Genomic DNA, 141,673 nt, shown 5'->3' on the forward strand with positions numbered 1-141,673 from the left:
CTAAAATGTGATGTCACAGGTGTCTCAAATTTGATGAAAAGCAGTAACTCCCTAGCTGATGGCTTGGATTCCTCCCTTTCCCTGGATTAATGGTTAGAATATCTCCATCTCACTGACTTATAGATGGTAAGTTACCAAGGGAAAGAAGAACAGAAGCTGGGTGGGCCCTTCCCCTTCTCTCCCCAAAGATAAACATTTACAACATTTACTGGTTGGGTCGAGGAGCATAATATCTGGTCTACTGCTATAGGGTTCCTTGGCCTGTTACTGGGCCTCTCTCATGCTGTTTCCTTTTGGGGAGTTAAACACACACACACCCCCCCCCCCCCATATTCTATATCCCATCCTCCAGAGTGGCAAAAATTAAAGCTGATAATATCAGGTGTTGGTGAGGCTATGGGGCAGCATGAGTGCTCGTAGCCTGCTGGGCAGACTACACAGCACTACAGTCACTTTGGAAACAGTTTGACCTGATTAGTCAAACTGAGGATACATCTTACCTGTGTGTGCTAGGACATGTATGCAGAAATATTCACAGAAGCAGTGTTTGTCATTGTCTCAAACTGGAAACAACTCATATGGCTATCAGTAGACTGCATTAAAAATTATATAGCTACAGAGCAGCAATTAAATAAAATCAGCTCATGATCACATGAATGAGCCTCACAAACATGTTGACAGCCCCCCCCAAAAAAATACATGCAAAAAAAAAAAATGGAAGAATTCCATTCATTAGAGGCTCAAAACCTGAGAAAATAAACTCTGTCGTTTATGGGGTATATACCTAGGTCTAAAAGTAAAGAAAAGGGAAGGAGTGATTCTCACTATTACAACTTACTCCACCACAACCATTTTCTCAGACACAGCTTTTTCTTCTCCTGGTTTCTGTAAGTTCCTGGAGCGAAACCTTGAATACGATGATTTGATGGTGACGTGCAGCCCACTGTTCTTGCTGCTACAGGGAATACAAAGAAATTGCTTCTCTCTCTACCAATTTACTACCATCTTGCTGGAGAGAACAGGCAGGTGACTAAGATTGTTCGCATTCCTTCAGCAGACATGTAGGAAGCATCTTCTTTGCGTCAGATACTCTGTGCTTGTGCTTTGTTTTCTCAATTTTTGTTGTCTACTTTGTGCCGAGTACTATGTAGATTCTGGGGATGAGACAGACACAATCTCTCTCCTTGTTTGGTGGGAAAAGCTGGTGTTAAGCGAGTAATTACACTAATAAGTCAGGACTTAAAATTGCAGAGAAGTACAGGGTGCAGCATGGGGTGTTTTGGGGCTGTCTAACTAGACTACATGTGGACCCAATCTGACAGGTCAGGAAAAAATTGCCAGAGGAGGTGGCTTTCAGCTGAGACTTCAAGCTAGAAAAGGCATTTGCTAAGTGGGAAAGGGATGGTGTTCTAGGCAGAAGGAGAATTACATTGTCAACGGGCTTAGCCAGGAAAGAGCATGGCACTTTGAGGCATGGAGAGCAGTTTGGTTTGGCTGTGAGGTGGGAAGTGGCAGGAAATGAGCCTGGGCCATGATTATCTGGGATCCAGCTAGGATCTCCTGAGACAGCCTCCTCACAGAAGAAAGGAAGGGCAGGAGTTTTGACTTTATTCCTGGAGCACCAGAAAGCCATTGAGGGGTTTAACCAGGTTGGTCACCCGGGCAGATTGGCAGTTTAACATGTGACCGAGTGTGTTTGAGGAACAAAAGGCCAGAGTGGCTGCAGCACTGGGGCAGCAAAGGAGAGAAGAGGTTTATGTAAATCAGGAAACCCTTGAGGATTTGATGATCCCACAGTTGGATCTGATTGATTTCAGCTTCTAAAGGATTCCTCAGTTAGGTCACTGGATGTAAGTTCTGGTAGGACAGGGAGTTTGCCATTTTTGTTCTCTGCTGTAACCTCAGTGCCTGACACATAGTAGGCACCTAATAAACAAACATCTGCTAGCTGTTGAATAAATTTTAACATCCTGCTGCTTAAACCCTCAAAGGCTTCCCAGGGCTGTTAGGATAAAGTCCAAAATTCTTAACCTGGGTCACAGAGTCTTGCATAATCTGTTCCCTCCTGTTTCTCCACCCTCCCTCTGCTCTCCTCACTGCACTCCACCTGTGGCCAATTGTCAGCTCCTCAAACTCACCGCTACCCTTTCTCTGGCAGTTGATTTCCTCTGCCTGTGAGGCTCACCCTCCACAGCACTCCATATGGGCAGGGGAGAGTTCATTTTCCAGGCACCAAAGTGCAGTGTATGGTGGAGTGGAAGGAGCCCAGAGCTGGGAGGTGCACCTCACCGCACCTCGTGCTAGCACTGGCCTTGCTGCCAGCCAGCTCTGCTGCTGGGCAAATTGGTCCGAGGCTCTGGCACTCACTTTCCTCCTCTGTAAATAAGGGGGTTCTAGTGATTCACAGTCCTGGATAGACTTTAGAATCTCCTGGGAAGTTTGTTTTTTAATACCAGAACCTGGGCCACCTCTGGACATTCTAATTCAGTTGGTCTGGGTATGTTTTGAAGACTCACCAATTTGAAGACTACAAATCTGATGTGTAGTTAGGGTTTGAACCATCCCACAAGATGATAAAGGATTCCTTCCAATATTTGGTGCAAAGCACCAAGTGACACTTAGGAATATTTTAGACGAGAGAGAGCGTAGTTCTTGATTCAACATTAGACAAATATTCAGGCACAAATATGAGGAACTCCCAATTTTCCCCTGTGGGTCAGCCGCAAGACCAGGGCACTTTAAAGCCTTGTCTCATCCACCTCCCAGCTGGCTGCCACCTCCTGCCCCTCTTTGAGCCCTGTGGGGATTTCTAGCATTCAGAGCCCTGGTGGTTTTTGTGGCCTGCACTGTGCTTCAGAGCACCACTGATGCTCAGCTCCGTGGGGAAAGTCAGCCAAGTGTGACCACAGGAACGTGTCATGCAGTCACTGGGATCTCCTGGGACAGCCTGGGATCCAGGCCTTTGACATGGCCAGTAGGGGTGCAGTCACTCCTAGTATGCACATCCAGATCACTTGCTTTTTGCCCTGAATTCTGGCTTCTCCGGGTTTGTTAGAGGTGTCTCACAGAAGTTTACCTCATGGAGAGTTTGCTTATCTCAGATTAAAATACGGGCATGAATCTGGGACCCCAAGAGCCCTTAAATGGAGTACCCACAAGGAGTGGAGCTCTAGGCTAAGTGCTTTGGGATTACAGGTGCTTTGCTCTTGTTTGGAGGTCCGGACATATGCTTGAGAAGTGGCTTGGGATACTCAAGAGAGTCCTGAACTGGTACCCTGGAGGCCAGGGTATAAACCCAGGCCTCTCTATTCACTTTCTTGGACCCCAGAGTCCACATCTGGGATTCAGTGTCTACCAGGGCACCTCTCTGGGTGGCATCTAGGAGCCAGAGGCAGGCCAGAGTTTCACCCCGGCTGGAGTACAGTGGCGCAATCATGGCTGTCTGCAGCCTCAACTTCCCAGGCTCAGGAGATCCTCCTGCCTCAACTTCCTAAGTAGCTGCAACTATAGTCATGTGCCATCATACCCAGTTAATTCAGCTAATTTCTTTTTTTAGAGACACCATCTCACTGTGTTACCCAGGCTGGTCTCAAACTCCTGGGCTGAGGCAATCCTCCCGCCTGAGCCTCCCACAGTGCTGGAATTACAGGCCCGAGTCCCCATGCTCGGCTCTCAGCTAGTTTTTGCAGCTCATAATGATTATTCTTGGAGCCAATAATCGTGCATGCATCCACATCTTGAAATTATGTGGCGTCACCTTGGCCAGTCTGTTGACATATGCAGATTAGGTATTTATGAGATCCGGAGACTTATCGGGGAGGGGTGGATTTCAGGGAAAGGGGAACCTCTTAGAGAAAGGTACGGAGTGTCTCTAGTTCTGCCTATGGGGAGGGTACCAGGACATTGCAGGGCTTGTTTGTTGCATCTTCCTGGTTCTTTTTTTTTTTTTTTTTTTTTTTTTTGTGATGGAGTCTCGCTCTGTCGTCCAGGCTGGAGTGCAGTGGCGAGATCTCGGCTCACTGCAAGCTCCGCCTCCCGGGTTCAGGCCATTCTCCTGCCTCAGCCTCCCAAGTAGCTGGGACTACAGGCGCCCGCCACGACCCCCGGCTAATTTTTTTTTGTATTTTTAGTAGAGACGGGGTTTCACCGTGTTAGCCAGGAAGGTCTTGATCTCCTGACCTCGTGATCCACCCACCTTGGCCTCCCAAAGTGCTGGGATTACAGGCGTGAGCCACCGCGCCTGGCCAGCATCTTCCTGGTTCTATAGAATTGCAGCTAGCTTCTGGTTTATTTTTTATTTTTTATTTTTTGAGATGGAGTTTCACTCTTGTTGCCCAGGCTGCAGTGCAGTTGGCACGATCTCAGGTCACTGCAACTTCCGCCTCCCGGGTTCAAGCGATTCTCCTGCCTCAGCCTGCCGAGTAGCTGGCATTACAGGCATGTGCCACCATGCCCAGCTAATTTGGTATTTTATAGTAGAGACGGGGTTTCTCCATGTTGGTCAGGCTGGTCTCAAACTTCCGATCTCAGGTGATCCACCTGCCTCTGCCTCTCAGAGTGCTGGGATTACAGGCGGAAGCCACTGCGCCTGGCCGCTTCTGTTTTATTGAAGAGACAAAAGAATGCCCCCTCACCCCTAGCAGGGATGTGTGACCTCTGGTGCAAGGCAGTTCATGAAGAGACTTCCTCAGGTTGAGAATTCTCGTCTGGGTAAAGGGAGTGGGGGTGGAGTGGGTCATCTCTGAGGGGTTTTTTTTTGGGGGGGGGCTCTAATTTTGGTTTCTGTCTGTCCAGGAGCCAGGAATGGAGAGAACGGTAATGGTTTTACTTCTTATTGTGGAAACCTGTTGAGATAATCACAGAGAATATACTGAAGGCATGAAAAATAGGGCAGAACCATAGCAGCGTGTGGCAAGTTGGGGAAGAGTTTTTGGAGAGGGTGAATTTTGCATCGGACCTGACAGAATTGTGTATGGGGAAGGGGAGCGGTTATTCTGGTCTGCTCACATCTCTCATACTCAACCTCATTTCTCCTAATTCTGAAATCTTGAGATCCTCCATCACTAAGAAAGAAAACTGCTGTCCAACAGGGACCCTTTATTGCTCACCCCATATGTGAAAGTTAGTCATAGCTAAGGCTAGGGTGCTTTGGTCAGTATCAGCAGAATATATGCCCCTTTTCTTTTGTCAGCATTACTCAGCTTACAAAGCCCTTCCATGTAGATGACCTCATCTGAGCTTCCTAACAAAGGAGCTGGTATTAGACCCCATTTGACAGTGCGCCTGGGTAGGGAAGAGAGTGTAGTGGATTGAGCGGAGGCTTTGGCACCAGACACGGCTTCCTAGCCATGTGCTCTTGGGCAAGTTGCTTAACCCTGCCGAGCCTCAGTTTCCTCAGAAGGAGTCTGTATAAGCAAGGGAAGGGATTGGTCATAGAAGTGGTACTGTGTTTCGTTTATCTAGTTACGGCAGACTCTCAAAAACAAATGGTTGTATACAATTAACGTTGTCTGCAGTTCCCCTGAATCCATTCACTTGTTCAGTAAATGTGTATTGAGCTTCTACAAGGTGTCAAGCACCATGATCACTGAATCAGTGATTTAACCATTTTTGATGGTTACTACAGACCCCTTTAAGAATGTGATAGAAAACTATAGCTCCCTCTCCACAGAAAACTTTTCTAGCTTTTTATTTTGCTTTGCCGAACCATTTCAAATTGGGTGGGAGACGTGAGGCTCTAAATACTACAGCATCCACTGCCTTGAAATACAGGTATTCTCAGCCGGGCGCGGTGGCTCACACCTGTAATCCCAGCACTTTGGGAGGCCAAGGCAGGTGGATCACCTGAGGTTAGGAGTTTGAGACCGCCAGCCTGGCCAACCTGATGAAACCCCATCTCTACTAAAAATACAAAAATTAGCCGGACGTGGTGGTGGGCACCTGTAATCCCAGCTACTAGGGAGGCTGAGGCAGGAGAATCGCTTGAACCTGGGAAGAAAAGGTTGTAGTGAGCCAGATTGCGCCATTGCACTCCAGCCTGGGCAACAAGAGAAAAACTCCATCTCAAAAATAAATAAATATGTAAATAAATAAGTATAGGCATTCTCATACATAACCTCAATAAATACCATTAAGAAAATAATTTTAGACAGGGTGCAGTCGCACATGCCTATAATCCCAGCACTTTGGGAGGCTGAGGTGGGAGGATGGCTTGAGCCTAGGAGTTCGAGACCAGCCTGGGCAATGTAGTGGGAACTCTTCTCTACAAAAACCTTTAAAAATTAGCCAAGTGTGGTAGCATGCAGCTGTTGTTGCAGCAGCTCAGGAGGCTAAGATAAGAGGACTGCTTGAGCCAGGGAGGCAGAGGTTGCAGTGAGCCAAGATAGTTCCACTGCACTCTGGGGGACAGAGTAAGACCCTGTCTCAAAAAATAAATAAATAAATAAATAAATAAATAAATAAAAGAAAGAAAAATAATTGTTTAATATGATCCAACACCCAATCTATTTTCAAATTTCCCACAATAGTTCCAAGACTATTTTTATAACTTTTTTTTTTTTTTTGCAGGATCCAATCAAGGTTTACATATTACATTTGTTTATTATTTCTCTTTAGTCTGTAAAAATCAAGAGCAGTTCCTGTGAAATTTTTTTTATGACATTGACTTTTTAAAAGACTAGACCAGTTGCCATGTGAACTGTCCAGCTTTCTGGATTTATCTGATTCTTTCCTCATGGTGTGGTTTAACTCCTCCATTGGTACTTTTTCAGTTGTAACATACTTCAGAGTATTCCTTTCCTTTATATTTTTTATAAACTGGAAGTTAGATCTAAAGACTTGACTAGATTCATTCAAGTCAAACATTTTTGGCACAAAAACTTCATCGGTAATGTTGTGTGATTCATATAGTGCCATGCCGGGAAGCACATGCCACTTTGCCCCATCTGCTGATGACGCTGGATTTGGTCACTTAGTTAAGGTAACCACTGGATCTCTTCCTTATGAAGGTATGTCAGGAAGTAATCCATTCGTTGGTACTTTGGCACTATGGGGACTATCTCATCCCCCAGAACCTTTCACCTAATAGTTTTAGCATCTATTGATGATCCTTGTGCTATTATAATGGCAGTCGCAAAATGATTTTCTAATTCTGTTATCCCTCTTCTACTTATTTGCTGATTAGTCTTACAGAAGATTATTCTTCTGTAATTCCCAGACAATTTTAAGTATCTAGTACATGTACAATAATTTTTAGACAGTTTCAGTTTAGAGACCATCGAAGCCCAGCATGGAGCCTGGGTGATGAGGTGTCTTATTTTGCACGGAAGAAGAACTGTAGCTAAGTTCTTGATAGTCCTTTGATTCTTCTTGTTTTGCAAGTAAATTGCAAAATAAGTTTCCAACCCAAAGATAACACAGGCTATCCTTCGACAAAAAAACAACCTCAGCTTTTAAACTTCTAGGCCATTCGGCAAAGAGGCATGCATGATAAAGGGCTTGAAAGCCCACAGACACACCCAGTACCATTCCTTTTTCCTCTTTCCGAACACTTGCAGTATGTTACAACTGAAAAAGTGCTGACCCAGGCTTATTTTCTCAACAGTAAAGCCAAGGATTTGGACCAGGCAATTCCTAGCATTTTTTTTTTTTCTTTTTTGAGATGGAGTCTCACTCTGTCACCCAGGCTGGAGTGCAGTGGCACAATCTAGGCTCACTGCAACGTCTGCCTCCTGGGTTGAGGTGGTTGATTCTCCTGCCTCAGCCTCCTGAGTAGCTGGGACTACAGGTGCATGCTACTACGCCTGGATAATTTTTGTATTTTTAGTAGAGGTGGGGTTCCACCATGTTAGCCAGGATGGTCTCGATCTCCTGACGTAATTCACCTGCCTCGCCCTCCCAAAGTGTTGGGATTACAGGCGTGAGCCACCGTGCCTGGCCAATTCCTAGTATTTCTACCAGCATTACTAACATCTAGGAACTTGATATTACTTTCATTTGACAGTTAAATTCCTTGATTCCTTCATTTGAGCTTTGAAGGTGCTTGATTTTCCCCTCATTATGTCTCTTAAAGTCACACATACCTAGATCCATTAGTGCTTCCAGTTGGAATTATTATCAGCACTATAATAGTCTCTTATATTTATGTAGTCCTTTTACATTATAAAATGCTTTTTATGTATTATTGTACTAGACCCTCAATGAGTAAACATTATATCCCTGTTTTGTTTACTCTTGGGTCTTATAGACTGGGGGTTTTATTTCTGTCCCATTAATGTCACTACTGACCAAGGCCACTGAACTCTGTTGCGATGGACTTTCACCATACATAATCATTAATAGTATTGATTTGCCTGTAATTCAGGTTGCTTCATTCCAGCCTCGCAGTCACCTCTGTGCCCTGCTGGTTGTCTTCCCAGCGCTGCCCTAGTTGCCTTCCATGGATCTATAGGAGAGCAAGTCCTCCAGGTGCTGCCCTGTGACGATGTTGTTGAACTCTGTAGCACATGTGTCACTGTGGCTGGTTCTGCTCACTTCCTCTCTTGCTGCCACTTTTGAATTTAACTCTTTGTTTGTGGTTTGGACACTCACTAGATTTGGAAACCAGGGGTTCTGGGTTCTCTCCTAGATTTCCGTCTGTGTACCAGGCTTGTACTTAGTACTTTTACCATAATTCTTTCACATGACCTGCTTAGAAACCCTTGAAGTTAAGTATCACTGTTCCCATTTTACAGATGGATACACTGAGGCTCAGTACTTAAGTGACTTCTGTATTGTCGCACAGAGTCAGGGGCAGGAGGCTGCTCTTGGGTTAGATGTACTGAGGCTCATAACCTCAGACTGGAACTGGGCCAGGACTACAAAGGTAAACAGAAGCAGAGTCCTTTCTGTATGTGCCCGCTCCCTGTACAAGCCAAGGCTTCACAGCACATAGCAGCCACAGCCACCTGAGGATTCCTCCCAGCTAGACGAGGCAGTTACAGCCAAGAACAAGTCCACTGAGGCTAAGCTGTGCCCCTCTGCAGGGCTGAGTCTAGGGTCCAGCCTTCTAGGGGAAGCAAATTAAGCCCAAGCTATAGAATAGCCCAGGGAAACACTTATAAAGGGAAATGCTGACAGTCAGACTCCTGAAGCTTCCTGATGCTTCTCGAGTTTTGGTAAAGAACCTTAGTTTTTTTTTTTTTTTTTTTTTTTTAATGTTTTCTGGTTTTTTGTTTGTTTTGAGATAGTCTCTTATTCTGTTGCTCAATCTGGAGTGTAGTGGCACAATCATGTCTCACTGTAGCCTCCACCTCCCAGATTCAAGTAATCCTCCTGCCACAGCCTCCTCAGTAGCTGAAACTACAGATGTATGCTACTACACTGAGGTATTTTTAAAAATTCTTAAATTTTTTTAGTAGAGACAGGATCTCACTATGTTGCTGAGGCTGGTTTCAGACTCCTGGGTTCAAGTGATCGTCCTGCCTCAGCCACCCAAAGTGTTAGGTTTACAGGGTGAGCCATGTCACGCTGCCCTCTCTTGGTTCTTGAAACCTGAAACCTTGAGGAGCAAACAACACAATCAAAACAATTACAGTGGCTCACGCCTGTAATCTCAGCACTTTGGGAGGCCGAGGCGGGCGGATCACGAGATCAGGCGATCTAGACCATCCTGGCTAACACGGTGAAACCCTGTCTCTACTAAAAACACAAAAAATTAGCCGGGCGTGGTGGCGGGCACCTGTAGTTCCAGCTACTTGGGAGGCTGAGGCAGGAGAATGGCGTGAACCCGGGAGGCGGAGGTTGCAGTGAGCCAAGATCCTACCACTGCACTCCAGCCTGAGCAACAGAGCAAAACTCCATCTCAGAAAAAAAAAAAGGGGGGGATCTCTTGACTGTATCAGGACCCCGATGACCAGTTGTGTGTCTTGTACTTTGCACAGTTGAGTGAAGGAGCACTGTGTCCACAGTAGACGTTGTAGATTTATATGTGTGTCATTATGAGTTTCCCACCAGGTAGTGAGTGATTTTTCTGCTACAGTTGGTGCATTACAGCGATTTTCCAGCAGATAGAAGGAAGGGTGTTGAGGCTCTCCCAACAGGAAGGTATGAGCTATTGGCAGTCCTGCTCTTCACTCTACCAAGCTAATCTTTCTGGGTTTCCATATCCTTATCTGTACAATAAGGGAGTTGGACTAGATTTGTAAGGTCCCCTTCCCTTTGACATTGTGTGAGCCTTGTAGGAGCTGGTGGTGTCTGTAGATTGACTGAGTGCTGGAGCTGGCAGCCCCGTGCAAGGCTGCCACCTCTGCCCCTTTACTGTGTTCGCGCCTGACTCTATGTCTCATCTCCAAGGAGAAGAAGTCCTCACCAGTGAACGGAGACCTCTCTGAACTGAGGATACCATGGCCACGTCAGCCCCGCTACGGAGCCTGGAAGAGGAGGTGACCTGCTCCATCTGTCTCGATTACCTGCGGGACCCTGTGACCATTGACTGTGGCCACGTCTTCTGCCGCAGCTGCACCACAGACGTCCGCCCCATCTCAGGGAGCCGCCCTGTCTGCCCACTCTGCAAGAAGCCTTTTAAGAAGGAGAACATCCGACCTGTGTGGCAGCTGGCCAGCCTGGTGGAGAACATTGAGCGGCTGAAGGTGGACAAGGTCAGGCAGCCGGGAGAGGTGACCCGGGAGCAGCAGGACGCGAAGTTGTGTGAGCGACACCGAGAGAAGCTGCACTACTACTGCGAGGACGATGGGAAGCTGCTGTGCGTGATGTGCCGGGAGTCCCGGGAGCACAGGCCCCACACGGCCGTCCTCATGGAGAAGGCCGCCCAGCCCCACAGGGTAAGCCCTTCTCACCCCTGAGGGTGACTTGCCACCTTCACTGGACACTCCGCCCTGCAGTCCTCAGAGGACTCAGCCTGATTCTCCCCTCCTGCCCCAGCCCAGAGCATCCACCTGTTCCCACTGCTTGTTTTTCCACAGGAAAAAATCCTGAACCACCTGAGTACCCTAAGGAGAGACAGAGACAAAATTCAGGGCTTCCAGGCAAAGGGAGAAGCTGATATCCTGGCGGCGCTGGTAAGTGATGCTGTTTCAGGAAGCCCTGAGACGGTGCACCCGTGTAGGGCAGGGTGAGCCTGGGCAAGCAGGCGGCAGCTGGGAGGTGTCTCTAGCACTGTTTGTAGGGAGGACGGGCGTCAGCCTGGCAGTGGCAGACCTGGGTTTTAGCCCAGGTGCTGTCTTTCTGAGCTATGTGGTCTTGGGCCTGTTTCTTTCTTGTCTGAGAGACAGGTGGGTCGTCTGGATGTCAGCTAGAGTCCCTTCTATTTTCTGTGACTCTCACCTTGATGGCAGGACCCATGTCCAGCTGCTGGTTCTCTTCTGCCAGGGGACTGAAGGTGTGACTTCATTCTTCCTTTCAAAGAGAGAGAGAGAGACAAGGTTGCCTGAGAGTGGAGAGGGTCTAGAAGGAGGGAGCTGGCTCCAGGGTAAGAACTGGGAGGGAAGGGCTAGAGAACAGCTAAGGCAGACCTGCCAGTTCAGATGGCGCTGTATGTAGTAAGGCCCAGGCCCAGGATAATGGTTGCCAGTATAGTGGGACCCCCTCCATATCTGTGGGCTCCACACCGGTGGATTTACCCAACCATGGATCAGAAATACTCAGAAAAAAGAAAAAGCATCTCTACTGAACATATACAGATCTTTTTTCTTGTCATTATTCTCTAAACAATGCAGTGTAACAGCTATTTATATAGCATTTACATTATATTAGGCATTGTAAGTAATCTAGAGATAATTTAAAGTATATAGTAGATTATATGTAAATATTATTCCATTTTACGTAAGAAACTTGAGCATCCTTGGATTTTGGCATCCTTGGGGAGGGGATCCTGGAACCATAACCCGCTGATACCGAGGGACAACTGTAGTTGGGAAACAGGCAGCACGTTATGTGCTTGATTAGAGATGGGGTTGTGGGGGAACCGATCAAATGGTTCTGATTTTCTGGGGAACTGTGTATGTTGAGGAAGTGGGCAGTGGAGGAGTAGTGGGGTCAGGGCCAGTGGTGCGTCATTAGGCCTGGGGAGAGGGAGAGAGTAAGCTAGAGATGGCTAAGTCCAAGGACCCTTCCAGGCCCTCAGTGTGCATGGCTGCCCCCAGCCCAGCACCAGTCAACAGGGCCACTGAGGACTCCCCTCACCCCAACTGGGGAGGAGATTTGGAGGCAGGAAAGGACATGGTCCCTAAGCACAGATGTCACACAGTTTTGCTGAGGAAACAGGATACAGTCTTATGTGGTGGGGTGGGGGACACATAGGTATTTTAGACTGAACAGTGGGGTGCTGAAGAGAGGACTGGTCAGGCTTAGATGACATTAATCAAGCAAAACTTACTGGAAGAGGTGACAGAGATTTTGTCCAGGAGGGAAAAGTGTGCCAGCTCATGAGTGAGCCCCACAGAGTTTCTCCAGGGGCCCCAGATTGTACTGGCGTAGCTAGAACAGACTGTGGCTGACCAGTCAGGTAGAGACAGGGTTTTGATCATATAGTGGTGGGGTGAACTGAACTAATTCATTACTGGTGTCTTCTTTGAGAAGAGGAGTGTGGACCAGGAGCCCTCTATAGCTCCTCCCACTCCAGATCCTGTAGAATTCCTGAACGGGGGTACCGAGGTGAACGAACCAGCCTGGCACACCTCCAGTGCTGGGCCCTCCACCCTGAGCGGAGGTGTCAGCCCTTCTCCCCTTCCTGCCCGTTGCAGAAGAAGCTCCAGGACCAGAGGCAGTACATTGTGGCTGAGTTTGAGCAGGGTCATCAGTTCCTGAGGGAGCGGGAGGAACACCTGCTGGAACAGCTGGCGAAGCTGGAGCAGGAGCTCACAGAGGGCAGGGAGAAGTTCAAGAGCCGGGGCGTCGGGGAGCTCGCCCGGCTGGCCCTGGTCATCTCCGAACTGGAGGGCAAGGCACAGCAGCCAGCTGCAGAGCTCATGCAGGTGAGAGGCCATCCCTGGACAGGGAGCCAGGGACCAGGACGGTGAGTCCCAGCCCTGCCATTCACTTGCAGGACCTTAGGAGACTTGGGGGCTCAGTTTTGTCATCTGAAACATGGGGATGATAATCCTTCCCCCTGCCAATTATTCTGTAGATTGCATGAGCATAAAATGAAATAACTGGCATGGTGTCACTTCAAAAAATAAACTTTCTATACAAAACTGTTCAAAAAACTAAATGATATAGTATAAAATGGAAGGGAAGGTTATTAATATCATTAATTATTATCATTTACCATCCTCCGTCCTCACCACTGCCATCACGAGCCCTTCTAACAAGTCACTGGCAGACACTTAGCTGGTGGAAACTTTTTATGGTGTTGTGGTTGGGGTGGCTGAGGGAGGGCTGACCAGCAGCTCCTCTCAAAGGCCCAGAGGATCTGGAAGAGATAGGGAAACTGGGGAAGGGACACAGAGATGGCCAGGTTTTCTCTGGGCCCATGGGATTACCACACAGAGAACAAGATGGAAAGCAGGCAAGGGGGCCTCGGGGTGCCTCCTAGGGGAGGGGGCTTTGATAGTGAGAAAGGGAGGCTTTGGGGCTGAAGAACTGGCTGTGAAGCTGAAATGGCACCACATCTCCTCCCCCGGGAGCCTCTGGGGATCACACTACCCTGAAGAGGGTCCAGCAGCCTTTGGAGGGGTAGAGGGCTCAACCTTCCTGTCCTCACAGGCTGGGAGGAGAGGGGCTCTCTGATGGTATTCCCCCACTTGCACTGTTTAGGGTGGCTGGGTCTGTCTGTCAGCAGCAGAGCCACCCAGGATTTCTAGGAAGGTGGTCCCAGGCCAATGGCAGGGCAAACCAATAGCCAGGAGGGAGAGACGGCAAGGCAGACTCCCCAGTGTGTGCACCAGGACAGACTGCAGAAGGAAGCGGCCACCTGCTCCTCATTGTTGTGAATTCAGATGCACAGAATGAGGACTGGCAGGGAGGTTAGACCTTCCAGTCCAGCCCCTACTGATGAAGTCACTGAGGTCCAGAGAGTGGAAGGAGTTTGTCCCAGGCCATGTGGCAGGTGGCAGGTCACAGCTCGAGCCCAGCTGTCCTGACCCCTGGGCTCTGAGCTCTTGTTCTTATTTTGTTCAGAATGTCTCTCTGGCCCCCTCTTTTCCTCCAGATGTCATTCTGTCCCTTCAGATTTCTCTTGTCATACTCTGACTGGGTCATTTTCTGCATCTCCTTTTGCCCCTGTTCTTCCTCTCCCCACACCCCTGCTATGTGTGGATGCCTATTGCGTGTGGAACAGAGGCGCACACAGCTGAGGATGTGGGGGGGCTGAAATCCATTGCGTCTGCCCAGAGGGGTGCCTTTTCCTAATGCACCCAGAGAAGTGGCCCTCTAAGCAGAGGCCTGGCCCTCAGTGACTCAGAGCACTCCGATTGCAGCTTTCGCTGGGGTGGGGTAAGGTTAAGGGAAGAGAGAGAAAATGGTATCTGCTTGAAACTAGTATAGGAAATGTTATTGGTACTGGTTTCTTTTTTGTTTTGTGTTTTCTCTTTTATTTTTAGTGCTATGTAATGTATATATTTATGGGATATAGAGGTTTTTGTTAGTTTGTTTTTGAGACAGAGTCTCGCTCTGTCTCCCAGGCTGGAGTGCAGTGGTGTAATCTTAGCTCACTGCAACCTCTGCCTCCTGGGTTGAAGCAATTCTCCTGCCTCTGCAACCTGTGCCTCCTGGGTTCAAGCGATTCTCCTGCCTCAGCCTCCCAAGTAACTCGGATTACAGGTGTGCGTCACCACACCTGGCTAATTTTTGTATTTTTGGTAGAGTCAGGGTTTCATCATGTTGGCCAGGCTGGTCTTGAACTCCTGACCTCAGCCTCCCAAAGTGCTGGGATTACAGGCATGAGCCACCGTGCCTGGCCTAGAGTGTTATTTTGATACATGTATGTAATATATAATAATCAACTCAGAGTAATTAGTATATCTATCACCTCAAACACTTATCATTTCTTTGTGTTGGAACATTCAAAATCCTCTCTTCTAGCTTTTTGAAAATGTGGGTAAATTATAGTTAGTGGTATTCTCCCTACAATGCTGCACAACACTAGAATTTTTTCTTCCCATGTAGCTGTAACTTTGTGTCCTTTAACCAGTTTCTCCCTACCCTCCTCTCCCCAGCCCCCTTCCCAGCCTCTAATCCTTATTTTTCTACTCTCTACTTCCATGAACTCAAATTTATTATGGATGAATAGTACTCCATTGTATATATATACTACATTTTCTTTATTTGTATGCTGATGGATGCTTAGATTGAGTCTACATCTCAGCTATTGTGAACAGTGCCACGATAAACATGAGTGTGCAGGTATCCCTTTGATATACTGATTTTCTTTTCTTTGGATAAATACCTGGTAATGAGATTGCTGGATCATATGGTAGTTCTATTTTTAGTTTTTCGAGAAACTCTCATACTGTTTTCCGTAACGGCTATACTTATATGTGGAAAAACCTAAAGGCCCCACCAAGAAACTCTTAGAACTAATAAACAAATTCAGTAAAGTTGCAGGATACAAAATCAACATAAAAAGTCCACTGCATTTTTAATACACCAATAACAAACTAGCTAAAAAAGACATCAATAAAGCAACCCCATTTACAATAGCTACAAAAGTAAAATAAAATACCTGGGAGTGAAGTTAACCAAGGAGGTGAGAGACCGCTATAATGAAAACTGCAAAACACTGATGAAAGAAATTGAAGAGGACACAAACAAATGGAAAAATATTCCATGCTTGTGGATTAGAATTAATATTGTTAAAATGACTATCCTATCCAAAGCAATCTACAGATTTAATACAATCCCTGTTATCAAAATACCAATGACATTCTTCACAAAAATAGAAAAAAACTAAAATTCATATGGAGTCACAAAAGACCCCAAATGGCCAAAGCAGTCCTAAGCAAAAAGAACAAAACTGGAGGCTTCACACTATCTTACTTCAAAATATACTACAGCCAGTGGTGGCTCACACCTGTAATCCCAGCACTTTGTGAGGCCGAGGCAGGCGGATCACGAGATCAGGAGTTTGAGACCAGCCTGACCAACATGGTGAAACCCCCATCCCTACTAAAAATACAAAAATTAGCCAGGCGTGGTGGTGCGCACCTGTAATCCCAGCTACTCGGGAGGCTGAGGCAGGAGAATTGCTTGAATCTGGGAGGCAGAGGTTGCAGTGAGCCGAGATTGTGCCACTGCACTCCAGCCTGGGCAATAGAGACTCCATTTAAAAATATATATATATACACATATATATATGTGTGTGTGTGTAGTGTGTACCACACTACAAAGCTATAGTAACCAAAACAGCATGTATTGATATAAAAGCAGACACATAGACCAATGGAACAGAATAGAGAACTCAGAAATAAATTCACATATTTACAGCCAACTGATTTTCAACAAAAGCACCAAGAACATACAGTGGGGGAAGGGACAGTCTCTTTAATAAATGGTGCTGGGAAAACTGGGTAACCAACCATATGCAGAAAAATGGTATTGGTAGATTTTGTCTGTGTGCTTGAGTTGATTGTAACGCATGGGAACTGGACAGCTAACTCCCTAATTAGCATTAATATTTTCCCAGAGATTATTTGGCTGTCAAAGTATAGTAAGAAAAAGACCTAAAATAGGGTCCAGAAGTCTGATAGAGAAATACAGGTGAGGCTGGTGTGGTGGCTCACACCTATAATTCCAGCACTTTGGGAGGCTGAGGCAGACAGATTGCTTGAACCCAGGAGTTTGAGACCAGCCTGGGCAACATAGTGAGATCCTGTCTGAAAAAAATTAAAAAAGAAAAAAATAGAAATACAGGTGAGAGGGAGAAGCAGCAGGACAAAATGTGTAAAATAGAAGAGACCTTTTGATAGAAGTGATAGAAAAGGAAAGACAAACCTATGGGCTGGGAGCATCAAGAAGACATTAAAGGGATTGGGGTGATAGGAGAGGCCCAGAGAGACACTGCATCCTGCCCTGGTTAACCCAGGCGGGCCCTGCCGGATCAGGTGGCATGCTTGCACCCTGCTTCTCCTGCTGTACACCCCCGTGAAGAACTTTCTTGATACTCTCTGTTAGTAACCGGGCACATGCCCTCCGGGAGCTTGCCATGACTCATTGCTGTGGCCCCACTGCTCGACTCTGCCTGTTTCATGACAGCCTCAGATGTCTTGGGTGGGAAGAGTCCTCCAGGAGATGTGGGCTGAGCACTTCCCTCCAGAGGCCCCATATGTGGCTGTGGATGGGGGCCTCTCAGTCTTTCAGCCTCTCCTCGACAGGGCCAGCCCTGCCCTGGCTCTTGGGACCCCACCCTCTCTGGACTGCTCACAACCTTTAACCTTTAGAGGACTCTTCTTTCTCCTGTGTGATTCTCTCCCTTTCTACTGCTGTAGGAACTTTCATGTCAGGAAATATGCCCAGTTGGGCCCCTGGCCCCCACTCTACCTACTGCTCCATTCATTTGCTCTTTTATGCCACCTTTGTCAGCAGAGCTGTCAGGACACGCTTTCTGTTTTGTTGCCTGTCCTCTGAAGCTGCCTTGGACTTACACGTGTTGAGGGGTGTGTTAGAGGACTTGGCCAGAAATTTGCTACCAGTCTCTGGGCATTTAGTTGCTTCATAGTGCGGGGTTGGGATGTGCCTCTGACTTCTTGTCTTGCTCCTCTGGAGTAAAACACAACTCTTCCCAAACTTTCTGAAGCAGTCATCAGCAGCCACAATTTGTTAATTCCATTTGTTTCCTGAATCTCACCCTCTCCAGGAAGCCAGCCTGCACCCCACCGGCCCCTGCTCCCATCCCCCTTCACTCTGCTCTCTTTTCCCGTGGTGCGTATCACTCACGTAGTGTGATGTATTTGCTACATTGATTATTGTCTACTTCCCCCTGCTAGAATGTCAGCTCTACAGAGGTGGGGATTTGTCTCTCTCTCTCTCTCTCTTTTTTTTTTTTAACTGTTCTGAGGCTTCTAGATCAGTGCCTGGTACCTAGGAAGCACTTAATAAATATTTGTGGAATGAGTGAAAGGAAGGCAAAAATCAATACAGAGTATTATGGAGGCTTTTGACTCACAAAAGGGAATCTGAGTATCTCAGAATAACCCTCTTCCCACTCACCCTGTCCTACCACCTGTCTGTCACAGAGATAGCACCACCGTTCTCCCTCCTGTACAAACCATGCTCTGTTGTTGATTATCCTTTACCAGTATGTCCAGTTGAATCTGTCTAAAATACCTGGAATATATTGCTTCTCTCTTTTTCTCCCTACTGCCACCACTTTAGTTCAGGCCATCTTTAGCTTTCCCCTGGTCCACAGCAAAAACTTCCGGACCAACCTGCCCATGTTCCTGTTGCCTTCCTAGTCCCTTCTCTGTGGGACAGCCAAGTGAGTGGTCACTTAAGGTTTTGGCTCGCTGCTGTACAGTGACGCAAACAGAATAGAAGTTTATTTCTGCCTCAGTAACAGGTCAGAGGTGCAGGGTCTACAGCTATCACGGTAGCTGTACATAAGCTCATCCAGGGGACTGGGTTACTTCCATGTGGTTCTTCTACCAGCTTCTAGGGATGTTGTCCTCTGCTGTGTGGTCAAAGTTGGGCTCACCACCACCATGTCCAAAATTCAGTTGGGGGAAAGAGGAAGTAGAAAGCAATTTTCTTTTTTTAAAGGACAATGCCCGGAATTATGGTCATTGCTTTCTATCACATGCCATTGGCTGAAACTTAGTCTCGTGACCAGACCTTGTCATAGGGGATCTGGAAAATGTAGTCTTCCCAGGTGACCATCTGACCAGCAATAACTCTAGGGGTTCTATTATTAAAAGGAGGAAGGGGAGAGTGGACTCTGGAGGTTACACAGCAGTCTCAGCCACATGTAGAGTGGATCACACATAACATGCCCCTACTTGATACCCTTGGTGGCTTTCCACTGTACGTGGAGAAAAATTCAAACTCCTTACCATGCATATCCAGCCCTGCGCGATCTGGCCTCTGCCGCTTTCACCAAGCCCTTTCCTGTTTTACCTTATCTCTCTTCATCTGGCCAGTACTTCTCATCCCTCAGTTCTCTGCGCAGGTATCTCCCAGAGAGGTTGCCCCTGTCATCCCCCAGCCATGGTGGCTTCTGTCATTGTGCTGATTTTGTTTGTTTTCTTGTTTTATCCAGTGACCCCACTAGAATGTCATCTCCATAAAAAAAGGGCCACATTTGTTTTGTTCACTGATATGTCCCACCTCTGCTACAGTGTTGGGTGCAAATGCATTGAAGTCTTATTTGATTCATATTGATACTTGCGCTTTTTTTTTCCCTTCTAGGACACGAGAGACTTCCTAAACAGGTAAGAGTCTCCTCTCCACGGCGCACCTCATCCCCCTTGTTTATGTTCCCTCCCCTTCTGACCAGGTCCATTTGAATCATGGGGAGTGGTGTGGTGCCAGAGGTACTCACATCCCATGGTTCATCCTGATGCCCTTCTGAGGAGCAGGACACATCCTTGAGAACTGGAGACTTGCTCTCCTCCTTGTGAGTTCTCTGTGTAACCCCAGCTCCTTGGCCCACTGGCCTTATTTGAGGTGGGACAGAGCAGAGAGTTTAGAAACATGGCTTAGGAGACAGAGTGCCCTGGATGTGGAGTCTACTGATGGTCTGAAGCCCTGGATCAGCTGGTGTCTTTGGGCCACTGTTTTTCTGTCACTTGTCTGGGGACAATCATACCTTTCCTCTCCCCTTCATAATTGCCATGAGGATTGAGAGATAAGTATGAAGGAAAGTAAGAAGAGCTGAGTAACAGGTTGTTACGTCTGTCATCTTCTCAGGTATCCACGGAAGAAGTTCTGGGTTGGGAAACCCATCGCTCGAGTGGTTAAAAAAAAGACCGGAGAATTCTCAGACAAACTCCTGTCTCTGCAGCGAGGCCTGAGGGAATTCCAGGGTAAGGGTTGGGGAGCGCACAAAGGGTGGGAGTCAGAGCAGGGCTACCTCGTAGAAAGAGGGCAGCCGGCTCCTTTCCATCACCTTGTCGAGTCTCACTCTTCTGAGGGCCTCCTGCCTTAGAAATGGATCCCTGTCAGGAAATTGATACCGCCCCAGCAAGAAATGGGCTCGTGCATTTGCGGGACTTGAGTCATTGCTGTCCTTTTTTCTCCCCAGGGAAGCTGCTGAGAGACTTGGAATATAAGACAGGTGAGTGTCGAGCGGGTGGTTCCCAGATGTACATCAAATATAGAAAACTCCGCCTGCAGAGATTCTGACTGCCCACTTTTTCCCCAGGTAGCCTTTTGCAACAGGAAGAATTTCCCAGCTGCACAGTAGAAGCCCCCCTCCCTCCTTGCACTTTCTAATCGGCCTACTCTTTAGTCTACTGAGGCCTCTCTGCTTGCTAGTCTGACCCTTCTCTACCCTGTGTTTGCTTTTCCTTTTCCTATTCTCACAGGTCCTATCACCAGTCCTTTTCCTGTGGTTGAGCTTTCTCTCATCTTCCTGTCTGCATGGCTCCTATATTCAGAGCAAACAGCAGGGGCAACCTAAGGCCAGAGGCCACATCCACCAGAGGCCCCACTACTGTGCTTCCTCTCAGCCCTGCAGTTAGGTTGTACACTGCATACCAACCACCAAAGAGCACCATCCACATAGACCAAGATGGGAGTGGTGCCCCTTGGATTGTGAGGACTGGTGGTCTCCTCCTGGCCCACTTTCACACTTGCTTTCCTGAGAACCACTGAGGAGGTCGAACTGTCTGGGAGCAAACGAGGCCCTGAGAGCTCCATCTAGTTCACAGAATAAAATCCCACAGCAGAACTGAGTTAGCAGTGGTTAAACCTTAGGTGGTTGTAGCTTCTTTATTAATGTCTGAGCTGTCTGTGAATACCATCAAATTCTACCCGTCAGGTGATTCTAATTATAGAGAATCCTATGAGGATGACGGTGAGGATTATCCCACTCTCAGTACATGTTCAGTGTTTCTTGAACCATCTTACAGAGCAGCCTGGTGGTTTTGAAACTGAAACTGAACAGTTTGCAGAGACCCTGAATGCCTGTATTACAATAGATGATGCTTTGCAAGAACTTGTGGAACTCAGAGGACACATCTGTCCCAAATTTCTTTTTTTTCTTTTTTCTTTTGAGATGGAATCTTGCTCTGTCACCCAGGCTAGAGTGCAGTGACACGATCTCGACTCGCTGCAAGCTCTGCCTACCAGGTTCACACCATTCTCCTGCCTCAGCCTCCCAAGTAGCTGGGACTACAGGTGCCCACCACCATGCTTGGCTAATTTTTGTATTTTTAGTAGAGATTGGGTTTCACCATGTTAGCCAGGATGGTCTCGATCTCCTGACCTTGTGATCCACCCGCCTCGGCCTCCCAAAGTGCTGGGATTACAAGCGTGAGCCACTGTGCCTGGCCCCAAATTTCTCTTACATGGGAGCTTGCCTGTGTAATTACCTGGCCCATCATCTGACAGCACATAGAGTAGCACCTTCTGCAAATTTCTACTTCAAAGATGTTGGACTGAATATGACATTAAAGATCAAGCTGCAAAAGGGGATGAAGTTACTCCAAAACAATTTCATGCATTTGTACCTCTGGGAGAGCTTTATCGTAACCTGGAGATAGAGGAACAAATGGACAGGTTACAAGGGCAGATATTCTTCAGGTTGGTCTTTGGGAGTTGCCGAATGCCTGAATGCCCTCTTTTCTAATCCCATGGATGACAGCTTAATTTGTGCAATAAAATTGCTGAAGTTGACAGAGTCAGTTTTGGAAGATGCTTGGAAGGAAAAAGGAGGGACTGATATGGAAGAAATTATTTAGGAAATTGAAAATGTTGTTATAGATGCAAACTGTGGCAGAGACATGAAGCAGATGCTCTTGAAGCTTGTAGAGCTCCAGTGCAGTAACTGGGGTAGAGTCCATGCAACTTCATCATGCAGAAATGCAACACCCGAAAAAGATCCCAATTACTATGTGAATGAACCAGCATTTTATACATCTCATAGTGTTCGTTTCACTGCAGCCAATCCAGATTCCCAAGAGGCATATCAAGAGTTACTTGAAAAAGAGGACTTTTTTTCTAGATTATGAAGAAAGTGGAACAGATTTATCAGGGGCTGGTGATCCACACTTGGATGATATTGATGATGAGTTGGACCCAGAGATCCAGAGATAGAGGAAGCTTATGAAGTTTTGTTTGGAATCAGAGCGTAAGCGAAAACAGTAAAGTTAAATTTCAGTATATCATGTTTATAAAGCAGTTTAGTTATGGTGATTTAGCAGAATACAAAGCCAGAAAATGTGTCACACTTATACCAAATTAAGGATGTTACGTTACTAATATATGCAACTTTAATTTTGTTTAACACTGTCTGCCAAAATAAATTTTATTCCCTCTAACTTAAAAAAACAAAACAGTGATGTTGTTTGTTTTTTTTTCCCCTTGTCCCCACAGTGAGTGTCACCCTGGACCCACAGTCGGCCAGTGGGTACCTGCAGCTGTCAGAGGACTGGAAGTGCGTGACCTACACCAGCTTGTACAAGAGCGCCTACCTGCACCCCCAGCAGTTTGACTGTGAGCCTGGGGTGCTGGGCAGCAAGGGCTTCACCTGGGGCAAGGTCTACTGGGAAGTGGAAGTGGAGAGGGAGGGCTGGTCTGAGGATGAAGAAGATGGGGATGAGGAGGAAGAAGGAGAAGAGGAGGAAGAGGAAGAGGAGGCCGGCTATGGGGATGGATACGATGACTGGGAAACAGACGAAGATGAGGAATCGTTGGGCGATGAAGAGGAAGAAGAGGAGGAGGAAGAGGAGGAAGTTCTGGAAAGCTGCATGGTGGGGGTGGCCAGAGACTCTATGAAGAGGAAGGGAGACCTCTCCCTGCGGCCAGAGGATGGCGTGTGGGCACTGCGCCTCTCCTCTTCCGGCATCTGGGCCAACACCAGCCCCGAGGCCGAGCTTTTCCCAGCACTGCGGCCCCGGAGAGTGGGCATCGCCCTGGATTATGAAGGGGGCACTGTGACTTTCACCAACGCAGAGTCACAGGAACTCATCTACACCTTCACTGCCACCTTCACCCGGCGCCTGGTCCCCTTCCTGTGGCTCAAGTGGCCAGGAACGCGCCTCCTGCTGAGACCCTGAACCCTGACATCTGCCCCTGGCCCCACACCCTCAGATGCTTCACTTCCTTGGAATTCCAGGACTCTCAATGGGGGGAAGGGATGCCTGGCCTGAGCACCTGGAGTAGGGGACCCCATATCCACTGGCAGCCACCTTCCCGTCGCTCTGGCCCCCTGAGGTCTCACTCAGTGCTGTTGCTCCATCTACTGCCCTAACGAGGCTCTTCTCCCACCTCCTGCTAGTTTCCCGAGGGAACTTCTGGCCCTGGAGTCCATGAGGGCTCCTTTCCTTTTTGACCACTACCTTGGCCCCGGCTCTGCACTCTCTGTGGAGTAAGGGCCTGACACAGCATTTTCTTGCCCACCGTGGCAAGACCTTGGAAAAACCAGTTGATTATGCCTAAGATCATTTTGCTGTCCTTAAACCCTACAGGTTCCTTCTTGCACAAATCCATTCTGCTGCCCGCCTTCCCTGGCGTTTTAAACAGACCGACCCCACCCCATCTCAGAGTTAAGCATACACGGCAATGCTGAAAATAAACAATGAAAATCCACTGAGGCTTCCCAAGCCATTTAAGGCCTGGAGTACCAGCGCATATCATCTCATGGGGTCCAGAGTGGAGTCCAGGCTTCTCTGAAACCAGGGCTGAGCATATTTCCATAGCCAAGGATGTGGGACTCCCTGGAGCTATCTGTGGTCTTAGAGAAGGATCCAGACATACACGGCTTTGGGGTACCAGCTGTGATCACTGATCAATAAATTATCTCTGGATTGGTCCTTGTAGGGGGAGTTTTAAGAATCCAGAACATCTTGCTCTTGATTAGCACATCCAAAAACACCAAGACAAATATCCAGTGGAACAGAACCTCCCCTGCCTGGGTAGTTCTGACCACGTTCCCCAGCAGGGTGTTAATCCACTGTCCCTGGCCCTGCTCAGCCTCCAGGTTCCACTTTCCTAGGAGAGAGAGGAGATGGGAAGACAGGGAAAGGAAGGCAGCAGGAGGCCACAAGTCCACCAGGTCTTCATGTCAAGAGAGGGAGTAACGTGTCTCCTCATTGCCCACGGACCCAGCCTCTGTCCAGGCGCCCCTCATGGCCACAGTTTAACACAAGCTCCCCTGCTCCAGCCAAATTGATCTCCCAGTCTTGACCTTACCCATTCCAAATGCTCTGCCAGTCCCTGTTCAAGTTTTAAGTCCTCCACCCTGTTGTAAGAGACTGTTCCGGGTCTCAGTGGTCTCTTGACCACCATTGTCTCAGAGCTGCCCACTTTGTGTGTGCCACATGCTGCCTGAGTCACATGTACATCTTATTTCTGCCTCTAGTTTTGTAAGCTCCTGGAGGGCGGATAACATCTTATACTACTCTTGTATTCTGATGGCACCTAGTGCAGTGCTGGGCACAGAGTAGGTGCTCAATAAAGACTTGTTGAATGAACGGTCTGGAAATGTATATCTGTAGGATCTATATTGTATCTCAAATGCCACCAGGCTGCAGAGAAATTCCATTGATAGCAGTAGCCGAAGGTTTTCCTTCTGTGCCTTCTGTAACTCTGTAACTTTGCTTTCTGTTCTGTTTGCACACGTGCTGTCATTTCTGGAAGTCCCTCAAAAAGAGCCTACTGCGGGACACAGACCATTTGTTGCATGGCTCCACCTTGTTATTCCTCCTGCGGTGGTGCCCTTGAGCTGAGGTCCAGCATTTTGGAGCAAGTGATGACTCTCCCTGAGAAGGGAGACATCCAGTATAGCACCCCCAAAATTCTTCCTTGGAAAATAAGCACTGCCCCAGAGGAAATAGAATGTGCAGCCTTGCCTCCTAACACAGTCAACTGTTTTTCTTGTCCTTTCTGATTTTTTTTTTTTTTTTTGAGACGGAGTCTCGCTCACTCAGGCTGGAGTACAGTGGCGCGATCTCGGCTCACTGCAAGCTCCGCCTCCTGGGTTCATGGAATTCTGCCTCAGCCTCCCGAGTAGCTGAAACTACAGGCGCCTGCCATCATGCCCGGCTAATTTTTTTTGTATTTTTAGTAGAGACGGGGTTTCACCCTGTTAGCCAGGATGGTCTCGATCTCCTGACCTCGTGATCCCCCCACCTCAGCCTCCTAAAGTGCTGGAATTACAGGCGTGAGCCACCGCGCCCGACAGTCCTTTCTGATTTTTTAAATTGCCATCTTAAAGATGGAAAAGGGAGGATTATACAAAACTACCTGTAAAATTACGCTAGTGGCAAAGAGCATATTTCTTCTCTGTTCTCTCATTTGTGGACTCGTAAGTTTTCCCTTTTTATTTTTTATATTCATAGTTTTTAGTTTTTTATAACTATACTTGCATATATGGTAAACTATTTCTACAGTGCTTCTTACAAATAGGCACATTTCCCTGCCCCATTCCTCCCTCCAAAGACCCAGTTCATACCTTTTAGCAAACTGTTTTGTGTTTGCCTTGGTTTTTTCTAAATAACTCGTGTTTGGGGCCTTATCCTCTCATTTCCCACTGTGGAGCAGGAAGATGTAGCCCTCTGCGTTCTCTATCATTTATCACACACACAGACATTCTCTTCCATCCATCACCATCCCTTCAATGTGGTTAAACAAGTATTCGGTGTGCTTGTTATTACATCTGTGTAAAAGCTATTCACACCTGGGCTGTGCATGTGGCCACAATCATTTTTCCTTCCTGCAGAATCTTTTGTCTTCCTGGAGTTCCTTTTCCCTTTTTGCATCATTTCCTATGTCTTTATTACTTATTGTACTCCAAACTCCTTCACGGTTGTCAAAATCTCCAGGTCCTCATTCACCAGGTGCTCTTACCAGTTTTGTTTTGATGCATCTCTTAAGCCTCCTGGCCTTGAATCTGGAATAGCTGCTTCCTCACCTGTACCTGGCTTCCTGGATATTCCTTCACCATCATACTGGGGGTCCTAGATTGCTTCTGTTTCTTTATCCTATGTTTTCTCTCTTAATTTACTTCATTTTGGAGGAACATTTTCTAGGAGCTTTCTGAGAAATGGTGCATGGAAGTTGAATTTTTAAAATCTTGAATATCTGGAAATATCTTTATCCCGCTTTTATACTTAATTAGGTTCCTTAAGTTTAGGATTCATGGTTGAAAATAATTTTCCTTCAGAATTTCAAAAGCATTGCTCCACTGCCCTCTGGCATCCTTTGTTGTTGAGAATTCTTGTGATGCCCTGAGTTCTGATCCTTTGTATATGGTCTGTTCTTTTGTTTTTGTTTTTTACCGGAATCTTCGGGCCTTGTCTGTGTTCTTACTCTTCTCCGCCTCCTCCCTTTCCTCCCTTCTCCTCTCTCTGTGGTCCCCCTCCTTTTGTCTTTTAGAGACAGGGTTTCACTCTGTCATCCAGGCTTGAGGGCAGTGGTGCAGTCATAGCTCACTGTGGCCTCAAAGTCCTGGGCTCCAGTATTCCTCCCACTTGAACCTCCCGAGTAGCTACAGGAGCATGCCACCACACCCGGCTAATTTGTTTATTTTTTGTAGAGACGGGTCTTCCTATATTGTCCAGGCTGGTCTCAAGTGATGCTCAGCCTCCCAGTGCATTGGGATTGGACGCATGTGACTCCATGCCCTTACTCTTAGATTTGTTGATGTTACTTTGTATGAGCTTTTCCCTCCACTGTGCTGGTTAAATCAGTGGGCTCTTTCATTCTGGAAACGTATAGCTTTTCAGTTTCATTCTAGAAACGTTTAGCTTTTCAGAATAAAATTTCTGGGAAATTTTATTGAATTATCATTGTTATTTTTAGAGATGTAGTCTTGCTCTTTTGTCCAGGCTGGAGTGCAGTGTTGGGGTCAGAGCTCACTGCCGCCTAGAAACTCCTGGGCTCACGTGATCCTCCTGCCTCAGCCTCCTGACTAGCTGGGATTACAGGTGTGAGCCACCACAACTGGCTGAATTTTTATTATTTTAGAGATACGGTCTTGCTCTGTCACCTAGGCTCTAGTTGTGGTGCACTCGTAGCTTACTGTGGCCTTGAACTCCCGGGCTCAAGTGATCCTCCCACCTCGGCCTCCCAAAGTGCTGGGATTACAGGCGTGAGCCACTGCACCCAGCCTGAATTATTTCTTGTTGACTTTTCCCCCTGTTTTCTCTGTTCTTTCAAATCTGTTATCTCCAGGCTTCGTATGTCTCCTGAATTCATTTATTAAGTGCCCGTGATGTGCCAGGATGTTTCTAGGTTACAACAGTGCTAAGTTTAACAACGTTTCTGCACTCATGGAGTTTATATTCCAGCAGATGGTGACAGGCAATACGTTAAAATTGAAAGAAAAAAAAAGTAATTAGTACTATGCAGGAAACTGAAAGAAGTCTGTGATAGATGGTGACCTATTATCTATTTTATAATGTGTGATCAGAGAGGAGTTCCCTGAGAAGACGGCATGAGAGCTGAAATCTGAATAGTGAGAGGGAAGGTCTAAGATCACATCAGCTAGAGGGAACAGCAAAGTCCTACAGCAGGGACAAACTGGGTACAAAAAGACTGCATTTAGAGTATGGGTATGGGAGAACAGAAAGAGCCATAGGTTTTTTTTTTGTTTGTTTGTTTGTTTTTAAGTAGAGATGGAGTCTTGCTCTGTTACCCAGGCTGGAGTGTAGTGGCGCAATCTTGGCTTACTGGTAACCTCCACCACCTGGGTTCAAGTGATTCTCTTGCCTCAGCATCCCGAGTAGCTGGGACTACAGGCGCACGCCACCACATCTGGCTAATTTTTTTGTATTTTTAGAAGAGACGGGGTTTTGCTATGTTGACCAGGCTGTTCTCGAACTCCTGACCTCAGGTGATCCACCCGCCTTGGCCTCCCAAAGTGCTGGGATTACAGGCATGAGCCACTGCGTCTGGCCAGCCATAGATATTAAAGTGGAGAAGTAAGCAGGGATGAATCATGTGGGGGCCTTGTGGACCATGCTAAAGAGTTTGGATTTTTTTTTTTCTAAGTGCAATGGGAAGCTACTGAAATGTTATAAACAGAGGAGTAATGATTCAATTTAGTAAGCAAATATTGAACACATGCGCTAGGCACTGTTCTGGGTACTTGGCATGCATCAGTTTTTAAAAAGTTCCTTCAAGGAGTTTACATTCTAGAAGGGAGAGATAGACAAAAATAAGTACAGAAGTGTTAGAAATAACGATAACAATAAATAACACTTAATAAAATAAGTAATAAATGTTAGAAAATAAGTGCAACAGACAAAGAAAAAATATAATTACTTAAAAAAATCTATTTGGAGGAAGTAGTGAAGATGGCTGAATAGATGACACTAGTATGTGCCTCCTCCATGGAGAGGAACCAAAATAACAAGTAGATATTCGCACAGCATCAATCATCTAAGAGAACACTAGGATTCAATAGAGAAGTTACAGGAAACACTGAAAGCAAGGAGAGCAAGGCAAGGCAGTTTGCTTAGCCAGGATTGCCGGGGAGCTGGGAGAAGCTCCTGGATGTGGAGAAAGGGTAACAGAGAAACCTCCAGGATCCCATACTCCCACCACAGGCTTTTACAGTCTTAGCAATGAGAGAATTTCTCAATCCTTGTGGGCTTCTAGCCTAACACAGGGAGCTGCCTAGAAATCAACAGAAGCATTGCTCCAGAGAAGGAAGTCACGCAGAGTCCCACAGGCATCTGAGCCCACAGCAGCTTCAGTTTGGTGCCATTCTGAGAACCTCGCTGCCTGGGGTCTATGTCTTACCCTGAGGCCAGACTGATGTGGCACTGCTGTTTCTGCTGCTACTGCTGCCACCATGCAAAAAAGAGAGGGGAGACTGAGTACTCCCATGCATCCCCTGGAAAAATCCCATCACCACTGCTACAGGCTGCAGTGAGACCAGGGCATGAGAAGATAGCACTCCCTGTGGCTACTTGTCCATGCTGTTCCACCTGAGAGGGGTCCTGCCCTGCTGGTGGCAAACCCATAGTCATTATTCTGAGAGCTCAACCACCTGGGTCTGCATTCTGCCCTTGGGCCTGGCTGGGGCTGCTGTCGCCAAGCCAAGTCTAAGTCGAGGAGGGAGAGTAGAGACCGGGTACTTCCACATATTCCTAGGACAAATCCCACCACTGCTGCTATGGGCTGCTGTGGACGAAGGTGTGAGCAGACTACACTCCCCACAGCTACTTGCTCATGATGCTTCCGCTGAGATTGGCCTTCCCTGGTTGCAGGACTACAGTGCAACCACTACAGCCAGCCCACACCTGAGCATTCTGCCAGTGGTCTGGGGACCTCCCCATCTCTGCCTATCACAGCTAGCACCTGAATGCACTGCAGGGGGGCCTGAGGACAGGTCTGCTGACCTGATCCCATCCCTCCAGTACACAAGCACATCAGCCAGGGGCCTGGAAATTGCCCAGCCCAATCTACTACCACTGGCATCTGAATCATTCCTGCCAGGGTCTGAGGTCAGCCCAACTCAACCTACCAATGCCACCACAGCTGACACCCACCCACACATGCTACCAGTGGGTCAGGGTACTAGCCTGCCCAACTTGTCACAGCCACCACCAACACCAGCACAGACTGCTTAGGTCCTAGTGGGTTGTTCCACCATCGCTACTGCCATTACCCATTTCACACCAGCTGCCCAGGAGAAGTTGCCCACAAGCCTCGCCCACTGCTGCCACTGCTAACATCTAAGCAAGTCACCTGAAGGCCCAAGAATGGGCTGTCCAAGACCCACTAACACTGGTGTCAGTTTAAGCCACTCTGTGGCCCAAGCACAGGCTCATTCAACCCACTGCTGCCATCAGTAGGGCCTGAAGATTGGCCCACCTAACATCTTAGTTCCCAGCCAAACTTCACCACAGCCTTCACTAGTAAGTGCACCTTAAGTCAATGAGGAAGTCACAGATACCACTGATGTTGTATACTGCCAAATAAATCATACAGAGATCACACTACTATAGGCACTCAGAATCAAAGCCAAAGCACCCTACTCAACAAATAACATGTAAAATCTTCAGGAAAAAAATCCTCCCCTATGAAAGCAATTTCAAAAATGGAAGAAGTGACTGTTGCACTAAGAAGTGCAGATATCAACGTAAGGACACAGGAAACAAAAGAACAAAGAAATATGACACCAACAAAGGAACACAATATCTCTCCAGCTACAGTTATTAATCAGAAAGAAATTCATGAAATTCTAGATAAAGAATTCAAAATACTGATTTTAAAGAAACTCAGTGATATTTAAGAGAATTCTGAAAAACAATAGAAACAAAAATAATAATGTAGGATATGAATGAGGAATTTACTGAAGCAATAGATTGTTTTTTAAAAGAACCAAATAAAAATTCCGGATATGAAGAATTTATTAAAGGAAATACAAAATACGTTTGAAAGCTTCAACAATAGAACTAGATTGGGGAAAAGAAAGAATCTCAGAGCGTGAAGGCAGCTCTTTTGAAATAACCTAGTCAGACAAAAATAAAAAATAATTTTAAAAAAATTCCATTTACTTTGCCTAGATAAAAAAACTTAGCAAAGACTTCATGATATTTGGGACAGCATAAAGCAACTGAATATATGAATTGTTAGTATCCCTGAGGATGAAGAAGAAATGAAAGGATTAGAAAATCTGTTTAATGAAATAATAGATGAAAACTTTCGAAGCCTAGCAAGGGATTTGGACATGCAGGTATAGGAGGCTCAATGTTTCCCAGGCAGATGCAATGCAAAGGGTCTTCTCCATAGCACTTTATAATTAGACTGTCTAAAGTCAAAAACAAAGAGCAAATTCTAAAAACAGCAACAGAATAGTGCCTAGTCACCTAAAAGGAAAACTCATCAGATTAACAGTGAATTTCTCTGCAGAAACCCTACAGGACAAAAGATAATGGGATGGTATATTCAAAATGATGAAAGAAAATAACTGCCAGCCAAGAATATTAGATCCAGTCAAATTAAACTATAAAGGAAAGAGAAATAAAGTATTTCCCAGACAGGCAAATACTGAGGGAATTTGTTATCACTAGATCAGTCCTACAAGAAATGCTCAAGGGAGTCCTAAACCTGGAAGTGATAGGATGACATTTACCATCATAAAAACACACAAAAGCATAAAACTCTCTAGTAAAGCAATCGCACAAGGGAAGAAGAGAAAGGACTCAAATAGTGCCTCTACAGAAATCCACCAAACCACAATAACATCAAGAAGAAAGGAACAAATAATATATAAAACAATCTGAAAACAACAATATGACAGGAACAAAATCTCATATATCAATAATAATCTTCAATGTAAATGGATTAAATTCTTCACTTGAAAGATGTAGAATGGCTGGATTTATTTAAAGAGATAATCCACCTGTAAGCTGCTTCAAGAAACTCAGTAAAGTTTCTTACCAGTAAAGACAAATACAGACAAAGTAAAGGGTTGGAAAAAGATATTCCATACAAATGGAGACAAAAAGTGAGAAGGAAGGAGTAGCTATACTTATATCAGATACAACAAACTTTAAGTCAAGAATTGTGAAAAAAAAAAAAAGCCAAAAATGTCATTATATAATGATAAAGAGATCAATCCACCAAGAAGATACAACAGTTCTAAATATATATACACCAAACACCAGAGCACCAAGATTCATAAAGCAAATATTACTAGCTCTAAAGAGAGAGACAGATTGGAATACAATAATAGTGGGGGACTTTAACACCTCATGCTCAGCGTTAGACAGATTATCTAGACAGAAAATCAACAGAGAAACATTGGATTTTAACTGGACTTTAGACCAAATGAACCTAATGTTTACGGAACATTCTATTCAACGACTGCAGAATATACATTCTTTTCATCAGAACATGGAACCTTCTCCAACATAGACCATATATTAGATGACAAAACAAGTCTCAACAAATTTTTAAAAATTGAAATCATATCAAGTATTTTCTCAGACCACAATAGAATAAAATGAGAAGTCAATACCAAGAAAAACTTTGGAAACTATACAAATACATAGACGTTAAACCACATGGTCCTGAATAACCACTGCGTCAATGAAGAAATTAAGATGGAAGGCCAGGCATCGTGGCTCACACCTGTAATCCCAGCACTTTGGGTGGCCGAGGAGGGTGGATCACCTGAGTTCAGAAATTTGAGACCAGCCTGGACAGCATGGTGAAACCCCGTCTCTATGAAAAATACAAAAAAATAGGCCGGGCGCAGTGGCTCACGCCTGTAATTCCAGCACTTTGGGAGGCCGAGGCGGGCGGATCACGAGGTCAGGAGATAGAGACCATCCTGGCTAATACGGTGAAAACCTGTCTCTACTAAAAGTACAAAAAAGAAAAAAAAAAAAAAAAAAAAAATTAGCCGGGCGCGTTGGCGGGCGCCTGTAGTCCCAGCTACTCGGGAGTCTGAGGCAGGAGAATGGCGTGAACCCAAGAGGTGGAGCTTGCAGTGAGCCGAGATCAAGCCCCTGCACTCCAGCCTGGGCGACAGAGCCAGACTCCGTCAAAACAAAACAAACACAAAAAAATTAGCTGGGCGTGCTGGCGAGAGCCTCTAATCCCAGCTACGTGGGAGGCTGAGGCAGGAGAACCGCTTGAACCCAGGAGGCGGAGGTTGCAGTGAGCTGAGTTTACACCATTGCACTCCAGCCTGGGCAACAAAAGCAAAACTCCATTTAAAAAAAGAAAAAAAAAAAATTCAGATGGAAATTTTAAAAAATCTAAAAACAAATGAAAATGGAAACACACAAAAAGAAACCTGTGGGATTCAGCAAAGGCACTGCTAAGAGGAAAGTTTACAGCAATAAATACCTATTTTACTTTATTTTATTTTATTTTATTTTTTTTTTGGAGACGGAGTCTCGCTCTGTCGCCCAGGATGGAGTGCAGTGGCCGGATCTCAGCTCACTGCAAGCTCCGCCTCCCGGGTTTACGCCATTCTCCTGCCTCAGCCTCCCGAGTAGCTGGGACTACAGGCGCCCGCCACCTCGCCCGGCTAGTTTTTTTTTTTTTGTATTTTTTAGTAGAGACGGGGTTTCACTGTGTTAGCCAGGATGGATAAATACCTATTTTAAAAAAGTAGAAAGATTACAAATTAACAATCCAACGATGGACCTGAAGGAGCTAGAAAAGCAAGAACAAACCAAACCCCAAATTAGCAGAAGAAAAGAAATAATAAAGATCAGAGCAGAAAATAAGAGACTTAAAGAAATACAAAGGATCAATGAGATGAAAATTTGGTTCTTTGAAAAGATACACAGAATCAATAAGCTACTAGCTAGACTAACCAAGAAGACAGAAGACCCATATGAACAAAATCAGAATTGAAAAAGGAGACATTACAACTGACATCACAGAAATATTGAAGATCATCAGAGACTGTTATAAACAACTAGATAAAATTGGAAAACCTAGAGGAAGTGGATAAATTCCTGGAAGCATACAACGTACCAAGACTGAATCAGAAAGAAATAGAAAACCTGAGCAGACCAATAATTAATAGCAAGACTGAATCAGTAATTAAAAGTCTCTCAAAGAAGAAAAACCCAGGACTGGAGGGATTAACAGCTGAATTCTACTAAACATACAAAGAAGAACTAATACCGATCCTCCTGAAACTGTTCAAACAAGTCAAAGAGGAAGGAATTTTCCCTAACTAATTATATGAGGTCGGCATCACCCTGATACCAAAACCAGACAGTTACACCACAACACCAACACAAAGAAAATTATAGGTCAATATCCCTAATGAACATAGATACAAAAATCCTCAACAAAATACTAGCAAACCAAATCCAACAGCACATAGAAAAATACTACATCACAATCAAGTGGGATTTATAGTAGAGATGCAAAGATGGTTCAATATAAATAAATAAGCATGATATATATTATCAATAGAATGTAGAGCAGAAACCATATGATCATCTTTTTTTTTTTTTTTTTTTTGAGACGGAGTCTCGCTCTGTAGCCCAGGCTGGAGTGCAGTGGCCGGATCTCAGCTCACTGCAAGCTCCGCCTCCCGGGTTTACGCCATTCTCCTGCCTCAGCCTTCCCGAGTAGCTGGGACTACAAGCGCCCGCCACTGCGCCCGGCTAGTTTTTTGTATTTTTTAGTAGAGACGGGGTTTCACCATGTTAGCCAGGATGGATCATCTTAATAGATGCAGAAAAAGCATTTGATAAAATTTAACATCCTTTTAAGATAAAAACATAACAACACAGTAGGCATAGATGGAACATACCTCAAAAAATCATATGAGCCATATATGACAAACCCATAGCTAACATGCTGAATGAGGAAAAGCAGAAAGCTTTTCCTCTAAGCACTGGAACAAGGCAAGGATGTCTACTCTCAACACTCTTATTCAACATAGTACTAAAAATCCTAGCTATAAGAACCAGGCAAAAGAAAGAAACACAAGGTATGATTTCACCAAAAAACTCTTAGATTTTGTAACTGAATTCAGTACAGTTTCAGGCTACAAAATTAATATGCAAAAATCAGTAGCATTTCTTTACATCAATAATGATCTAGTCAACAAATAAATCAAGAACGCAATCTCATTTAGAGATTTTTGTTACCAAAAACAATTTAGGATTGAACTTAACCAAGGAGGTGAAAGATCTTTATAAGGAAAACTACAAAATACTGTTGCGAGAAATTCAAAACGACACAAATGGAAAAACACCCTATGCTCATGGATTGGAAGGAGTATCAATATCACTAAAATGACCATATTGTTCAAAGTAATCTGCAGATTCAATGCAATCCCTAACAAAATACCAACATCATTCTTCACAGCATTTGAAAAAAAAAAATCCTAAAATTCATATGGACCAACCCCCGTTCCCCCAAAAAGCCCAAATAGCCAAAGAAATCCTGAGCACCAAGAACAAAGCGTTACATTAAATGACTTCAAAATATATTACAGCCCGGTGCCATGGCTCATGCCTGTAAGTATTTTGGTAGGCTGAGGTGGGAGGATCACTGGAGCCCAGGAGTTGAGACCAGTCTGGGCTACATAGTAAGACTTCATTTCTACAACAAATCAAAAAATTAGCCAGGCATGTTGGCATACACCTGTGGTCCCAGCTACTTGGGAGGCTGAGGGCAGAGGATCAGATCAGTCTGAGGCCAGGAGGTGGAGGCTGCAGTGAGCTGCGATCATGCCACTGCACTCCAGCCTGGGTGACAGAACAAGACCCTGTCTCAAGAAAAAAAAAAAAACAACAAAAAAAACAAGGCTATAGTAACCCAAACATCATGATATTGGTATAAAAATAAACACATAGCCCAACGGAACAGAATACAGATCCCAGCAATAAAGCCACATATTTACAGCCAACTGATCTCTGACAAAGTTGACAAGGACTTAAATTGGGGAAACGATGGCCTCTTTAATAAATGGTGCTAGGAAATTTGGATAGCCAGATGCAGAAGAATGAATCTGACTTTATGTCTCAAGACACAAAATGATGAGAAACATTTTGTACAAAATTAACTTAAAATGGATTAAAGACTTAACTGTGAGACCTGAAACTACAAAAATCCTAGAAGAAAACCTAGAGAAAACTCTCCTGGACGTTGGGCTAGGCAAAGAATTTATGACTAAGACCTAAAAAGCACAGGCAACAAAAATAGACACATGGTACTTAATTAAACTAAAACCTTCTGCACAGCAAAAGAAACTATCAACAGAGTGAACAGACAACCTGCAAAACTGGAGAAAGTATTTGCAAACTATTCATGTGACAGAGGACTAATATCCAGAATATACAAGATAATCAAACAACTCAACAGGTAAACAACACATAATCCCATTAAAAAGTGTGCAAAAGATATGAATAGACATTTCTCAAAAGAAGACATGCAAACAGCCAAGAAGTATATGAAGAAATGTTCACCATGACTAGTCACCAGATAAATACAAATCAAAACCACAACAAGATAATATCTTACTCCAGTCAGAATGGTTATTATTAAAAAAGACAAAAAATCGCAGATGTTGGCAAGGAGACAGAGAAAAGAGAACTCATATACACTGTTGGTGGTAATGTAAACTAGTAAAGCCTCTATGGAAAATAGTATAGGGATTTCTCAAAAAACTGAAAATAGAACTACCGTTCAATCCAGCAACCCCACTGCTAGGTATCTATGCAAAGGAAATGAAATCAAAATATCAAAGAAATACCTGCACTCACATGTTTATTGCAGTACTACTCACAATAGAAAAGATAAGGAATTAACCTAAGTGTTCATCAGTGGATGAATGGATAAAGAAAATATGCTATATATACACAGTAGAATAATATTTGGCCATTGAAAAGAATAAAATTGGCCAGGTACAGTGGCTCACGTCTGTAATCCCAGCGCTTTGGGAGGGCAAGGCGGGTGGATCACGAGGTCAGGAGATGGAGACCATCCTGGCCAACATGGTGAAACCCTATTTCTACTAAAAATACAAAAATTAGCTGGGTGTGGTGGCATGTGCCTGTAATCCCAGCTACTCGGGAGGCTGAGGCATGAGAATCACTTGAACCTGGGAGGCGGAGGTTGCAGTGAGCCAAGATCGCACCATTGTACTCCAGCCTGGGTGACAGAGTGAGACTCTGTCTCAAAAAAAAAATAAATAAAAAAAAAAGAATGAAATTTTTCTTTTTTTTGAAAAATTGAAAATGAAAATGAAAAGAATGTCATTTGCAGCAACATGGATGGAACTGAAGGTCATTATCTTAAATTAAACAAGCCAGGCACAAAAAGACAAACATCGCATGTTCTCACTTATATGTGGGAATTTAAAAATTTGATCACATGGAGGCAGAGTGAAAAGATAGAGAATCAGAAACTGAGAAGGGTGAGCAGGGCAGAGGGAGCGGGTGGATGAAGAGAAACGGGTTAAAGGATGCGAGCACACAGTTAGATAGGAGGCATAAATTCAGCGATTGCAGATTAGAGTTACTATAAAACAAAAATGCATGTGGAATCTGTAAATACCCTAACTTGATCACTATGTACTATATACATGTAACAAAATGTCACATATACTCCATAAAAGTGTATAATCCAAATCTTAAAGAGATATATTTGTTTGGAGAAATTATTGCAGAGGGAGAGAGGACTGAGAGGTGTTTAGTGGCAAGGCTTTTGTGGTCAACCAAGTGAGATGCTGCTGGTTTTGACTACAGTGATAGGAGAGATGGAGAGAGGTGAACATATTTGGAATAGGTTTTGAGGGTAGAATCAACAGAGCTTGCTAGTTAGAATGAATAGATTGGAGATGGTCAGAAGAAAAAAAATGGATACCTACTAGATTTGGGGTTTGATCAGGGAGAAAAATATGAAAGTTTAGAATGACTGAAGAATAGGTTTGAAAGTAGAGGTGGTAAAAGTAAAGTTCCATTTTGCTCACGTTAAACTTGACATATCTACTGGACATCTAAGTGGAGAAGTTAGGCAGATAATTGGCTGTAAGAGGGCGGAAGTAAAAAATAAGTAGGTGTAACAAAGTGTATAGGTACCGCTTAGGGCCATGGGGTGAGTGTGAAGATCAGACTGGGGCCCATACTGATCCCTGGACACTCCATCTACAGGCCAGGCAGAGGAGGAGCCAAAAAAGACAACAAGCAGCAACCAGTTAGATAGAAGAAGCCCAGTAAAGTAGGGGATGATCCCCAGAGGAGATGTTTAAAGGAGGAAGTGGTCGGGTCGACTGTGCCAAATACTGCGGAGAGATCATGGGCATAAGAGCAGAAGTGACTGATGGATCTGGCAATATGGAAAGGATGAAAGATGAAGTGGAGAGAGAGCAATTACAACTCATTCAAAGAATTTAGATGAAGGGAGTGCTAATGAATTGGGACAATAGGTGGCAGGTCATGGGGAGGGCTGTGGGATGTGTTGGATATTGTTTGCCACACAAGATTCTCTCCCCCTCTGTGCCTATAAAGATGAGCTCTACGGAATGTAGAGGCTCTCTTGCCTTCTGGCTTCTGATTCCGTTTAGCCAACAGATGGCATCTGCAGAAGATAATAGGACTGGAGTAGAGAGAGACTGGTTGTTCCCCTTCCCTCCGGGGCCGTGGGTTGGCTGATGCCACTGTCTCCTGCTTTACACTGCAGCTTCTGTGGAAGCTACAGCTCTCTCTGGGTTCAATATTGCTTCTTCACTTCCCCTTTCAGGGCTGGGGTGGTAGTTGCTTTTGTTAGCCCAAGAATGCTTCACCATTTCTTGTTGGTTTGCCTTCATCCTACACACATCTTTGTAGCCAGTCTGTCCATTAAACTCTCCTTTTGGGCAATGGCAGTGACAGCGAGCCAACTATTGGTTGTGGGTGATGGGGGAAAGAGGAAGAAAGGAGGAAATGGGATGCTGCTGGGACGAAGCTGTTGGACCTAGGAGACTGAATTGTTATATATATACATTGGGGAGGGTGGGGAGAAAAGGTCCTTAAAGCCTAACCTTGTTTTAATATACCTCTAATTGTCACTACGTTTTTTACTGTTCTATGAAGCTAAGCTTCTTTATTTTTACTCACGCATTTACCAATTTATTTGCTTATTACTGCTTCTTGCATCCCCTCCTGTCCTTCTGGATTTTACTTCCCTTTTCCTGAGTGGTCAATGTTAGCACGTCTCTCAGCAAGTGTTTGTAGTCAGCTACCTTTTTGTCTCTGTAATTTCGTTTCATTCCCAGTCTGTCTGGAGCTATAGTTTTGCCAAGAACAGATGTTTAGTTAAATGGTTATTATCATTATTGTTTTTTATAAGTTTGAAGAGACTATTTCCTGACCTCTTTTGTTGCTGTCCAAAAGTCTGCCTAAGAAAGTTTAATTGCTCCTTGGGAGTAATCCATTTTCTCCCTCAGACTGCTTTTCAGATTTTTATCTTAGTCTTTGTTTTCTTCAGTTCTGTGTGTGTGAGGGGATGTCAGGGAGGCATGTAGATTTGTCATTATTTATCCTATTCAGGACTTGTGTTTCTTGAATCTATAGATGGTATCTCTTATCAGTTCTGGAAAATTCAGTCAGTATCACTGTCTTAGTTCATTCAGGCTACTACAGCACAATACAAGCTGGAGAGCTTATAAACAACAGAACTTTATTTCTCACAGTTCTGGAGGCTGGGAAGTCCAAGATCCAGACACCAGCATATTCCATATCTGATGAGGGCCAGTTCCTCATAGATGATACCTTCTTGCTGTGTCCTCACATGGTGGAAAGGGCAAACAAGCTCCCTCCAGTCTGTTTTATAAGGGCAGCAATGCTATTCATGAAGGCTCTGCTCTCAGGACCTTGTCACCTCCCAAAGGCCTCATCTCCTAATACTATTACAGGAAAGGGGTCTCAATCCAGATCCCAAGAGAGGGTGCTTGGATCTTGCACAAGAAAGAATTCAGGGTGAGTCCATAGTGCAAAGTATAAGCAAGCTGATTTAGAAAATAAAGTGGAGAAAAAATAGTTACTCCACAGGCAGAGTAGGGTGTTCCCGAAAGTAAAATGAGAAACACGTCCACCCTAGGTACAGTGCTTGTATATACAGGATAAAAAAGAGAATGGGGAGATGTGCTCTGCTACAAGGGTTTATGATAAAGGATTAATTTTCTTAATTGCTAGTTTTGCAATAATCAATATTATTATCTCTAAAGCAAAATTAGGAATGCCTTTCTTTTCAAGATATTGGGATATTAGGACACTCCCAAGTCTGGGTCTGTTTAGTAAACATTATCAATCTGTTCCCTTAACCATAAACATCTAGAGGTAGGAACACCTAACTTTCTGGAAATGCAGCCCAGCAAGTCCCAGCCTCATTTTCCTAGCCCTCACTCAAGATGGAGTCGCTTTGGTTCAAATGCCTCTGACAATACCATCACATTGAGGATTAGTTCAACATATAAATTTTGGGGGGACACAAACATTCAGACCATAGCAGAATCACTTAAATTATTGTTCCACCCAATTTCCTTTCTTTTTTTTCTCCCATAACTCATGTAAGTCATATTTTGGAGCTTCACATTCCATTTCTCCAAAATCTCCTAACTTTTCTTCTATTTTCCTTCTCCCTGTTTCTCTGTGCTGCATGTTGGTTCATTTCTTCAGAGTTCAAAAACTCTCTCTGCAGCTGCTTTACTTTGCTCTTTAGCCAAGTCAATAAAATTTTGTTTCATTCGCCATATTTTTATGTGTAGAAGTTCTTGTTGATTCTTTACACCAGATTTTCATGTTCTTTTCTTTTTTTTTTTTTTTAACATCTCAGTTATTTAATCATTCAAAAATGTTAGTCTCTTTTACAGTATTCTATAGTTGGGGTTTTAGGGGTTGTACTCCTCCAAATTTATGCCTTCTGATGGAGAGGGGGTCATTTCTTCATTTGTTTTTAATAATTTATTTTGAGCTCACCTTCAGCAGGGCTTTCTGAGGACATTCCATGCAGTGCTCCTGCCAGCAAACCCAGGTGCAATACTACCAGTTCAATACAATTTTATGTTTATTGTTTGGCTTGGGCAGGGGATGGGGAGTTTCTACACCACATACCAAAATTCTGTGCATGCCCTAGGCGAGGGATCCTGTTTCTCAGAAGGATTCTCAGGGAAAGCTTCCTTCCTATCTCCCTGTGACTGAGTGATCTCCCCTAACCTATCCTTTCTCTGACTATGCAGTCCTCACAAGGTCCTGAATTTATGCCAACCTCAGTTGTAACTCCATGCCTGTTATTGGTCCAAGGCTTCATGCACTGACCGTTCAAGGACAGTCAGCCTAATTCCTGAGGCATGGAGTCTGGAGTAAGAGAAAATCACACTTGCTCACTGCAGCCTTAACTCTCACAGCCACTCAGATTTTTTGTATAGTTAAAAAAAAAAAAAAAAAAGGTTCTTTTTTTTCTTTAAAAAATTAAAAAATTCCTTGAGCATGTCACCAGTACTTACCTATATTTTTTTGCAAAACTGCAAACAAATTTTAACCTACCACTTAACTCATAGTACCACTGGCAGAAACAAGTTGTTAACATGGTGGTGAGCTTACAATGTGGTGAAGCTTGTGATGAGTTATGCTCGTCAACTGTAAATTTAATTCAATATACAAACCCTCAAAACCCCTGCAGCAACTCTGCAGTGGCTCTGTGAACCTGCCCCAGAGGATTTCATAACAAGGAAGATCACGTGATCCTGAGACATGCCCTAGTATGAGAGAAGGAGGCCTTGGAGGAACACCTAGCACCTGGGAACTCTTAATTGCTAGTTTTGCTATAATCTTAAAAAAAAAAAAGAGATTGCCTTTTCTCCTAGCTCTCATTTATTGGAGGAAAGAATTCATTTTCCTCATTATTTAAACTTTCTATGTTTTAATTGCCCTCTCTGTAAAATGGACACCATTAGATGTTTGCCTAAAGGCAAAAGTCTGGATCTTATCAACTTTGAGATTCTTTCCAGAATATCCTCTTCACTAACTGCTTATGCTGTGCCAGGCAGTGCACCAAGCACTTTTACATACATTATCTCTTTTAGTCCTTATAACAGTCCTCAGGTAGGCACTTGTTCCCACTTTTCAGACCAAGAGTCTGGAAGCTCAGAGAGTTAAGTAAACCTCCCTAAGGTCACACAACTAAAACATGTTGGGATTTGAACCAGGGACTTCCTGTTTCTAGAGCCCATGCTTTCACTGCTGGGCACAGAGGTGGGAGGTCGTTTCTTTCCCATGAGAACTGTAAGAAAGTATATAAAATTGGCCCCCAGTCATATGAGTAACAAGGTGATACCTAGAGGGTATAAGCAGCACCCTCCCTCCCTTAGATGAACAGCTCCTTGAGGTGAGGGTTTAAGTCACAAGATTTCAGAGTTAGAAGGGAATCTCAGTGCTGTTTAGGCCCTGAGGAAGTGAGATAATTTTCTCAAGGTCAAAGTCATTGGCAGAGTCAAGACTACAAGAGGCCTTCACATTCACACAGCTGGGCATCTTGACTTGTTTGAATTTACTGTTAATTCTACATGGTTCTTAGGGGCACTCCCCCAGTCTCAGAACTCCTCCACAAAGAGGCTTCTGTGAGGAGATGATTCTGGTGGCAATGGCTTTATTGTCATAATAAGAATAATTAGCTCCTGTCTTCTAGACACAAGAGTGTAGTAGGAAGCAGGACATTTACAAATAATATTCACTGGTGATAGCCCCACAATCCTTAATTAAAGGCAATCTGCCCTGCAATTTTCATTAGCATTTTTTGTTTCTCTGTGAATTTGAATACACCTTTCTTTTTTTTAATTCCCTACTCTGGTCCCCAGACAATGAAGCTGCACTTCTCTTTGCATTCTAGGGACACCTAGCCCTAGAGATGCAGGGAAAGTTGGCCTTGACCAGAGTCCATCCTTGGCCCCACTCCTTCCTTCGTCTGTTATTCTGAGTATGAGCTCTGCTACCTTGGTTGTCTTTGTCTCAGACTGCTGGGCTATACTTGTGCCAAATTTCAGACTTTGACCACAGACTTCTTGATCACACGTAAGAAAAAGAATAGGTAAGAGAGAATTGTTCTGCTCCCAACTAGGTTTTGTTTAGTGCTTGGGGAATTCTTTCCCCGTTGCTTGTTTTTTGTCAGGTTTGTCAAGTATCAGACGGTTATAGGTGAAAATCAAATCAAAACCACAATGAGATACTATCTCGCACCAGTCAAAATGGCTATTATTAAAAAGTCAAAAAGCAACAGATGCTGGCAAGGTTGTGAAGAAAAAGGAATGCTTTGACACTGTTGATGTGAGTGTAAATTAGTTCAACCATTGTGGAAGACTGTGTGGCGATTCCTCAAAGACCTAGAGGCAGATATACCATTCAGCCCAGCAATCTCATTACTGGGTATATACCCAAAGGAGTAGAAATCGTTCTCTGTAAAGACACATGCATGTGTATGTTCATTGTGGTAGTATTCACAATAGCAAAGACATGAGGTCAAACTAAATGCCCATGAACGATAGACTGGATAAAGAAAATGTGGTACACATATACCATGGAATACTATACAGCCATAAAAAGGAATGAGATCATGTCCTTTGCAGGGACATGAATGGAACTGGAGGCTGTTATCCTTAGCAAACTGAAGTAGGAACAGAAAACCAAGTACAGCATGTTTTCACTTCTAAGTAGGATCTAAATAATGAGAACACATGGACACATGACGGGAGGTGGTGGGGAACAACACACACTGGGCCCTGTTGGAAGGCGGGGGTGGGAGGAGGGAGAGGATCAGGAAGAATAGCTAATGGGTGCTGGGCTTAATTCCAGGGTGATAGGAAGATCTGTGTAGCTGACTACAATGACACACATTTACCTGTGTAACAAACCTGCACATTTTGCACATGTATCCCCAAACTTAAAAGTTGAATTTTTTTTTTAAAAAAAGAAAAACATTAGGGAGTAACTGCCTACGGGAGTGAGGAGAATGGGAATAAAAATGGGAGAGAGAGGAGACAATACAAATGAATCAATAAGACCTTGCATGAACTGATGATGATCATGTTCCAAGAACTGAGAAGTATGATTGAGTCAATGCTCTACACTGGAAGTCTGAAAGAAGGAAAGAACTGAAAATGAAGGAGAAAATAAAGGCCATGAGTAGAGTCAGGAAGCTTCCTTATAGACAGGAGAACGGACCCCACATCCAGAGCGAAGTAAGCTGACCAGAGAGACAATGCATCTGTCTTGGCTCTAGTTCCCATTACAACCAGCTCACTGTCATCACGGTCCCTGAGCTCCAGAGAGATTCCCTTATAGGTCCCACCTTGGTCCTTACAATAACCGCTCTGGTTCTCTGAGGCACCTCAGTGTGGCTGCTCCTCACATAGTCCAGCAGCCCAGCAGTTCTTTCGTGGGGTCTCTTTTCCTCCCGCCCAGTAGTGGACAGAACTCAGCACCTGGAACTCAGGAACACTTACAAAAAGCATTAGGGGCAAGATAGGTTGTGCGGAGGATCCTGTAGGGGAGATAGAGGACAGTTTTACATCACAAACACAGGAACACAGCCCTCCTGCGGCTCCAGCTGGACCACCAAATGAATCTCTTTCCTCTGCTTTTCCTTCAGGCAGCTCCCAGTCCTCACCCTGAGGTCTTAGCCACTCCCAAATTTCTTTTGGCTTCTGAATTTCTCTTTCCTTTCTTATGCAGAACAATTTATTAATATAGGCACAGAGCCTCCAAATGTGCATATCCACACTTTCAAATTATCTGGACCGCTCTAAAATTAGAAGTACCAGAGACTTGGAAATACAGTGTGCTTATGTTCATCGGTTCTTCTTTTTTTTTTTTTCTGTTTCATACGGAACCAAAAATGCCCTGTCTGTCTAAAACGTGAATTCAGTGGGTAGCAAATGAAACAAAGCCCCTTTGGGATGTGTCTGTTTTAGAAGTCTGAGTGTGGTGGAAAGGTGACTGCGCTGAGCTCCAGGACGGGTAGATTCTACTTCAGCAGGTCACAAGGACCAGCTGTGAAACTTGTTAGACAAGTTCATTTACTGTGTGCCAGTTTTCTCAACCACCAAATGAGAAAAACAAAATAGGTCTTATGTATTTCACAGGCTTGTTGTAAGGTTCAAATGAAGATATAATTAAAACAAATTTGTTTTAACTTTATAGCCTTGTGTAATGTTTAACCAATGTTACAATTAGCATGTGTCGCACATAGTTTTTCTTTTGGAGGGGTTGCAAAGAGTATTTATGGCATAATCTAATTTATGTAAAAAAAAAGAAAATAATGTATATTTGTATTCAAAGCTTGCAGGATATACAAAAAATTGATATCAATGATTAACTATGGGGAGTGGCAAGGGGAAGTGTTGAGTGGGTGGGGAAAGAGGTTTCTATCTGTACACTTTGAAAATGTTTGAATTTTCTTAACCATGAGCATATACAACTTTTATAATAAGCACTGGGCATGCATGCTACTACTACTACTACTACTACTAGGTTGGACTACCAAGCCACTTAGGTCAGACAAGGATGGCTCTGCTCACCACACTGAGGGGGCAGAAGAAACCCCACATTGTCTGGTTTCTTTTATATCAAGAACCTCTATTTGTCCAACAGTCAAGTTAGGGTTAATTATTTACATCACAATGATTCATGTTACAATTTTTATTTTTATTTTATTTTTATTATTTATTTATTTATTTATTTATTTTGAGACGGAATATCGCTCTGTCTCCCAGGCTGGAGTGCAGTGGTGCGATCTCTGCTCACTGCAAGCTCCGCCTCCTGACTTCCCACCATTCTCCTGCCTCAGCCTCCCAAGTAGCCGGGACTACAGGCGCCTGCCACCGTGTCCGGCTAATTTTTTTGTATTTGGTAGTAGAGACGGGGTTTCACCGTATTAGCCAGGATGGTCTTGATTTCCTGACCTCGTGATCCACCCACTTTGGTCTCCCAAAGTGCTGGGATTACAGGAGTGAGCCACTGTGCTCGGCCATGTTACAATTTTTAAATAAAATTCACATATGGTCCAAACTCTTTGAGTGCCTTTGAAACATCTGACCCATGCTTTAGGAGCAGGGCTCACGCAATAATGAAGATGTTCTTTGTTTTGTTTGTTTGTTTGTTTGTTTCTTGGAGACGGAGTCTCACTCTGTCACCCAGGCTGGGGTGCAGTGGTGCAATCTCAGCTCACTGCAACCTCTGCCTCCAGGTTCAAGTGATTCCCCTGCCTCAGTCTTCCAAGTAGCTGGGATCACAGGTGTCCGCCACCACACCCAGCTAATTTTTGTATATTTAGTAGAGATGGGGTTTCACCTGTTGGCCAGGCTGGTCTCGAACTCCTGATCTTAGGTGATCCACCTGCCTCGGCATACTGGCATGACCACAACACCCAGCCTGTTTTGTTTGTTTGTTTGTTTGTTTTTGAGATGGAGTCTCACTCTGTCACTTGGGCTGGAATGCAGTGGCTCGATATTAGCTCACTGCAACCTCTTTCTCCCTGGTTTAAGTGATTCTCCTGCCTCAGCCTCCTGAGTAGCTGGGATTACAGGCGCCTGCCATCATGCCCAGCTAATTTTTATATTTTTAGTAGAGACAGGGTTTCACCATGTTGTCCAGGCTGGTATCGAACTCCTGACCTTAAGTGATCCACCCGCCTCAGCCTCCCAAAGTGCTGGGATTACTGGCGTGAGCCACCGTGCTGACACTAAAGTGTTCTTGCACACAGAGTATTGTCTTACAGTACAGGGAACCTGGATTGGAGTTGAAGGCAGATTTTTTTCAGAGGTTGGGGTGGAAGGATGAGAATGTGAGTGTTCAACTTGAGAGGAGAAAGGGTAGGGGTTGGGGAAACCATCACTTGTATAGGGATTCATACTTCGCTTTGTAAAGTTATTTTCACCTGTGGTCTGTTTCTGTGTCCACATAATAACTGCAATAATAACAAATATTTGAGACGTTAGACCTACTGAGCAAAAGCCTCATTTTATTAAACAGTGGGGCCTGGTGATTGTCCCATAGTCTGTCATCAGGGGTGTCCTGACTAAAAGAAGGAACAGGATTGTGTCTTGGTCACAGAGGGATCATCACCCTTCCTCTCTGCTTCTACTCCCTCCAGCCATCTCGGCCCTAAATTGCCAACACAGGCAGCTTCCATTGGATTTAAGCCTTTCCTTCAGTCCCATCAGCACTAATTGGGCACATGGAATCCAGAGGTCTGTGAGTCACACTTTCTTAGGGCACTCTCTACAAGTCTAGAGAAATGACCAGAAGGGGAAGGAAAGGAAGGGGCCCTGGGGTCCACCCAGAGCTGATGAAGAGGCCCTAAGCCGTGCAAAGGTGGAGGCATCTTCAGGTGTGTGTCAAAGTACGAAGTGAACTGTATAAATTAGTGCAAGTCCAGCAACACCCTGGATTTCCCACGATGATTATTTTGAAACAGTTTAAACATTTTATTTTAGATCTCTTTTTCTGTTTTTTCCCCGAAAGCCCGCTGGCTCCTAGGTTGGCTGTTGCCCTAGGCACAGCTGAGCCCGCCAGTGGTTCTGCACTCGGAGGTGCAGAGAAGGCCGGAGCGTCACAGAGAGGCTCAGGACGTCAGGGAGCTGAGGGCCTAAGATAAATAAAGTATAAACAACCGCTGTTCGAGACTCAAGCCCCTGTCCTTTCGCCTCACGCGGGCCGCGCGCTGGCCAGGGGCGGAGCTGGATCCCAGGGAGCAGCTGTCTCCGCTTCGCCGCCTTTTGCGCGCCCCACTTCAGCCTTTCAGGGTAAGGCAGGAACCCTTTTTCCAGACGGCAAAGAAAGGAAAGACTTTGCCGGAGAAAGAGGCAGCGAAGGTGAAGATGGGCTCCTGGGTCTGGGCGTTGAGGAGGGTCACCCGTCCGGCCTCGTAGTCCAGGGCGACGCCCACATAGCGCGGGATCTCGCTCAGCGGCAGGTCGGTGCCCGGGGAGGTGCTGGCCCAGCACTGCTGGTGCGAGATGATCACGGCCCAGACGCCGTCCTCGGCGCTAAGGCCCATCTCCCCCTTCCTCCTCACCCCCTCCCCGGCCACCCCCACCGTGCAGCCGCCGCCGTCGCCGAGCTGCAGGTCAACCTGCCAGCGGTGGCGCCCCGAGGAGAAACCCGGGAAGCCCAGCACCGCCGGGAGGCCGTCGAAGCGCAGGGGGCTGTCTGGCAGGTTCTTCTTCTGCCGGGTGTACCTCACTGACTTCCTGTCTTCCGAGAGAACCAGGCTCCGGCTGGCGGTCTGAGGGTCCAGAGTGATGACCCCTAGAGGGAGGAGAGCGCAGACATCAACAGCGGGCAGCAACCACAGATGTTCCTAGAGCAGACCACGCGCGTGGGAGGCAGAAGGAATGCTGGACTCGGGCAGCCTGCCATTGGGCCACTTCTCTGAACCGCCCTTCTACCTAATCAGCCAGTGGTGCTGTAAGGATTTGCTTTTCAAAGTGCAGAGGGAGGGACCAGCAGCATCCCCATCACCTGGGAGCTTGTTAGAAATGCAGAATATTGGGCCCGATCCCACCCTACTAAATCAGAATCTGCATTTTAACAGGATCCCTAGGAGAACTTTCTGCATGTTAAGTTTGAAAAGCACTGATCTATACCAGAGTGAGTGAGGTGATGCTTATGGAAACAATTTCGAAATTAAGCACCAATTAAAAATAAATGTGATTTTTTTTAAATTGCACATTTGTTCAAATCAATAAAGAGTCCAGCACAATGCTGCTCAAAAAACTAGGACTTGATAAGTATTTTTCAACAAGTAATATCTATACAACTAGATGACATTAACTGAGCACTTACTATGAGTCAGGTAATACACTAAGCTCTCTGCATGTATTAATTCATTTAGTCCTCACAGCTACTTTTTTTTCATTTTACTGATGAAGAAAATATTGCGGGACAGAGGCTTAATAACTTGCCCAGTGTCTCAGAGAACTCAAGCAATGAGGATCCAGAATTCATGCATTTTATTGCTCTGTTTGCTGCCATGGACTGAATGGGCGAATGGAAGAATGACTCCCCAAGTCCCGAGCTGTTTACCTGAATCTATTTCCAGATGATGCGCCAAGTTTTCTGAGGGAAGCAGAAATAGAAAAAGAGATCTGTGACTTATTACTTCTTATAGGCACCCCCAGGGGCAAGGTGTCTTGAGTACAATGTGAAGATGAGGACAGAAGCCTTGGCTTCTGCTGTGGTCTAGTGGAGGAGAAGTGGTCCTCACCCTCCTGGAATCTCAGTCCCGCACCTGTCCTTAGGGAGTGGAGGAGATGCTCTGGGAATGGTGCCCCTGAATTAACTGAGATCACTAAGGGAAGGCTCTGGGGAGGGAAGATGTCTTGAGCTGGGTTTCGAGGGCAGAGAAAGATGGAGATGGGTGGAAGGCAGGAGGGCAGCTAACGGGACTGGGGAAAACTGCGGCCCCTTCCCCTTTACCTGAGAACATCCTCATCATCTCTGGGAGGGTGAGTATTTTCCTGTGGAAATCACGGATCTTCTTGACAAGGTCAGGAGAGATGGCCTCAGGACTCACAAAAGTGTTCATCTCACACCTGCAGACAGGTTTAGTAACCAGTTAGGTCCAAATTCCAAAAACAAATGTTTGGGTGAGACCAAGTGAGGCTAAAATCAGACTAAAGAATGATCTTGGCGTCTGTGGTGAATGATCAGATTGAGTATCGTTTCTTTACTTGGAAATGTGTAGTTACTAAAGTAGTAGGCATTTCAGTTAAACCTAAGAGGAACTAACGATAATTACTTCTCAAGAATTGGAGGTGGGCCCCTTTAGGAGAATGTTTGGGTCTGTCGGGGCCGAGGGACAGAGATCATTACCCCTTTTGACCTCTAGAGGGCAACAGGGTACCATTTGAAAACAGCCTTAAACTACCCTTGTGTATGCTGCTATTTGTAAAGGAAAAGAGGCTAGAAAGGAAGAAAAAAAAGGATAAATGAAAATACATATTGCAATGAAAAAAACTCCTGATTCTGGTCCCAGCTCAGTCCTCATCAGACACTTGCTGCATTACCTTGAACACTCTTCACCCCCCGTGTCTCAGTTTCTTCATCAGACTGGAAGATCCCCAAGCCCTTCTAGATCTAAACCTCTAATGCTCTTTGAAAAGCATGTTTGGAGACACTTCCTGATTCATGGACCCTGGGTTTATCTTCCCTGCATGTAAATAGGCACAAAACACGTGACAAGTGTTCCCTAGTCACTACACCTCTCCTCATCTCAGTGCAGACTGCTAATGCTTATAGCAGACAGGGAAGGAAAAGGCCATGCGTTTACAATGCCTCTGGCTCCTGGTGGCTGTCCTTTTACAGTAGCATTAGAAAATCCTGAAGGAAACTAGAGATGTGTGTAAAAAATGAATGAATGAAAGAACAGGCTGGTATTCCCAGTTTCCATGCTTCTCATAGTCTACAGAAAGTATTCCTCCTTTGAATTACATTTTAAATGGTGTTAGATACTGACTCAAGTACTAATAATTTCATAGATTAGATAAATGTTCCTGGATCAACCTAAAAACATGATTATTATTTATAACTTCACTTCTAGGGGAAAAATGTGTCCCCAGTACCAACCAATTTAAAAATGAACCTTTAGAACGCAAATCTTTAGTGAGTTTGGACTGTTTGTGGACGGTTGAATGAGACAATGTGTCTGCCAGAGTGCCTTTGCTTTCCTGGAAGAGGGGAAGTAAGTGGGTGGCAGTAAGTGACCCTGCCCCTTCACCTTCAGTCGTGGTGTTGAGTAAAAGGAGGCAGGACTGGGGAGTGGGCCCTACCTGCTCTGGTTGACTCTGACGTCCTACAAAAGAAAGACAAGAACATACCTTTAGTTTCCATAAGTCCTTCCTGTCAGGGATTCTGTACATCCTTTTTTTTCCTTAAAATATGAGCTCAAAACTCTCCTTCTGCAGAGAGTTGTCCTGTTTAATTACCTACTCATTAGATTGTTCTTTAACACCATGTTTTCTTACTAATTTGGGTCTCTGTAGTCAGTTCATTTGTGCTGGTTTCCCTGTTTCAGCCTTATCGTGGGGGTGGGTTGTGTCTGCAATGATTAGGAGGTGGTGGAGAGCAGGGGCCTGTCTTCATTTATCAGCTGGACCTGATATGAACCAGGATCACATACTCATAACCACAGCAGACACCAGTTACTGAGTTCTTTCTGTGTACCAGTAACCATGCCAAGCATTTTATATGGATTGTTTCTTATAATTCTGCAACAACTTTGTGAGGGAGTTGCTATTGTTTTCCCCATGCTTAGAGAGGTTAAGAGACTCAGTCAAGTCTCACACGATTGGAAGAGCCAACATTCAAATCCAAGACTGTCTGACCCTAAAGCCCTTAACATGACCACAGTGTATGACTTGGGCAATTCTCCAGCCCCTCTGGGTCTGCACTCCCTTAACCTCTCTCCACTTCCCTTTCCTGCTTCTCTCCAGCCCACAGCATGGTGCCCACCCCCTTCCCCGTGGAGTCCCTCTCCTATCACATGAAGTAATAAGGTGTCTCTCACTTGTAGAAGCTCACTTGCTGGCTGCTGACACTTCTCCTCCAGCTCCTTGACCTGGGCTCCAAGCCGGGTGACTTCCTCAGAGACCTTTGTGATATATTCATCCCTCTCCTTCCAAATCTGCTGTTCCAGCTCCTGCAGCCTGGCCAGCAGGAGACACCGCTGTTGCTCCAGCTCCTGCTGCAGCCTCTCAAAAGCTGCTTCCACCTGATGCTTCTTGTTTTCAATCTGAGTCTGCAAGGGATAAAAAGTAGACATGGTTAGGAAGGGGCTCAGAGATAGCTTCCAGGATGATCATCCATATATTTGTTCTTGATTAACAGGGATAGAGAGTAACTAGTTCCAAAACTTATTCTATTTACTAATACACCTAGAAGTAGAAAGGTCTCAGGATGAACTTAAAAGTGATGAGGACTGTGCTGCTACTGTCTGAGCTAGAGATTCTAATAATAATACTACATTATGCTCTCAGAATTATGTTGAAGTTTTCAAAAATATTTCCACAACTACAATACTATCTTAACCCTACTATACCTTCTTAAAGTTAGGGGGGAAGACTGTAGTCATTTCTTAAAGGCAAAAGGAAGTTGTGATACGAGTCAACACAACTTAGTGGGAGAGTGTGTAATTTTGGTTTTAGCCATGGAAATCACCAACTACAGGGCATACTTTGATGAGAGCTGAGGGATAGTGGAGAAGTTGTTTTGTCCCCACACTCTCTCCTTGGTCAAGGTACTAGAAATCCCCACACTGCGATTCCTCCATAACTTTATAGCATGAAAAAAGAGGCATGAGGGACCCAGATGTAGCCACACCACCAGCCTACTGTCCTCAAGGTCAGCCTGTGGTCAGGACTAGAATCCAGACACTAATATACACCTTCTGACCCCAAGCTTCCCATCTGAAGGTGGTGTGTTCAGGCAGACAGACTAAGATGGAAAGAACAATGAATTAAGGGTCAAGAAATCCAGGTTCATTATGAAATTTCACTTTGCTATGTGGCCTTGGGAGCATTGCTTTTCTGGACCTCAGTTTTCTGCTCTGTAAAATGTGATATATAAGATGGATCTTGGATTGCAAGACATCAGAACCACTTCTAGTGCCCATGGTCTGAGATCCCAAATGCCTTTGTGCAGCCACAGGAAGGTGAATGAGAACAGTTTGCCAGGAAACAGATACCAGCCAACAGGTTTCCCCAGAGTCTCTTAAGAAAACCTTCAAAGGGCCGGGCGCGGTGGCTCAAGCCTGTAATCCCAGCACTTTGGGAGGCCGAGACGGGTGGATCACGAGGTCAGGAGATCGAGACCATCCTGGCTAACACGGTGAAACCCCGCCTCTACTAAAAAATACAAAAAACTAGCCGGGCGAAGTGGCGGGCGCCTGTGGTCCCAGCTACTTGGGAGGCTGAGGCAGGAGAATGGCGTAAACCCGGGAGGCGGAGCTTGCAGTGAGCTGAGATCCGGCCACTGCACTCCAGCCTGGGCGACAGAGCCAGACTCAGTCTCAAAAAAAAAAAAAAAAAAAAAAAGAAAACCTTCAAAGGAAAAAGCCAGTGAAGTGGCCTGTACCAGCAGCACTTGAAGCTTCTGGTCTTCTCGACACTTTACATCCTCAATCTCATCTCTCTCCATGCTCAGAGCTTCCAGTCGACTCCTGAGACGATCCTATGGAGAGAAGAATAGGTGGATAGAGGTGACTGAATTAATAATTCAACTCACAATTATTAAGTATCGCATCCTGGGCACACTGTTAAGTGCTGAGGGATTCAAAGGTGGAAAAGGCCCAGTCCTTGTACCTAAAGAGAGATCACCATCTCAGGAAGAAGTCAGTGTCGAGTGGTTAAAATACAGACAGACAAATGCAGTAGTCCAGAGGTACACACAGTAAGATGGGAACACAGAGGACAGCTCTGCCTGTAGTCCTAAGGGAAGGTTGGGAAAGCAGAAAACATTTACAGTGCACCTTGAAAGATAAGATAAATTTCCAGTTGAATAGACAGGGAGAGAAAAGGACTTAGTGCCCACAGATGTGAAGGACCTCTTCAAGGAGAACTACAAACCACTGCTCAAGGAAATCAGAGAGGACACAAACAAATGGAAAAAACATTCCATGTTCATGGATAGGAAGAATCAATATTGTGAAAATGGCCATACTGCCCAAAGTAATTTATAGATTCAATGCTATCCCCATTAAGCTACCATTGACTTTCTTCACAGAATTGGAAAAAACTACTTTATATTTCATATGGAACCAAAAAAGAGCCCACATAGCCAAGACAATCCTAAGCAAAAAGAACAAAGCTGGAGGCATCATGCTACCTGACTTCAAACTATACTACAAGGCTACAATAACCAAAACAGCATGGTACTGGTACCAAAATAGACATATAGACCAATGGAACAGAATAGGAGCCTCAGAAATAACTCCACACATCTACAACCATCTAATCTTTGACAAACCTGACAAAAACAAGCAATGGGGAAAGGATTCCCTGTTTAATAAATTGTGTTGCGAAAACTGGCTAGCTATATGCAGAAAACTGAAACTGGACTCCTTCCTTACACCTGATATAAAAATTAACTCAAGATGGATTAAAGACTTAAATGTAAGACCTAAAACCATAAAAACCCTAGAAGAAAACCTAGGCAATACCATTCAGGACATAGGCATGGGCAAAGACTTCATGACTAAAACACCAAAAGCAATGGCAACAAAAGCCAAAATTGACAAATGGGATCTAAACTAAAGAGCTTCTGCACAGCAAAAAAAACTATCATCAGAGTGAACAGGCAGCCTACAGAATGGGAGAAAAAAAAATTGCAATCTATCCATCTGACAAATGGCTAATATCTAGAATCTACAAAGAACTTAAACAAATTTGCAAGAAAAAAACAAACAACCCCATCAAAAAGTGGGTGAAGGATATGAACAGATACTTCTCAAAAGAAGACATTTATGCGGCCAACAAACACACAAAAAAAGCTGATCATCACTGGTCATTAGAGAAATGTAAATCAAAACCACAATCAAATACCATCTCATGTCAGTTAGAATGGCGATCATTAAAAAGTCAGGAAACAACAAATTCTGGAGACGAAGTGGAGAAATAGGAATGCTTTTACACTGTTGGTGGGAGTGTAAATTAGTTCAACCGTTGTGGAAGACAGTGTAGCGACTCCTCAAGGATCTAGAACCAGAAATGCCATTTGACCCAGCAATCCCATTACTGGGTATATACCCAAAGGATTATAAATCATGCTGCTATAAAGACACATGCATATGTATGTTTATTGCAGCACTGTTCACAATAGCAAAGACTTGGAACCAACCCAAATGCCCATCAATGATAGACTGGATAAAGAAAACGTGGCACATATACACCATGGAATACTATGCAGCCATAAAAAAGGATGAGTTCATGTCCTTTGCAGGGACATGAATGAAGCTGGAAACCATCATTCTCAACAAACTAACACAAGAATAGAAAACCAAACACCACATGTTCTCACTTGTAAGTGGGAGTTTAACAATGAGAGCACATGGACACAGGGAGGGGAACATCACACATCAGGGCCTGTCAGGTCATGGGGGGCTAGGGGAAGGATAGCATTAGGAGAAATATCTAATGTAGATGATGGGTTGATGGGTACGGCAAACCACCATGGCCCGTGTATACCTGTGTAACAAACCTGCATGTTCTGCACATGTATCCCAGAACTTAAAACATAATAAAATTTTTTTTTATAAAAGAAGAAGACTTAGTGCCCCTGAATTGTATACTTAAAAAGAGAGAGGTGGAAGAAGGTGAGAAGAGTATTCTAGGAGGAAGAGACTATGTTCAAAAAGTACTGGAAGCAGGGAATGAATAAGACAGTTCGGGAAAATAGCAGCAAACGCAGCTCAGTCTGGCTAGACATATGGTGCCTTGAGGAGGGTGGCTGAGCGATGAGGCTGGATGGGGAGGAAGGATCCCGACCACAAAGGGCCTTGAATGTCTTGCTAAAGACATTGGACTTTCTTTGGGCACTAGGGATACATGGGAGGATTTTGAGCAGAGGAGTGACTTTATGTTTTAGGAGGATCTGTCTCCCAGCAGATTGAAAGGTGACTGGAAAGGGTGGGAATGGAGACAGGGAATGCAGTTGAGACTGCAAAGTCTGGGCAAGAGATAGGGAGAACCTGGCTGACAGGATAAGGCAGAATTAAAGATTTGGGAGATGTTTCTAAGGAAACCACTTCCAGACCTGGTGACTGGTTGACAAGAGAGAGATCTGAGAGGCTGACGGGAAAGTGCCCCAAGATCAGATGGGAAATTCTCACAATTCTGGACGACTGCCACCCTCCCTTTCTCAAGAAGGAGAGCAGTGCTAGCAGGTTCCCCAGCTCCTCCCTCCCCTCTGCGCCCTGGCAGTCAGGGCCCTAGAAATCCCATTTCCAGTCTGGATCCTGGGAGAACAAATTCACCTTGCCCATAATCTGCAGAAGATTCCACTTGCACGGCAGCTTTCTTTCCATAGTGAGTGAAGCCAAGGCTACAGTTCTTTGCACTCCATCTCTGAGGGGTCCTCTGAGAGCTGGAGCTGAAGTTCCCCCCAGACCAGGAACTAGCACACATCCAAGAGGAGCCTATCTGCCTTCAGTCTGGGAATGCCTCGAAAGTCCCTATAACCTTAGGGTTCCCTAATGTGGAAGCCAGGTCTTTCATCCAGATCCCCACCCGATTTCCTCCCATCATAACAGGACATCATCCTGCCCCAAACGGGCCCTAGGTAAAGTCACACTTCTTACCCGGTAGGGCTGAATGGCTTCGTCCAGGAATCCCACGGTGTGCGCCTGGTGGGTGGGACCTTCTCTGCAGAACACACAGAGGAACTCGGCGTCGTTCTCGCAGAAGAAGTAGATCTTCTCCCCGTGCTCCTCGCAGTAAGTCTCTCCCAGCGGGCCCAGGGGCACAGGGGCCATGGGAGTCTCTGCCTGCTCCTCCTCTTGGCAGAGCGGGCAGAGCAGGATCTTGCCCGAGGACTGGGCCCCCATCTGGGAGAGCGTGGGGAGGCAGAGCCGGCAGAAGGTGTGTCCACAGGGAGCGGTCACCGCATCCTCCAGCGGCCCCACACAGAGGGTACAGGCGGGCAGCTCGTGGACCACCTTCAGGGACGGGGTTGAGGGCATCACGGTGCCTTCCCCAGCCCGTCCACTCCGGCCTCCTTCTCAGACCACGCGAATTCCCTTTCCCTGAAATCGAGTCACACTTACACGAATCGCAGAGTGAAAGGGCTGCAAGGCAGAGAGAGAGAGAGAGAGAGAGAGAGAGAGAGAGACAGGAATGCCAGCACAGGGAAGCCACCTGGCTCCGCCTCCTGTGCTCCCTAGAACCCTGGCCACCACCTATCAGCGGAGTGGGTCCAAATTCCAGGGCGTCTTGAATTACCCAGAATTTCCCAGTGGCGGCCAAGCAAACCAGTTCTTTACTCCTGGCTCCTTCTGGTCCCTAGGGTGGAGAACAGAGCACACCATGAGGTCACAGGGAACCGGGGTTTCCTGGAATCTCTAGACCACAGTGGCTGGGGAGAAGTGGGGAGCAGACGCTTCCTGTCAGATTGAGCAGGTGGGTGCCATAAACTTCTAGCTTTGAGGCGTGCCCACAGCATCAAAGTCCAGGCTGGAGTGAGAGGTGTGGACGTCGGGAGATTCTGTAGGAAGTGTGTGGGCGGGACGCTGTTTCCACACTGCGGGTCGGGTGTAAGGATTGCTCATCGGGACCCCTCTTCTCCCCTTTCCTCCCTCGCCACATCTGCCCATGGTGGCCCCTCCTACGGTCCCAAATCCCCCACTACCTGGCACAACAGTCCCCGCAGGGGTTCGGGTAACACTGGACGATCTTATTTATTTATTTATTTATTTATTTATTTATTTATTTATATATTTTTTACTGTAGCAGGGAGAAGGCAAGAAACCGTAATGCAAATGATTTATGTTGATACACGTTAGAAAATGATTAGTCAAAAAGATAAACAGTTTCAGCCACATTTATCTAGGGTTTAGTATTTTTATATTACTACATTCAATTTTAATAACCCTCTAGGCAAACATTATTACCTTCATTTTTACAGAGAAAGAAATGTAAACTGACTTTCCAAATGTAAAGTGACTTTCCAGAGGTCACAGGGCTAGAAAGTATCATGTCAGGGACGATCCCAGTCTCCTGGAGTAAAGCCCTACGCTCCTCCCACACCCCACGCCAGGACCAAGATCAGCTGCCACGGTCTTTCATCCACGTGCTCACATCTGTGGATAAAACCAGGCCTTCCCCCATTCTCCCACTGGGTGATCAGCCTAGCCCCTTGTGGTTGCTCCCTTTTTACTCTAATCACTTCATCTCCTCCCCTTCCCACCCGATATCTGCTTTTCCTGCCATGAGTGCAGCCCAGGAGCCAATTTGTCCAATACAGAAGCCACCAGTCGCATGTGTCTACTGAGCACTGAAATGTGGCCGGTCTGAATGGCGGCGTGCTGTATATATAAAATACACACTGGATTTTTTTTTCTTTTTCTTTTTCTTTTTTTTGAGATGGAGTCTCGCTCTGTTGTCTAGGCTGGAGTGCATTGGTGCGATCTCGACTCACTGTAAGCTCTGCCTCCCGGGTTCACACCATTCTCCTGCCTCAGCTTCCCGAGTAGCTGGGACTACAGGTGCCCGCCACTACGCCCGGCTAATATTTTTTGGTATTTTTAATAGAGACAGGGTTTCACCATGTTAGCCAGGATGGTCTCGATCTCCTGACCTTGTGATCCACCCACCTCGGCCTCCCAAAGTGCTGGGATTACAGGCATGAGTCACCGCGCCTGGCCAACACACTGGATTTCAAAGGCTTTGCACAAATTAAAAAATGTAAAATGTCTTATTAATAACTTTTTATAAGGATCACATATTGAAATGATAATATTTTGGAAATATAGGACCAAATAAAAAAATCATTAAAATTACTTTCACCTGTTTAGACTATTTTTATATGGCTCCTAGGAAATTTTAAATTGCATATGTGGCTCACATTGCATTTATGTTGAATGGCATTGCTTGGAAGACATAGATCTGACAGCAAATTATTTATGGTCACTCACCTTCTTACTTGTGTGCCTTGGGCAAGTTGAATAACCTGGCTGGGCCTCAGCTTTCTCATTTATGAAATGGAGGTCCTAATAGCACTGATGTTGCAGAGCAGACACAAAAATAAGATCATACTTTTAAATTGCTTATATCAATGTAAAATGTACCGTCATTGTAAATAAATTCTGGCCATTGCTAGTTTTCTTTCTCCTTCCCAGCATAGGGAATATTCCAGCCTTTTTTGAGGCTTGCGGCAGGCCAGTTGAGGCATCACCATTTAAGTTGCTGGTACAGTGTACACCCTGGCACAAGGACCTTATCTGAGCCTCACACTCTCCTACTTGCTGATGGGCAAGCCCTGGGCTGGCTGATACCTCCAATCTCTTTGGAGACAGCTGGCCATATTGCAGGAAGGCTGGAGTGGCATCTCCACTCTGTGACCCAGTCTCCCACCTGCCCCCAAAAGAATATTTCTTTTGACAGTGGACAGCTGACATATCACCACTTTCCTTCTACTGTGAGTGTATCTAGATGGACGGAAAGGAATGGCCAGCCCCTGGTTATGGTCATCTAAGATCACCTCTGAAATGCTGTGAGCCCCTCTTCCTTCCTCTCCTCTGCTATTTCCCATCTCTGCTGTTGGCAGGAGAATAGAATCCTGGCTGCCAGATATGCAAGTGTGTGACGATATGGGTGCTGGTGCATATTTAATATGTACCTGTGTCCAGCCATGTGCACATGTGGGTGTGTGAGTGTGTGGCCCAGCCCTTCCCCCGTGGCCAAGCAGAGAGGGTGGCCTTGAGGAAGCCATAGCAGCATGGCCTCTGCTGCCTCTGTGACCAGCCTGGCAGATGAAGTCAACTGCCCCATCTGCCAGGGTACCCTGAGGGAGCCGGTCACTATCGACTGCGGCCACAACTTCTGCCGGGGCTGCCTTACTCGCTACTGTGAGATCCCAGGCCCAGACCTGGAGGAGTCCCCTACTTGCCCACTCTGCAAAGAACCCTTCCGTCCTGGGAGCTTCCGGCCCAACTGGCAGCTGGCTAACGTGGTGGAGAACATCGAGCGCCTCCAGCTAGTGTCCACACTGGGTTTGGGAGAGGATGCCTGCCAGGAGCACGGAGAGAAGATCTACTTCTTCTGTGAGGATGATGAGATGCAGTTGTGCGTGGTGTGCCGGGAGGCTGGAGAGCACGCCACCCACACCATGCGCTTCCTGGAGGATGCGGCGGCTCCCTATAGGGTAGGAAAGGGGAACTGGGGGATCCCAGGGTGGACTGGACAGCACTAACAGAAACAGCAGAGTTGTGGATTATTTAGGCCGCCCAGAGGCCAAATTCTTTCTCCTTATTTACATGATCACCCAGGCAATAGACCCAGGCATGGAAAATTATGTTTATGTTTTATGTTTTTTTGAGTGTGTTCTGTATTCACTTGTGGCCAACAGATAATGGGAGTTCAACAAATACTTGTTGAATGAATGAGTGACCAAAACATGAGTGTGTGTGTCTGTGCCATGGATCAGGTGTGTCTGAAGTTTATATCTGAGGGAATGATTGTACAAACAGTGTGTATATGTGTTAACGTTTGCATGTTTAGAAGTGTGTCTGGTGTGTTTGTGTGGGAGTCCGAGTATGTACGTATTTGAGTGTGTGAGTGTAACTGAGAGCTCCTGTTTGTGAAAAATTCATGTTTACATATATTCAGGTTGGGTAAATACATGTGGCATGCCATTTGATCTGTCATTAAATGAGTGTGTGCTAGTTTTAGTTGTTTATGAATTGTGTTTTAGTACAAGTCTGTGTGTGGATGTCTTAATTAGTTAATTAGCAACTGATAGTGAGAATTCTAATATATATTTGAACACACATATTTATAATGTGTGTGTACCTGTTCCTAACTCTATTCTGGAGCAAATAATTTTGAAAACAATTTATCAATTATTTTTACATTACCCAAGTTTCTTCTCCCCTTTGGAGTCATACACAGATAATTGATTGCAGTAACAAGGGAGGATTATTATTTACACATGTTCCTTTGGGATGTGTCGGAAACTGGAATGATTTCAGTGCAGGGCATATCAAACTCAGGACAGACCCCAGATACCACTTACCCGAAGCAAAACACAATAGAATGTTTAACCTGAAGAAAGACTCAAGTGGGAAAACCAAGTCACAGCCTCTAGTGGCACAGGGTAAAGGGGAAAGTCCTGACCCAAAGTCGTGGAGACAAATCAAGAGGAACAGACCTAAAGGGAGGAAGCTGTCAGGGCGGAGAAGGCTCGGGGATTATCAGCTAAGGAAGAGACTCCTCTCCTGGGGCCATTTCATTCCTGGAGGCAGAGGCTCAGATGACAAGACAACCCTGAACAAATCAATATCCATCTTGAGTATTTTATGTTCCTTCTCCCCAGGAACAAATACATAAGTGTCTTAAATGTCTAAGAAAAGAGAGAGAGGAGATTCAAGAAATCCAGTCAAGAGAAAATAAAAGGATGCAAGTCCTCCTGGTAAGTCATCACCCCTTCCCCACGTTCCTCCCCTTCCTCACGGTCCAATGTCTTCCTGAAACTGAGGCAACATAGATTATAGGGCTTTGAAGTTATTATGAGTTTAAATCCTGACTCTGACACTAACTCTATGACCTCAAGCAACTCTCTAACTTCAGTTTACTTATCTGTAAAATGGAGAGTAAAAATCATCATGATCTCATTGAATTACTGTAAGTATTAAATGAGACTGTGACTGTAAAGTAGCTCAGGGCTGTGCATATAATGTGCTTTTCATACAAGACAGGAGGTAGGGTGTCCCCACCACCTCCTCCTACACCTTCTCTAAGCCTTACCCCTTTTAGAAGCTGCAGCAGATGGTGCTGAGACAGCACTGTGAGTCTTGCTCCCTGAAATGGGATGACAGGTGAAGAGGAAACCATGATGCAGTTCCAGATCTACCTGGGGACAGGGTAGGAGGAAGAGGAGCAGAGGGAGAAGGAGGAAGCAAACTTTCTCTTGGGCTCTCCTCCTGCCCCCTCAGACTCAGGTGTCCACCAAGAGACAACAAGTGATTTCTGAGTTTGCACACCTGAGGAAGTTTCTAGAGGAACAGCAGAGCCTCCTCTTAGCACAATTGGAGAGCCTGGATGGAGACATCTTGAAGCAACAGGATGAATTTGATTTCCTGGTTGCTGGAGAGATCTGCCGGTTTAGTACTCTTATTGAAGAACTGGAGGAGAAGAATGAGAGGCCAGCAAGGGAGCTCCTGACGGTGAGGCCTGAACCTGAACCCTGCCCCACCTGTGCTGTCCTGTGACTCTTGTATCTTTGCCTTGCCTAAGTCATGTCTCCCTGACTCACACATCTCTGTATCCCAGATGGGAGGTGGGTCAGAGGACCAGAAGGTCTCAATTCTGGTTCATGCTTTTCCAAGTGTTCCCTGGTCACTTTTTGCTCTTTGGTCTCCGCCTCTCCATCCCACCATCTGCCAAAAAGGGAGGATACTTCCCTTAAATATTTCACAGGGCTTTTGTGAGGATCCAACAGTGAGATGGAAGTGAAAGTAGCACTTGGAAAAGTATTAAGTACATTGCAAACCATTCTCTATAGCCTACATGTCACCATCCACCAGTCAGGAAGTTTGTGCTGGTCTATTTCACTTCCTCACACTGGAGGAGAGATATTGGGGTCCCCATAAGGTTTTGGATAGGCAGCATGACTTAGAAGGATGCCCTCAGGACTGAGAAACAGGAGACCTTGGTATGAGACTTACTTTGCCTCTAATGAGCAGGGGAAGGTCACCTCATCATCTTTATCTAAAAAATAAAGGCTTTGGGCTCTGATCCCCAGAGGTGGGTGAGTCCTAATGCTCTGTGACCCTACACATCTGGTATCCTTTTCCTGTTCAGGGCTAGAAATGTATTTTGTATTTTCCAGTCATAAGAAAAGTGGGAGGTACCTGGGCAACATAACAAAATCCCATCTCTACAAAAAAAAAAAAAAAAAAAAAAAAAATTAGCCAGGCATGGTGGCACACCCTTGTAGTCCCAGCTACTCAGGATGCTGAGGTGGGAGGATCCCTTGAGCCCAGGAGGTTGAGGCTGCAGTGAGCCGTGATCACGCCACTGTATTCCAACCTGGGCACCGGAGTGAGACCCTTTCTCAAACAAACAAACAAAAAATAAATAAATAAAATAAAAATTTAAAAAAGAAAAAATGGAAAGGAGAAGCTGGAAACTGAATCCCTGGTTTCTCTTTCTCCTAGGATATCAGAAGCACTCTAATAAGGTAAGCAATATAATTTCTCTCTTTTCTTTTTCCATATAAATATACACGCATGTACTGCATGCCTAGTTATTGCCACACAAGTATATAACATTCTCACTTAAGAATGTAAATTTATGTATAAACCTCTATATACCCAAATGCCTTCTCAGGTATACCCATAGATGCCCAAAAATGGGCAGTGGGATTCATCCATAAGAAGTATGTCTGCCTGCGGGAACTAGCACCTTCATGCCGTTTTAGAAGATGACCGGCTGAGTCTGGAGACATTATTAAGGATGATAATTCCCAGACCCAATCATTTCTGTGCCCCTAGATGTGAAACCAGAAAGTGCCGGAAACCAGTGGCTGTGTCCCCAGAGCTGGGCCAGAGGATTCGGGACTTTCCCCAGCAGGCCCTCCCGCTACAGAGGGAGATGAAGATGTTTCTGGGTAAGAGAATCCCAGGCCTCCACAGAGCACAGGTGGCCGTGAAGCCCGGGTTTAGGAGTGGACTCCACGCTCCACTGCTGAAAGGTGTGACTTTGGCAAGGTTTATTCGTTCCTGTGCCTTGATTTTCTTATTTGCAGATTTTTATAAAATCTGCCTATTAGGATACTGTGACGATGAAGAAAGAGAATAAAGGTGAATATTTCTGGTGAAAAAGTTAAACTGATCTTAAAATAATTCAACAAATCTGATCAGTGGTCATTAAGCAATATGAAAGATAATGATTAACAGTATATCATTCTTAATAAATTAAAAAATCCCACAGCAACATTTGTAATACGTGATAAGTTTTTGATGATGAGCATTGTTAATTAATAGCCAGCCACAGTATTTATCTTGACCCTGTGGTAGCTGGCCCGTGCCTCCCTCCTTCTCACTTTCCTTCTGGAAGTCTGGCTCTCAGAGTTGGACGGTCCTGCGGGGACTGTGCTCCATTTCCTTTTCTGGAACAGGGAGTGGTGGTAAGGGGCGGGAGAGGGTTTGGAACGAGAGTCAGGAATGGGATATGGCTCTCTGCCAACCACCTCCTCACTAACCGTGACAGAATGAATGATGACACCAATTTTTAAATGACTCACCCACAGTGATGTCACCCTAGAAGGACTTTTCCCATAAGTCCATTTCCTGCAAATACTTCCAGTGGCCTGACAGTGAAAGAAATTTTACTCTAATCAAAGACTGACCTTTGACTCTCCCCAAAATTATTTCCAAGTGGAATAATAAATAAATGAACCCATTTCTCTATTCATTAAGCTGATATTTCTTCAGCATTTACTATGTCCTGGGCTCTGTGGGTACAGAGGTGAGCAAGGCAGACATGGTCCCTGTTTGCTCAGGGCTAGGGCAGTGGGGCTCCCAGCAGCAGCAGCATTGCCCAGGAACTTGTTACAAATACAGATGTTCAGCTTCACCCCAGAGCACCTGAATCTGAAACAGGCGTGTTTTAGCAAAAGTGCTCCAGATGATTCTGATGCAAGCTTGGAACCACTGGCCTAGGGGATTCCAGCTTCCATTCTTCTTGTTGTCGCTTCCCTCTTCTGGGCCTCAGTTTCCTCGTCATTAAGTGTCTGATGGTTTTGTAAAACTAATAAAATCTCATCCTGGTTTATTTTCTTTACAGAAAAACTACACTTTGAGTTGGACTATGAGCCAGGTAAGCAGCCTATGTCAGGATGGGAGAGAATGAGAAGTCCTTGAAAAAGAGAGACAATTTTGCAGGATTCTATCTGGGCACTACAATAGTCATAATATACACCCATGCATACATATGCACATCATATATATTATATATGCACATATGCGCTTGTATAGAATACGTGTGTGTATATATGTGTGGGTGTGTGTCACATTCTTTGTAAGGCTCTCAGGAGAACCATGAAGAAAGGACAAGCACATACACATACTACATTCGTGGTACAAAGCTCACATCCTGATCTGCACATGCTGAGTAGATAGAAAGATTAACACAGAATGGGATAAGGTCCATTTGGGAGTGCTTTCTGCATAAAGGGGACTTTGATCTGGGTTTATAATCACATCTTTAGAACTGTGAAGAACCCCTGCTTCCTCTCCGATGTCATTTCACAGATGACAGAAGGAGGGTGGCCTGTGGGTGGGAAAGAAATGAACAGAAGGGACCCCTTCAAGGCTGTCGTTTCTCAATCAACCAGCCTAAGAACCTGGGAGTCACAGAGTTGTTGGAGGGGGTTCTCTAACCCATGGATGGGCCTAAATTTATGGAAGCTTCTCAATTTATGAATACTGAAAGTAACAAAATGCAAAGCTCTGCAGCAGCTTTTGGTGTTAGAAAGTGATCCTCAGACTCTGACAGTTTCAGAATTACTGAGGCAGAGTGAATAACCCAGGCGTGAGCCAGAGAGCCTGCCAAGAGGGAAGACTATACATGAGTCACCAGTGCCCTGGGAGGAAAGCAGGGAGGAATCATGAAGTTTGGACTGAAGGGAGAAATGTCTCTGCACGCCGGGATAGAGACAGGAGGAGGGGAGAATGTGGTGTACTGGCCCCAGGAGAGCCGAGCTGGCACACACAGCTGTGGAAACTAACCAATTTACGATGAGCAGAAGAGCTTTCCCAAGGACCACATGGAACTAAACGAGAGCTTTCACATCCTCTGAGGCAGGCTTTTCAGGCTTTACACGTGCACGAATCACCTGGGCATCTTGTTAGGATGCAGATTCTGAGAGTGTATATCAAACAAGTTCCCAGGTGATGCCACACTGTTGGTCCATGTAGGCACTAGACCTGTTTTTGGTAACAATAACACTAACGGGTGGGGCCCAGGGGGAGTTTCTAGGCCTTCCTTGGAGGTGATGGCATGTCTGCTGACATCTGCCCCTTTTGGTTATCCCCACAGCTCACATTTCTCTAGACCCTCAGACTTCCCACCCCAAGCTCCTCTTGTCCGAGGACCGCCAGCGGGCTCAGTTCTCCTACAAATGGCAGAACTCGCCGGACAATCCCCAGCGTTTTGACCGGGCCACCTGTGTTCTGGCCCACACTGGCATCACAGGGGGGAGACACACATGGGTGGTCAGTATAGACCTGGCACACGGGGGCAGTTGCACCGTGGGCGTGGTGAGTGAGGATGTGCAGCGGAAGGGAGAGCTTCGACTGCGGCCAGAGGAGGGCGTGTGGGCTGTGAGGCTGGCCTGGGGCTTCGTCTCGGCTCTGGGCTCCTTTCCCACACGGCTGACCCTGAAGGAGCAGCCCCGGCAGGTGCGGGTGTCTCTTGACTATGAGGTGGGCTGGGTGACCTTCACCAATGCTGCCACCCGAGAGCCCATCTACACCTTCACTGCCTCCTTCACTAGGAAGGTCATTCCCTTCTTTGGGCTCTGGGGCCGAGGGTCCAGTTTCTCCCTGAGCTCCTGAGAAGGGGCAGTTACCTACCCTCCTCTAAGTACAGGACTCAAATCAACCCAAGAACCACGTGGACTTGATCCCTGGCTGAGTCACCTGGATGACTTGGAATAGAAATGACTGCTTTAGAAGATGGGATGGGGCCGGTTGGTAAGGGATAGAGGAGAGGACACTCAATCTACTGATCAAGCCCTTTCTTCAATGCCCAGTGGATGGCCAGGGAACCTGGATACTCAGGCTGCTGCCAGCTCTCCTCACCACCATCCTTGCTAGGCACAGAAGTAGCTGCATAGACAGAGCACTGGATTTGAAGTCAGAAGACCTGGGTTCTTGAAGAAGCCTTGTAACCAGTTGTATGACTTTAAACAAGATATCTCACCTCTTTTCATCTTGTTTTCTTCCAATAATGTTAGAGTTCATGTAATCACATTCTCTAGAACCATTTATTTTGTGTTAACTATGAACCAAGCAATGTGGTAGCTACTGGTGATTTGAAAATATATATATATTTAAAAACCTGTTATGTATCTGAAAGAGCTCTTGGGAAGACAGAGAAACATAAAGAGGAAATTACAGCACAGTATGGTGGGTGCTATGGGAGGTCCAACCACAGCATTATGGGAGCTCAGGGGAAGGGGTGTAGCCCAACCTGGAGGGAGAGGGTGAGTAGGGGATGGCTTTCTGAAAAGGGTGGTCTAAAGGATGTCTGTGGTCAATAGGGAAAGAGGGGAAGAAGTATCTTAAGAAGAGGAAACAGCAGAGAACTGGCTGGATGACCTGTGACCCATGGAGCACTGGGTCGTTTCCATTGTCCTCATGGGCAGATGTGTGCCATCCCCAGCCGGCACCACTCACTGCCTCCTTCCTCCTGGTGGTGCCACTTCTGGCTGAGATGAAGGTGCAGGGCCTGGGGGCAGGCGGGCATAAGGTATAGCCATAAATCGTAACCCAAGAACCACACTCAGCCCCTGGGGAAATTGTCTTCCTGATCAGTTGATTACCATCTGAGGTCAAGAAATGAGATAGTGGAAGCAAATGGGTCACAAATAGCTCAGCTGTGGGCTCAGAAATTGCTAGGTAAAAGAATTCCAGAAGAAGGCCAGGGCATAAGTTGGATGACCTATGACCTTTAGCCTAAAGACTTGAGACTACCGTAGTTGCGACTACAGTAGTGACATCTGAGAAATGGGATGGAAGAGTGACCATGTTTTATTTTCTAGTTCTTATCAATATTGTATTTCATTTTGCATAATCATGCCCTTCACTGACAGACTCTTTAACATCATCTCTGTTTACTCTGCTCAGATGTAAACTACAATGCTCTGTCATCTCCCTACTGGGTCTCCTGGGAGGAGGGGAGCCATCCAGGGTGCAGTCTCTAAGGCAGAAGGCACAGCGTGCTTAGGCCCAAGCTTAGAATTCAATTGAGAAGTTCTGTTGTTCATCCTTAGCTCAGCAGGTAGAAAAGAGGGGGAGATCAGAAGCCATGGATTAGAGATTGAATTGCTTTCCCTGAAAGTGTGCAGTATCTCATTAAAATGTTGTATATTCAAAAAAATATAGACACACACAAGTGCCTATATAATGATAAAACATATCCAAAACACCCAAACCTGTGATTCCACTCAAAAGTAGATCCTATTTTTCTGTTTATTTTTATTGGCTTTAGCCATGTCTTTTGAAAGGACTATTATCCTCTAAAATGTATGTGTATGAAGATCCTGACTTGCTGTTGGGGAGCTTTACACACCTTGTGTCACTTTATCTTGGTAACTAGCCAAGATCACGCAACCAGTTCATCCGTGTCTGACCCAGGAACTCTTAACTGCTGTGCTGCGCTGTCTCATTCAGAGATGCCTGCATGGGTCCTGGTGATTATTTTAATGCTGGCTACACCCCTACAAGTGACTTGGATTCAGAAATACAATTTATATTTCTTCTTTTTAAATTATTTTTTTTTTAATAGTCATATGTCAGTGAAAACAATTTATATGTCTTACAGTGAGAAATAAAACTGCTCATAAGTGAAAACACTCATGTTGGTCTGTCAGTACCTGCTTCTCCCCTAGGGTAATTTTACTTGAAGTTTACTTGTTTTCAGAGTACGGAGTCAGCACAAGGGAAGTTGACAGATCCTAAAACCTGGTAACTTCAAGATAAGGCAGCTTAATGAACCTCCTCGCTCTGCTGGCCGGAAGTGGGACTCTGGGTTCACTCCCCAGGAAGTGCTCAAGTCTAGAGGCCCCAGAGTCCCAGCTGCCCTTTCCGATTCTGAAGGACTGTTGCACACTTGTAACGTCCACAGTTTACATCTCATTTTTCACAGCTTACATGGTAGCAACCCTTTCTATTGCAAAGAAGTGAGACCCACTCAAGTTAGTTCAAATAATAGGTAAGTTTATTATAAGGGCAGAAATAAGGAAAATGGGATTTTCCACCATGAGCCAGTCCTCGTGAGAAGCTATGTCAGGGGTGAGTGAGTTGGTGGGGTCACCACTTGTTCGTGTAGGAAGAACTAGAGATTCCAAAAATGTTGATAACAATAACACACATAGAACTCATTTTGGCCAAACACCACAATAAATATTTGTATATATCAACTCATTTAATCCTCACAACAACCCTAGGAGGTAGGTGCTGTTATTAATATGCCCATCTTGTACATAACAGAACTGAGACATGTGGAGGCTGAGCAGCTGGTCTCAAATCAGCCGATAGTGAGTAGCAGAGCCAGCATTTGAATTCTTGTGGTTCGGCTCCTGAGTCTCTGCTCATGACCGTTGGTATGTTGTATGCCCAGGACCTACTGGTAAGAAGTGGGCTAGAAGTCCAAAGAAACGTGAAGACTGGATCTTCCTGCGGCTCTCAGTAGCATGGGTTGTGGACACCTGTTCCAATACATCGTGGCTGCACATGCAGCTCTGATTCTCTCTGTGTCTGCTCTTCTTGCCAACTAATGACACATTCATCAAGGATCCCTTCTGAATCTCCAAGAGGACCTGATGGTTTCAGTTAATTACTATTGTCCCTCTTTGATAAGGTCTTCCTTGACAAGTGACCTCACAGACTTGTTTGGCCAATTATCTGCTGTTCAGACTCCCACCCCGGCCCGATCATCTGCGGTCACGTCAGAAGGGACCAAGGGGGGCCTGGAAGGCATCTTCAGTGTAACTGACTTCTCTCCTGTGGAGAGACCCTGGGGACTGTCAGTCTCCTCCCACTCCTGGTACAAGTTCTCTTGGTGACATTAACTCCATCTGGGATGCAGGAATTGCTAGCTGTCACCTTCAGGGGTGTTCTTTCCTTGGCTAATGTCTTGCTCTTAGATTTGGGATCTTATGTTTCTCTGAGATCTGCAGCTTCACGCCAAATAACTATACATTTTTTCTGAACATCTACACTAGGCTCTTTCTCCTCCCCTCTCCTTCCAACCCCCAACTCTCTGCCCCAGTACTTCTTGTGCAAACGATCCAGACCGGCTTTCCTTAAACACCACTTCTCCCTTCATTCCTGACTCAGAAACCTCACTATGTCTTGGTGTCATCCATTTAGTCTGTTGATTTCTGGTCTTCCCCATTCCTGAACATTCCAGCCTAACCAGGTCGGTTTCCTCACACTCCTACAAAGGTGCCGTGACTTTTTCCTACCTCTATGCTTTCATTCATGTGGTTACCATGACCGAGAATGTTCTCACCTTCCTCTCCCACTTGTCCAATCCCCACCTCCCCCACTAAACCTACCCTGACTTTCCCAGCCTCTCTGTGTCTTTCCTCTGAATTCCCAGAGCACTTAGCCCCTGTGATACCTAATTCAGTGCAGTTACACACTCTCTTCTTATTCTGTATGTGTTTAGTCATAGTTCCACAGCTAAATTATAAACTTCTGGATGGTGAAGTGGAATTTATTTGAATTTTTTTTATCATTCCATATTTCATTTCAAAAGGGGAAGTGGCTTTTTTTAAAAAAGATGAAATGAAAAAGGATGAGTTCATGTCCTTTGTAGGGACATTGATGAAGCTGGAAACCATCATTCTCAGCCAGCTATCGCAAGGACAGAAAACCAAACACCGCATGTTCTCACTCACTGATGGGAACTGAACAATGAGAACCCTTGGACACACACAGGGTGGGGAACATCACACATCGGGGCCTGTCGTGGGGTGGGGGGAAGGGGAGGGATAGCATTAGGAGAAATACCTAATGTAAATGATGAGTTAATGGGTGCAGTACACCAACATGACACATGTAAACATATGTAACAAACCTGCATGTTGTGCACATGTACCCTAGAACTTAAAGTATAATAAAAAAACAAAAATAAAAAGAAAGCCAGAATACACCAAAAAAAAAAAAAAGAAAAGATGAAATGAACATACCTGAATGTTTACGTTTTAGACACTTTAGCAGACACCCAGCATGCATTTAATTCTGACAGCAATCCCAGGTCACAGACACCATTACCCTTATTTTAGAGGGGGGGAGTACAGAGGTTCAGAGAGGCTAAGTAATTTGCCCAAGGTTACAGAGGCGTTAGGTGTCAGACCTAAACTCAAGTCTGACTCTGTAGCTTTCACTCTTTGCACCACCACGTGGCTTGTTTTATTCTTGTGGCCATGTTTTATTCCTTATACCTCTCAGTACGGTATTGACTACTTTGGCAAGGGCTCAATAAATACTGAGCAAAAGGTAATTGATGACTCCTTTTAATCAGAAGATTGAGAAGAGCCTTTATGCTTTCTTATTAATTCATTTATACATACATTTAAAATGTTATTGGACACCAATTATGAGCCAGACTCTGTTCTAGACATGAGGACACAGACAGTATGATGCCTGCTCACCCAAAGAAGTGAGGCTTATACAAAAATGACTAATATACAATTGTATTCATTATCCATTACTCCATAAAAATTACCACAAATTTACTGCCTTAAAACAACACATGGCAAGGGGCAGTGGCTCACGCCTGTAATCCCAGCATTTTGGGAGGCCAAGGTGGGCGGATCACCTGAGGTCAGAAATTCAAGGCCAGCCTGGCCAACATGGTGAAACCCTGTCTCTATCCAAAACACAAAAGATTAGCTGGGTGTGGTGGCAGGCGCCTACAATCCCAGCTGCTAGGTAGGCTGAGATAGAAGAATTGCTTGAACCTGGGAGACAGAGGTTGCAGTGAGCCAACACTGTGCCACTGCACTTCAGCCTGGGCCACAGAGTGAGACTCCATCTCAAAAAACAAAAAAACAAAAACACACACACATATTTTGTCTCACCGTTTCTGTGGGTGAGAAATTTTGGCACAGCTTCACTGGGTCCTCAGCTTAGGTACTCACAAGACTATAATCAAGGTGTTGGCTGGACTGGGTTCTCAACCGGCTAAGCTGGGGAAGAATCTGCTTCCAAGCTCACTCAGGTTGTTGGCAGAATTCAGGTTCTTGCAGCCACAAGACTGAGGGCCTCTGCTTGTTGGCTGGAGGCTGGAGACTGCTCTTGGCTCCTAGGAGGGGCTCTAAATGGGCAGGCCAGCAAGGAGGAGTTCTATACAATGCAACACAGTTGCCAGAGTGACACCCTATCACTTTTGCCTTATTCTATTGATTTGAAGTGAGTCACAGATCCCACTTACACTCAAGGGGAGGGGACCGAACAAGGGCATTAATTCTAAGAGGTGAGGATCACGAAGGGAGGTTGTCTTTGAGTCTGTCTTTCACAACAATAATAAGTAAGTGCCAGGTGATTGGTGCAGACAACAAGTATTGCAGGAGCTCAGTTGGGCTCCATATGTGAGGTGGCGTCACTGCTGATGAGCTCAGGCCATTCAGAGGCCTGGAGGATCCTATTTTAACGAGATTATGAGAGATGGGCACTACTGTCAGTTCACAGGCAAAATGGAGATTTCACAAATGGTCCTGGAGACCATGGGCCCCGACCTCCACAGTGGCAGCCCCAAGCATGAGCCTGTCCTAGAAGGGGGCTGACCATTGTCCAAGAGTCAGAGGGTCAGGCATCAGGTGATGACGGTGGGCATGAAGAAATGGGGACATGTTCAGGAGCTGGCAAGCCCGAAGATGCACTGGGTAGATCTAATGGGGGCCTGGACAGGTTGGAGATAGGAGAGAGAGGTGGCTGAGGTGAGCCTGAAGTGAGGTGTCCCAGGGATGAACAGGTCAGAGCTTCTGAGGATGGCTGAAAAAGCAATTCATTGACTCTTTTCTCCAACTGGGGATAAATAATCTCTAATTTCTGTGGAGCGCTCCTAGAAACAAAGAAATCCTTCATAGATTAATATGTATTCATGTATTCCATTGACTCTTCCATTGGCCATGTAGCATGCAGACACAAAAGCTAATGGAGCAGTGGGTCTCCTTGACCGTGACGAAGACCCTGTGCATGTCTGTGATGTGTGGGTTTATATGCACATGTAGGAAAGAAGAAGGGACAGCTCATACCTGTTCAGTAAGTCACCAGCATTCTAGAAGAGAGAAAAAGCGAGAATCATAATTGGTTCTCAGGTTCCTATCACCTCCAAATTCCTTTCCCAATTCACTCTTGGAGGCCACTCTGCGGTGCCACCTTGAGAACTGGGGGAACATAGCAACACCCCTCTTCTGTGCCCATTCTGCTGCAGCAGCACTCTGTAGCCTGGAACAAGCCACGTCTACCACAACTCACCACATATCACACTGGCCCCTTCCTCTTACACCTCCCAGAAGGGTGATGCAGATGGGCTGCCTACTATGGGGAGAAACCCAGCCCTTGGGGGAAGCCTCAGGGTAGGCACCTTCAGTGTGTTGGTGTCTAATTCCTTGGCCGTCCTCTCCAGATCAATGACCAGGCTGCTGAGCTGTGTTACTGCCCTGGAGATGTCAAGGATTCTGGCCACTTCTGCTGGCATGTGCTCCAGCTGACCCAGCCACTGCTGAGGGAGGGCATCTAGCTGTTCCCTGGTTTGGTGCTGGCTCTCCAGCCCAGCCTCCAGCCTGTGGTTCCCATGGTCTACCTGAAACTACAGGAAAGGGGCTCCCTAAGACTCAGTGTCAGGTGGCTCCCTCCTGGCCATTCACAGTCTCTGAATGTCTGAGCAGGAAAGGGGATTCCTCAATCCTCTTCCCCTCATGATGTTGCCTCTGTGTGTCACAGGTATTGCAGAAGCAGCTGTGATTCTCATAAAGGCAGGGACACTTCCCCTTTCCACCTCACTCTCTGAATATCTACAGATGCCACGTGACCAAGAGGAATAGAAAGGGAGACTGTCAGAGACAGAAACGGAGGCCTATTGCTTGTGTAGTAATTTTCAATTGACGAGACACTGGTCTCCTTTGATCCTTACTGTGAGCCAGGCAGAGTAGGACTGGTTCTCATTTAACATATAAGTCGCATAAAGATCAGAGGGCTTAACTTGCGTAGGTCACTCAGCCAGCAAACTTTGACACCGAGGCCAAAACCCAGGTTTTCAGCCTCCATGACTATCTGCCCACACCAGGCTTTTCCAGGGACAGACAGATGTCCAGAACAGTTAAGTAAGGGCCCCTGAGAACACTCTGGGGAGATCTTCCCGGGAACCTGAAAGACCCACCTGCAGAGCCTGCAGTTTCTTTTCCTCCTGAGCCTTGAGTCGCTGAAGTTCCGCAATGTCCTTTCTGAGCTTCCTGCTCCGGCGGTTGAGTCGTTCCTAAAGAGACAGACACACCCGCTTGTCAGACTGGGAGTGAGGGGGGCACTGGGAGGAGTCAGTGGAACACAGTAGGGGTCCTGATCTCAGGATGAAAGTAATGTAAAATTCTGCCTACAAAGAAATGTTTTTAGAGCATCATGGTTGGAGTAGGGAACTTGAGAAGTTATTTATTGGGTAATGATGGTGGGAAATAGTAATGGGTAATTTTTTTACAGTCTTAGAGCTACAGAAAAATAACACATAGCAACAGAACAATTCCTACTTGACTTCAGGGTGCTTTCTCTCAACATATGAAAGTTATATGACGGTCTTCTAGCACTCTACTATTTTACATTAACAAGTGAAGCCAGTCTGGAGAGAATTGCCTTAAAGAGGAGATGTGAAGCCTCTGCTACCACTGCTCCCTGGTCCTCACTAGGATGAGTGACAAGATAGAGCCCCTTACTAGGTGCAAACCCATGGCCCAGGCAGGCAGTGCCTTCTCTCTCAATCTTAAATCAGTATCTGGATGGGTCACTGTGTCCTTGAAGCTATGGAGATAATGAATGATTTGAGTTTCTAAAAAAGTTTTGCTTTCAGGTTTTTGATGACCTAAAAGAGAAGCAAAAATAACAACAAATGCTTTAAATGGCTGCCCATGGTTCAGGGGGGCGGTTGGAGGGTGGATGATAAAATGGAAAACAAAACGAGAGAGATTTGTGAATGAAAGGTCAGGATGTACTTACTATTAGCTGAAAAGTGTGTGTTTCACTAAATATTTCCCACTTCAGATTTTTTTAAAAAATCTTTTTTGAGGACACTTTGGAGATGTACAGGTAGAAGTCAGGGGATGGTGAAGACAACTGAAACTTCTTTCGGGCCTGAGACTTTGCTGGTGAAATCAAGGTCAAAGGACTGTGTGTGTGAGGGGTCAGCAAGGGCATTTGGCAAACAGAAAGCTGCAGTAAGCAGAGAAGACAGTGATGTCACCACGAAGATACTAAAAATGTGTCATGTCACTGGGTGTTACCTGAAGGCATTTCCCAGCAGAGAGGAAATAAAAAAGTCATAGGAGTGGGAGGTAATAAATGGGAACCATGGATGTCGCTCATGAGTCTCGCTGAAGAAGGTGACAGGCTGGGTTGGTGTGGAATTGTTTGTGTGAGCACAAGAGTTCAGGTCCTGAAAAGTACGAATAGCCTCCACCCCTTGCATCTACTCACTTTCTGCCCTCACAGTCAAGTTGTTTGGTGTTGCTATCTTCACCTCCTCACTGTCGTCATTCCTCAGCCAGCCGCCTTGTTTCTCATCACTCCTTTGAAGCATCTTTCTCCAGGGTCACCTGCGATTTCCAGCCATGAAATCCACAGGTGCCTTTCTGCACCTCCTCTCCACCCCATCCTTCCTAGATCTGTGCCTTTTGCCACTGCTTCTTTGCCTCTTCATTTTTCCTGTAAAAAGGAGCCTTGAAGTTGGCTCTTTTTATCTTTTTAACCCTTTTCTATCTCAAACTACGTCCTTAGCTTTCCTTTCTGAAGGCTTCAGATCTTAGAATTCCAAAACCAAATATTTCTTCCTAGCAGTCCATCTCATGCTTCCAAGTGAGAGCTAAGTACTGCCTACTGCCCTGTTGGCAGCTCAGAATCAATATGGTAGACTCAAACATGCTGCCCAGTTCCCCACCCTCTTCTGCAGTCCACTCCTCTTGACCTTAGTGTTTCTGACACTGGGACTGCCATTCTGCCTGCCATTCAGCTTGAAATCTGTCATATTTCACCTTTGTTGATGTTACTCCTCCTTCAAAATGGCTTCTCAGCAACAAAGATAAGCCCAAACTCCTTTACCCAGCATCCAAGGTGCCCTAGGACCCAGCCCCAGTTGACATTGTCCGGGATTCTCTCTCTGCTTGCTCTCAACTCTCTTCACCAGCCCACAACATTGCTTTCTGCTTCCTGAACACACCCGTGCAGCCACACCTCCTCATGGCCTATCTTTTACTTCCCTCTGTCAGGAATGCTTTCTTTTTCTGCCTGCCGAAGTCAGGCCTATCAAGGTCCAGTTCAAAAAGCCACAGTCCTATCATCTGGCAGTTTAAAATTTAATAAACCCGACTACAGACACTGTGTAAATGGCAAAGATAACAGCAATAAAGATAAAGGCATAGAACAACTGAAGATAATACAGACATATTGTTTATAATATTCAAAATGAGTAAGGTAAAGTCCTCTGTTTCTAAAAAATACTTTTTCACCAATTTTTGCATTAAAATATTTAATGGGTGCATATCATGTAAATGAGACACTCATTAGAATTGAAACGCCAAATTCTGTACACTTTCACCTACCAAAATATTCCTTAGAGAAAAAAAGACAAGTTGAAATCTAGAAAATAGTCAAAGACATGTTTTGTCTAAATGAGTATTTTAAAATTATGTCAGACTTTCAGATTAAATCATATTAAATTTTTAAAATCTGACAAAAAAGGGCATTAAATTTGTTCTAAAACAACTTGCTAACACAACGTTGGTACAAAAGAAAAGTGGTTAACAGACAAGAAGTACCTATCCCAGACACTTAAAAAAAAAAAAGAAAGAAAAAAAAGAAAAATTAACAGCTTTCAAAATGCGTGTTCCTTACAGAACTGTGTCCAAAAATATGGATTAAAAATAACATCACTCACATGATTATGATCTAGAAAATGTCAGAAAATTAAAAAAAAAATGTATGAGTAAATACATGAGCTCAGCAAAGAATCTCATTTGAATCTACAAGTAAAAATTGTCAAAAAAAAAATAACGTTACAAAATACATAGCTATCCTCAATAGAGTCAGGGCACATGAGGTTTAAGTAAAGACAATTTAATATCTGATTCAGATACATAGTGGAAAACTGTTAGTGATACATCTGGGTACTAGTTGAGAAGACTAACTAAACCCCCAAAAGTCATGATTCTTAAAGTAATCAACAAATTTAATGCAATAATCATTAAAATCTTATGGAATGCTCTATAAAATTTAGAAACATTGTAAAAAAGCACTCATCTTAAATGACAGCAAAAATATCAGATAATAAAAATTATTAAATGGCAAAAATGCTGTTAGATTTAAAAGTAAACCATAAAGTAACATGTATCAAAACCATAATAATAACAGGAAGAATAATCAATGGACTAGAGTAAAAAAAGCAGCCCATCAGAAGAACATAATTGATGTCAAGCGAGAAACAACACATAAATGTGGAAAAGATTCACTATCATATAAATATTTTGGGAACGACTGGATACCAGAATAAAGAAAAATTAACCTGAAGTCATTCTTCATACCACATACTACATGAAATTCCAAGTAAGCCAGGAATTAATAAATCTTTAAAAATAAAACAGAGCAGCACACTCTTATCAAACAAATTTCTGTGTATTTAAGACATGGAGATTATATTATGAAAAAGAATAGAGCCAATTTAAATACAAATTTCTAAAATTTTGCCCAAAAATATAATTAAGAAGAAATAACAGAATAAAAAATGTAGGTTAAATACAATTAATGGAGCTCATGATCCAAAAGATAAACTACTTTGATGCAGTCATGTAGAATGTATGCCCTGATTCTAGGGGAAAATGCAGACTGTGAGTCTTCATGGATAAAAGCCTCACCACTACTAGCAGTCATAATCAAGCAAAGTCAAACAACGTACATCACTGTCACACACTTACTAAACCAGCAAAACACATTAAAGTGATTGACACTGGCATTGGTTGGTCAGTGAGGAAATAGGTACACAAATAAGAATTTGTAGATTTCATAAATGTTTCAGTCTTTTTAGAGACAGTCAGGGATTATATGATTCTTTTAAAAGAACATAATTTACAGTACTTAATCTACAAAGTTTAATTCAAATAAATAGAGATATGGTGAAAAAAATCAATAAAAAAATCCTCCTTAATTTTAAAAGTATGCTATCAATATCAATGAGTACACATAGGGTCCTCCATTATAATCACTTCTTCAGAAATACACTCAACTCCCTTACCCTCTCTCTCTGTATTGCTTTTCAGACAACTCCTTATCCATGGTAAAATGTGCCCTCACCTTCTTGTTTGCTGTCTGTCCTCAAGCAGCCTCCTGAAACATGTTAAACATTTCAGACCTCAAATTGGTGCCACATACTGTCTGCCAACCCTACATAGTTTCTCTTGTAAGCGCTATCCCACACTGCATCATATCATCTTCTTTCTTTTCAAACCTTTCGCATCCATCCTGATCCCACCCATACTGCTGATGTTCCTTCCTCACATATTATTGAGAAAATAAAAACCAGAACAAAACCTGCATTTCCAAAACTGCAAAACTACGTATGCTTGCAGACACCTTCTCTTGTTTGCTGTTATTACTATGGAAGAAGTGTGCCTCCTCACAACCCAGCTCTCATGCCTCTGCCACCATCTTACTGAAGTGTTACCATCGTTCAATGCAATCTATTGTCATCTCTTAAAATACCCTTCTCTCTTAGCAACTGGAACACCATTCCCCTTGTTTTTCTCCTGCCTTTCTGACAACTCATTCTGTCTCCTTTGCTGGGTCCTCCTCTGCCTACATCTAAATGACAGCCTTTCCCAGAAACTTGCCCCAAAACTTCTTTTCTGTCTAGCCTCTTTTGAGGCTATTACATCAATTTCCTTGGTTGTTTGTTTCTTTGCTTGAGACAGGGTCTTGCTCTGTCGTCCTGACTGCAGTGCAGTGGTACAATCACAGCTCACTGCAGCCTCACTCTCTTCGGCTCAAACAATCCTCCCACCTCAACCTTTCAAGTAGCTGGGACTACAGGCGTGAGCCACTGCACCCAGCCCCAAATTGTCACATTCTTTTTTTAAAATCCTGTTAATTTCACTTTGTTGTTGTTGTTCTAGAGATAGTGTCTCACTGTGTTGCCTAAGTGTGCTGGTCTTGAACTCCTGGGCTCAAGCGATCCTCCCACTTTGGCTTCCCAAAGTGCTGGGATTACAGGTGTGAGCCACCGTGCGCACTTTCCTTGGATTTAAATATTGTCTTTGTCCTGATGGATCTTTGTTCTAGGTTCTAGGAATATGACTCTGGAGATCTAAATTTGTGATCCAGCTGCATATGTAAGATCCTATTTTGATGTATCTCAACTTGGACTCAACTTGTCTTGAATGAAACTCTTGGTGTTGCATTCAAACCTGTTCTACCAAGTTCTTATCTTTCACATCATCCATTCAGTTTCTCAAGCCAGAAACTCATGAAGTCATTTTTGACCTTCCTCTTTCCTTCAACCCATATATATATATGTGTGTGTGTGTGTGTGTGTGTGTGTGTGTGTGTGTGTGTATGCTATCCTTCCCCTACCCCCCATGCCCTGACAGCCTGACAGGCCCTGGTGTGTGATGTTCCCCTCCCTGTGTCCATGTGTTCTCATTGTTCAGCTCCCACATACGAGTGAGAACATGTGGGGTTTGGTTTTCTGTTCTTGTGTTAGTTTACTGAGAATGATGGTTTCCAGCTTCATCCATGTCCCTGCAAAGGAAATGAACTCATCCTTTTTTATGGCTGCATTGTATTCCATGGTGTATATGTGCCATATTTTCATTATCCAGTCTATCGTTGATGGGTATTTGGGTTGGTTCCAAGTCTTTGCTATTGTGAACTGTGCCGCAATAAACATACGTGTGCATGTGTTTTTATAGTAGAATATTTTATAATCCTTTGGGTATATACCCAGTAATGGGATTGCTGGGTCAAATGGTATTTCTGGTTCTAGGTCCTTGAAGAATCGCAACGCTGTCTTCCACAATGGTTGAACTAATTTACACTCCCACCAACAGTGTAAAAGCGTTCCTATTTCTCCACTTCATCTCCAGAATTTGTTTCCTGACTTTTTAATGATCGCCATTCTAACTGGCGTGAAATTGTATCTCATTGTGGTTTTGATGTACATTTCTGTAATGACCAGTGGTGATGAGCTTTCTTTCATATGTTTGTTGGCCACATAAATGTCTTCTTTTGAGAAGTATCTGTTCATATCCTTCACCCACTTTTTGATGGGGTTGTTTTTTTCTTACAAAGAACCACTTCTAATCTATCAGTAAGTCCTGTTGATTCAAACTCTAATGATAAATTCTTCACATATAACAAGACTTATCAGGTGTGGGCATCTGCATGCACTCCCTACTCCCTGTCTTTGCACAGGTTGATTTCTCTTCTGCCAGCCCTTAGCTTCAAGGTCACTTCCTCTATGAGGCCCTCACTGACCAAATGGACATGGGCCACCAATTACTGTTCATCCCAGACCCTTGTTTATTTTCTTCCTAACTAATGAAAAGTTACAGTTCTTTTGGGAGGCTGAGGCAGATGGATGACAAGGTCAGTAGTTCAAGACCACCCCGGCCAAGATGGGGAAACCCCATTTCTACAAATACAAAAATTAGTTGGGCATGGTGGCGGATGCCTGTAATCCCAGTTACTCAGGAGGCTGAGGCGGAGAATTGCTTGAACCCGGAAGGTGGAGGTTGCAGTGAGCCAAGATCACGCCACTGCACTCCAACCTGAGTGACAGAGTGAGATTCTGTCTCAAAAAAAAAAAAAAAAAAAAAAAGTTTACAGTTCTTTGATTACTTGTTTGTGTCTCCCTTACTAAACTGCAAACTCCTGGCAGAAGGAATGGCATCTGTCTTCATTGATTTGTAACATATACTGCAGTTTCTCACACACAGCAGGAACTTATTAAGTTTTTACTTAATGAACAAGTGTCATTGTTATTTATTTGTTTTAGGTTCTTGTCATTATTTAAAGACAGATTTGAAGCAAGAATTATGAATCATCTTTGTACTTCCTACAATGCCTAGCATGACATCTAACACAAAGTACAGAACTGAATAAATCACTTATTGAGGAAATAAATTTCTCCATCTTATGCTGCTTCATCGGCAGGTGAGAAATCCCTCCCAACTCTCCTGTGGACACTGCACCTAGAGGGAATGATATTACAACCAAGTAGAACTTTGCCTCTGGCTTTTTGAATTATTTCTCTACCTTTCCATAGTTACTTTAAATCTGGACTCCCCACTTTCTCATTCTGCATCATAATATGTTCTCCGAAAGTCAAGTATCTCAAAGCTACCTCAGCTTTGGAAATTCAGCCTTCACTATTGGATAGAAGGATGCCATGTGAAAATATTGTCAGTTGTCCAGTCAAATACTAACTGGATTGGGGTCAGGGGAAATGTTGATAAAAATAATTCTAAAGCTAATTGACAAAATAAAGATATACAAACATCGGCACAAATTCTGAAAAATAAGAGTATTGTGAGGATTCTATCAAAATACCTGACATTGAAATATATGGTAAAGATAAAATCTCTAAAATACCTTGGCTTATAGGCAAGCATAGACAGAATAGAACAGAACAGAGAATCAAGGAAATATGCAAGAAAATATGCATATATGGTATATTATGACATTGGCATTCAAATCAATGGGGAAACTATATGAATCATTCAATAAATGGTGATCGGACAAATTGATTATAACTTGGAAAAACTAAAGTTAGATTTCTACCTTATGCTTTCACCAAAATATATCTTGGATATTCTAGGTCCTCCTATATATCTGGTTGAAGGATATTCATTAGAACATTCTGTGTAATCCTAAAACAAAACAATAGCTTGAAAATAATCCAATGTCTACCAATTTATGGTACATTCATAGAATTCAATACCACACAGTTGTTGAAAATAATTCAGAAGATCTATACATGCTGATGAGAAAATGTTCAAGCCATACTTTTAGATAATAAAAATGGGTTACAGAAAAAAAATACAGAGAGAATCCTTTGAAAGAGAGAGAGTGCGCGCGTGTGTGTGTAAGAGTGCATTCACAAACACATTTTTTGGAAGGATGTACAAAAATCGAACAATATACTTCTGAGGACTATGAACGGAGGGAGAAAGGAAGACAAGTTTTTAGTCTTGACTTTATACCTTTCAGTGCTTTCTGAATGTATTACCTACAGCAGGTAACTTTTATGATGGAAAATTTAACAGAGTAAGATAAAATAATTGCCATAGCAAAGAAAGGAAAAGGCAAGAAAGACAAATTCAGAAGGAAGAGAAAGAGAGAAAAAAATTATGTACTAACTTTCAGGTTTTAATATATTTGCAGGATAATTACTAGTTTATATAAAACCTGATTACATTTCTAGCCAAGTTTCTAGTACTATCAACCAGGAATTCACACAGTCTTAGTCCTGAAAGGGTTTTGCATTAGTTAGTGCAATTACTCCATTCTACAGATGAGCAGACTGAGACTCCGACATCACAGTGACAGTATCCTCTTTTAGACAGACTCACGTTAACGCACTGAAACATCAGCCTCAAAATATACACAGAAGCAAAGACAAGGGTCCAAAACAGGATGAAGCAGAAGAAACAAAGAGAGATGTCCATTGTTGAGCTACTCTGAGGTGCCAGGCATGATGAACATGTAGGATGCAGTACTTCAGGGAGGTGGGAGCAGGGCCTGGCTGCAGTGACCCAGGCTTACCTTGTAGTGGCTGAGGGCATTTTCTATGGTCAGTTCATGATGAGACACGTGTTCAGGGGACACCAGGCATTCCACACATAGAAGAAGTCTGCTTTCCTCACAGAATCTGCACACCCTCTTCTGGTGGTTGGGGCAGATATAGCCTGTCCCCAGCACCTCCTCAGAACAGGGCTTCCGGCAGAGGGGGCAGCAGAAGACCCCGGAGGCTGAGGCCTTCTCCACGTGCTGTGTCAGGCACACTCGACAGAAGAGATGTCCGCAGTTGGTGCTCACGGCCTCCTTCAGGCTCTCCTGGCAGATGGGGCAGACACCCTCCTCCTGGCTGTCCTTATGCAAAGGTATCATGGCCTTATTCCTACCCTGTCAGCCTCCTGTCTACAGGGCCTCCTTCTTCACTGCTCTTCGGAAGGCCTGTCGCCCTCAACAGTCCCAGATAAGAAGGTCCAGCCGGAAGGAGGCAGCCCTGTAGCAGCCTGGAGGACAGGACACAGCCTCCAAGTTCAGGCAACTGCCCGCTCTCCATCAAGGGTGCCGTGACATAGACCACACAAACCACAATTCTGCACGAGTTTCAGAAATAGCTCATCAGCTTTGACATGGACCCTGCGGTTTCCTTGTATTTATTAAACTTGAAATTATTTTTCATACACCTAGAGGAAGCAAGTGATTCAATAACCAATTCTGTTTTCCTCTTGAGAGCTTTCAATGAATATTTTTACGGGCCCAAATTAAAAGGGCAAGGTGTCACTATCATAGCCAAAAGCCAGACCACGATAAATTTACAATGTGAGTGTCCACTGATTTGCCATCAGTAGAGAGAGTTTGGCGGGAGTTTGGACTGTTTTCTCCTACACTGTCACACCAGGTGGCTCACTGCTGCCCATTATTAACACCAATCATTACAGCAGCATCTCCATCAGCTGGTCATTCTCCCAACCAGCATCCCTCCCAGGGTCATATAGATTCCACACTGAAAGAATGAGAAAGAAAACAGGACACAGAACAGACCAGAAACTTATATGTTTGAAGCCACTTTGTTCCTTCCTGTCAAATCACCACCAAAGATGACCCAAAGAAGGAAGTCCCCCACCACTTGCCACTTCCCTTAGATACTGGGGATTCACTCTCATTCCCTCATGCTGCACCTCTTGCCTAGACCCACTCCTGAAAATCTTTCTTAGTATCCTACCTCAATTTCTCCTGCTACAATTTCAGATCATTTTCTCTGGCTGCAGACCTGGAGAGATGGCCAGCAGGTGAGTGGTTCTTAAATCGTGCCAGTCATACGTGTTCACATGTCAGTAAATCTGAGGGCGGGGGGTGGAAAGACACGCTTTCCTAGAAACACTGAATTACCAGGAAAATTACCTAGGGTAGCTGGAAGGTGAGACGGACTTTGGTGCAGGGCGTGGCTTGTTTGCTTACAGGGAGGAGGAAGGTCTTGGGCCTTTGACGTCGATGTGACAGGCACTGAGACTCAACTAAGAATGGACATCCTAGAACCCCAGCTTATGGAACCCCAGGATCCAGGTGTCACAGAACAATGGCACCCACTCAAGATGCTGGAACATCAACTGCCCACCCCATTGTCTAAGTTCCCTCCAGTCAGGCTAGTCTTGGCATTGAGTTTGAGGGAGTCCCCAAGGGGTGCCACTAACAAGGGGTGTCACTTGAAACTTTTAAGGGTTCAAGATGCTTGGGGAAAACCTCATTTCAGAGCCTCCTCCCTCAATCCCACTTTGCCACTGTTTGCTGTGGGTTGTGTGATTTTTTATATATATATGTGTGTGTGCGTATATATATATAAAATTAGTCTTGGCACAGAGCTCCTAAAACCATTGAACAGGTGATCCTTAACTTATGATGGGGTTACGTCCCAATGAATTCACTGAAGTCAGAAATATTGCAAGGTGAAAGTGTATTCAATACCCCAGTAAACCCATTGTAAAGTCAAAAATTTTAAGTTGAATCATCCTAATTCCATATGCACCTCAACTTACCACACAGTTATGTTCCAATGAATGTATCTTTTATTATTCATAATAAGTCCTTTTCAACCATACCAGAGTTTATGCTAATGAGGACTCTTGGAGGAAGAATGGGGGCTGGTTGGCAGAAGAACCATGTGATTAGAGGGTGGGAACTTTCTTTCTTTTTTTTTTTGAGACAGAGTTTCACTCTTGTTGCCCAAGCTAGAGTGCAATGGCACTATCTCAGCTCACCGAAACCTCTGCCTTCCAGGTTCAAGCAATTCTCCTGCCTCAGCCTCCTGAGTAGCTGGGATTACAGGTGCATACCACTATGCCCAACTAATATTTTATATTTTTAGTAGAGACGGAGTTTCACCATGTTGGCCAGGCTGGTCTCGAACTCCTGACCTCAGGTGATCTGCCTGCCTCGCCCTCCCAAAATGCTGGGATTACAGGCGTGAGCCACCACACCTGGCCGGTTGAACTTTCAGTCTCACCTCTGACCTGTGGGGAGGGGAGAGGAGCCCAGGGGCTGAGTTAATCACCAACAGCCAGTGATTTGATCAATCATACCTACATAATAGAACCTCTGTAAGACCCTAAACAAAGAGGTTTGGAGAGATTCCAGGTTGGTGAGCGCATCCACACCCTGGGAGGGTGGCACATCCCACACTCCACCCAGGACAGAAGCTCCTGTGCTCAGGATCCTCCCAGACTTTGCCCTTCATCTGGCTGTGAAATCACCATCATCCTGGTGATTTCAAAGACTATGTACATGATCATTTAACACCAAGGCCTTTCAGTTCGTTGTCCTACTCACATCCAGTGACCTTTGCTTTTGCCACCCACCCTAGTGCCACTCTCTTGACCTTGTCAGGATTCAGATTTCATCACCTGAAATGACAAATCTAGGCATTGTACTCACTTATAGTTATCTTCCTAAGCCATTTCCAGCAACATCTGTTTTTTAACCTTCAATCCTTGACCCCTCCACAATCTACGTTCCTGTCATATCTCATGAAATAATACAAGAAACAAAAATATGGACAGATTAAGTAACCTGCCCAAGGCCACAGTGGTGTAAACACAGAGCTAGGATTCAGATCTGGGTGTCTCTCATCCCAGCCCATGGGCTTCATTACCATAAAATGTCATCTCTCTATATCTACCTTTTCTTGTTCTTAGAAAGAATTCAGCAAAAGTTTGATAAATGGATGGGTTAGTGGACAGATGGACAGATAGATTGATAATTAGATGTATGGATAGACAGATGAAGAAATAGCACTTTGTACCAACTTACAGTATTGATCATATAGTAACTTCTACTAGTTACTTAGGTACTTTTCTTGATTTTCCTACTGGCTTATTGAGCAACTTGAACGCAGAAATCCACTGTGTTTAACTAGCAGTAGTAGCTTGAGAATGTTTCAAATGTAGAAACCATAAAAGGAAAGAAAGATAAATTCAGCCACATTAAAAAAGACTTGCACGGGGGAAAAAAACCTTAAGTGCAATGTCAAGAGACAAATGACCAAATACAAATGAAAGAAGAAAAATATTTACAACTACCATCAAAATCAGAGGGCTAATTACCTTTTACATAGAGCTCTTACAAATAAGAATTTATCAACCACCAATAAGAAAATTGGGCAGAGGTATCTCAGCAGACATTTCATAGAAAAAGAAATACCAAATGTCTCTAAAGTATATTAAAAGATACTCAGTCTCACTCTCATGGAGAAAATACAAATTAAAATAACACTGGCATACTATTTTTCCCTATCAGATTGACAGAAATCCAAACGTTTGATAACACAGTGTTGGTAAGTGTGTGAGGAAATAGGCACTCCCATATACTGCTGATGGGAATGCCAATTAGTACTCCTCCTTTAGAAGAGTAGGGATTTGAGAATTTCCTCCAAGATTACAAGTGTACATTCTCTTTGAGCCAGCAATTCTGATGTTAGAAATTTTACATATATACTCATGCATATGTGAAATGATATATGCATATACACATTACATCAATGTTTTAGAAACATTTGCTTCAAATTTTAGAAACAAACCAAATGTTCATCAATGGAAGTTAAGTTAAATAAACTGGCTACATTCATACAATAGAACACTGTGCAGCCATTAGTAGGGGGTGGGGTGCGGAAGGGAACTTTTGCTATTGGAATAATCTCCAACATAAATGGATACATTAAAAAAAAAAAGCTTGGCCAGGCATGGTGGCTCATGCCTGTAATCCCAACACTTTGGGAGGCCGAGGCGGGTGGATCATGAGGTCAGGAGATTGAGACCATCCTGGCTAACACGGTGAAACCCCGTCTGCACGAAAAGTACAGAAATTAGCTGGGTGTGGTGGCAGGCGCCTGTAGTCCCAGCTACTCAGGAGGCTAAAGCAGGAGAATGGCATGAACCCGGGAGGCGGAGCTTGCAGTGAGCAGAGATCATGCCACTGAACTCCAGCCTGGGCGACAGAGCCAGACTCTGTCTAAAAAAAAAAAAAAAAAAAGCTTGATGGTGCCCATCTCATGTCAGCCAGGAGCAAAGCAACCCCTTGTTTATCCCAGCTTGGCTTCTGGTCTATGCCCATGCCTGGTTTATGCTTTGGACACATAGATTACTGATTTTAAAAAACAAAAATAAATTTAAAATAAGGTACAGAACAGTGTGTACAATATGCCATTATTTGCACAGATTGGGGAAGAATAAATACATTCTTATTTGCTTTTTATGCAAAGAACATCTCTGGAAGAATACATCAATAAGCTAGTAAAGGTTGTTTCTGGAGAGAGAAACTAGATGTCTGGAAACCCGGGGCAAGAGGGAGACTTTTCCCTGTGTTTTAAAAATTTTGAGCCAGTAAGTGTGCCATCTACCTAAACAATTACCTACATTTAAAAATGTTTAAGAAGAGGATGGTGAGAATGAAAGGAATTCTGGACTAGACAAAGAATCTGGATTATGGTCCTAATTGTGGAGATTTGTAGCTTCATGTTCAGGGACAGCCACAACTTCCGCCTCCTTTACAGGAAAGTGGACGAAATGTCATAGCCGGAAATGGATGTGCTTCATAAACTACAAACTAATGCGCAAGTGTCAGTGTCCTTATTTCCCTGAGTCAGCCTATTCAGCATAGCTCCTTGAATATATTAGGTGCTCAGTAACTGTTTTAAAGGAGTGATCTTATCGAATTTCTCCTGCTTTAAAAATACCAGAGCCAAGAGTCAGGTGATTTTTGTCTTCTCCCTCTCCTTTATGACTCTTAATTGCCTCTGTTTTGACATTTCCCAGCAGAAAAGACCTACCTCCTACCTCTTTCTCACAGCTGCTCCAAACCCTTCACATCAGTGGAAGCCCAGCTCAAGTCCCAGTTTCCTGAATGAAACTTTCGTAACAAGTCAGTCTTCATTCTGATTAATGGGGGCTGAGACCTAACCCACAGGTTGCTTGCCAAGCTGTGGGCTCTGGCTCAGAACAGCAATGGCCCCAAGGAAGTGAACGGATCCATCCTAATTTGCACAAAGGTGTCAGAGGGGCCTGCAGGTTCTACATGGATGTCTCTTTCCTAAATCACTGTCTCATTTATTACCATTTCATTTTTGCCAACTTCCCTGGCTTTGGCTCATATTTAGCTCCATGAGGGATAGGACTATGTCTTTCTGTCTTTCCATACTCTCCTGTACCTAGCCCACGGCTGGGCACCTTAAACCACTCTCTAAGGGTCTCCAACTAAGTCCTAAACTCAAATCCCAGCGATATTTTCTCAATTCATATCCAAACTGATGACTCAAACGTTAGATCATCAGTAGTCCCCTCCTTAAAATTCTCCTCTCCACTGGCTCCTGGGTTCCCTCTCACTTATTTGATCATTCATAAAACGAGATCTAGTGCAGCGAGGTGGAGCTACGTGGACTTCACAGGCAGAGTGGCCGGATTCAGATTCCCATTGTACCGATGCACAGTTGTTAGCACTATGCGTATCCTGTAACCTCCCTGAGGCCCGATGCCATCCTAGTATTGATATCCCTATTGAGTTTAAACTTCTTTGCATTCTTAAATGTTCCATCACTACCTCAAGTTCAATGTACCTTCTAATTATTCTTGCCTGGATTATCTGCCACCCTCCCCAGAACCGGCAATGGACAGGGTCATTCAGTTGTTTTCGGCAGCTGTCTCTTGGTGGGCAGTAGGTGGCGCTGTCTTTCAAGACAGGACACCGCTTCTCTTCACCTCGGGAAGTTGAAGCATTGTTGCCAAGACTCCAAGGCACTGGAATATTTCTTTTTTTAAATGGTGGACTAAAAACTGGTAACGTAATTCCTCAGGGCAAGAAACATCTGGCTGTGAAAAGCTAGTCATGAAATATGTAGATTGGAGACGGAAGGAGAGAGAAGGGAAGGGGAACATAAAACTGTGTAAGAGGAAGAGGGGTGGCCCAGGAGAGAGACAGAGCCTGCGGGGCTGCAGAAGGCAGGCGACCAAGGAGGAAAGTTTATCAGTGAGAAATGTCTTGGGCAGAAATAGCGAGGGAATGTTTAAGAAAGGAAATGACTAATATTGGACCTTAAGTTGTCTGCTCTGGGATTGTGTCCTCTGATGAAACCTGTCCTGTAACCCAGCACTCAATACCTTTTAACCCTAGACTTCCAGGAAACAAGCAGTCAATCTGTCATGCACAGTGACTTGAGTGAAAGGAAATTTAGAGAAATCACAGGGAAGGTGCTATGCTCTATGTTTGATGATGCAGTTCTCAGAAAAACAGGGTTGGGGAGGGGCAGGGGTCCAAGATCTGAGATTCAGGAGGCATGGGAGACTCAGCAGAGCCCTTGGGAGCTGCTAGTGAAAGCAACAAGTTATTGGTGGAAACCTCTGAATTCCACCCAATGGCGTGGAGGAAACAACCTCCAATACAGCATGACCTCACTTATACTTGGAGTGTAAAAAAGTTAACTCGAAGAAGCAGACAGTATTAATACAATGGTGGTTACCAAAGTCTGGTTGTTAAGGAATCCTTATTTCAAGTCCTACAAAACAGCTGCTCATGAGAAGCACACCCAGATGGACCCGTGTGGACATTTTAGATGGCGAGGTTGTAGAAAGCAATGAATCTATCCCAAAGTGGAATGCGTATGAGGGGCTGGCTTATGGTAAACACTTAACTGGACACACCTATTTCTACAAAAGGATAGGGTTACACAATCAGCCACTTCCCTGTAATAGGGGAATTTATGAGCTTCCAACTCCAAACTGAGGCACAGGGAAGAATCAAAAAGGGGTAAGTAAATACAGAGAGTGATGTTTGGTGAGACAGACAGTAAGACTCAGCCTGAAGTGGGACCCCAGTGGAGAGACTTCAGGGACAATCCTGTTGCAGTCGTGAAGTGAGGAAGCTCTACCATTAAGTCCATCCCTTGCACTGGCCCTTTCCAAGACCCTGGAATTCCAGACCCTGGAATTCCAAGCAATGTGTTCAATATGGTCATGCTAAGTGTTTTGTAAACTGCAAAAGTAGGCCGGGCGCGGTGGCTCACGCCTGTAATCCCAGCACTTTGGGAGGCTGAGGCGAGCGGATCGCCAGGTCAGGAGATCGAGACCATCCTGGCGAACATGGTGAAAGCCCGTCTCTACTAAAAATAGAAAAAACATTAGCCAGGCCTGGTGGCGGGCGCCTGTAGTCCCAGCTACTTGAGAGGCTGAGACAGGAGAATGGCATGAACCCGGGAGGCGGAGCTTGCAGTGAGCGGAGATCTCGCCACTGCACTCCTGCCTGAGCAACAGAACGAGACTCCACCTCAAAAAAAAAAAAAATTTGCAGAAGTAACATATTTTAATCACGATTAGGATTACTGCCTCCTTCCATGCCAACTTCCCTCTGTCACAGTTTCTCTTGTATCAGGTAGCATTTGGGGGATCTAGCTAAGGGGAAATTATGTTGGGATTACATTGTTTGAGCTTACTAGGACATGTGGTTCATAAGCATTTCCATATATAGTCAAGTTATTGCTACCTGTCTCAGTGTAGAAGTGGCTTGTAGGAAGCACCACCCACTGAGATAACTCACCTGACATCAGAGACTAAAGTGAAAGGTCAGAGATCTGTCACAATAAGAATGTATGCTGTGACATGAGGCACCAGAAGTCTGTGGACAGTGAAGCCAATAAATCCTTTTAACCCCTAGATGTAAAAAATTATAAGCGTAGTACTCAGTCTCATCAAAGTCTAGTCAAAATGGAAGTTCTCTTCTTTAGGAATATACTTAACAATTATACATATACAATTATACATACATCATGAAATAAAATGACTCTTACATATTTGCACATGAAATTAATAGAAGTTATTCTGACATCAAAAAGGGAATTGAAAGAAGAAAAAACAGTTTGGTTCCAGCCAAAACCAGCAACTTATTGAAGGGAAGGGATACATTTTAAATACAATAGATGCCTAGATTGTTTGACAATCACTTGATGAAGAATGAACCGCATAAACACATTAAAACTTTAAAAAATTGTTGTTTTGGCATAGACAAACAATTTCATACTACAACTTTACAACAAGGACTTAACAAAAAACAGGCCAATGACTTTTAGCAACTTAAAAGAGTATTTAAGATTAGTCACTGCCCAAGAAAACTTGAAATGCCCTGCAATCTCAGGCTTACATAGGAAACTCTTCACAGAGGCTTCTCCAAAATTAATAGCACTAAAAATTTGCATATTATTAACAATAACGATTGTGAAACAGATATTAACTTTTCTAAACTTTCAATAAAAACTTTTTTTGCTTAACTATGCCGGACGAAATACCAACTTATTCTCACCCAGGAAAATATATTAGAAAAGTGTTGTCAAGTGAAGAGGGAATCAAAAAATACAAAGGGGAAAATATAGGGGTGGTTCAAACAGTTACCAGAACTTTTTTTGGATTTTTTGATGTTTGTGATATGTCAGTTTTTAAACATTTATCATTTGCTGTCACTGCTTTTCCTCATTCTAAGTCATATTTGCATTTATTCTTAATTTTGTCAAATTTTGTATCCTTTTTCTTCTTCTTTTTTTTTTGAGATGGAGTCTTGCTCTGTCGCCAGGCCTGAGTACAGTGGCACGATCTTGGCTCACTGCCTCACTGCAACCTCCGCCTTCCTGGTTCAAAGGATTCTCCCGGCTCAGCCGCCCTAGTAGCTAAGATTACAGCCACGCGCCACTGCCCAGCTAATTTTTTGTATTTTTAGTAGAGGCGGGGTTTCACCATGTTGGCAAGGACAGTCTCGATCTCCTGACCTCGTGATCCACCCATCTCGGCCACCCAAAGTACTGGGATTACAGGCGTGAGCCACTGCGCCCGGCTGTATCCTTTTTCTTGAAAAGGTCCAACACCGTGTAAGCTTTCAAGCCCCACAAACCTGGGCCATCTCCCCGCCCCAAGAGAGTTCTCCAGCAGTGGGAGTGGCCCAGACAGGCTCCCCAGATAGGGCCGGTTTCCAACAGAAGCCCTAAGGAGAGCTGAACTGGAAAACAAGTCTCTTAGTAGCGCTGGTCCTATGTGTCAGGGCTCAGTAGATAGAGGAGGAACAGGTGAGCAGCAGAGCCCCTGCCCAGTGCCCAGCGGTCAGTTCCTTTGGAAGCTCTGCTGAAAGTTCGTAACCGTCCCGAGGGGCTGCGGCTCCGGGGCTCAGGCCGTTTTGAGTTCCTATCTTTGCGGCGGCTCCAGAATTCCAGGGCGCAAGGCTTGCGCTCTGTCGTTTGCAGAAAACCGTTGCCAACCGGCATCTGGGTCCTCGGGTGTTTCCAGCCCCACCTCCTCCCAGCCTTTCTTGTAACTAACCTGATCGAATGTGTGAGTTGGGATTTCTTTTAAAAGCCCACCTCAACTGAAATTGGGACAGTATAATCAGGATTCCCGCTCCCCCCACCTTCACCCCAATCGGTTGCTTTTCAAATACAGCGTTTCTAAAACGCCGCCAGTCACCCGGACGTGGGGGCGCGCTTCCGGCGTTCCTGGGCGCTGACCGCGTGGTCCGCGCCGCAACCTACCTAACGTTCCCCAACTGCCGTCCGAGCTGCCCCACTCTTCGCCCGGTCGCTGATGCAGAGGCTGTGAGGCCTCTCTGCGTACGAAGCCCATCACAGCACCTGGGCCTGCAGCCAGTGCCGGGCTGTCCTCTTCCCACCCCAAGGCGGTCCTCTCGAGTCTCCACACCGCCTCCTTCGGATCCCTGCTCAGCCAGCGGACGTCAGGTCGCTGGCTCCTCACTTGGGTCCTGCGCACCTCGGGCTTCTCACGGAGTAGCCGTCTCCATTCTACGGATAGGGAAACAGAGGCCCAGAGCCCCGCCCCTGAGAGTGGTCTCTAAATGCTAGTACTGTGGCTCTGGAAAGATTTACATTTTATTTCCTGCAACAAAGGCAGCCTCAGAGAACTGGCCTCCAAGCCTTTTCCGTGCAGACCCCCAATCCTTCAAGTCACTACAGATCAATTCAGTTGGCAAAAGCTCTAAGAACAGTACACCCCAAACCAATGGAATAAAAAAGTTTAGTTGAGCCTGCAGAACTCTTAGCTGGCTTACAGATTTCTAAGGCAGCATTTGGCACCTCTGTTTTCTGTTTGGCTCCTCTTTTGGCCTCTAGAGCTGACTGCGGCCCCAATCTCTTTGTCACATCCTGGTCTGCAAACTGAGACCTCTCAGGGGCCATTACACCATAGGGCAACTCCTTATGCCGTTGTCACACTGAAGCTAGAATTCTCAAAGCTGGAGCACTGAGGTGTCTGCATGTCAGAGGTCCCAGCCTGAATATGTGCACAAACAGGCTTTTTGTTTCTGAGCCCAGTGAAGAGGACTGCTCTGACTCCAGTTCTTCTGAAATATTAGATGTGTAAAATGCAAGGCTCTCTTCTAGCCCTGACTGGAGGTGATGCAGCAATGTGTGTATGCAAGAAAAGTCCATGTAAATTTTATACAGACTTTACTACTACAGAAAAGAGAACCCTTCTGAAAGCTAAGGCCCAGAGAAGAGCAAACTACTGAAAAACTAAGGCCTGCATCAGAAGGGCTTCTGCTTCCATTAATGGACTGAGTAATTCAGACCAAGCCTCCAAGTGAAGACAACCAAAAATGCTGGGTAAAATATTTTTAAGTATCTTGCTTAAAATATTCAAAGGGTAGTGAGGAATTGCTGGGCCAAAATTTGGGAAAGAAAAGGAACATGGAGGTGAGCCTGCAACTGGGGTTGCTTCTGTTCTGGGAGCATTTGTTGAAGAGAGTTTAAGAATCCAAGCTGCATTTTTGGCAGCCTTGAAAGGCTTAAAGGGAGTAGAAATGGTGTCCCAAGCCCAGAAAATCTCAAGTAACCACTGAACTTGTTCAAAGTGACTCTAAACTGCTAGTGTCAAAAACAATCATTCTGGGAAGAAGATAACAGCGTCTTAGGCCTCAAATGCATCTAGCAAACAAGCAAAAATAACCAAGCCCCAGAGAGGTGAGATTGCCATAAGAAAAGCAGAAACAGGCGGGGCACGGTGGCTCATGCCTGTCATCCCAGCACTTTGGGAGGCTGAGGCTGGGGGATTACTTGAGCTCATGAGTTTGAGACCAGCCTGGGCAACATGATGAAACTCTGTCTCTACAAAAAATGCAAAAGTTAGCTGGGCATGGTGGTGCACACCTGTAGTCCCAGTAACTCGGGTGGCTAAAGTGGGTGGACAGCTTGCGCCTGGGAGGCAGAGGTTGCAATGAGCTGAGATCACGCCACTGTACTCCAGCCCGGGCTATAGAGCCAGACCTTGTCTCAAAAAGAAAAGAGAAGAAAAGAAAAGAAAAGAAAAAACAACAACAAACAACAGAATCAGACCCACGGGGCTTCCAGACTCTGGGGTTATTGGGCATAGACTGTATAACAACGTATATGCTATCTTCAAAAGGATAAAAGCCATGCATGAAACATTTGGCAGAGAGCTAGAAATTATAGCAAGTGACATAGCAGATTTTTGGGGGAAAAGGAAATCTAGATTGAGACAATGATGGGCACTAGAGTTATAAAGTCATGGAAACTCAAGTATGGTGGCTGTGTTGGTCAATCTGTGAGCCTAGAGAGAAACATGAGAGGCTATGTGACCACAGAGAGAAATGGAGAGGATAGCTTCCTATTTTTCAGTTCAGTTTTTTGCTACTACAAAATTATATAACCAAAAATAGATGATTTTTAACTATGTAACTTAAAGGGTTATACATTCACTTGGCTCAAAAAATAATATATTAAAAGGTACACATTAAGTAGGATTGTGACCACCTTGCCCTTCATTCATTCCATCTACCACTACCCCCATCCCTGGCCCACCTGTACAAACTTTTGTCAGCTTTCTGTGTATCCTTTCAATGTTTCTTTATGTAAGTAGAAGTTAAATACAACTATATATTGGTATTTCTCGCTTTTATTAAGCAAGGTTTTGCATTCTAAACACTGTTCTGTCACTTAACAATGTTGCCTAAAGATTGTTGTCATTGGAATATAGAGCGCCTGTATAAAATGGCTCAGTTTAGTATGGCAACTGAAAAATTAGCTGTTTTGTGCCAGGTACCATGGTAAGTGCTGAGGGTGTCAAGATGAAAAACCATGACCATGGGTAAGAGCTTTTATTTTCACAATCTTAAGTGGAAAATTTTTCTAGAATTTGGCTTTGGGAGGGATTAGATTGCTGCCCCTGGGTACTGCATCCCACTGCTTCCCGTCCATCTGCAATGTGGACTCACTGGCATGGTTGGCCCGCGTTAGCTGGCTTTGTGCATTGGAGCAGCTGGACGCCAGCCCAGGAGTTTCTGGAAGGCTGGGCCCAGCAGTTCTGTGCCCATGCTGGGCCAGAGCACACCGCTGTCTTGCCGGAGAGAAGGGAGTATCAGCCTCTACTCCACAGACTCAGCAGAGGCTTGACTTCAGATGTGAGCTGACCTTGAGGCAGGACCAGTCTGACTCAGGAATCCACTTTAAGGTGCTGTCAGGTCTCTGTGGAGCTAATGAATGGAGCAGGGGACCATGGGGGCAAAGGGTAGTCAGACAAATGGAAGGAGAGGCATCTTCATTTGGAACAAAAGCTGTCTGTTTTTAAAGACCCCGTAAATGGTTCAATATTTAAAAAAAAAATTTGTTTTAAAAAACCAATTTTTAAAAACACTCTTGGGTTAAAAACATTGACTAAGGATATTTTACATAAATTAAATAGGGGAAGATTTGAATGGATGTTCTGTATAACTAACACAGAGTTTCTTTTCTGAAGAGAACTTTGGACTTTCGCCTATACCTGACACCTGAGCCATTGTTCTCTGATTAAAGGTGACATTTTTATCTATAGGAAAGTCATAATTCAAGATCAAAAAAGGAGCCCTTTTACAACGTTTTTACAATACCCCACCCTTGTGCCCCCACCCTCTACCACCCAACCAATCTCCAGGAATATCTTCTTTTTTTTTTTTTTTTTTGAGAGGAGTCTCACTCTGTTATCAGGCTGGAGTACAGTGGCATGATCTCGGCTCACTGCAACCTCTGCCTCCCATGTTCAAGCGATTCTCCTGCCTCAGCTTCCCGAGTAACTGGAACTACAGGCATGCGCCACCATGCCCAGCTAATTCTTGTATTTTTAGTAGACACAAGGTTTCACCATGCTGGCCAGGCTGGTCTCGAACCCCTGACCTCAGGTGATCTGCTCGCCTTGGCCTCCCAAAGTGCTGGGATTACAGGCATGAACCACCGTGCCCGGCCCCCAGGAATATCTTATATTAAATACAGGAGTTGATAGGCAGGCTTATCTTTCATTTCCACCCACATCCATCCCTCCTTCCCATCCTCTGATCAGCTGGAAAAATTTGGAAAGATGGAAAAGAGATTATTCCAGCACAGGGGAAGGAAGATCACTTGTCAGATTGCTAGGAAAAGCATACAATGCTCAGTTAAACTTGAATTTCAGATGTACAACAAATAATTTTTTTAGTATGTCTCAACTATTGCATTATTCATTGTTTATCTGAAGTTCACATTTAACTGGGTATCCTGTACTTTTATTTGCTAAATCTGACAACCCTATTTGGCAAATCTGGGTCACAGGGTATCAGGCCGACTGGAAAAGACAGTCAAGGAATGAAGGATAAGTTTAGATGAAAGGGAAGAGGCCCATGGAGGAGGAGTTGGACTGTATTCTGTAGAAAATGGGGACCAATTGAAGGTGTCAGTGTTTTTTTTAAGTAACATTTATTGTGGGATTTTTTTTAATTGTAAAAGCAAGTATGCTAATTGTACTATATTTGGAAAGTACAGAAAAGTATAAAAGAATATAATTCCCCTTAATTTCACCAACCAGCAGTAACAACTGTCGACGCCTTGCTGTTAACTGCCTGAAAACTGATGCCAGTTTTCACATTCTCAGGCCCATTTTGACAGCTCTATTGAAAACTGGAACCATATCGCCTGCTCTTCATGCCCCCTTTCTGCTTTATTTTTTCCTCCATAATATTTATTTCCTCCTTAGAACCTTCATGTGAAAAAAAAAATATTTCCTCCTAATGTATGATTCATTTGGTTAACTGATTTACTGCCTGGCTCTCAGTGGGTGGGACTTCTGTCTACTTTGTTCACTGTAATACGAGTGCCTAGAATTATGTCTGACACATAGTAATAAGTATCCATTGTAATGAACAAATAAATTATCCTTCTGGTTTCTTTTCTCGATTATATATGCTTTTGATTATTTCCTTATGTAACCATAATAGATTTGTTGCCCAACAGGCACAGCAAGTCAGTCAGCTGAAACCTGGTTGCAGCAGAGAAAGAGGTTTAATTGTAGGGCCACCAAATGAGGACATGGAAGGGAACTTCAAATCCATCTCCCCAAAGAATTTGGAGCTAGAGATTTTAAAGATTTTGGAGTGGACCAAAGTGATTGGCTGAAGAGTGCAGGGTGAAGTCATGGGACAGGGAGATGAAGAAGCTGTATTACCATGCTGAGAAAACAGTTCCTTCGTGGAGGTCTTAAACTAGTTGTCATCATCTGTTCTGCTGAAATTCAGGATCTGCTTAAGCAATTCTTTAAAAAAATTGTTTTTAATTTAATAATTTTGTTTTGTAGAGTTGGGATCTTGCTTTGTTGCCCAGGCTGGTCGCGAACTCCTGGCTTCAAGCAATCCTCCTGATTTGGCTGATTCTTATGTCAGAAATCCTACGTATAGCAACAACGGGGATATGACTGGTCAGTATCTAGTGTTACATAACTTTTGGTTTCAAGGCAGTGAGTCAAAGTGCAGCCTGATTAAGGCTTAATTATAACTATATTTCTGTCCAGAATGATTGTTAACCCTGTGAGGATGGCTTCACTTAGGGAAAATTTTTAGACATGAAATTGCTGGGCCAAAAGGTCTTAGGTGCATTTAAAAATGATTTTGGTATATATTGCCCACATACAGTCCAGAGGGGCTAAACTGGCTCACATTGCAGCTGCAGGATTGTGGAGTGCCTGCACTGAAGTTTGGAATAGAGGGAAGAGGAGATGAGCATGCTCCATCCAGTAGGAGGTGGAAGGGTCGGGAGACCCCTCGTGAAGAGCTGGAAACTCTGATCTGGGGTTGGGGGGATGGAAGGTGGGCTCTGCAGTGATATGGGAGTTCATCTGTGTGTTCTTTTGCCAGGACCTCCATAACAAAGTACCACAGGCTGAGTGGCTCTAGCAGCGGCAATTTATTTTCTCAAAGTTCTGGAGGCTGAGAGTCCAAGATCAAGGTTGTTGCTTGTGAGGCCTCTCTCCTTGGCTTGCAGACGGCCGTCTACTCACTGCGTCCTCACAAGGTCTGTCTTCACGTGGAGCATCCCTCGTGCCTCTCTGTGTGTCCAAATCTCTTCTTATGAAGACACCAGTCAGATTAGACAAAGGCCCACTCTGATGGGCTTATTTTAACCCTAAGGACTTTGACTTTTTTCCTTCTCTTGCCCAAATTTCTACCTAAGTGGCCTGGGGAGTGATGCTCTACAAACAGTAGAGTCTCATCAGAGGGGTTTTATTTAACCCTATATAATGTGGCCTACTTTCCAAACTGGCTCTGGCATAACATAACAAATAAGGAAAGAAATCAAAACATTTTAACCCCAAATATATTTCCTTGCCATATCTTGAAATTGCCCTGCAAAGTCGTCTCTCGTGGGGGAAAAATCTACATTCTATAGAGAATCTCCTTTTCTCTTTTTTCAGGTCCAGGAGATAATCAACTAAGAGTCTGGCACCCTTTTTGAGTCTAATAAAAACCATTTACAATCTATTCTCTCTGAAGCCTGCTACCTGAAGGCTTCCTCTGCACATTAAGAACTTTGGGCCAGGCGCGGTGGCTCACGCCTGTAATCCCAGCACTTTGGGAGGCCAAGGTGGGCGGATCACAAGGTCAGGAGATAGAGACCATCTTGGCTAACGCGGTGAAACCCCGTCTCTACTAAAAATACAAAAAAGTTAGCAGAGCTCTGTGGCGGGCGCCTGTAGTCCCAGCTACTCGGGAGGCTGAGGCAGGAGAATGGTGTGAACCAGGGAGGCTGAGCGTGCAGTGAGCCGAGATTGCACCACTGCACTCCAGCCTGGGCAACAAAGCAAGACTCTGCCTCAAAAATCAATCAATCAATCAATAAATAAATAAATTTAAAAAAGTAATAAAACAACTTTGGTCTTGGCTGGGTGCAGTGGCTCATGTCTGTAATTCCAGCACTTTGGGAGGCCGAGGCAGACGGATTACCTGAGGTTCGGAGTTGGAGACCAGCCTGACCAACATGGAGAAATTCCATCTCTACTAAAAATACAAAAAAATTACCCGGGCGAGGTGGTGCATGCCTGTAATCCCAGCTACTCGGGAGGCTGAGGCAGGAGAATCGCTTGAACCTGGGAGGCAGAGGTTGCGGTGAACCGAGATCGGGCCATTGCTCTCCAACATGGGCAACAAGAGTGAGACTCCGTCTCAAAAAAAAAAAAAAAAGAAAAAAAGAAAAAGAAAAATAACTTTGGTCTCTTTGGGAGGTTGAGGTGGATGGATCACAAGGTCAGGAGTTCAAGACCAGGCTGGCCAATACGGTGAAACCCTGTCTCTACTAAAAAATACAAAAATTAGCCAGGCATGGTGGCACACCCCTGTAATCCCAGCTACTTGGGAGGCTGAGGCAGGCGAATCACTTGAACCTGGGAGGCGGAGTTTGCAGTGAGCCAAGATCGCATCATTGCACTCCAGCCTGGGCAACCAAAGCAAAACTCTGTCTCGAAAAAAAAAAAAAGAAAGAAAGAAAAAAACGCCCTGTTTTTACTACCTCCAGTTTCGAATTTCTATTTTTAACTAAATAAAATCTAGCTCTCTTGTCGGGAGACTGGTTATAGGGTATCTCTGTGTAAGCTGTCCCTTGACTTCATTCCGACCCCACCGTCCCTGACTTATCTTGAAGCCTAAAAATCCTTTTGAAATCCCATGTGCATTTTACTTTTCTTATAATATTCTTTCTAGTCACACTTCAAATGCACTTTAAGTCATTTGCCTTGAGGCTTTCGAAAAAGATAGTGCCCATTCACACTCCAACCAGCAACGTATGAAGTGTCCCATTTTTCCACATCCTCGTCAGCTCGGGACATTTTTGAAAAATTTTGCCAATCTGATGAGTACAAAGTTTATCTCATTTTTGTATTTGTATCTCATTATTTGTATTTTCCTGAGTAGTAGGGAAGGAGTTGAACTTTTTCTTAATTTTATAATTTATTTTAAAATGCCTTTGAATTTCTATTTCTATTTCTATCCATTGTTCTTTTTCTACAGTTTTCCTGTTTTGACTAAAATATTTTATTTTGGAAAAACTTAATATAGAAAATAATAGAAAATCATATAACAAGCACCTTATAACCACAACCTAGAATTAACATTTTGCTATGTTTGCCTCAGATTTTAGAAAATTAAATTTTACAGATAAATTTGAGGTTCCCTCTGTCCATTTAGTTTTCTTCTTAGTTCCATTGCTCTCTCTCTCTCTGTCTCTCTCTTTCCTCCCAGAAGTGAATACTGCCATAAATTTAGTATGTATCCTTTCAGACCTTGTGTTTAAACTTCTATCACACATATGGAAACTGCAGACTATATGAAGTATTGTGTGTTTCTAAGTGTATGTAAATCATTGCATACTCATTGCCATTTTGAGACCTAGCAATAGAACTACATACAGATCACTGGTTTTCCCCCAGAGGTTTTGTCCCCCAGGAACATTTGGTCATGCTTGGAGACATTTTGTTTGTCCCAACTGGGGGATGGGAGTGCTACTGGAATCTAGTGGTAGAGGCCAGGGATGCTGATAAACATCCTACAGTGCACAGGAGCACCCCACACCAAAGAATTATCCAGCCTAAAATGTCAACAAGTGCTGGAATTGAAAAACCCTGATATAGTATTTATTCAGTATTTTGCTTTTATAAACAATACTACACTTAACACTGTTACATGCATCTCTGAGTGCACATGTGCAAAGTTTTCTCTAGAGGGGCCGAATCACACAGGGCGTAAGGAGGCTGAAGAGGCTACCTGGGTTCAAGTCCCCATTCCACTATTTACTTGCTGAATGACCTTTGGGGCAAATTACTTAATTCCTCTTGACCTCCATTGACTTGTCCTCAAAATGGGAATAATAATACTTCCCTATATAAATGAGTTAATATGCAAAATGCTTGGGACTGTGCCTGGCACATGGTAAGCATTCAAGAAATTTTAACTTTTATTTGCTGGTAGTCGTATTTTCATCATCATCATTATCATTACATAACCTTGAAATGAAAGTACACTGTTTAAATTCTACTAAATATTTTTAAATTACTGTAATTTATACTATCACCAGTAGGGTATAGGAGTACCTATTTCTCTATGTCCTTGGCTATATTTGATATTCCAGACTTAAGATATAAAATGATATCTTATTTTACTTTAATTGGCCTTTTCTTTTCTTTTCTTTTCTTTTTTTTTTTTAGAAAAGGTCTTCCTCTGTTACCCCAAGCTGGAGTGCAGTAGGGCGGCTAAAGTGCAGTGGCATGATCACGGCTCACTGCAGACCCGGCATGGTCATGGCTCACCCAATCCTCCTGCATCAGCCTTCCAAGTAGCTGGGACTGTGGGTGCGTGCCACCATGCCTGGCTAACTTTTGTATTTTTTGTAGAGACAGGGTTTCACCATGTTGTCCAGGTTGCTCTTGAACTCCTGCCCTCAAGAAATCTGCCTGCCTTGGCCTCACAAAGTGCTGGGATTATAGGCACGAGCCAATGAGCTCAGCGTGCATTTTCAAGATTGCTGTTTTCATATACTTATTGGTTAATTGGTTTTATTGCTTTGCAAATTTCCATTTCATTCTCTGTTCATTTTTTTGATTTACTATTTAATAAAAACATAATGTAAAAAGCATTAAAAAAAGAAAAAACAATGTATTTATACAATTAAAAATTCACAAAATGTAATATATTGTTCAAAGAAAAGCCTCTCTTCCACCCCTGTTCCCCGGCTAGTCAGTCCCTCTCCTTACAGACAATCATTGTTAGTTATTAGATTCTTATCCTTCCAGAAAGAACTTTTATGGATATTCAAGAAAATAAGTATATTTTTTCTACCCAAATGGTAGCATAGTACATGCATTTTTCTGCATTATTTGTTTTTTTCTTTCTTCACGTAACCACGTATCTTGGTCGTATTTTCCATTTGTAAATGAAGAACTCCCTGATTCTTTTTTATTTCTATTCAATTATAAAGCTGGGCTATAATTTATTTAAACATTTCCATACTGATGTACATTTAGGTTGTTTTCTAATATTTTGCTAATGCAAACATTACCACAAAGTCCAAAATAAATTTATATGTGTGAGTATATCTGTAGACTAGTTTCCCAGAGGTGGAATTTCTGGGATAAAGGGAACGAGCATTTGTAGTTTTGAAACATATCACATTATTTTCCTCCATAGACATGCTACCAATTCACATTGGGCCAGAAATGTGAACCCTGAGGCCGGGGAAGCTTCTGTAGCTGGAATCCTGAGGCAGGGAGGCTTGTGTAACATGGTGGGGCTGTTTAGTCTGACAACTGAGCTGCCTCTGGCCTTCACTGGCCTCTGAAAAGGTGTCTTATCCCATTAGTTTTGGCTGGTCCCCTCCAGATCTGTGCACCTGCTGCTGCATGGCTCTGTGTCTACTTTCTTGTGTGTGACAGCTGTCTCATGTGCATTAGAGCTCTGCATCATTTCCTTTTCTATGGCTAATTTTTATAAACTCTATGCCTCAGAATTGGCTTGGAAGTCCTTTGGAACTAACACAGTACCAACTCTCTCAAGACCCTAGCCCTTGCAAATTGGAGACTTTGGTTTCAGACTACTGAGCCTACTAAGAGTTTAAGATTTCCATTCAAGGGCTGGGCACAGTGGCTCACGCCTGTAATCTCAGCACTTTGGGAGGCTGAGGCAGGTGCGTCATCTGAGGTCAGGAGTTCAAGACTGGCCCGGCCAACGTGGTGAAACCCCGTCTCTATTAAAAATACAAAAAATTAGCTGGGTGTGGTGGTGGGTGCCTATAATCCCAGCTACTTGGGAGGCTGAGGCAGGAGAATCTCTTGAATCTGGATGTCAGAGGTTGTAGTGAACCGAGATCATGCCATTGCACTCCAGTGTGGGCAATAAGAGTGAAACTCTGTCTCAAAAAAAAAAAAGAAGAAAAAAATATATGTGTATGTGTATATATATGTATATATGTGTGTGTATGTGTGTATACATATATAAAATATATATATAATATATATATATAAAATATATATATATCCATTCAGTCCAGTGGATGGATAACCCGGGATAACAATAATAATTCTGAGACAGTAAAGCACCTTTGAAACACTATAGATTCTCCCTTTTTATGTCTAAATTTCTTTCCTCATGAAGCCATCAGTACCTGTGTGGTGATAGTTGTTTGAAACTCTCCAGTGGTGTTCATATGAGTATTTTCATTCTCTCTGCTGGCTTGCCCAGCTTCATTGAAATACCAATGTTCTATTAAAATATTTGTTTATTATTTTTAAAGATTGCTATTTGTTTTCATTAATGCTGAAACAAGAAAGAATAAAGAAGACTTAATATGGAATAGGAAGCCTGGAATTAAGTCTGAGATCTGTCAATTATTAGCTGGATGAGCTGGAACAATTAGTAGTGTCTCTAAACCAGGGGTTATCAATGTGTGAGCCCCCATCAGGAGCATCAGCATCTCCAGAGAATTGGCTTAAGATGTCAATCATCAGGCTCCACCAAGGACCTGTTGAAACAGAAAGTCTCTGCTGGAGTTCAGCAACTCTGAATTTTAACAACTTTTCCAAGTGATTCTGAAGAACACCGAGTTGCTTTGTTTGAGAAAGGATAAAGATAATTTCTCACAGGTGAGACTTAAATGAGGTAATATAAGCAAAATAAATCTATAAATCAGGGTCATAATGTCAAATGCCTTCAAGGGCCCAGGAGATGTGAGATAGCAGAGAGTGGTGGGGAACATAGCCTCCCTCTCTCTAAAGGCATCTACATTATTATTATTTTCTAAATCATCATGCCAGTCAAACGAAACCTGTCAAAAGTTAAATTATGCTTCTAGGGGCCGGCAGTTTAGGAGTGTAAGTAAAACAATTTACAGATGTTAGGCTGTTTTAATTTAACCCGAAAGCAAACAAACAGAAAGGTCTGGAGATATAACATTTCTGAAAGTCTTTGGTTTATGGCAGTTGCTATAAGGGGAGCCACGTAATTTATAGTCCGAACTGGACATTTCTGAAAGTGAAAGGAGGTGCTATTAATAATTACACCAGGACAAAGTGAAACCCAGGATGGTTCCAGGCAAAGCAGAGTGTATGATCACTCTGGTTATTATTACAAAATCATCCACAAGCCCTGTTTGACTAAGATTAAGATCAGATAAAAATTAATGGTGTACTTCTTGTTGGGGACAGACAGCTGATAATGGAGAGTGGGGAGGTGAGGGTGGAAGCTATACTAAGGGAAGGGGTAGGGAGGAAGTACCCTTTTTTTTAAGACAAGAGGCAAGGAGGGAAGGTTAGGGCATGAATGTACAGAAGGGAATGTATGTGACACTGGTTGATATATTCCTAGTCAGAACAAAAGCCATAGGAGAAGGCAAGTCAGGGATCAGAGAAGCACCAAGAAGGAAGGAGAAGCACATATAGACAGAATTGGCAAAGCAAAGAATGGGCGTGGAGACACCAGCATCCTGGAGACGTACAGAGAAAAAATCAACAGAGGACAGACTACTACAGATGCTGTGGGGAGGCAGAAGATCACCGGGGCAAGAGCAAAGTACAAAAACAAAGAACAACTTTTCAGAAAGGAAGTTCCTTGCCTCTCCTACTGAACTAGGGAGTGGTTGGTTGGCGCTGTGACTGGAAATTCCCCAAGGTAGGTGATGATAACCTCCACGTTTTCACAAAATTCTGTGAGGAACCAAAGTACCTGAGGTAGAGAATTGCCCTTCCCTTACTTTCCAGATGCTCCACCAATGCTTGAACTTTGCATACAAGATACTCAAAGCATTGCAGTGAACTGGCTGTGACCTTTCAGTAGGCATCACCACCCACCCCTCCACTCCCTACTCAGAGCTGATTGGGAAATCCCCTGTGAGTGGTGTTAGGTGTCCCGGTCATTCTGATCTTAGTCAACCACCATACAAACATACCTTTAGTCCAAAGTTCAGGACAACTTATCTCACTTTATAAGCAGCCTATTACACATTCAAAATATCCATTTGTTCTTAAGAGGTAGCAAGGTAGGACTGCCCATCTGTTTTCCTCTTTTTATAATATTTTCTAGATCCTAAATTTTACCATTTTCTATCATTTCTTTATTTTTTTCCTCCCTCTTCTTTTCCTCTCTCTCTGCTCTTCTAACTAATTGGCAGAACCTCTAACCTCCACCTTCTCTGACTCCCTTCTCCTTTATCCTAGAGACAGTATCCACATTGGACTCCGGGACTCCTACAGACTTGGCACAGCTTCCTACAGTCTTGAAACAGCCCTGCTGTTCTGTCACGGCCAGTGGGTAGTTTGTGAACAAACTGCGAGAGGAAGTGATCTGCCCCATCTGCCTGGACATTCTGCAGAAGCCTGTCACCATCGACTGTGGGCACAATTTCTGCCTCAAATGCATCACTCAGAGTGGGGAAACATCATGTGGATTTTTCAAATGTCCCCTCTGCAAAACTTCCGTAAGGAAGAACACAATCAGGCTCAAGTGGCTGTTGGCGAATCTGGTGGAGAAAATCCAAGCTCTACAAGCCTCTGAGGTGCAGTCCAAAAGGAAAGAGCCTACATGCCCAAAGCACCAGGAGATGTTCTATTATTTCTGCAAGGATGATGGGAAGTTCCTCTGTTTTGTGTGTCGTGAATCCAAGGACCACAAATCCCATAATGTCAGCTTGATCGAAGAAGCTGCGCAGAATTATCAGGTAGGCATTTGAGGTTCCCCCATCAGCCCAGGAGTTCAGTGAGGCCCCGGAAACCGCTACCTTCCCACCGAGGGTTTGCACCTCATTGCCCCCCGCTTTGGGCTTGAGTGGGCAGCTCGCAGTCAGGCACAGTGGGTTCAAAGAGCTGAGTCTGGGGAACTGCTGACTCTAAATCAAGGCACAATGGAGAATGGAAAGGATGTGAAAATTTGACTCAGAAGGTTTGGGCTCAAGTCCCGTCTTGTGAGTTTACTGTACAACCTGCAAGGAATCACTTTACCTCTCTGAACCTCAGGTATCTCACCTTTCAAATGGCAAAAACAAAACATCTCTCTTAAGTTGTTGGTAAGACAGATGAAGGGAAGTTTGTAGGAGTTCTTTGATCATTCCAAAGCACCCTCCATAGTCCTAGTTAGTCATAAATAACCATGTTCTGGTCACTTAGGTCACTCAGGCTCCAGATTTCTCCCTTCCCAGCAACCCCTTTCCCCACCAGCTTGAGAACGGCGGGTCCTTAATAATTACACAAGGACTCACCTGGAGAGTGTTACCCACTCTCCTAAGAGACCAGGAGGATTTAATGAGGCCCAGAAATCTCCAGGCACAGCCTGCCCAAACGGCCCTCTCTCCGCAGGAGCAGATCCAAGTCTTGCAGCAAAAGGAGGAGACAGTACAAGTGAAGGCACAAGGTGTACACAGCGTCCGGGTCTTCACATAAGAAAAACTCCATCCCACCATCTCTGGAAGCAGAAACATCTCTGCCAAAGCTCCTGGAATCCCCTATTACACTGACCCCTCAGAAAAAGATCCAGTGATAAAGAGTGGCGCAGAGCGGAACACAGCGCCAGAGGAACAGACTGGGACAGAGGGCCTGGGCGGCAAGTTGGGCCATGTCCTCTCCTCTGCGCCTCAGCACATGACCCGCCAGGCGGCATCACCTCCCGCGTCGGCCTCATTATCACAGCGGGCTGACTGCTCAGTCTCCATCTGCAGACGAGGTGGGACACGGAAAACCCTTAGAATCCCAAGTACAGGTTTTTAAGGCCCAGTTGCGCCCTCAGCGGATTCCCCAATTAGAAAAGGAAGACATTGGCCGGGCGCGGTGGCTCACGCCAGTAATCACAGCACTCTGGGAGGCTGAAGATCGCTTAAGCCCAGTAATTTGAGACCAGCCTGGGCAACATGGCGAGACTCTCGTGTCTAAAAACAAACAAACAAAAAAACTAGCCGGGCGTGGTAGCACAGGCCTGTCGTCCCAGCTACTAGAGAGACTGGGAGATGAAAGTATTGTTTGAGCCTGGTGGGTTGAGGCTGCAGTGAGCCGTGATCGTGCACCGCAGTCCAGCCTGAGTGACAGAGTGAGAGCCTTTCTCAAAAAAAAAAAAAAAAAAAAAGAGAGAGAGAGAGGGAAAATGAAGACATTGTGACCCCACTTACCTATTTTCCTGTATGTGTGAAAGAAATAAAATCTATGTGAAAGATTATAAACTGAAAAGCCTTCTGGAAATGTATTAGACACTTCCTTGAAGGCAAGTGATAAACCATAAATTAATCTGCATCAAGTCCTAGAGGAGGAGAAGAATTCCCTGCTGTCACAGATTTACTGGCTGGGTTATGAGGGAGCTGAAGCGGGGAAACACTGTAGCCTCCACTGAGCCACAGTTGAACTATCTCAAGAAGCTCATTGATCCCCTAAAGACCAAGCAGAACATGCCACCCAGGCAGCTGCTGGAGGTGAGTCCCTTGGGGGCAGAATTGCAGAGAGGTAGCAACCCATCCCTAGTCTCAGGTCAGAGCGTGGACCACTGGCAGAATACCTGAGATTGCCCCAACCATCCTACCTCCAGCCCAGTGCTGTCCAATAGCAATATGTGAGCCGCATGTATTAGAATGAAAATGTGAGCCACATATGTAATAAATATAATTTATAAATATAATTCTGGCCACATGTGTGATTTAGAAATGTAATTTCAGCCACATATGGAATTACAAATTTTTCCAGTTAGCCACATTAAAACGATAAAAGTGAAATTAATTTTAATAAAATATTTTAACTCAATATATCTGAAATATTATCCTTTCAGCCTGTAATGAATATTTTAAAAGTATTTATGAGATAGTTCACATTCCGGGTTTTTGGTGGCGGTTTTTTTTTTTTTTTTTTACACTGAGTCTTTGAAATTGTGTGTATATTTTTCACTTTGGCACATCTCAATTCGGATGCTAAATCGTTGATTGTTACAGTAAAATATAGTCCTACCAAACCAATAAAGTTGTGTTTAATGGAAAAAGTATTTTACACTTCTTCTATTTATTTTTTCTTTTTTGAGATGGAATCTCGCCCTGTTGCCCAGGCTGGAGTACAGTGGCGCGATTTTGGCTCACTGCAACCTCTGTCTCCTAGGCTCAAGCGGTTCTCCTGCCTCAGTCTCCCAAGTAGCTGGGATTACAGGTCCCGGCTAATTTTTGTATTCTTAGCAGACACGGGGTTTCACCATGTTGGCTAGGCTGGTCTTGAACTCCTGACCTCAGGTGATTTGCCCACCTCAGCCTCCCAAAGTGCTGGGATTACAGGCATGAACCACTGTGCCCGGATTCTATTTTTAATTTAAATTTGAATTAGCCAGAATTCCCAATGTTCCGTAGCCATGTGTGGTTGGTGGCTACCGTATTGGACAGTGCAGGTCCAGCTGGTGCTTAAAACAAGCTGAGGTGATCCCTCCTCAAGTCATCTCCTATTCTCCCACAGGTTCAAAAACCTATTTATTTATTTTAAGAAAGATCATGCAAAGCCATTCTAGCCTTTCTCCTGCCCTGGCTAGCAGTGCTCCCCTGTTCAGTCTCAGAGCCAAATTCATCTTCTAAATCTCACTCTTCTCTTCTTCGCTCAGTTCTTCTTGAGGTCGAAATACTCTGCTTACTGGCAGAGCAGGTGCTTCTTGGAGAAGCCCTCCGTGGTGAGGAGAGGGGAGGAGGATGGGGTAAGAGAGACTTAGAGGGGTTCTTATTCCTCCTGCTCTGCCCCACATCTGGCAGGCTGTGAACCTCCTCCTTGGCTCCTGGGAATCAGCCAAGTGCTGAGGCTGTGCTGTTTCTCTTTCTCTTCTAGGATATCAAAGTCGTCTTGCGCAGGTATGATGGGCCAGCCCAAATGTATTTTGCCTACTGATTCATCCACATACAATTCTCAACACCTATCCAAATGCAGTCAACATTCCTCTCTCAGAAATACCCACCCACCTCTAACTTTGCATTCACACATTTAGGCTGCAGCCAGGGAAGGCCTATGCCAACCATATTAGCACGTGGTTGGTTGTTAAAGAAATCAACTGTTTTCTCAGGCTTCCTGCTGCTTCAGCACATATTCTACTATTTCCTGAATGCCCCCTTGCTCAACTGAACAGCTCTTGGGTCCCCTACTCTGTCTCCCTGACCCTGTTTTTTTCTCTCCTCTCTGTCTCCATCTCCCATCTTCATTTCCATATCTCCCTATGCCCTACCTCACTCCTGTCCCGTATCCCTAGCCCTGGCCTTCGGACTCCCAGCTCACTATCCCTTAACCCCCAGGTTTTTGTTTGTTTGTTTATTTTGTTTTTTAGATGGAGCTTTGCTCTTGTTGCTCAGGCTGGAGTGCAGTGGCGCAATCTCAGCTCACTACAACCTTCGTCTCCCAGGTTCAAGTGATTCTCCTGCCTCAGCCTCCCAAGTAGCTGAGACTACAGGCGCTTGCCACCAAGCCTGGCTAATTTTCGTATTTTTAGTAGAGACCGGGTTTCACCATGTTGGTCAGGCTAGTCTCAAACTCCTGACCTCAGGTGATCCACCCGCCTTGGCCTCCCAAAGTGCTGGGATTACAGGCGTGAGCCACCACTCTCTGTCCTACCCCCAAGTTTTCATCCCCTCATTTCTCAACCCCATGTCTCAGATCCTCCTTCTCCCACACCTCAGCCCCTGATCTCACCACCCCGCTCAGCCACATCTTCCTAGGAGTGAAGAGTTTCAGTTTCTCAACCCAACCCCTGTTCCTCTGGAGCTGGAGAGAAAACTCAGTGAAGCAAAATCAAGACATGACTCCATCACAGGGAGAATGAAAAAATTCAAAGGTAAGGAAAAGGCTGCATTTTCTCTAGTCACCTACTTCTAGGAGATTCTCTCCCTGCTCATTCCACTGAAATGGAACTATGACTCGTACATGCCAACTATTCCTGGGCCCTTCTAGCGCCAGGCTCCTGGCTGAGCACTTTCCATGCATCAGTATACCTCCTCCCAGGCATTTCTTACATTCTGTCTTCGTGATATGTTACTTATCTGCTTCCCTGACTCCTCCGAGAGCCATAAAAAGGGCCTGGACCTATTCCCCAGGTGGACACCTGGCCCGGAGCAGTGGCTGTTGGGAAGTCGGTGCTAAGTTGTCTGGTGGACCAGAGATGGCCTCAGGCAGGGACTGTCATCTCTGGCTTCTCCTTCTCTGGTACATGCTGATGTCTCCTCATGACTACAGAAGAAGAGAAAATAAATTCAAAATCAGTGACATTTTGGGGAGATCCCTCTTCCAGCCTTACAGGGAAACAAATCAGCAGAACAGCAGTGGAGGACTTGGGTTTTAAATGTTCGGACAGGTATTTTTCATAGACCTGTCTGTGTTTGCAACTAGGAAGAAGGGTTGGTATTTGTAAGGACTCCCTTTACTGTGAAGACTGTTTCGGTCTAAGGTGGGCATAAAGACAGCTAGATGGAATCTTCTGAAATTATCACCTGGAGTTCCACACCCTCTTCCCCCCCCCCCCCCCCCCCTACACCCCAGCCCCCAATACACAAACACTTCCACACCCCAGCCCCCCATACACAAACACTTCCCCTTGGGACTATGGAAAAGGAGGACCAGGGCAATGCCCCAAGATCCCCACCCATTCAGTCAGGAATCTCCACTCAGAAGACATAAACAGGAAAGCATGTTTTGTTTTGCTCTTAGTTTTGTTGTCTGAGTTTTTCTTTTGTCCAGTAACTGCTCTGTTTTATCCATCTCCTCCCATCCCACTGGGCATGATCTCAGTCGATCCAGCACCTTTATTTATTTACTTATTTATTTATTTAGAGATGGAGTTTTGCTCTTATTGCCCAGGCTAGAGTGCAGTGGCGCAATCTCGGCACACTGCAACCTCCGCCGTCTGGTTTCAAGCGATTCTCCTGCCTCAGCCTTCCAAGTCGCTAGGATTACAGGCTCCTGCCACCACATCTAGCTAGTTTTTTTTTTTTTGTATTTTTAGTAGAGATGGGGTTTCACCATGTTGGTCAGGCTGGTCTCGAACTGCTGACCTTGTGATCCACCCGCCTCAGCCTCCCAAATTGCTGGGATTACAGGCGTGAGCCACCATGCCCGGCCTGATCCAGCACCTTTATAGGCTCTTCAGGTCAAGAATAGTTTGGTTCTAGTTTGGAATTTCAATAAAGGAGCCCAGCCCTTTCCACTTCATCAGGTTTGGAGTTGGCAAGACTGGTGCGGTCTGCTCTGTATTTCCTTTTTCTCTTCCTCTTTCACATACATAAACTCACACACACACAGTCCTCCAACTCCCACCTGGCCCTATTTCCTTTTTTTTTCTCTTTATTTTATTTTTACCCCAAAGAAGAAGGCACAATGGCCACTTGACCCCATTAAAGCCCAGGAAATACAGGAGGTGCTGGGGTCCACACACAGGTCCAATCTCCACAGTTCTTATTGTGAGGGTTGGTTCTCCCTGCTCAGGGTGACTGGGTCTGAAACGCATACATGGAGAAGGGTGTGGCTGGGCCCTGAAGTGGCTAAAGGCCTTTGTAGGTGAAGTGATCCCAGGCAGTGTTTCCTGTGCTCTAGGTTTGCAGACCCCTCCTAAGAGGGCCCCAGAGTCTCCCCTGAGCAGTCCCCATGACTGGGCTGGTGGCTTTCAGGGAAGCTGCCCATGCTTGTCTCACTACCTAGCCCCAGGCTGTCTTGTGCTGTCTTGGGGCTGCAGGACACTGGGGGAAGGGTGCTGGGCCAGACGCAGCTCCCCATCTAGAGGTTCTACCCTACAGCTCTTCACTCAGTCCAACATCCCTACAGGAAATCTAGGCCAGGAATGGGCCATTGTCCCCAACTTCTGGGCTCATCCTCTACCTGCAAAAGGAGTCTCTTATGCCCTGCTCCTATTTCCGGCAGGGGTGAACCGGGAGATGAAGGCACTCGGCCTCCCCTTGCAGGAGCTCTGTCTTCATTCCCCCTCTCAAGCCCTCTTTCATAGGGAAGAGGGCAGGACTGCCATCCAGGCTTTAGGATAGTGGGGCCTCCCTCTTACGCCACCTGGCTCCTGGGGGTTGGCCCCACAGTAGGCCTTCTGAAGCTGAAGGGTGAAGCCTCAAGGCTCTCTTTGTCCTGAGCACCTACCTTTGTCAGGCAGTGAGAAAGGGGCTAGCTCTGCACTGTCCAATTTGGTAGCTGCTAGCCACAGGTGCCGACAGGCGCTTGAAATGTAGCTAGTCCAAATTCAAACATGCCATATGTGAAGAATCATTAATTTCACAAGATTGGTTGTAAAAAGAGACTGTAAAAGACAGCAATAATTTTTATAATACATGTTGAAATAACATTATTTTGAGAATATTGAGTTAAATAAAATATATAATTAAAGTTAATTTTACTAGTTTCTTTGTACTTTTTAAATGTGACTACTAGAAAATTTAAAAATATATAAGTGACTCACATTTGTGACTCAGATTACATTCATACTGGACAGTGCTGGGCTAGGCAACCACCACAGGAAAGCAGAAAGGGCATCTCTCAAGGGTTTCATACCTTCCTGGTCCAATAAGAATATGAGAGACAAATGCAGCTTCCACTTCTCCCAGGCATTTCAAATCAGTGCCTTGCTGTGTGATACTGAGCTCTTTGTTCAACCTCTCTGGACTCTCACCATTTCATCCCATTCTTTATTCCCCAGACCACCTCCAGGCTGATAGGAAAAAAGATGAAAGCAGATTCTTCAAAAGCGTTAATAATAATGACATGAAGGGCTGTAAGTGAGAAACGACGGTTGGTTGCTCCTGCCATTTGGGGAAAGTGAGAAAAGGGGAAGAATTGTGTCTCTATGATTAGATGAAGGCCAGATAGAAGTGAATGCCCATTCCTCAGCCAATTGAGAGAACAGGCATATTGTTGTTTTGTTATTTTAAACTAAGGTAACTCACAAAACAGTGACTAATCCCAAACTTTGAAGTATTCAGAAGTAATAGAAAATTACAAATGTTTTTCTTCACTCATAGAGACAGGGAGGAAAAAGTGGGACAAGAAGGAGGCAGCTCCACCTCTGTAGTATTCGCTGCCCTTACAGGGCACCAGGTTTCTGGGCAAACTCCTCTGGGTGTGAGGTCAGGACAGCTCAGGGGATGGAGACCCACTGTAATAACAGCCTGTGCCAAAGTCATTAGAGATGGTTCTGCCACCTAAGATAATAACAGTAGAAGTACCGTTTCTTAAAGGACCACTATATGCACATCTAATATTTCAAAACCCCACAACTATCCTCCAAGGTAGGTGTTACTATCTGCAACTTACAGTGAGGTCCATGCAGCTTCCGGGAGGGGAGGTAAGTTATCCAGGTCATATGATTATTAAGTGAAAGAGAGAGAATTAGAACTCCTTTCTCCAAAGCCAGAAACTACACAATGCATGCCAAAGCCAGAGAGCAGGATTTGGGGATCCTATTCCATCAGCATTTCTCCATGAAAGGAGCTACCCGTGTTTAGAAAGGCCGTCTTTGTGAAGCTCCGTGACTTTTGCCCTGTTAAATGCTTAGCATCCCAGGCCCCAGAAAGCTCTATAAGCCAGTAGAGAACCCCCTTCTTGTTGTCACTGAGACAACCTGAAAGGTTTCCACACTTCCCCCTGGTTGGGGAATAGGCCCCACTGAGAACCATTGACTGTTCGGATGGATGATGGCAGGGTGCTTGTTTTTGTTTTTAATTTGCAGCTTCTGGTTATCAAGACCAAATTGGTTTTCTCTCCCCAATTCCTAGGGGCCTTGTTACAGAAAAATAATCATAAAATGAACAAAACCTCAGAGCCCAAGTCATCTTCTCCAGGTAAGAGTCCTGTCTCTGAATACGAAGGGACCTCCAAGTCTACAGGTGGTCAAAATGCTGTATCCACCCAATTCCACCAAATGGAATAAATGAATAAATGAATGAATTCATTTATTCCATTTCCTCAGTTCCTCCCTAAATTACACCTCTGCCAGGAAACAGTGGCTGCCCCGACTTGTTTGGTTGTACCTTCTTGAGTTTCACCTCCATCTCTCCTGCTGTATGTAGAGCTCAGCTGTGCTGTCTGGGAATGGAGGATTGCTGCTGAGGTGCTCCCACTGACCTCTTTGCTCCTTTCCTTCTCCCGCAAAGGCGGCAGAACAACTACATCGGGGCCACCAAATCGCTCCTCCTCAGCCATGCCACTCCCTGTTTCGGGCCTCCTCTGCTGGGAAAGGCACTCTTCCAGTGTCTCCTGGCCTCTTATGCTGAGATTTCTGGTCAAGGAGCCAGCTCTCAGGACACAAAGACAGTTGGCGCTGCGCTGTCCGAGGAGCTCCATGCGGCACTGAGTGAGTGACTGACAGCGATCCGGGCTTGTTTTGTGAGGTTCCTTCAAGTCAAACTAGCTCAGAGAACACGGGGAGTGGTGGTGCTACACGGACTTCGGAGCATAAGAGTAGCGCCGAGTGAGTAACTGAGAGCGACCAGGGTTCTTGACTTAGTGGAATTGGGTCGAAGGAGTGGAGAAGGGGAGAGCTCGGGCTACTGAGATTGGAGATGGGGGCGGGGGTGGTGGTGAAGAGTTGGAGAAGGAACGGACGAGTTCTTGAGCAAAAGGAGGGGAAAACACAATCTCCAGCCATCCCGCCCCACGCTTGACTTCTTATCACTTTGGCTGTGGTGCCGCCTAGTGGAAAAAGGAAGTCCCTGCAGCAGTCCCCGCACTCTTTAAGCAGCTGTTTACCGAGGGCACCAGTTCAGCCAGCAGTGAAGTCCAGAGATGAGCAACGCCAGTGGGTCACAGTCCGTCAAACCCCATAAGCCCGCCCACTCTCGCTTTTCCTTACATTCCCACATCCCCCTTCTCTCCCAACCCCTCATATCAGCAAGGGAAATTAATTAATGCGATTTGATAAATCAGTAGACAGAACGAGTCCCCATTCTGAAATATTTAACAGACTGGAACCACCACGCAAGGCTCTGTAATGGGTGGATGGAGACACTTCTAGCTTTAAATAAACTGTGACTGAACGTAGAATCCTGGTAAAAGTGTGTGTGTGTGGCGGGGGATGACTAGTCCTCCTTTTGTATTCCAACACTTCACTCATCCCTGTGTTTGAGGAACTCCACTTTAGAAAATTACTGGCGCTCAGAAAGTCTGAGCCTCGACATCTCTTATACTAGACTCAATTCTTGTCTTAGACATGGGAATTAGGGGCCACGGGAAAAGGGCAAGGAAGAGATGGTCTCATCTTCGGGTGTTGAAATGATCTCACCACCACCACCAATGGGGAACTTCTCTCTGCGCCCACAGAACAACACATCGTGAAATTCAGGGATTAACTTTGAGGAGGAGGACGCGGGGCCGGGCCTAAGACTTCTCTGGGGACCACAAAGGCAGTGACTGGGAAGAGAAAGCCTTTCTGACTTCATGGAGAGGGGAGCGGGTGTCAGAGGAAGAAGGTAGAGGGTTTGGACATCTTGACCCGGGGTTGGCCACTTCTTTCTCCTCATCTTCACACAGCCCCTGTGACACTGGACGCAGCCTCGGCCCACCCGGACCTCATCCTTTCCCAGGATCTAAAGATAGTGACTCTGGATCTCGCATCCCAGGGCAGTTCGAAGAAGCCGGGAGACCACCGACGCTTCTACCGGTTCCGCTGCGTACTGGGCTCGCTGGGCCTTTACTACGGCCACGGCGCCTGGGGGGCGGGGCTCCAAGGGCCCGGGGGCGGGGCCTGCGTGCTGGACGTGGCCTTGAAGCTGATTCCTAGGCGGGGCTTCCTGGAGGTGGAGTCCTTGACCGGCTTCCGGGCGCTGCACATCACCGGCTCCGAGTGCCCGGCGCTCACCGAGAGTGGTTCCCGGGAGGATCTCCCGGTCTGTCCGAACAAAGTGGGTGTCCACGTGGATTACGAGAGCGGAGAGGTAGTCTTCTACGACGCCACCTCTAGCCCCCACATCTACACTTTCCATGCCTCCTTCCTGGGGCAGATCTCCTTTTTCCAGCTTCTGTTTTCCAAAGGCACCCTGGGTCCCTAGAGTTGTTCTTTGCCTTCCTCTGCATCTCCTCCTCACTTGCTCCTCGTCCCCACCAGAGCACTTTGGGATGTGCTGCAGCTGGAAGGGTTGAAGCTAGGCTTCCAGCAGCCCTATGGGAAGGTTACACCCTTCGGGCTTCCTCCTGATCCAGTGCTGATTTCTCTGACCCTGCTTTAAATACTTCATTTTTCAGTTCCTCTCTCCTTACAATATGCCTGGGTCGAAAAGAAAGGCTCAAATACACTAAAAGGCTATACACTAGGCTGTTCATTGCAGCACAGTTGGTAACAGGATAAGACTGGAAACGTTAAAAATGCTGCCACGTGCAAGCATCCAGCTGCATCCTGGTTAAGACAGACGTAGGGGACTGGACCACTGACCCCGGCTTGTCCCCCTGGCTCCTCCTCCATCTTACCTCCTGCAGCCCCTGTGGCCCTGCACAGGGCTTTGACCCATCTGAACCTCATCCTGAAAACCGACATACGCAAAACTTTTCTGGTTCTCCATAGTACTCAGAAACCAAAATGAATCAGGGCCAGATGTATCCTCCTCTCAAACCCACATCACCACCCGCAACAAAAGTCTTGATCATTCCTAGTGTCGCCATGTGAGGGACTGAAGTTAAACCCAGAGAAGGACTGCTCCGGTTTCCTGAGTGAGCCCAAAAAAGTAAAAGGGCGAGGAGGTTGGAAACACAGAGAAGAAATTACCTCTGGACAGTAAAACCCACGATTTACGCCGTTGTTTGGGATGATTGTGGATTCCTTCCTCTTCCTCCCTTCAGCCCGGCTGGGGACTGGGGAGGCGGATGGGACAAGGAGTCTCTAGGCTTTTCCAGCCGCCTCGCTCCAGTAGGGAGAAGGCGGTGTTGCAGGAGGCGTGGGGAGTCGCCCGCCCGACCACCCTGCTGCCCGGCGGGCGGCTGCGCAGCGGGAGGGCGGGCCCAGGTGTCGGGGCGGGAACGAGCCAACGCCCAGAGCGCGGATTCCAGGGGCGCGCAGTCAGCCCTGGCCAGGCTCCCCCAGCCAGTTCCCCCAGTCGCCCGCGAGGCGCCGCCGATTACATAAACAGCCTTCACCTCCCTGCGGAGGGGACAACCAAGGGCTGGGGACACGCAGGTCGAGACCCGAAAGCAACGACCCTCCGGACTTTCATTCAGAATCAGCCAGGACCGCCCAAATTCCCTATTTACAATTCTCACAGCCCTCATCATGGTCATGGACTTCGCGCCTTTTGCCTTGTTTCTTTTCATTGTATACAGATTTAACTTCCTTACTACAAAGGGAGATCTTTCCCAAGTGTCTTAAGTTGATTTTATGCTTCCTGGCTCTACCAACCCCTGACACTTAGCACAGACCCTAGAACGGGGTACTTGATTAATAAATATTTACTAAATTAAAACCATGCCCTAATTTCTCTTTTCCCGCAAAAGACTGATGTCTTGGAAATCCCACTCAATTTTCGTGGACCAGCTCCACCTCACCTCCTCCAGGAAGCCTTCCCCATGCAGCGTTCCTGGTTCTTTCTGTTGGAAAAGTGTGCACATTCCCAAAGCCACTACAGCCATCTCCCTGCAGCACTTCCTGCAAGTTGACTGTGAGGTCCTGGAGAACAGAAGTAGCATCTCACTCACTTTCATTCCACTCCCCCACCCTCCTTGAGCAGTACAGGGCCTGGTTCCTAAAGGGATGTAAATGAAGGAAGGGTTCAACATAAATGAAAGAATACTTTGTAGCAAGGTTTAAATTTGGGGAGGTCTTCCAACCTGGATCTTAACCTTGAACTATGACCACAGTCTTCTCAGCCATGAGGGATAGGGGTCGCCTCTTTAGGAGCCTCTCAGAAGCTCATTTACTGAAAGAGTGTTCTGGCCATTCATTCAATGTTATGACTGGGAAGTCAAGTGAATACTGAACCCTGGCCAAGGGCCTAGATTTCCATTCCTCAGTCCAAAGTGTTTTCTGCCTCTTCACACAGTTATGATACTACTAACACCATGTTTACAATGTTGAACAGTTTACTAAATGGATTCAGATACATTATTCCATTTGCTTCTCACCACTGCTTAAATTAGGTATCATTACATTCCCATATTTCAAATATGGTATGAATGTTCAAACTCACGTCTTTTAACCCAAAGCATATGCAAAGTTGTCTTGAAAAGATAAAATTTCATAAAATAGATGATAAAATGGTTACAACAAATAATAACTTTCCATGGTATTTCCCTGCAAGACAGACGGACCCACACACACACACACACACTTATCTGCTATATTAGTTTCCTAGGGCTTCCATAACACATCACCATAGACTGCGTGGCTTGAAACAATGGACACATTCTCTTACAGTTCTGGAAGCAAGAATTCTGAAATCAAGGTGTCAGCAGAGCCATGCTCTCTCCAAAGAGTCTAGGAAAGAATGCTTCATTGCCTCTTCTAGTTCCTGGTGTTTGCTGGCAATCTGTGGCATTCTTTGGCTTGTAGATGCCTCACTCCAATCTCTGACCGCATTTTCACATGGCCGTCTCCCATGTGTCTGTGTCAAAATTTCCCTCTTCTTATAATGGCCCACCATAATCCAATATGGTCTCATTTAAACTTGATGAATAGACCCCTCCCCCCGGCCTTTTTTTTTTTTTTTTTTTGAGACAAGGTCTGGCTCTATCACCCAGGCTGGAATGCGGTGGCATGATCTCGGCTTACTGCAACCTCCGCCTCACTGGCTCAAGTGATCTTCCTGCATCAGCCTCCCAAGTAACTGGGACTACAGGCACACAGCACCATGCCTGGCTAATTTTTGTATTTTTTTGTAGAGACGGGGTTTTGCCATGTTGGTCAGGCTGCTCTCAAACTCTTGAGCTCAAGCGATCTGCCCACCTTGGTCTCCCAAAGTGCTGGGATTACAGGGGTGAGCCACCTCATCTGGCCAAGACCCTATTTTTGAATCAAGTCACATACATAGGTACCTGGGGCTAGGACTTCAATATGTCTTTGGCAGACACAATTCAACCTACAACTCCATAATCTGTCACCCACAGGAAAGTGAGGACATAAAAAAGAAACAATGCTATTGGAAAAGAGAGCCAAGGGCAACACTTGTGGGAGGCTAAGATGAGGAGAAGGGAAAATAGATAGTGGATATATTCTCCAGGGAGGGTCAAATTTGAGTATCTGACCTGGAAAACTGAAGAAAAGAGAAAAATGGTTTTCAAAAGCTAAAAGAGGAAAAAGCATGGTAGGAGTGGAGAAGTCATTAGGGGGGTGGAAGAGTTGCTCCCTAGGGAGGGAGAGTAAGAGCCACTCCACTCCTAGGGAAATCCAGTGAAAACTGGGGCAAGTGTCAAGAGATGGAGACTCATGGAACTGAGCCTTTTCCCCACCAGAGTGGCCCCCTTGGGGAGGCAGGAGTCTGCGAGCTCCCAAAGCATATTCCCACAGAAACTTTGGGGTCATGAAGTCATCTTGTCCCCCTTCCCAGACCTGTTCCTGCTGCCTGTTTTCGAGTCATTGTTGCTACCAACCCCCACCCAGTCACCCAACCTAGGTGTTATCCTCAACTCTTTCTCTTCCTCATTCTCACAGTCCTTGAGGCCCCAACCTCCTTGATGTTAGCGCCTACCACAGGACTCCACCCACCTTCCTCCTAGCACTGTCTAGATCAGCCCTCAACTGGATTATAACAGCTGACTTTCTCATCTCCCTGCCTCCAGACTTATTCTGCCCAATCCATCTTCCATTACCCAGGCCAAAGTCTATGTTTTTCTAAAATTTTATTTTGAAAATCTTCTGACAGAAGAGTTGAATGAATTTTACAGTGACCATCCAAATACCACCACCTAGATTTTATCATTAGCATTTTACTATATTTGCTTTATCAAATATGTTTCCATTGATCCATTCCTTCATCCTTCTATTCATCTTATAATTTTTTGTATTTTAAAGTAAGCTGCAGATATTCAAATGATTTCTAAAAATAGAATCTGGTCATGTTAGAACTTGTTGGACTTTCAGTAATGCCCCCCTTCTCTAAAGGATAAAGCTTGAACTCCACATTGGCATGCCTTCAGCCTAACCCCTGCCCCGACCTGCTTCCCATTTTTCACTCTAAAAAGCTCAAATTGCCTAAAATTCCCCACTCACCACACTGTTTACATCTCCCTGATCCGCTTTCATTGTTCGTTTTTCTTAGCTTGTCTCCAGCCTTCCAGGGCCTCAAATGCCTCCTTCCCTGAAAGCCTTTCTTGATCCCCCCATTGTCTCCGACACTAGTTTAGGCACCACCACTATGAGCACACAGCAGTCCCCAGGGCTTAGCTTGATCACTGCACTAATCTCCACAAATCAAGGTGATCTGTTTATGTGTGTTTCTCACCTCTACTCCGATTGAGAGCTTCCTGAAAATTCAGGGATCCTGCTTTATTTGTCTATTGTCCTTGGCACCTAGAACAGTCTGTGACACGTGTGGGTGCTCCATAAATATTTGTTGAGTGAATGCGTTACTGGCTTTGTCCTCTCTAAGAGCACCTCCTGCCTTTGTACTGGCTTCTCCCACACAACATGGGGCCAGGTCTTCAATGCAGATCCCAGAGGGTTAAGAAGGAAGCAAAGAACACTGAGTGTTATCCGTATTTTCCAGCCAAAGACCCCCCGGAACATAACGGTCATTAAACACGCTGAGTTTATTACTCCTTGTAGCAAGGAAGAATGTACCCCACGGGGAGTGAGGGACATCTCAATAAGAGTGTTAGGAAAAAAGCTGTGATAGGATTTGGGTTTTGGTTAGGTGATTTGGTGAAAAGTCTAAGGAAGTGGGGGTTTGCTCTAGATTAATGCTGCTAGAAAGCAGAGCATTCTGTGAATGAATATCCAAATAAATATTTTCTATAGGGAGGGAAGACAAAAAGAGGGGAAAACTATAATTGGTAAAGAAGTAGCAAATATTTCTGTTAGCCAAGAGAAGGGGTGTTTGGTATTTTGTGGGTGGCACAGTGACCTTTTTTTGGGTCTGTGCTCAGAAAAACTTATGAAGCAACCTTACATTGTCTCACTTTATCAAGGTCTAAGAGTAAACTTGTCTGAGATTGGTATTCTGTAATATAGTATATGCCTAATAGGTGAATAACATGGTTTAGCGCTGTTAGGCCAACTTCTGAATGTCAGAGGCTGCTCTTTTTTTTTTTTTTTCTCTCAGGGTTTAGGTGGGGAATTGGGAAAAAGATGAATTAGTGGAGTGGGGCATGTGTATATATGCGTGCAGAATCCTGCTCAATGCAAAAAGCTTTTTTTTTTTTTTTTTTTGAGACAGAGTTTCCCTCTGTCGCCCAGGCTGGAGTGCAGTGGCACAATCTCAACTTACTGCAAGCTCCGCCTCCCAGGTTCACGCCATTCTCCTGCTTCAGCCTCCAGAGTAGCTGGGACTACAGGCGCCCGCCACCACGCCCGGCTAATTTTTTGTATTTTTAGTAGAGACGGGGTTTCACCATAGCCAGGATGGTCTCGATCTTCTGACCTCGTGATCCACCTGCCTCGGCCTCCCAAAGTGCTAGGATTACAGGCTTGAGCCACCACTCCCAGCCACAAAACTTTTCAAATAGAGGGTCTAGAGTTTATTTCCAAGGTGTCCACCTCTCCAGTCCAGGCATATAATTCCAGGTCACAGTGCTGACACTTTCAGCCTCCATGGTCATGGAAGGGGACAGATGGCCCAGGTCCCTGGTGGCTCTGAGTTGTGGGGAGAGAGGAGCCAGTGGCCTTGGTTGGGACCTCTCTCAGGCTTCTACCTAGACATCCCTTGTTCTGCCAGGGCAAACACTCTGAAGCTTGTTTTCTTGGCTGGCTGTTTTTGTTTGTCATCCTGCCTGGTATCACAGCCTCCCGGTGACTCCCAAACCTACTCATTTGAGCCCTGAGGAAAACCTATTAGATATGAATTCTTTGTTGGTTTTGTGACAGTGGCCTCTGACCAGACGGGTTCAGCTCCCTGGACCCCAAGGGCCTTGTTGTCTCTGCTCCCTGCCTTCTGGGGTGATGATCTCACCCTTGCCCCTAGTTTCAGGGATCCAGTGACTCACTGCAGAATAAATCAACAGCATGGCAGATGCTTGGGCACCTGAGGTCTCTGAGGACACTCTCTAAGGATATGGGGCTGTGATCTTTTTTCATTCAGTCTGGTGCTTCTGTCTGACTGTTAGTGATTCCCCTTTCCTGATAAAGCCTTTAAGATTTCCTTCAAATCAGACAGCCCTGAAGTTGCTGCCTCCTGCCTTCATTATTCCTTTCTGCACAAGGCTGAATTGATTCTGTTCTGAAATATTCCTCATCCCTGCCCTCCACACACATACTCACACAATGCGCGGCTTGCTTTTTCATGGCCTCTTGTCTTGTGCTTCTCTTCCTTTTGGTTCAAATCTTCTTTTTTAAAAAAAAAGAAAAAAAATTTTTTTTTAGATGAAGTCTTGCTCTGTTACCCAGGCTGGAGTGCAGTGGCGCATCTCAGCTCACTGCAAACTCAGCCTCCTGGGTTCAAGGGCTTCTCCTGCCTCAGCTTCTTAACTAGCTGGGATTACAGGTGCCCACCATCACATCCGGCCAATTTTTTGTACTTTTAGTAGGGACGGAGTTCCGCCATGTTGATCTGGCTGGTCTTGAACTCTTGACCTCGGGTGATCCGCCCACTTTGGCCTCCCAAAATGCTGGGATTACAGGCATAAGCCACCGCACCAGCCGAAAGTCTTCTTTAGCTATGATCTTCCTGAATCCTACTTTGATTTGATCCTTCAGGACATGTTTCTGTGTATTTACACATCTGTGTTTTATACACATAGAAATATGTGTGTGTGTGTTTTTGTGTGTGTGTGTATGTATGTATGTATTTTTGAAATAGCTATAAACCAGGGACAGTGGAAATAGTGAGGATATGTGTTTGTGGGACCAAGTGAGGTTGTGGTTATAAGAAAAAGTTATATCTTTCATAACAGAAAATCAATAATAGATAACGCCTAAAATTAGAAGAGTAAATAGTAATAATATCATCCTTGTATTTACAGATGTGAAGGTGAACGCCAAAACAGCTAAAAGAGTTGAAAGTAGTGGAGATGGGGGTGAGGGCTGCCGTTTAAAAAAATTAACTCATCTACTTGTTTGACTTTTTATTTGCATGTATAACTGCGATTAAAATCCTGAAAATAATCTAATTGTATTCTGTGTTCCTTTCCCCCCCCCCCCAACCAGCCATGTGAAGATCTGTCACCCACTCACTTCCTCAGCCGAATTTCTCACCCTTGCTTCCTCTCCCTCGACTCCATTTCCAGGGGCCAGCCTTGTCCACCCCCTCGGGTCTCTCCTACCTGACTGCTCTCCTCCTGTCTCCAATCTATTCTCCACCTGCAGACAGAACAATCTCTACAACCTGTGTCATCAGAGTGTGTTTCACTTCCACTTGAAAACTCTCTGAGACTTGCCTAATGTAATAGGATTGAGTTATGCCCTCAGTATGACAAGCTTCATATCCCTCTCAGCAGCAACCCCAGGCACGCAGCCTGTGCCAGGCTCAGACACACCTCCTTCTCTTGGCTGCCCTGGCTCTGTACTCCCTCTAACCAAAACCCTTCCCCTGTATGTGTTTCTTTACTATGGATCACAATTTATAGCACATAATGTTCTGCACTTTTTCTTTTAACCATGATCTTATAGATCTTCTCATGTCAACCCAAATAGGTCATCTTCACTATTTTTAACCGTTACATGAATTCAATTACATAATGTATATAAAACCATTTTGCATGCCATCTGGCATATAGGAAGACTCAAATATATCCTTATCTCATTTAAGATTTAAGTTCCCATCACCGCAACATAATGGAGAAACACCCTTTGTCTCCTGTAACACTATAGTTGTAAGATTCCTCCTCAACTCTTATTACAGCTATGTATTGTGCCTTTTAAAAATACTTAGTATTTTTTTCATTGAGACAAGTCTTGCTATGTTGCCCAGGCTGGTCTCTCACTCATGGGCTAAGTGATCCTCCTGCCTCAGCCTCCCAAAGTGCCGGGATTATAGGCATGAGCCACTATGCCTTGCCCTATGCAATGGTTTTAAACAGATAATGAATTTAATTAATATCACTGTTCTTCCCATTATTTCTATAGCTTTTCCACCCAGCTCCCTACACATCCCTCTTTTGTGGATCTCAACTCCTTGGAGCTCTTCCACACACTGCTTGCTTGCTTTTCCCTGAAATACCCTCTGCTATCCCCTTCTGCCATCCACTGGGGAAGTAGTTCCCTTCTTCCCAGACAGCCCCTGTGAAAACTTCTCTAAGCTGTCCTCTCCCAGAGGAGCCTTCAGCCTATGGGCAGCCCCGCCCCCCATCTGGTTTGCACCATTCATATCACTCCTTAACCAGAAGGTCAGTCTTTTGAAAACAGGGTGTCTTAGTATCTTCAGTGCCTAGCATATTGCCTGGCACATAAAAAGTGCCCCATAAGTGTTAGTTGGATGAGAATTCTCAACTTCTAAATGTCTAATCTCATTTTTCTATTTAATATGCCACATACAGAAGCAGGTGCTCTGTGGTATAGAGGAGAATGTACATTCTTACTAGCTGTGTGATCTCGGGCAACTCACATCACCTCTCTGAGCCTCAGTTTCTTGATCTGTAAAATGGGGGTAATGATATCTATGATGAATGAATGATGAAATAAAATATATGAAGATGTTCCAAAAATGTAAAAAGTATTACTATCACTCCTTCTTCAATCTCATATCAAACTTTCCATAGTTCTGACAAAATCTTCTCCCCAGGTCCAGCCCCTTCTGTAAGATCATGTCTCTCCCCCCAACTCCTGATCCTCATTCCTTTCTTTTTCTTTTTCTTTTTCTTTTTTTTGAGATGGAGTTTTGCTCTTGTTGCCCAGGCTGGAGTGCAGTGGCGTGCTGGCTCACCACAACCTCCGCCTCCCGGGTTCAAGCAATTCTCCTGCCTCAGCCTCACCGAGCAGCTGGAATTACAGACATGCGCCACCATGCCCGGCTAATTTTGTATTTTTAGTAAAGACGGGGTTTCTCCATGTTGGTCAGGCTGGTCTCGAACTCTTGACCTCAGGTGATTCGCCCGCCTTAGCCTCCCAAAGTGCTGTGATTACAGGCATGAGCCACCATGCCCGGCCTCCTCATTCCTTTCTGGTGCTGTTGTTTTGCCCTCCCATTCCCTTCCTCTAACTTTGTAGGCCTTATTCTTGCCTAATTTCTCTTCAGTGTTCACTTCTCTGTAGCCTTTGCCTTTCTCCTTTCAGCATGGCTCTATCTTCACAGCTTCCTGGAAGCCATCCCAAGAGCTCTTATAGGTTCCTTTCCTCCGCTTCCTTGAAGCTCCTCCCTGCTTCTCCTGCCACATATGCCACCCAGGGGACAGGGGAGCCTCACATGGGCGTGGATAACTCTATCAAGCGCTAGTTTCAAGGACGCTCACAAAGGTGCCCAGAAATGGCAGATAAAAGTGTGCGAGATACCGTCCTCTGCGGAGGGAGGGGCTGGATGAGGGGAGCCAGAGAGTCCGAGGCAGGTCCCGGGGCCAGTTTTCCTTCCAGAGATTCAGGGCAGGCAGGACAGAGCTGGAGGGGTGTGTTTGGGAGACAGGGGAGGTAACATCTGAGGCTCAGGAGGCAGTCAGAGGGAGTGGCTCCTGAACTAATTGGCAGGCTGGATGCCAGCAGCGTGCCGGTGATGTTTTGGCTACTGGTCACCAGAGGAGAGGAAGGAAGGAAGGGAGGGAGAGTCTGTCATGTGGACCAAGACGCAGAGGCACATGGGGACTGCTGTGGGCTGGCTCTCAGTTCATCAGGCTTTTCTAGGTCACTCTGTGTTGCCGCCTCCCTTGCTGGGTTCCCCTGCTCTGCCTTGTGCTGCCTTGCATGCCCCTGGCTTGGTTTCTCTGACTCACAGTCCACGACCCAGACACTCTCTTCAAGTTCTGTGTTCCTGAGAGTCGGTGCTCTAACACTGCTGGGGAAGAAGCACTTGAGTCCCAGCATGCAGGCTTTGACCTTTACCCTGCATGGCCCCCAGTTTCCTCCCTGTGACTGGAATGTGACACAAGCTCCTGGAGTAGTTAAGAAAGTAGTAAAATCTTTAATGATTTGAAAATTATAAAATTACAAAATTATTACTGTGTTAATATGAACTATCCTTGTTCTTTTTGTTTCTCCACCACTCCTAATTTCAGATATGCTTACATTGGGCTGCATAGTTCACAGCGCTGTTGGATGGCCCACAGGCCTCCTGGCTTCACATGTCCAACATGCCACCCTGGTCCTCCTGCCCAGGCCAGCTCCTCACAGTTCTTCCCACTGCAGTCACTGGCAGCTCCAGCCTCCCCGTGCTGGGGCCAAACTCGTTAGAGCTTCCTGCCCCCTCCTTTGCTCTCACACTCCACAACCAATGCAGAAACTCACGTCCAGAAAGCAGTCCCTTCCCACCACCTCCAATCCCTGCCAGGCTCACCTCACCCAGTACCGAAGAAAGTCCTGACAATGACAAGGCCCTGCACAGTCGGTCAGTCGCCTATCTGACTTCCTACTCCACACCTGCTGCTCCCTCTGGCCCAGCCACATGGCCTCATGTTAAATCTCAAACACATGAGCAGTTTCAGCACCACAGCCTTTGCCTCTGCCTCTGCCTTTCCTTTCATCTGGATGATCCTTCCTTCAGATAAGCACTTGACGACTTCTCTTACCACCTTCAAATCTTTGCTCAAATAGAATCTATTGAGATTGTAACTCTGTCTACTCCATCCAGCACTCCATCCAGCGCTGAGGAAGGCCCATCTCCTAGGTGATATTTAAGGAGGGACCTGAGAGATGAATAAGATATCTTCATGCTCAGAGAGGAAAGAAAGGCATTCCAGGCACACTAACAGCTTTGCTTTGCATCAACCTAGAGGCAAGAACAATTTGGGCTAATTTAAGCAAAGTTGACACATGATGAGTTGGGAGTAAAGATAGCGCAAGATCATAATGAAGACTTAGAGACTAAAGCAAGCAAAAACTTAAGTTTTAGTAGTGGAATAGGCAAGAGTGCAATGGGGGAAGATCCAGGGCCACTACTTGCTAAAGGCATTCCCCGGAGTTGTATAAGGCAGTCATCCCAAAGAGAGAAAACTATGCTAGTATTCGTATCTTTCTTCCCAGCTTTATGTTGCTTCATGGTACCTACCATAGATTCCACTTAATTATTTGTTAATGAGCTGTTTTCCCCACTAGAGTTTAATTCCCATGAGGGCAGGTTCCTGTCTGTGTTGATCTCCACTGAGTCCCCATCTTTCAACACTGTATCTGGCACATAGTAGGTCCTTAATAAGTATTTTTGGATGAATAAATATAAATTACTTTTATCATCCCTAAAACAATTTTTTTGATATAATTGTTTTCACTTTGTAGTCACAAAACTAACAAGAGTCAAGTCACATCTTGACACCCTACTATTTCTAAGTGGTGTCAATGTTCCTTCATACTGTATAATTTCTTATCTGGTTTATTCAAAATGGGCAAAGACTTTAGTTTTTTCAATTTTAAAATGAGGAGTTTGGACTAATGGATTGCCCATTTGCTGGAGGATGATGCCTGCTCCTTCCTCCAGGGCCTCCCCTGCTACTCCAGTCCAAGTTCTTTTACCTCTTCCAGCCTCACCTCTTCCTGGGGTCTGGACAACAGGGGTTAAATGGTTTAAAGGCCCACTGGGAGACTGTGAATCACAGAAGCACAGGAATCCTTTCCATTTCTAGCTGCCTACACTCCATCTATCTCATTGGCTGAGACTTTGAATCTGTCGAGGAAATAGGATGACTACAGAGCAGAAAGAAAGGACAGAGAATAAAAAAGAGAAAATGATGAAGGCGAAGGCAGAGAGGAAGGAGAGAAGGACAGAGGAAACAGGTCTCAGTGCATGTTAGGGAATATTCTGCAGAGAGGAGAAGCAGTTATTGTGGACTGTTGTCCAACTGAAACAAAATATCGCATCACTTTGTCCTTACCCCCTCTCTTGTGATCCTATCTCAACATCCAAAGCTCATTAAGAATGTCGCCCATTTCTGTAACAGCTTTGCAATTACATAGTCATCCATTCCAGAAATTAGAAATTCATCCTTTATTTTCCCCTCCCTCATTGCCCAAAGGCCACTTCAATGTTTTTGTCAATTCTATCTACAAAATACAGTTCAAATTGGCCTGCTCATTTTCAGCTCCACTGGATCCCACTATCTCAAGCCATCATCCTTTCTCACCTAAATTACTGGCATAGTTTTATCTCTTTGGGATGACTGCCATATACAACTCTGGGAATGCCATTAGCAGGTAGTGACCCTGGGTCTCCCTCATTCCGTTCCTGTTTATTCCACTACTAAAACTTAAGATCTCGCTTGCTCTAGTCTCTGCCTAAGTCTTCATTATTGTGCCATCTTTAGTCCCAACTCATCATGTGTCAACTTTGCTTAAATTAGCCCAAATTGTTCTTGCCTCTAGGTTGTTGCAAAGCTGTTACCAGTTCCTGGAATGCCCTTCTCTCCTCTCTGTGCATGACGATCTCTTATTCATCTCTCAGATCTCCCCCTGAATATCACCTCAGAAGATGGGCCTTCCTCAATGTCCCCCGCCTAAATTAAGGACTTCTGCTCTCAGTCTCTGTGCTCGATATTTGTTAAAATGTCAGATTTATCAAATAAAAGTACAGGATGTCCATTTAAATCTGAATTTCAGATAAATAATAAAGAATTATTTTGTGTAAGTATGCCCCATACAGTATTTGGGAGATATTTATACTAAAAAATCATTGTTTATCTGAAATTCAAATTTAACTGGATGTTCTGCATTTTATCTGCCAACCCTACATATGTGGATTGACCTCACTTCCTTTCTATTGAAGAGATTGAAAAGTAAAAAACTCTATTTCTCAGAGTCTTTGGAGCTAGGATTCTGGACACGAATTAAGTCCTTCCAACTAAATGTATTTGTATGAGATTTGAAATGCAGAAATGAGGTAGAGCCTATTTTCCGATAGAAGAGCATGGATGAGCCCCAATAAACATGAAATGTCCATGGCGGTAGGGCAGCTGGGCCAGTGGCCGCTATGCTAGCAGTAGCTGCAGTAGTACCGACCTATGGTGATTGACCTTGAAGCCTGACTTTTTTTTTTTTTTTTTTTCTTTTTAATGAGATGGAGTCTCGCTCTGTCGCCAGGTTGGAGTGCAGTGGTACAATCTTGGCTCACTGCAACCTCTACCTCCTGGGTTCAAGCAATTCTCCTGCCTCAGCCTCCTGAGTAGCTGAGACTACAAGCATGTGCCACCATGCCCAGCTAACTTTTGTATTTTTAGAAGAGATGGGATTTCACCACGTTGGCCAGGATGGGCTCGATCTCTTGACCTTGTGATCTGCCTGCCTCAGCCTCCCAGAGTGCTGGGATTACAGGCATGAGCCACTGCGCCCAGCCAATATTTTTTTCTTAATCGAAATAGGTGCCTAAAAGACAGGAAGGAACGTGCTCCTGCATTCTTGAGGGATGAGGATCAGAAAGTTTTCCCTACTTACGCACCAGCTAGGTCATCTCTCTGGGCATCAATTTTCTTATCCATATTGTAAGGGCTAGACTACACATTGTTAATGTTCCCTTCAACTCTAACATTCTACAAATCTATGATTCTTTGAAGTATTTAATAGAGGTGGGAGCCAGAAAAAAATTAGCTACATTTGGTGCACTTACTAGCGATCCTTATATGGGATAATAAATAACTTGTTTGGAAGACCTATTCTCCCTGATGGGGAAGTGGACATGGAAATGAGATTATCATCTTGAATGTAAACAATGTGAAGGGGGATGGGAATTAGAAAAGAAAACTGAGAGAAAAGACTACTAGGACAAAATGAGCTTCAAAATACGTAAATCATGCTGAGTGTGGTAGCTTATGCCTATTATCTCAGCTGTTTGGGAGCTGAGGCCAAGGTGGGGGATTGATTGAAGCCAAGAGCTTGAGACCAGCCTGGGCAACGCAGCCAGAATCCATCTCTACAATCAATCAATCAGTCAATCAATCAATCGATTAGACCATGTAAATATCACACTTACAGCTCCTCAGTGTCATTCCATTGCTCTTAGAACAAAGATCAACTCCTTATCCTGGTCTCTAAGGTCCTACACAGCTTGGCTCTTAGTACGTCTCCAATCTCACATCAAACCATTGTATTACACTTCCTACATTCAAGATCTTTCGCACTTCAGGGCCTTTGCATCTGCTGTTTTTGCTCTCCCCCAACTCTTCTCACTGCGGCTCCCTCTCATCACCTTCTCAGAGGAGCTTTTTCTAACATCCTATTAAAAGTAGTGCACACCTCCTCCAGTTAATTATTCTTATATACCCACTTTGTATTCCTCAAAGCACTGATCACAATCTATAATTATCTTGTTAATTTATTTATTTACTTGCTTATTGTTGGCCTTTTTCAGTGGAATCTAAATTACCAGAGGACAAGGGACTATGACTGGCTTGTTCTCCACTGTTCCTAACTCCTAGAACAATGCATGGTACATAGTAGGTGCTTAGTAAATAGTTGTTGAATGATTAAATGAATGGACGAGTGAATGCACAGCTCTTAAAAGGAAACTGCTGGCCAGGTGCAGTGGCTCACACCTGAAATCCCAGCATTTTGGGAGGCTGAGGCAGGCAGATCACCTAAGGTCAGGAGTCCGAGACCAGCCTGGCAAACATGACAAAACCCCATCTCTACTAAAAATACAAAAATTAGCTGGGTGTGATGGCACGTGCCTGTAGTCCCAGCTACTTGGGAGGCTGGGGCAGGAGAATCGCTTGAACCTGGGAGGCAGAGGCTGCAGTGAGCTGAGATCATGCCACTGCACTGCAGCCTGGTGACAGAGCGAGACTCTGTCTCAAACAAACAAACAAACAAACTGGAAGGTGCTAAGGGCCTGGTGAACAAGAAGGCCTTGAGAAAATTGAGAAGACAAATAGTGAACGTTTAAGGGAGAATTTAAATGATGGATAGAAATATCAGTGACATTGACAAGTGTGTTGTTAGAAGGAAAGAGAGTAAGTGAGCACCTAGGATGAACTTGAAGGATGGGCAACATTTCAGAGAAACCGTTAGCCCTAAGCAGAAATTTAAAGGCAGAGAAAGGAAGGAGGCTTCCAGGAGGGACAGAAAAGAGAAAATAAAGTCTCAAAATAAAGAAATTAATATTTAAGGAAAACAATACAGACTTTGGAGCCAGCAGGTTTGAATTTCAGTCCCAGCTCTGCCTCTTGCCGGCTGTTTGAGCCTAGTCAAATCCCTTACCACGCCAGAATCCCAGAGGCCTCACTGTAACATGGCTGGACTTGGCCTTACAGCTGTTCTAGGGTTAAAAGAGAGAATGGACTGTGAAGGTGACATTTCTATAACATAGTCATGTATTTGAGTATCAAGATTGATTGGATTAATCTGGCTGGATCTTCTTCCTCTATCCCTACCTCAAGCCACTCCTCCTAAAACTGCCTCCCACATCAGGGCAATTTTTACTCAGAGTCCTTGGAGTAGTTGTATAGGAAAACTGCTCTGGTCTAATAGAATTTCCAGTTATGTTAAAGCATAGTGTAAACGTCCAAGTCCTTAAAAAAATGAGTCATTATAGAAACAATCGAGATTGAAGAAAATCTTTGGGAAGGGCACAGTGAGTGGGAATTGAGAAAGAAATATGGTCTCTTTCATTTGGATTTCTTACCTCCTAGGCCTTCTTTTCCCAATCCAGTTTTCTCCCCAGAGATGCTTCACATTCTTTGTTCAGGCCTTTTCACTTCTCTTCCACTCAACACAACCTTCCTTTCTTTTATAGGTCACTTCCTCCTGGAAGACTTCCTGAAATGATTCCCAATTGTCCTTCAAGCTGTCAACAGAAACCTCACTCACTCTTCCCCCTTCACTGCCCCTTTAAATTTGGTAATGACAGATTTAGGTTGATGATAGATACACTTCATCTGCCTTATTACACACCCCAATTCAATAATGCTAAATTTTGTTGATGATGGATACACTTTACCTGGCTTATCACACTTCCTAAGGGCAGGAACCATGACTGTCCTGTGATCAGTCTCCCAAACTCCTCCTCATACTTATCTCTTCCTCTTGAAAGCTTCTAAAGACTTGTGGGGCTTTTAAAAGCATGAGGATGTTGCTAATTTGGAGGAGAGAAACTGAAGGATAAATAAAAGGATAGAAGGAAAAAAATGAAGAGAAGGAAAAGAAGGGATGGATGAAGGCCTGTCCCACCTCTAACATTCCCTAGTGCCATGCATGGGTATCGAGCTGTCACACTCCACAACACCACAAGTAGGAGTCCTGGAAGGAGGTGGAAAGGGGTGGGAACAGTTATTTGGGGGGCACCTATGTTAAGGAAGGAAGAGGTGGATCCTAGCAGAGAGACAGGATCCTGTCATGGTCAACTGGAACAAGCCAAGCAAAGCCGACACACATAAAATCACATCCACCCTTCCGGCTCTCTGGAAATAGAATGAACTCGGGGGTGATTAGAGGATCAAGTGTAGAGTGGTTAGGGATTCTGGAAAGGGAGGGAGAAGGTCTTAAGAAGTGAGTTGTTTCCAGGCAGAGTCTGTCTCCAAATGCCTTTTCCCTTACTGGCGTCCTGGAACCATTAGGTATGAACTCATTGTAACCAGGACGTAAAGGCTGAGCTGATGCTTTGTTAGCAGAAATCCTCACCATCTGGTTATGGAAGGTAAATGACAACTAGTCATAAGCTTCCTAGCCAGACTGAGCACCACATGTCTTATATCACATGAGTGTTTCCCAGCACCGTGCCTGGAATCTGCCAGTGAGGCATGACTATTGGTTGAGAAGGATAAGAAGGTCTAAGTAGAGTCAATCAAATGACCCTCTCAGATTGTAAATGAGCAATTCAACAGCTGGGCCTAAGACTCACTGTCTGCCAGGTGCTATTCTAGGTGCAGGGAAAGCAGCAGCGAACATAAAGTTTAGGTCCCTGTTCACTTACCTTCTATTGGACAGAGACAGATCAAAAGTTCATAAATAGATCATTGCAGACAGTAATAAATACCATGGAGATAATAAATATGGGTAAATATATAGTGAATGTCTTTGAGATAGACCACTTGAGATACAGATGGTAAAAGAAGTCCTCTCTGAATGTTACGTTTGGGTTGAGACATGAGTGAGAAAATGGAGAAAGCCATGTGAGGCTCTGGAGGAGCAGGGGCCCAAGTAGAGGGAAGAGCGAGTGCAAAGGCAGTACAGCTGCAGCAGCAGTGGCGTGCTCAGGGAACAACAAATAGAAAGCACTGCAGCCAGGGCACAAGGAGCAAAATGGAGTGACAGGTCCACATGAACATCCACCGTTCAAGACCATGGTTCCCCTGTTAGCTAAACACTGGAACCATCTGGAAAGCTTTTAAAAGTACTCATACCTGGGACCCATCTCCAGAGTGTCCGTTTAATTGGTCTGAGGTGTCACCTGGGCATCAGGAGTTTTAAAGTTTCCCAGATAATTCTAATGTGCAACTGAAGCTGTTAACCGCTGACAAGCCCATGAGGGCCATGGCTAGGCACTTGGATTGATGACAATTGAGGTTCTTGAGGAGTCTCAGAGATATTCCTCCAGTACTTCAAGCCCAGATGCAAAAAGATCCTGAGAGGCCTTGGAGTTGGGGATAAACCAGGACAATGAAGGAAAAGAGATAACGGAAGACTGAAAAAAAGGTCAAGAGAGGCAGAGACATCCAGAAAATATGACAAATTGGAAGGTGCAACAACACAGAAGTACAAATAGACTCAGAGAGTCAGAGACTGGAGGAGAAAAGGCAATCTTGTGTATTAGTTTCCTATTGATACTGTAAAAAATTACCACAAACTTAGGGGCTTGAAACAATACACATTTGTTACTTTATTATTCTGTAGTTTAGAGTCTGAAATGAATCTTACCAGGCAAAAATCAAGGTGTCCGAAATGCTTGGTTCCTTCTGAACGGTCTGCTAGAGAATCCGTTCCCTCGTCTTTTGCAGCTTCCAGAGGTCACTCACTTCCTTAGCTTGTGACTTCCTGCCTCAGTCTCCAAAGCCAGCAATGTCAGGCGATCACCTCTCTATGCTACCTATCATAGCATAGAAGTGCATCTTTTACAAAATAGATTGCAGTCACAACTGTAGTCTTATGCTTGGATTTCTGTGTGTTTTATGAGCACTGAGCTGGGAGGGTTGTTCCAAGATGAATGTACGTGTGTTTGTTTGTGTAGGTTTATCAGGGTGTCATATTTGAGTGTCTCCCTGGTAAGTATGGGGGAGGGGGAAGAAGGGTGCCTGGAGGGGGTGCCTAATAAAGTCCTGCTGCTCCATAAAGACTTCCTGCTGTTATACTCTTGTTCTTTTAATAATAAAACTAATGATAGAGTATCTGTCTCTTTGCCTGTTTTCTTTGAGCATGTCCATCTGTTCCTAAATAATACTGAACATTTATCCCAGTTATATTCAATGTGTATGAGGCTATTCATACACATTATATTTAGCTGTGATGTTTGTATTACGTGAATGCTTCTGTCTGCAATTTGGGCATCTGGACATTGATGGATGCAGACACATGTTATATAACAGTGTGAGTGATCATAGTTGTAGACAGCTGGATGTTTACTTATGTGCACACCCCCATGAGTATCCAGTCAGCTAGGCCTGGCATTGGAAGGGTAGAGAAGCTAGGAAGAGGAGGGAGCAGGGAGGAAGAAGAGAGGTTGGGTGAGGAGCAGGTAAGGAGAAAGAGAGATGAAGGTGAGGAATGAAGGCACAAAGGAACACCAGAAAAATATCAGGAAGCAGGAGGGGTCCCAGGGATCTGTAACTGAAAAAGGCAGGGTTGAGTCACAGCAAGAACACAAGTCAGAAGACCAAGGTAGGGCTCCACTTCTGGTCATTCCCTTGCTATGTGACCTTAGCTATTCCAACTCTCTGGGCCTCTGTGAACTACCAGAGTTGAAATAGATAATACCGGGTACATTCCAAAGAAGGAAGGAAAGAGAGAACTGGAAATAAAAACACACACCGGGAAAAACAGAGAGAAAGAACCAGAAAGAGAGACTCACGAAGAAATTAAGGAGAGGCCCTGGGAGCTGGCCAGAGGTAGAGTTGCGAGAGCTCTGCCCGGACTCCCTGAGGCCGGAGTGTGGGTGCCTGTTCCCCACCCCTTACTTCAGAACTTCAGAGTGCCCTTAAGCCCTTAATAGGTAAGGAAGGAAGATGGAAAGGCGAGAGGCACCGGGAATGAAAAACCACACATCAACACTCAAGAGGCTTGCCAAAGCCACACAAACCAGGATCTCTACTTCCGGCCCCCAGCCCCCAGATGTAGGTGTGCCAGCCACCTGGAATGAATCACACCTTGGCAATGTGGGCGCACATGCCAAGAGTGAGTCTGGGCACCCGGCCCATGCGCGTACCACAGGCCGAGGGGAAGGTAAAATTGGGGCTCTTCGGGGGTTCACAGGGGGCTACCCTCCCCACACAGGGTTACCCCGCTCCAGACCGCCCTCTAGTGACCACCTCCTAGGCTCGGGGACCCAGGTGTGCTATTCTCCCCTCCCTGCTCCCCCAAACCTTACCCGGGAAGCGGGAGAACCAGATGAGGCATTACGCAAGGCCTGGTGTTTACCTCCCGTGGGAGCCTCCTCCCTCCCTATAAAGCCTGATGTCGTGGAGAGATTTGCGGAGACTAAGACTCTGGTTGAAGACAGAGGCAATCCCAGGAGAGGGGCGGAAAGCTGCAAAAGTTAATGCGGGAGTCGGAGAGAAGGGCATCTACACAGCAAGCAGCAGGGGCGGCCCGCCATCTGCGCGCTCGAAGGCGGTCGCGGTGGTCGCGCAAGGGGCGGCGTCCAGATCCCGACTTTCCATGGATGCGCCCGAGCTGGGCCCGGGGCTGGTGGAGCGTCTGGAGCAGCTGGCGACGTGTCCTCTGTGCGGGGGCTCCTTCAAGGACCCGGTGCTTCTGGCGTGCGAGCACAGCTTCTGCCGCGCGTGTCTGGCCCGCCGCTGGGGGACCCCGCCGGCGACCCACACCGGGGCTTCCCCCACCGCCTGCCCCTGCTGCGGCCTGCCGTGTCCCCGCCGCAGCCTGAGGTCTAATGTGCGGCTGGCAGTGGAGGTGCGAATCAGCCGTGAGCTGCGAGAGAAGCTGGCTGAGCCTGGGGCCCGTGCGGGGAGACGCCGAGGGGGGCGCATCCCCACCATGGGCTGCCTGGACCCGCCCGGAGAGGTGAGGTTGGGCGCGCGTCGTGGAGTTGTTGGTGGAAGCCGGAGGTTCATGGGTTCCCCGGGGAAGCCGAGAATGGCAAGTCTGGAGCCGGAGGCCCTGTGGAAGTTCAGGCAAAGGATGGGGTGGGCAGAGAAAAGCAAAGGATGAGGGGGCGAGGGCTGACCCTGGGTCCTCAAGGTGAGAGGCGCCCGGAAGGACGATGGATGGAGTTGACACTTGGTCCACAGGGGAGGAGGCTGGACGGATGCCTGAGCCTTGTGAGAGGGGCTGGAGAGAAGAGAGTGGGGAGGCAGAGAAGGGGTACTGGATAGAACGCGCAGAGCCCTGGAGTCGCCGCGAAGGGCACGGGAACTGCATAAGTTTTGGCAGGGCAGCCGCAGTCGCCCGGGAGGAGAGAGCTGGCGGAGGGGAGGGAGAGGCGGGCGAAAGTGGGAGCCGACCCAGGTGAGGGTGAGTAGGGGGCCTGGGAGGATGGTGGGCGAGGGCAGAACCTGCATAGAGGAGCGGGAGCAGGAGACTGGGCTGGCGGAGAAAAAACTAGGGAGAAGGGGACTGACAAGAGGATGGAGGAAGGGAGCAAGGGGTTGGGGCAAATCCAAACGTCCCCGTAGGGTCGTGGGGGTTGGTCCCAGACTCCGGCTCAAGCTAAGCTGTGTGTTGTTTGTTATTGTTATTTCGGCTCCTCCCAAGGCCCCAGGCAGGAGCGGCCACGGGTGGAGGCGAGGTGCGGGAGAACGGCCGCCCGGGCCTCTGGCTCCTCTCCACATCCCAGTCTTACCACCCATCTACCCCCGCGCCTCTCCTGGGCCCGGGCTCCTTGGCCACCAACCAACCCATTACCTTGCCCGACCCCCGGGCGTCTGGGCCTCCTGACTGGCTTCTCCCCAGCAGCCAAGCTGGTCTTGGGTTTTGCTTCTGCCCTTTGAAGTCTTCATAGACCTAATTAGTCTGGGTGTAATTGGCAGAATTAGGCAAATTGTTTCTCTCTCCCTCTCTCCACCATATCGGCCTGCTCCAGACATCAGCACTAGACAGTGAAGTGGAGGGGTCGGGATCCCAGTGTTTGGAGGGGAGCATCCAGCGCCCTCTCCTGGCTCCCATAGTGCTCTATGGATCTGCTGGGCCTTTGGGACACATTCAAGTCTAGCTGCCTCCCTGGCCAGGGTCCAGAGACACAAAGCAAAGGGCCCAATAAACGCCACTGGGCTTTTATTGCAAGAGGGGAAGCAGCTTTATTGTAAGGCTTTTATATACCAACTCTTAGCCCGAGGGCTCTGGGTGTGTGTTCGGTCTGTATGATGGACGGCAGAAGGGACAGATGGTTTTCTGGGATGCACTGGGAACGATGGATAAGGATGGGGCCACTGAAAGAGACAGAATGGGACTGAGGAGGCAGCAGAGGAAGGCAAGGGCTCTGGGGACAAGAAACAGTCATGGACAAGCCTGGGAACAGAGAATTGAGAACCTTTGGGGAGTGGAAAGGGGGAGGACAGTGGAGATGGAGTTAGGAGGATGAGGGAAAAGTGATGGGGTGAGAGGAAGAAGGGATCATGAAAGGTGAAGGAGGAGAATGAGAGGAAAAGGAGCACAGGGGGTAAGGAGGTGAGATCACTCTGAAAGGTGAGGAGGGACACTGCCAACTCAGACAGAGCTCACCTGAGGAGGGGGGAGATAGGGAGGGATGCCCCAGGGAATGAAGCCCAGAGCTCACATCCATGTTTGTTTCTGCCCATCCTAGGATATGAGGAAGACATGGAGACGGTGAGTTCCACTTTTCTGTTCCTTCCTTTTCACACGAGCTGCCATAGCCATCACGTTCTCACTGGGCCCACACTTTTGTTGCCATTAATAGGCAGGTTTTCTGGGGTACAGCCTCATCCCTTCTCCCTCCAGAGATGTGAATGGGGTATGTGTGGGGGCATTAGCAGCAGAGGGCTGATTTCCTGACCCTTCCCCTCATCTGTCTAGATTTGAAGTCCCAACACCTAAGTCATCTAAATCAGAGGATGATCTCCCTGAAGATTATCCAGTGGTCAAAAACATGCTTCATAGACTGACAGGTAAGGAAAGAAGAAGGGAGGGAAGGGAATTGAATGACAGTCTGTGTTAGATTTTCTTCCTTTTAGCCCTAAAAAGTGATCAGGTCCTTTTTGATGTCTGCATTAGTTTCCTAGTACTGCTGTAATGAAGCACCACAAAGTAGGTGGCTTAAACAACAGACATCTATCTCAAAGTTCCTGAGGTAGAAGTCTGAAATGAAGGTGTCAGCAGTGTTGGTTCCTTCTGAGGGCCATGAGACAGAATCTGTTCCATTCCTGTCTCCTAGCCTCTGGTAGCCTCACATGTTCTTTGGGTGATAGGTCTGCACATTTTCTTTTGTATGCATTTGTCTCTGTGTCCAAATTTTCTCTTTTTATAAGTCAGCAATCTGGATTACAGCCCACCCTAATGACCTTTATTTTAACTTGATTACCTCTGTAAAGATCCTGTTTCAAAGTAAGGTCATATTCTTTGAAAGGAGGTTTGGAGGACTTCAACCTATCTTTGTGTGTGTGTGGAGTAGGGGAGGGCACAGTTCAGCCTATAACAATGTCTATCCTCGATTCCTCATATTCCAGCCATTTTCCCTCTTCCTTTTTCATACATTCAAACAACAGATCCCTGAAGGTTAAGTGCCTCTCAGAAATCTCTGCTTCCACCACCTCTCATCACTCCTCTCTGGAAGGGGACCCCAGCATCTCCTTGACCCTTCTTTCCTCACTCATTCCCAAGAAGAAGGGTGCCTCTACCCTTCTTTAAACTGCCTAGAGAAGATGGTCCACCCTCCTGGTCATCCACCATCTTGCCCAGTCCAGATTGCTTCCGGCACCCCTAATCCAGAAATCTATCTTCAAAGCACCTCATACATATAAGACCAATGGTTCTTTCTTTCTGGTCTCTGGCTATCACCACCTGCTCTCCTCCTCTGCCCCACACCCTCTACAGAAATAGGCCTGTCCACCCACCCCCATTCCTGTGGGTGGGTGGGCTGGTTTCTCAGGATACCTTGGATTCCTCCCTGTGCCCCTCCCATCACTTGAGGTTCCAGTATCAGTATGGCTTTCTCTTTAGATGAACATTCCCCATTTGGCTGACCCAGCTCCCATGCCCCACCCCAGATGCTGCAGATTGAGGTATCAGTCCTTACTCCTCCCTCCAAGTCAGATCAGCCTCACTCTTCCTCCCCCAACCCCACAAACCGGACAACCTCTCCTTTGATCTTCCTGCTATGCTCCCTGCCCTGGACCAGTATGATGCTTCCCCAGGTCCAGTTCTACAGAAATGGTGCATCAGTACAAGGTCCGATATTGCCCAGGCCTGCTCTTCACATGCCTTGCTCCTTTTTGGTCCTGCAGCCCCCTTTTGAGCTGTTGTGGGGTCACTAGCACTCGGTCTTTTACGTGATCTCCGTTGACTATTCTCCACCCTACCCTGCCTGTGATATAGAAAACTCTCTCATGAGGTCCTCTCCCTGCCTCCCGCTCTCCAGCCGACCTGACCCTGGACCCTGGGACCGCACACTGCCGCCTGCTCATCTCCGCCGACCGCCGCAGCGTTCAACTGGCCCCACCAGGGACGCCCGCGCCCCCTGACGGCCCTAAGCGCTTCGATCAGCTCCCGGCTGTGCTGGGCGCGCAGGGCTTCGGGGCCGGCCGCCACTGCTGGGAGGTGGAGACTGCGGACGCTGCCTCCTGCAGAGACTCTTCTGGGGAGGATGAGGACGACGAGGAGAGCCACTATGCAGTGGGCGCGGCCGGGGAATCGGTGCAACGCAAAGGCTGCGTGAGGCTGTGCCCTGCGGGAGCCGTGTGGGCCGTGGAGGGCCGCGGCGGCCGCCTGTGGGCCCTCACGGCACCCGAGCCCACCCTGCTGGGCGGAGCCGAGCCCCCGCCGCGGCGTATTCGCGTGGACCTGGACTGGGAGCGGGGCCGCGTAGCCTTCTACGACGGCCGCTCACTGGACTTGCTTTATGCCTTCCAGGCGTCCGCCCCCCTGGGGGAGCGCATCTTCCCGCTGTTCTGCACCTGCGACCCTCGTGCTCTGCTCCGCATTGTACCAGCGGAAAGCTGAGTCCAACTAGAAGTTTGGCCCGGCCACTGGCCCTGCAGCTGCTTCTTTTTGGCGTGGAATTCCCCACTCATTTCTGCGAACACATTCACACACCCATTGCAGGAGTATTAATCCCAACCCACATTTCCCCCCCAAAAAATGAGATCTCACCTGGTCTCCACGTTTCCGCGTCCCTGCTCAAAATCAAACTCATTCCTGCTTTCTGGCTCTCAGAATCTTCTCTTCCCTACAGCTGCTACAGTACTTCCTGACTTCTCCCATTCAAACCACTCTAGGCCTGCAATGGGGAACAAGCCCTCCCCATCAGTAATGGTAAAGTGACCATGTTTCCTACACAGAGGCTCTGCTGGTCAAATACTTGACTCCCACTCTTGCCTCTCCTAGCTCCAAAGAAGGGCTCAGGGCCTTCCCCACAGATCTAAGGACTGGGCTACCCTGCCTGTCCACTGAGGTTCCTCCTAAAACAAGAGGCTTGACTGTGGTCTGGGCCCTGTGGCCCTCTGGGAAGCTTCGTACCCCTTTTGGGGGATCTCGGGGTGGGGAGGGACAAGCTAGTTCCCCAACCTCCTATGACTGCTTTCTATGCTCACAGCCTTTTTTCCATAAGAACCTTCTTGAAACTTCTCCCTGCACATACTCACAGAAAGGAGCCAATGGTGCTACTTCCCCTCTCTCCTCCTCAACCTGGGAATACTTCAGATATCTCCAAACTCATCCTTATGTATAGTCTCACACCCTTCCCCATATGTATAAATGGGCCCATATTTAACACATTTTGTGATTTTGGGTTATTTATTTTGTGCATCTGTGGCAATAAATGAGATCTCAGCGGTGGTACGGATTTGACTGATCTCTGCAACTGTGTATGGCAAAAGGACTGGAAAATGAAAACCAAATCCCAGTAAGGGGTAGAGAGGGCCAAGAGAACTGAACATCTGGGCTGGCAGAGAAATCAAAGTCTAGGAATTAAGAGGTAGGAGTGTAGCACAGGGGATATACCCCAATCTCTTTGCTCCTTCCCTCTTCCTTCCTATCCTAGAGACTCAGGTCCCTGGGACTATATTGGATCTGTCTCTGAAGCTGAAAAACAAAAGGCGGAGGAGATAGTTGGCTCTAAGTGACCAATCTCAGCCATCTTTGTCAGAAATCCTAAATCACAGGAGAAGGGTGGGAAGAAAGGATATGATTATTTCCTGTTCTATTTTCCATAAGAGGTGAGAATGACAAGGACCTCTTTTCTAACTCCTCTTCAGGGCGTGAGGAGGGTTAGCAGGAGGAGAAGGGCTGGGAGCCCTGAGGTCTCCTGTAAGACTTCATATCTCACAGTCAAGGACTAAGATTTAGGATTAAATATTTTAGTAGGATAGCTCTAAACCAGGATTAACAAGCAAAGCTAGGGTGTAAATTCCTGGAATCTGACTGGGACCCTGGCAGTGAAGGC

The 141,673-nt window shown here is 45.3% G+C and overlaps 6 protein-coding genes and 3 pseudogenes across 12 annotated transcripts in view; 6 read left to right on the forward strand and 3 right to left on the reverse strand.

The window, feature by feature from the left end:
- LOC112622169 (tripartite motif-containing protein 26-like) overlaps positions 1–24,564 on the forward strand; it is a 28,747-nt gene extending 4,183 nt beyond the window's left edge. The window contains exons 2-10 of one of the 3 annotated variants that reach the window (XM_025381424.1): positions 4,795–4,911; positions 8,363–8,466; positions 10,221–10,820; positions 10,962–11,057; positions 12,741–12,971; positions 19,336–19,358; positions 19,837–19,952; positions 20,171–20,203; positions 22,465–24,564. In XM_025381424.1, coding sequence (XP_025237209.1) covers positions 10,383–10,820; positions 10,962–11,057; positions 12,741–12,971; positions 19,336–19,358; positions 19,837–19,952; positions 20,171–20,203; positions 22,465–23,147 — 1,620 coding nt within the window. In that variant the 5' untranslated portion in view covers positions 4,795–4,911; positions 8,363–8,466; positions 10,221–10,382 and the 3' untranslated portion in view covers positions 23,148–24,564. Of the gene's footprint in view, positions 1–4,794; positions 4,912–8,362; positions 8,467–10,033; positions 10,821–10,961; positions 11,058–12,740; positions 12,972–19,335; positions 19,359–19,836; positions 19,953–20,170; positions 20,204–22,464 lie in introns of those variants that run through there. The other 2 variants (XM_025381423.1, XM_025381425.1) reach the window with 2 other exon arrangements.
- LOC112623155 lies at positions 20,660–22,293 on the forward strand (annotated as a pseudogene).
- Positions 24,565–46,950: 22,386 nt separating the features above from the next.
- LOC112622178 (tripartite motif-containing protein 15) lies at positions 46,951–56,735 on the reverse strand. 2 transcript variants are annotated; one of them, XM_025381437.1, is made up of 8 exons: positions 56,495–56,735; positions 55,855–56,298; positions 52,635–52,730; positions 51,070–51,300; positions 50,333–50,355; positions 48,981–49,096; positions 48,588–48,620; positions 46,951–47,810 (listed from the first exon to the last, which is right to left on the reverse strand). In XM_025381437.1, exons 2-8 carry the CDS (start codon positions 56,233–56,235, stop codon positions 47,293–47,295), a joined length of 1,398 nt encoding a protein of 465 aa, XP_025237222.1. In that variant the 5' UTR covers positions 56,236–56,298; positions 56,495–56,735; the 3' UTR covers positions 46,951–47,292. The 2 variants fall into 2 exon arrangements, with proteins under 2 accessions (XP_025237222.1, XP_025237221.1); XM_025381436.1 differs by having other exon boundaries at positions 55,855–56,720.
- Positions 56,736–58,643: 1,908 nt separating this feature from the next.
- Positions 58,644–67,848, forward strand: LOC112622176 (tripartite motif-containing protein 10). Of its 2 annotated transcripts, XM_025381433.1 has the most exons (8): positions 58,644–59,414; positions 60,585–60,680; positions 61,204–61,434; positions 62,428–62,450; positions 62,764–62,879; positions 64,058–64,090; positions 65,312–65,487; positions 66,027–67,848. In XM_025381433.1, exons 1-8 carry the CDS (start codon positions 58,989–58,991, stop codon positions 66,108–66,110), a joined length of 1,185 nt encoding a protein of 394 aa, XP_025237218.1. In that variant the 5' UTR covers positions 58,644–58,988; the 3' UTR covers positions 66,111–67,848. The 2 variants fall into 2 exon arrangements, with proteins under 2 accessions (XP_025237218.1, XP_025237217.1); XM_025381432.1 differs by having other exon boundaries at positions 65,312–67,848.
- Positions 67,849–71,054: 3,206 nt separating this feature from the next.
- Positions 71,055–83,293, reverse strand: LOC112622191 (tripartite motif-containing protein 40-like). 2 transcript variants are annotated; one of them, XM_025381454.1, is made up of 6 exons: positions 83,213–83,293; positions 82,024–82,673; positions 73,391–73,486; positions 72,596–72,820; positions 72,264–72,286; positions 71,055–72,070 (listed from the first exon to the last, which is right to left on the reverse strand). In XM_025381454.1, the coding sequence occupies exons 2-6, from the start codon at positions 82,366–82,368 to the stop codon at positions 71,815–71,817; spliced, it is 945 nt and encodes a 314-aa protein (XP_025237239.1). In that variant the 5' UTR covers positions 82,369–82,673; positions 83,213–83,293; the 3' UTR covers positions 71,055–71,814. The 2 variants fall into 2 exon arrangements, with proteins under 2 accessions (XP_025237239.1, XP_025237240.1); XM_025381455.1 differs by having other exon boundaries at positions 71,100–72,070; positions 82,807–83,266.
- A 3,182-nt stretch (positions 83,294–86,475) lies between these two features.
- Positions 86,476–86,618, forward strand: LOC112623987 (annotated as a pseudogene).
- A 17,490-nt stretch (positions 86,619–104,108) lies between these two features.
- Positions 104,109–114,142, forward strand: LOC112622162 (annotated as a pseudogene).
- A 21,351-nt stretch (positions 114,143–135,493) lies between these two features.
- On the forward strand, positions 135,494–141,069 carry RNF39 (ring finger protein 39). Of its 2 annotated transcripts, XM_025381441.1 has the most exons (5): positions 135,498–136,122; positions 137,861–137,883; positions 138,091–138,182; positions 139,652–139,944; positions 140,143–141,069. In XM_025381441.1, exons 1-5 carry the CDS (start codon positions 135,556–135,558, stop codon positions 140,230–140,232), a joined length of 1,065 nt encoding a protein of 354 aa, XP_025237226.1. In that variant the 5' UTR covers positions 135,498–135,555; the 3' UTR covers positions 140,233–141,069. The 2 variants fall into 2 exon arrangements, with proteins under 2 accessions (XP_025237225.1, XP_025237226.1); XM_025381440.1 differs by having other exon boundaries at positions 135,494–136,122; positions 139,652–141,069.
- The window catches only part of LOC112622201 (E3 ubiquitin-protein ligase PPP1R11), a 3,237-nt gene continuing 2,574 nt past the window's right edge, over positions 141,011–141,673 (reverse strand). Inside the window, exon 3 of the mRNA XM_025381477.1 lies at positions 141,011–141,673. This exon is cut by the window's right edge and continues 556 nt beyond it. The gene's annotated coding sequence lies outside the window, so the exon portion shown is untranslated.

This window comes from Theropithecus gelada, chromosome 4 (assembly GCF_003255815.1).
Source record: "Theropithecus gelada isolate Dixy chromosome 4, Tgel_1.0, whole genome shotgun sequence".
Lineage (NCBI taxonomy): Eukaryota > Metazoa > Chordata > Mammalia > Primates > Cercopithecidae > Theropithecus > Theropithecus gelada.

Coding starts and splice junctions, on each gene's coding strand:
- LOC112622176 (XM_025381432.1), top strand. CDS start 58,989: ATGGCCTCTGCTGCCTCTGTGACCAGCCTGGCAGATGAAGTCAACTGC. Junction 61,435..62,427: donor CAGCAAGGGAGCTCCTGACG/GTGAGGCCTGAA, acceptor TCTTTCTCCTAG/GATATCAGAAGCACTCTAAT. Junction 62,451..62,763: donor ATCAGAAGCACTCTAATAAG/GTAAGCAATATA, acceptor CTGTGCCCCTAG/ATGTGAAACCAGAAAGTGCC.
- LOC112622191 (XM_025381454.1), bottom strand. CDS start 82,368: ATGATACCTTTGCATAAGGACAGCCAGGAGGAGGGTGTCTGCCCCATC. Junction 73,487..82,023: donor ATGCCCTCAGCCACTACAAG/GTAAGCCTGGGT, acceptor CTGTCTCTTTAG/GAACGACTCAACCGCCGGAG. Junction 72,821..73,390: donor AGAAACTGCAGGCTCTGCAG/GTGGGTCTTTCA, acceptor CCTTTCCTGTAG/TTTCAGGTAGACCATGGGAA.
- LOC112622178 (XM_025381437.1), bottom strand. CDS start 56,235: ATGCCCTCAACCCCGTCCCTGAAGGTGGTCCACGAGCTGCCCGCCTGT. Junction 52,731..55,854: donor AAGCCATTCAGCCCTACCGG/GTAAGAAGTGTG, acceptor TTCTCTCCATAG/GATCGTCTCAGGAGTCGACT. Junction 51,301..52,634: donor AGAAGCTTCAAGTGCTGCTG/GTACAGGCCACT, acceptor TATCCCTTGCAG/ACTCAGATTGAAAACAAGAA.
- RNF39 (XM_025381440.1), top strand. CDS start 135,556: ATGTCGTGGAGAGATTTGCGGAGACTAAGACTCTGGTTGAAGACAGAG. Junction 137,884..138,090: donor ATGAGGAAGACATGGAGACG/GTGAGTTCCACT, acceptor TCATCTGTCTAG/ATTTGAAGTCCCAACACCTA. Junction 138,183..139,651: donor CATGCTTCATAGACTGACAG/GTAAGGAAAGAA, acceptor CCCGCTCTCCAG/CCGACCTGACCCTGGACCCT.